General features: G+C 39.5%; 3 protein-coding genes across 8 annotated transcripts; 2 read left to right on the forward strand and 1 right to left on the reverse strand.

Annotated features, from left to right (window-relative positions):
• Positions 1–17,738: 17,738 nt before the first annotated feature.
• RNASET2 (ribonuclease T2) lies at positions 17,739–48,216 on the reverse strand. 4 transcript variants are annotated; one of them, XM_074896656.1, is made up of 10 exons: positions 48,131–48,216; positions 42,839–42,943; positions 39,208–39,294; positions 33,362–33,417; positions 32,369–32,426; positions 31,491–31,561; positions 25,941–26,054; positions 23,688–23,733; positions 23,411–23,485; positions 17,739–20,937 (listed from the first exon to the last, which is right to left on the reverse strand). In XM_074896656.1, exons 2-10 carry the CDS (start codon positions 42,872–42,874, stop codon positions 20,746–20,748), a joined length of 735 nt encoding a protein of 244 aa, XP_074752757.1. In that variant the 5' UTR covers positions 42,875–42,943; positions 48,131–48,216; the 3' UTR covers positions 17,739–20,745. The 4 variants fall into 4 exon arrangements, with proteins under 4 accessions (XP_074752757.1, XP_074752755.1, XP_074752754.1 ...); XM_074896654.1 differs by having other exon boundaries at positions 39,208–39,274; positions 48,131–48,210; XM_074896653.1 differs by lacking the exon at positions 48,131–48,216 and adding an exon at positions 47,958–48,116 and having other exon boundaries at positions 39,208–39,274.
• Positions 48,217–53,029: 4,813 nt separating this feature from the next.
• CEP43 (centrosomal protein 43) lies at positions 53,030–81,362 on the forward strand. Of its 3 annotated transcripts, XM_074896657.1 has the most exons (13): positions 53,030–53,292; positions 61,514–61,567; positions 63,463–63,517; positions 64,158–64,246; positions 66,098–66,232; positions 67,015–67,098; positions 71,946–72,163; positions 74,564–74,644; positions 74,865–74,974; positions 75,355–75,423; positions 76,140–76,179; positions 76,854–76,944; positions 77,387–81,362. In XM_074896657.1, exons 1-13 carry the CDS (start codon positions 53,203–53,205, stop codon positions 77,459–77,461), a joined length of 1,191 nt encoding a protein of 396 aa, XP_074752758.1. In that variant the 5' UTR covers positions 53,030–53,202; the 3' UTR covers positions 77,462–81,362. The 3 variants fall into 3 exon arrangements, with proteins under 3 accessions (XP_074752758.1, XP_074752759.1, XP_074752760.1); XM_074896658.1 differs by lacking the exon at positions 74,564–74,644 and having other exon boundaries at positions 77,387–81,361; XM_074896659.1 differs by lacking the exons at positions 76,140–76,179; positions 76,854–76,944; positions 77,387–81,362 and having other exon boundaries at positions 75,355–76,097.
• Positions 81,363–107,214: 25,852 nt separating this feature from the next.
• Positions 107,215–109,198, forward strand: CCR6 (C-C motif chemokine receptor 6). The gene is made up of 2 exons (XM_074924957.1): positions 107,215–107,223; positions 108,113–109,198. The coding sequence occupies exons 1-2, from the start codon at positions 107,215–107,217 to the stop codon at positions 109,196–109,198; spliced, it is 1,095 nt and encodes a 364-aa protein (XP_074781058.1).
• Positions 109,199–122,841: the final 13,643 nt, after the last annotated feature.

The raw sequence follows: 122,841 nt of genomic DNA on the forward strand, positions 1-122,841 counted from the left end.
CATAATTACATAATGAAGTTATTTCAGAGACAAAACATTTTTCTGGTAACAGAATGCACAGGAACTAAACTTTCCATATAAATTTTGAAAATTAAAAAAAATTGAATTGACAACTAAAAACTTACATTACAGAAAGGAAATTGAGAAAGTAGCCTAGGAAACACTGTGATAACAGAGAAGGCAAGATTGCCTAGAAATATAGAGAGAAATATCAGAAGACTGCCAGCAATACTTCTCAAGAATAAATCAACAAGCGTAATGTTAATGTGACAGAAGATTACATGCTGAGTCATAGGAATCCACACAGTAATTCACCCAATTAACTGTGACACAGACACTTAAGGTGACTGAGAACAAGGGTACCGGTTCACTTTGGGGCACGCTCTCCTTTAGAACCTGCTAAAGATGCACTCTGCTTAACAAACCAAAGAACTGTAGATTACAGTGTTCCTAAAAGATCCATTTTCAACCAAAATTAGGGAAGGTAGCAAAGTGTCAAGAAAAGGACTTTCTAAATTACATTTAAATAGAGCATGTTATATTTGATAACTGCCCACTTTCCTTTTAGTATGTCTGTTCAGGCAGAAGACACTCATCCAACCTTTAAACAGACACATAAGCTTTTCAGCAACTGCAGCAATATTTGCAGGAACAGTGGAGAAACAAAAAACCCACCCAATTCAAAAGATTCACCCAGAGCCCTTCAGGCTTTGGCAGGGTTAAGGAAGCTGCTCCCTTGAGTGGAGGGAAGAACTAGCACATCAGAGGACTTCCTTCTCAATTTACTTTGGAGGCTTATACATGTTCATTGGTTTTCACTCACTAAATCATGATCTCACCTACTCAGAACAGGAACAAATGTAGGACTGACTGAAGTCATACTGACATACTTCAGCTTCACAAATTGCTCTAGGGGATTTAATCTACAGCAAGAACTAATAAAGTCTATTCAAAGTAAACAACACCAATCTTCTATTATTACAGAAGGTTTGCAACATCAAGTGTCAAGAGTTTCAAAGGGAATTATTACCTCTCAAACAGAACACATGACTTTCAAATTAATAAAGGCTGCAGAAATCATACACACAAAATAAATAGGAAATCAAGAATTTCAAGAATTTCTAACACAAAAATGAATAGGCAATATGATTTCTTCCCCTTCAACCAGTCAGCATTCATCTAAAATGACTACATATTGGAGGTGTTATGTATCTGGTTCTAGAAAAAAAAAAAAAACAAAACAAAAAAACAAAAATTGATTTAATTTCTTCAGTGTTTTGAATTTTAAACACACAGTAACAGGGTTTGTACTTTGTTTTGTTTTCAATGCTTCACATGCTGTATTTTGATTATTTTTTCCAAATGAAGACCACAGTAGCTGCTTATTTTTATAGACAAGTATACAAGATGACTGAGGTAGAGCCTCAAATAACCAAGCTCAAGAAATGAAGTATATTATGGGTGATGATTGAAGGCTTTTTAGATTGCAGCCCAACCTGCATTTCTAGACTGTGCAATTCCAGGAAGAATTCACCCTCATCACTGCAGTTGCTATTAGCAAAGGCAAGAGCAGCAGGGAGAGCTAAGGACAGAAAGCCATAGACCAGAGCTACAATCTTAATGCTGTGAGAGAGAACAGAAAGCCAGGCTATGTGGCACAGCTGTATACCACCCCCACATAACTCACATTTCATATTTTGTTTTGAAAAAGAAAAAAGGCAAAAAGAGAAGCTTGATGGGCAAGTCAAAATCACACTGCACAAGAGACTAACCCATTTATCACTTACACTGCCCACTAGCAGAGACATGCCAGCCACAATATAGCAACTCTTTCCAAAATAGACGTTACAGGTCAAGCAAGTACTTCCTATAACAATATCTCTAGGCAAAGTTACATGGCCAAACCAGAATTCTTACCTACTGACAGGACAGGAACACACAAGGCTAAAAGAGGGGTGTCCACAGGTAAGCCAGTCATGCCACACGGCCAGCCTCTCTCCCCACAGCACAGCAGCAGGATGACTCAGACAGAAGCAGCAAGCCTGCTCACACAGGGCATAAATTTTCTACACCATTTACCATGTTTTCAAGATGAATAAGCCAGGCTGGTAGCACATACCTTCCTACCTCTATGCACCTTTCTTCCCCCTACCTGAGAACCAGTAAGGAAATGGGGCTGCTCAAAGCCACTTTCCCACCATCACAGGTCAAGGCACAGCAGTACAGCAGCTCCAGGAGCTCACACCGACAGTGCACTCCAAACCACATCGTTCAGGTGACATTACTGCTCCTATACACAGAGGAGGCCACAGCCAGATAAACCTCCTCCAAACCACATCGTACGGGCAACATTACTGCTCCCATGCACAGAAGAGACCACAGCCAGATAAACCTCCTCCACTCCCTGCCTGCGCTAATTTATAGCTCATTAGTGTAGCAAGGGGCCACCTGGATGAGGGACACCTGGCCAAAAGCCACCTGCCTTTAGGCTCCCGAGGGAAGAGAAAGTACTTGTGTTAGTGCTGGGAGCACTTTCTGAATTGGAGTTTTCCAGGAACAAAGTTTCCCGAGAAAGTTGGAGCAGTTGCTTCCCTGCTGCTTCAGCAGCACTTGACCTCTTGTGGTCCTGTTTACTATGGGACAGACATGCTTCCTCCCTCCAAGCAAGGGCAGAGAGCATTTGTACAGGAAAGAACACCAAGCACAGGCACATAGTCTCAAATGTGGCCCGTGGGGGTGTCAGTTAGATGTGCACTATCTCACTGCTGTTTTGATTCAGATGATGTTAAATTATAGTAATAGTAAGTTATAATGGTGTTTTGTTGCTAACAATAATTACTGAGAGAAACAGGATATAATAGAAAGAATCCCAACTAGTAAAACAAACCAATGCTCTGAGTTACTGATTTTCTGGGTTTTCTTTATCATCTATTTGCTATATATAGAGTTTGAAAAGCTCTGGGACAAGTATAGATTAGTAAATTTGTTCCAATATTCATCTGCTTTTTTGGACTGTAAATAAAATTAAGCCTGCAGTAGAATTTTATATTTGCCTTATGTTTTATGATTTCCACATTCTGCTTCAAGAACCATTATATGTCACTAGCTTGCTTTTGTATTTCTCAAAAAAAAATTCAAAGCACAATTTGTGAAGCAAGGCATGAAAAGCAAAAGTCTGCCAAAGTTGCTGTATGAGTATTGATGAGTAAAAACTTACTTGTATTAGGAACAGTTATTTTGCAAGGATAGCAGAATTTGTTATCATAAGTTACTTTTAAGCCTCCTTCCAAGAAAATTTCAAGGCCTTTCGCACAGATGATTAAATGAGCCTGACCATCAGCTGGCCAAAGGCTTATCAAAAAGACAAAAATTAGACCAGTAGCACTGCCATAGCAGTACTCAACCAGAGAATGCAGGGCGATGGCCACCAGAGGCAAACCAAAGGTCTCAGCTTCGTGTAAATGAAGCATGATTTTCCTTGCAAAGAGCAGAATGCTACAAGAGCAGTCACGCTTCCAGATTTCAAAAGAAAGCTCCCTTGATCTCATTAGAGCCATTCAGACACACAGGGTTGTTGCAGGCTCTGAGCTGCTGTTACCCAATAGACCTGCCATTGGCTTTTCAAGCTTTACTAAGCTTCTATAAAATCAAGGTCATAACAAAAAGAATAAAAACAAAAGGTTCAAGTTTAGCTGGATTGCACAGGCTCTCAGTCAATTCAAATCTGAAACAGTTCAGTGAAAGTCCCTCACAGTGTTTCCATCTAGCCTCAATAAGCAGCAAAACAAAATGCAAGAGGTGATTCCTCCCTTATCCCTCAGCTTCATTTAACGTATCCACACTCACATTCATTCTCTCAAAGGTCTAGTATTTTCCCACTCTAGCTTCACTATGCCTATCTGGGTCTTCAGGGCTTCATTAACTCTATAGAATGACTGTCTTCAGCTAATTTGTTTGAGACTGAAGTAGGGAATTAACCCTAAATGCTCAACCATTCAGCTAATCTAGACCATGCATACAAACATACAAATGCCACTGGTAATTGCAGTCTTGATAATGCTGACAGAAGTCCTGTGCACCTTATCACAGGAACTCCACATTGAATCACCTTTTCTCTGCAGCGAGCATCCGCTTGGCCTTCTCCAGCAGCGGGCTGCACTCAAACATTTTGTATACAGCCTTTGACCAGAGTGAGCTCCTACTTTCCACCTCTACAGGCTATGCACGTTTAACTGGCATCTTAAAGGACACCACATGAACCTACCCTCGCCTTCATGCTTCCCAGGTGGCTGCCAGGCATGGGCTTTCTTATACCTCCTGTAACAAGAGTGCAATTCCAAGGCCACAGAGCCTATCACTGTGAAGTTTTTCAACAAGATGTGCTGAGTTTCTTTCCATCCTTCCACCAACTATAAAGCATTTTTAAGTTTTCTGGAGGCAATTATCAAGTTCAGTGAAGGGGAACTAGATTCTAAATTATTTGCATTGCAGAATGATGTGTCTTATAAGATGTAAAAAAAAAAAAAAAAAGCACAGGAAGACAGAAAAATAATTTTCACCTATAACAAAATAATTACAAAATAGTGAGTCTCCAGATTAGTTGACATATACCTCTTACTGTATCTACAGTGCTCACTTCCAGCACTTTTTTACCCCATTCGTCATTCTTTTATATGAAAATGTCTTCTAGAAAGCAAACAATAAGAAAGAAGTGCATTGCAGGATTTACCTTTCCTTTTCCAGAACTGCAGATCTACTGCCACCTCTTTGCCCTAGAGACATCTTAATCCAGACTTCCTACCCTCCACACCCTGGTGAGTGTCCTTAATTGTTATTATCTGCATGGAGAAACACCTGAGTCTTGATGAAAAAGCTCTCTAACCTTCCATAAAACATCTGAAAATTCATTGAGAAGTAGAGAGGAGGCAATTTGTGACTGTATTTAGTGTCTCAGACATTCAGCAGATGCATAAGGAGTCCTGAGACCCAGTTCTGTCAGCAAATATTGTTGATCTCGTGCAAAAGGAAACAGCAGTACAAATAGTTGCAATCCAAACCAGGCTGCTCTGCCAGGTGGGGGACTCATGAGTGGTGGGAAACGTGGATCCTCTTGGGCAAAAAAGGGAGCTAAAGGAAGTATCCCTACATCCCAACTGTTTAGCCCCTTAACTAAAACAAAGTGTCACCTTGTAGGGGGGCCCCTTCACTAAGTGTCACCTTGTAGGGGGTTTCTTAGTATTTGTGTTGCTTTTTTATATATAATTTCTTTATATCCATCTTTATGTGGGTGCGTATGCTGGGTTGCGAACCGTCTGCGTCACTGACAATGTAAAAGTGTCATCAGCATTCAAACTAGAAGATTAATGATGTCTAAATTAATGACGCATTTGTGTTAGAAGACTAACGGCGTCTAGATTAACGACAGCTAAAAGCGAAAGTATTTTTGCTTGTTAGGGAAGAAAACAGATAAGAAAGGAATCTGTAGAATAACAAAGCAGAAATTTATCTACCAGTTGTGCGCGCTTAGCAGCGCTTGTTGAAAGTGCTGAGAGGAACGAGTTTTTGAAATGAGCATGCGCCAGAGCAACACACGGATTTGCTGTCACAAGAATATATAAGGACTTGTTTTTCTAATAAAGATCGGAGCTTGACTGTTAACCATATTGGTGTGTGTCTTGTCTCACAGCCTCATCCTGCAGTTAAGGGGGTTCCTGCTACATCTTTATAAGGCTATTTTTACTTTTCAGAGTAATTTAGATTTCATGCTTCCACTCAGCATTAATTGAAGTATTTTTCCACTTCTCTTCATCAGAGGTATTGTTCTGTCTTGCACATCCTCAGACTTCCTACAAAAGTTGTCCCAGTTTAAGCCTTTGTTTAACTTTCCTAAGTAGTCTTCAGGCAGCAGTATCACACAACATTACTTTATGGTAAAAGTAGGATTCGATCCTACCTATCTTGGTCTTGAAAATGAGCTTTAAGACCAAGTAAGAGCATATTGCAACAAGGTGGCAAAATGAGGTTAACTGCACAGAAGGCAGAAGCAGCAATTTCTGTCCAGTAGAGAAGGACTCTTAAACCCACTGTTCAATGCCAATCAAGTGAAATGGTTATGTAAGTCGTCTTTGTCCAAGCTGAAATCAGTGTCAATGTTTTTAGGATTTGGGCTGGTTTTACACACATACAACCTTTCCTAGACCTTTTCTAGCAGCATTAAGATACAACAAAGGAAAATGATGCTTAGAGATCCTCAAAAGATTTTAAATTTAATGACTTGTCTGAGGACATGACAAACAGGACTTGACACTGACAGTCAGAAGTTCCTTTATGAGATGATTTAGCATTGTAAACAAGCTTATATCTTGCATAGATTCCATCAAATGCTGCAAGATATTAGTATAATTATTTTGTATCATTACAGAAGAAAATCAGATTTGTTAAAAAGTCTTTCTACAGTCTAGAAGTTTTAAAAATAGGAATAGAGACTCATATATGTGCTGGAGGGACTGTTCTGATGTATGAATCATTATTTCCAGAAATCCATTTAGGTACAGATTCATATTGCCTTAAGGATCTTTTTTTGATAATTAAATTTTGACTTGAAAAAGGAGTGCTACTAACACGATGATAAACTCATGTTCTACTTCCTTCCTGTTGTACCGGACATTGTGTCAACCATTGAAACAGTAGAAAGCCCCGTGTCCTTGCTGAGATGCTTCAAGACTTACACTTTTGCCAAGATAATAATCAGCCCTTCTGAGTAACTTCCTGCATATGATGGCCTCATGGAGAATACAAGTGGCCTCAGGGGTCACCTGTACAGCCTGGACCACGCCTCACATTTAAGAGTGAATAAAGAGAAATCACAGCTCTCTAGTAAACCCATCTTGTGTAGTGAACAAAGAATTGTACTTTGCAGCTGAACAGAATCAGTCAAACAAATAACCTTCAAATGTTTTAGCAGTTCATGCACTTCTGTAAAACTAAATCTGGAACTACACTGACAAATACTTCATGCTAGCTAATATCTGCTACATATATATTTTCTAGCCCATAAATCCATAGGAGAAGACAATGTCAGAGGGACCAGAATTACTCTGCAGATGGCATAAACCCAATTATAAAATTACTGGACACATTTTTTTTCTGCTGTAATTGCATAGGTACAATGGAGAGTGAAATCCGGTCCTTTTTCTTTTCCAAATAAGGGCACAACCAGTTTTTCAGAAGTTGATTTTGCCTCATTTCCCCAGTGCTCCTTAAAAAGTATTCCACTTAACGTTTCTGGTTGGGGGTCGGGGTGTGTTTGCTTGGTTTGGTTTGGGTTTTGGGGTTTTTTGTTTTGTTTTGTTTAGTTTTTTTTTTTAATTTTGTTTGGGAATTTTGTGTGGAATATAGGTGGATGGAATTAGGCAAAGAATGAGAATTAAAAGTTCAGTATTACCCACAGCCACTAGAATTCTTGAACCTACTTTGTGCTGGGTATTCTTATCTTTCTGTCTCTTCTCCTCCGATTTCTTCCTTTATGATTGCTACTCTGACAATTGACATATTCACATATGTGAATGTTATTTTGCAGTGATTTCCACAACAATTCTGCAATGCTTAATATTCATATATGTATTCTTAGGCACCTTGTTCAATAAAGTTGATGCATGTGGTTATTAAGCATCTCTAAATTATCCTCTGATTTTACACCATAATGATGGCTGACCTGTGTATTGTTTGATGTGGAAAAAGTTACATTTGTTGCAGCTACTTTAATAGTGAATTTGCATAATTTCAGCTCTTAAATTGTTTGTAAAAAGTAGTTTTATCTTAGAATTTACTCTTTTCCAAACCCCTAGGTTCCTACCTTGCATTTAAAACATAGCATTTGAAATAATTTCATTTACTACTTCTAATAAAAGTATTCCTAAATATGTTTCCACTGCTTAAATGGCTAAAGTGACTGCTGCCTTAAATGTTCTAGAAATAATTATGCAACTATCATTTCTATAGGTCACCAATAATAAGTCCTGTATGTATCTCTGAATCTTCAGAACTCAGTTAATTGGGGTTTGGAAAATGTTATTTTCTCATGTCAGGATATTCTGATTTGAGTAATCACTGGCACAATTTCCACTCTAATATCAGTAACCTCATTATAAGCAATAATAAAGCCTCACAATAGGCCGTTGGAAAAAAAAAAAAAAAAAAGATATTATCCTTGCTGAGTAGCATATGAGAAGGCGGCACATGAGACATAGTATTATTTTCAAACAGCATCTTAATCACCTGCCTGTTATCACTGGAGAGGCAAAGACTTACCTGAATAATTATGATATCTCAGTATCACTAAAACCAGACAAACATTGCTTATGACATCCTAAATCATTTGCAAAACACTTTTAAAGATTTTGCTGCAATTTGCTTTTGCCTTGAGACATTACGGTGACATGGTTGACTAGAAGTTTCTTACATAAAGCAATTTAAACCATTTCTCTGACTGTGTTATCTTGCATAACATGACCAAGTAGCTAAAAGTCACATAGCAGAAAAGAAAAACCAGGCAAACAGCTGCCCTGACTTAGAAATGCATCTAATTACTAGACCTCTCAGACAGTGCCCTCCAAACAGTTTTAACAGAGACAATTTTCCTGCTCTGTTTGGTTCCAGCCAGAGGAATCTGTTCCTGATCAAACTCCACCATAAATCACCAGTGGAGTCGAGTAACTACTTTAGGTTTGGCCCAGCCTATTCATTGCACTCATGTTTATTTCACAAAATAAGCAAATTTCTATTAAAAAAGTTCTTGTTAGTTTATTTCTTTCTCTCTGGATCTAACTGACTGGATTAATCCCTCTGAATCTGCTGCCTGTTTTTAAACCTCTGACACTCAGACCTAGAATCACAATTAAAATACTCACCAGGAAGACCAGCACTTTCTGACCCATTCCTCCCAGTTACAAAGCACTCTCTTGCCTCACAACAACTCTTAATGTGCAGAATTTATTTCCAAGAAAAACCTTTTGCAAAGCTCTAGGGAAAACGGCCCACATGTGCATCAGGCTTTGCAGTCTCCAGGTAGGTTCTCAGTTCTTGGGAGAGCATGATACAAGAGCTTATTCTGCTTGCTAAGTAGAAAAGATTTTCAATCCTGAATAACCCAAATCAAACAGAACAGAAATTTGCAGCAGTGCCTCCCACAAGGCAGCACCCTTTGTGAAATTCAGGAAAGCTTTCTAAGGGGCCAGTGTTCATAGTTGGCGGGTACTTTGTAGAAACATGCTCTTTGGATGACTGACAGCACAGCTTTCCACCAGCTCCAGTTTACAAGGACAGCAAAAATTCATCTCCACATGGGCAACACACTTTGTCTGAGGGAAATTAAAGTCTTACAAGAAGCGTTTCAAAATGCATGCTGACTTGTCTTAATGTTATAAATTAGTACATTTTGAACTCAGATATGTGGCACTTTATTTTCGAACTCTATTCCTCCTGCAGTCATCTTATTTGTAAACCAGCACCTGTAGGAACAAAACATTATTATTTATAACTCATCTTTCTGTCACATAAACCACCCTTCTGACAAATCCCTTACAATCCCTTACAAACAGAGCAACTAATGCTGCAAATCTAATTTTATCTAACATATGCAGGGCTAAATGTGGTTCTGGTCATGGCTGGTTTTACTTCTCTGCCTAAGCTGCAGCAAGTCACTCGCTCCTTCGGTTTCTTCCCCTCTTCTGTACAAACCAGAATAAGAAGGCTAATGTAAATGAGGCAGAAGTTCAGATTAGAAGTACAAGTAGTTCCAAAATTTTAGAACTGAATTGTCTGAAATGCTGATGCTTTGATCCAGCTAGAGAATACAGCACAGCTCTGCATTGTGATACTTTTGGAACTGCAAATATCTTGGCTACGTTAAGATGCTTTCTGGTGGTTGCTGAAGTCTAGGAAAGGCTGGCTCACTGGGAAATAAAATCCTGACTTGCAGAAAATGGTTGGCTTAGGAAGTTGTTCTTCCAGGACAGAAATGAAAATGTAGCCAATGATCACAGTGTGAACAACTGAGATTCAGAAAAGTTCTGGAACAAATCAGTGGTTTGTCCAACCTGGACATGGTTGGCATGTTAGCTCGTTTGATGGTTTCCCCTTCTGACCAAATCCTACTTTTCACTTGACAAACTGGAAAAGATTCTTCAAAACTGTTTCCCAGAAAATCCCCACTAGCAGGATCTGGAACTGTTTATTGTCTCATACAAATGACACTAACTGTACAATTGTATGAACTACCCTGAAATGCTTCTGTGAGCAGGCCACATGGTAGTTAATTCCAGTAAATATATAAAGTCCAGAATAAAATTTGGTAATACATTTTCTGGTGCAGCCAGGTTGAATCAAGGCATGCTCACTATCTCAGAGTCTTTCTATCTAATTCTCTGCATGGAATAAAGAAAATGAAGACAAAACTGTTCCATTCTTCCTATGGAAATGCAACTGTTTTTCTAAGACAAAGCTACTTAATCAACATGCTTTTCTCTGAAAACCTTTCTGCTTTGTTACTTGAATACAAATTCCAGTTGTCTTGGAATACCAACATCACTTAATAAAACTGAAGTTGACTGTGACATTTCAGGGAATGCTCTTGTAAATTATATCCTCACAAAGAGCGAGTACAAAACACAGCCTCTCAGTCTAAATATGGATAATACCAAACAGCCTAGAAGAGAAACATGCAGTTACTGAAAGCAGGGAGTTAAAACAGGAGCTTTACTGTAAGTCATTCTTGATGCTAAAGTTATTGATTAACAGAGTTTGGCTGTGATTTGTTCAACAAATAAAACTTTATCTTAAAGAAATAGTAGCCCCTAGTGCTATAGCTGGATACAATAGCATTGCGCTCCTGGGCTGTAAAGAATTTCGGGGAAAAAAATGTTAAGCAAGTTTCCAAAACGCAGCATCAGCTTGGTTTTCTTTCTCTAAATCTAGTCATGATGCTACTTAATATTTCACTCTGAAATCCTTGGCTAAATGGAAATAATTTTATTCCAATTCCTTCGCTACAATGTATTACTATTGCCCCAGTATTGGTAATTGGGTTTTGGCAGCCTTATTACAGTTTAGACAATCTCATAAAAAAGATAAATATAGTACAAAACTTATGGAGATGGGTGGAATTGAAAGAATTAAAAATTGCAATTAAAAAATTGAGTCTGTGTGTATTTAGCTAACTGTGCTTTGTATTACTTGTGCCACTGAGCTCTAAATTACTGGAAAACTCCCAATATTTTTCAAGTTAAGCAAACATGACAAACTAAACATATACAATATTACTTTTTGTTGCCCTTTTTTTTTTTTTTTTCGGGCCAGTGTACTGGAAGTCATTGGCTGCAGAATCAGTTCCTATTGTATTATCTAAAGTAAAGCTTTCTCTCATTCTAGTCATCACCAAGGCAAAAACTTAAAATAGATTGCTAAGAAATTGTCAGTACAAGATATATGTCATGCTCACTATCTAATTTCACAATGACCTATGATGACATAGTGCAGTTGGATTACCATAAAACATTAGGATTAGAAAAAGATCTCATTTAAAGTTCTTTGTAAAGAAGGCAGTACTTTTACAGAATAACAAAGCAGCAGCTTTTTCTTTCAAAATAGCTAGTAAAATATTCTTTTGAGGAAGTGTTATAAATACCTGCAATTTAAGTTCATGTAATTCCTCTCTGATTGACTGTAATGAGTCTCCATTTATCTTGTAAACTGAATACTTAATCACTGTGTTCAAAATGACATCGGATTATTACAGTGTTCAGTACATCTAAACCAAAAAGTTATTAACTGGCTAATTTGCAAGCCTGAAGGGACTTCAGACTCTGAATTAAGTAACGCATTATTTATATTTCAGGATTATGGAATTGGCTCCATCTGGATCTCTGTGGTTGATAAAACAAGCTGCAAGTGATTAAAATTTTCACCACTGACCACTGGTGGCTTCCAGCAGAATTCAGCTGGAGAAGGTGAAATGCACAGAAACACAGTGTATCAAATTTTAAGAGATGGATGTGAAAAAGTCCCTGTGCTTCTTGAGAGATTTGGGGGGATTTAGGCATGCAAATCATGAAATCTGATCTTGGGAAACTCTGGTTCATCTGCCACCTAGCCCTGCGAGGTACACACTCTCATCATTTTATTCTGATGTTCCCCAGGCACTTGGAGATGTGCTGCTGAGGATGGCCCATCTGGGTGAGGAGGGGGGAGTTCAGCATGCAATGCACTCCTGCCTGGCCAGGTTACTCCTTCACCTACCAGTCCTCGGGGCGGCTTCCTAAGAGCCCATTTTTACTTACACCGACAGGATGAAGTTACTTGCAAAAGACAACAGCCACTGTGTTTAACACAGAGCTGAAAGTGCCGGTGCCGTTTGTTTGTAGGACCCACCAGCAAGTGAAGCAAGTAGTCCCAGCCACAGGAGAGGAGGTCCCTTGTATGCTCCCTTTGGCAGGGTAAGACAGGGACAAAGACTTCTTTTTACCCACTGAGCACCAGACTGGAAGCTGTTTGGCACAGGGTCTCCTGAAGTCTCGCCTTTGTGAAGCTGTGAAGAAAACTGGCTGCAGTTGCTTAAGGGAGGAAGAAACCCTGGGTTCTCATCTCTACTACAAACTCTGCTTGTCTGTTTTCTCCATAGGCTGTTTGTAGCAGCAGAAATCTCTCCTGGGTAACTGGAAGATTGTGGCTGTGCCATATGACCCAGCAATACATATTTACACTAACCGGTTCTATCAGGGCTCCTGCCAGGAATGCTGTATCTGGCTTATCCCAAAAGGTTTAGGAAGGGCTGCCCCAGAGCACCTGGGCATGCCCCCTTGCCACCCTGGGAAGGAGTTGGATTTAAGACTTCATTGAACTACAACCTTAGTAATCTGTCGTTGTTTAGGCCCAGCTGGCAATTAAACACCATGTGGCTGCTCATTCATTCCTTTTCCCCAATGGGATGGGGAGGAGAAAATACAACAAAAGGCTCATAGGTCGAAATAAGGACAGGGAGAGATCACTCACCAATTACCATCATGGGCAAAACAGACTCGACTTGGGGAAAATTTATTTATTACCAATCAAATCAGAGTAGGATAATAAAAAATCAAATCTTAAAAACACCTTCCCCCCCAACACTCCCATCTTTCCAGGCTTACCTTCACTCCTGATATGCTCTATCCTCCTCCCCTCCAGCAGCTCAGGGGGGCAGGGGATGGCTATTGCAGTCGGTTCATCACACTGCAGCTGTCTCTGCCACTTCTTCCTCCTCAGGAGGAGGACCCCTCACACATGTGCCCTGCTCCAGCGTGGGGTCCCTCCCACAGGAGACAGTCCTCCATGAACTTCTCCAACTCGAGTCCTTCCCACGGGCTGCAGTTCTTCATGAACTGCTCCAGTGTGGGTCCCTCCCATGGGGCTCAGTCCTTCAGGCACAGGCTGCCCCAGTGTGGGTCCCCCGCGGGGTCACAAGTCCTGATGGAAAACCTGCTCCAGCATGGGCTCCTCTCTTCACGGGGCCACAGGTCCTGCCAGGGGCCTGCTCCAGCGTGGGCTTCCCATGGGGCCACAGCCTCCTTCAGGGGCATCCACCTGCTCTGGCGTGGGGTCCTCCCTGGGCTGCAGGTGGATTCTGCTCCACCATGGACCTCCATGGGTGCAGGGGCACAGCCTGCCCCCCCATGGGCTGCACCACGGGCTGCAGGGGAGTCTCTGCTCTGGCACCTGGAGCATCTGCTCCCCCTCCTTCTTCACTGACCTTAGTGCCTGCAGAGTCGTTTCTTTCATATTCTCTCTCCTCTCTCTGCTGCAGGCTACCCAGCAGGTTTTTTTCCCTTCTTAAATATGTTCTCACAGAGGTGCTACCACCATTGCCAATGGGTTCAGCCTTGGCCAGCAGCAGGTCTGTCCAGGCTCTATCAGACACAGGGGAAGCTTTTAGCATCTTTTCACAGGAGCTACCCCTGTAGCCTCCGTGCTACCAAAACCTTGCCCTTGCAAACCCAATACATCATCTTTCTGCAGTGCCACATACTTCCCACCATGTAAGCACAAGGAGCTCAGCTGCTAAAACCAGGGTTTTAATTCTGCTGTAGGAACCAGATGTTCTAATTGCCTCCGAAAGCCATGATATTTTTAAGCATTTAGGCTTTAATTACTTGTCCAGGACTATGGAGGATGAAATGCCCTTCTGTAGACAGCAAGTGCATGTAAGGCCTACTTAATTTGTGTGGGACTTAAAACTGTTACCGGATTTCACGTTGAATTTCACTTGCAGGGGGACAGTGGCAGAGCTAAGTAAAAAATCAGATACTCCAACTTCCCTGTTCTCCCATCTGCCCAGACGAACCGGGCTATCCACACCATATTTGTTTAAGTAATTACAGAGACCCCAGACTGTTAAGTGATTTAATGAATACCCATTTTTGCCATCTTTTTTTAATTAATTTTTTGAGATGTTGTTCTTGATCAGGTGTGAGTGTAACAGCACACCTGTTAATCAGCCAGACATGCCAAAAATCAGGTGTCAAAGGGGTAGCAAATAAAGATAAAAGCTATCCATCAATATGTCTGCCTTCCTCCAGACCTCCAGTCATCCTTACAGTCAGAATCTCTCAAAACAGTAATAGAGGGGAGAAAAGGGAGAAAACAAAAAAATCGGTATTTGAATGTATTTTGTCCATGATATTTAAGAGATTTTTTCTCTGCTACAATATCTGTGTCTTTGTGAATGGTTTGGTTACTCTGCAAGTTCGAAGAGAGTGATCTGTTCATCCCTCAAGTCACTGAGCATAATGAAGAGAATTGAAAACATGAGGCATTGGATATGAGAGAGTAGTTTGTGTCCTTGAACTATTTTGTTACAGTGATCATCCTGCAGCAGCTTTGGAAATGACAAACTGCTCACTGAATCCCACAGAAACCGTGGGACCAAAATCTCTTAAGCTATCCAGGGGCTGGGAGACAAATAAAGCAGGGCCAGCTATTGTGTATAAAGACTACCTCAGTAGAATACCAGCATTGTAAGCCCCAAACATCTGAGAGACCAGGAGTCAAGAGAGTGTTTCCCACTTCATGTATCAGTCAGCCAGCCTCCTGGCTAATAAATCCTTAACAAATGCATGCCCCAGGCATTTAGCAAATCCCTGCAAAACAGGGTTTATGAGAAGGGACAGTCCCTGCACAATATTCTTTTGAACACAACCTGCAACAGCCGGCACTGGGAACTGACAGCGCAAGTCATCTGGACACATGTAGCCTTCAAGAGCATAACCTAATGTATGAAATCTTGATAAGGGAGGTGGATCTGTTGAAGGCTGATGGGCAAAAATAACAGCACTCAGGCAATGTGACAGCTCTTTGAGCCTCTCTTGAAAGTATGCACAGCTTCTCTCAGCTGAGTACTTGGGAAAGAAAGAAGCCTCTCTCCAACGATGACAGTAGCAAGTTTCACTCAACAATACTAAGCTGAAGTGATCCAATGGCAGGTACTTGCTGGGATGCATCACGCTTGTTTATAGAGACTGTAATTATTACAGGGTAACTGCTGTGCTTTTAGTTCTTATTAATTCCGTTTTAGCTCATCTTCTCTGATTTACATGCAGAGCATGGCTCTCTAACCAAACAATTGTGTGAGTTACAGAAAAATCTTAAGAGAACAGCCTGTTTTCTGGTAAGTGAGGCTGTACTCAGGAAGTATTTCTTACAGACAGCCCCATGGTATTCTTCAGCTTCCTTGAGAATTCTTGATCACCTGCTTAAGAATTTTCTCATCAATTATGGTCATCTTAGCTTCTTTTTTTATCAAAGATTACTGAAACATCAGTCCTTCAAACTGAGTGCTGTGTCTGAACATCAGTGCTGTGCTTCTCATGCTGAATATATATGATAGGGCCCATACCACCAAACTAGGGGTACAGTTGGGCTTGGCTGCTCTTGAGGTCTATTTAATCCTTGACTAATCTGTGATGCTCCAGTGTACTTTGGGGTAAGGAATAATGAAGACCACAGCACACAAACATAAAATAAGCTGCCTATCTCCCACATCAGGTCTCACTTAGTCTGTATACTAAAGTTCTTATTCTCCAAAGCACAAGTAATTGAAAACCCTTCTAAAATTAATTATTTATATCAACTCTGGGTGATCAACAACTTTGTAGAGCAGCAAATACTTACACACAGGAAGGGAAGGCATGCAGTGAACCTTGTGAAGGCAGATGCCTGAGCAGCAAGACAGTCTGAATGTAGAATAAATACAACATTCCCCACCATGGATTGCTCCATTCCTGGGAAAGCAACTTGCAAAGTCCTGACATTTTCCCTTTGCATCATCAGTACCATCATCAGGAAGCAATAATACCGTTAGCAGTGCCACATGGCCTTGGCTTAATGGCGCTCAGAGACAGATCCAAACAGAGCACAGCTTGCCCGAGGCGCAACCACACCAGAACTGAGGTGCCCAAATTCAAGAACCATCCCTGTGAAAATCCCCCTTGCCCACTGTAAAAGCCAGCACCTGCTGCTTTGCTGCTGTAGACACCTAGGGCATCCACATTTGTAGGACTTGACTTGCAGTGCACTGATGTCCATCATGGGTGCTGCAGTCCTGCTGCCATTTTTCCTTATGACAGGCAGCAGCTGGGGCCAGCAGCACTGTCCAGTGCTCATTAGCTGCTGAGGGTGCAGAGTGGAGACATGACAGTGGCCTGTGCCACCTGAATTTCAGCCTGCAGAGGTAGCTTTGCCTATCAGCTGGGCAGCAGCAACCAGTTGCTGTCCCTGTTAAAAACAGGAATGATGTGATGGGGAGAAGTCTCCTCTGCTTCTCCCATCTTCTCTGCCTGTTGGCAGTGGCAGGTCAGCTGGCTGCTGGTAGGGAGAGACAGACATGGCCTTAAGCACAATATACATGTGCATGGGTAGCTACCTAAAGAAACTGAGCAGAAGCAGCTTTTTCCAATCTTGTGTTTCCCCCCGCCCCGTAAACAGCTGAAGCTGGGGTCCTGTGCAGCCAAACAAGGCTCAGGGCAAGCCAGGAAGAGAGCGAGGGAACAAGAGGGAGAAAAGAACCTGCCTATGGTCTAACCTACACACCAAGGGATGCTTATGCATTTTGCATGAGAGAGCACATGGACAAAGGGTATAAACAAGCTAGGTCCCCTCGTGGAGCTGACTAGTGTTTTCAAGCACAGAGACTACTCAAACAACTCCCCTGCTGAGATTTAGGTACTTTATTTGATGATGCAGAAATTAACATAGCCGCCATCTTCCCCAGGCTGTGTTGAATCTTCAAGGCTGATAAGCAAAATAGTCTAAGGAAGTGAGTTACACTTCAGAAGTAAAGTGAATTTTAAGGGTCCCAATATACCTTTGTTTACCTCTTATATTTAGTTTGTGTTAATCCAACTCTTGAAATTATACACGTTCTGATGGAAAACAATTGCCAAAGCTGGTAACTGGCTGTGAGCCACTGCTAGAGAGAACATAAAGGGCTGGACACAATCTTTGGTCTGAACAGATGCTACCGTTCATTCATCCTGGTTGCCCACATTCAGACATAGCCCCTTAAAGCATCCCTTGAATGTATCACTTAAAACTTTATGGTGTCTTGGCATCTCTCTGCCTAAAAATCAGTCAATAGCTTCTGAAAGACATCTGTATCTTCCTAGAAGTTAGGCAGGTGGGATTGTCAAAAACAAAGCAACAGTAGTCATATACAGTGTTTTATTCCTACTACTTTAATCATAGCTACTACTTTAATCATATCAAATTAAAATATTTAATGTGTAATAAGTTGGCAATATAAAAAAAATGTGTTTTTGTTACGGCAAATGCAGTACCTCAGGTATGTCCCTTTACACAGGACTTCAGCGTCTGTGAGGTTAATTTTAGTCAACCTTAACATTTATCGGTAATTTTTTACTCAGTAGCAGGCTGTTGTTTAGCATGCTGCTGGCTTTGCTGTCTCTCTCTCCCTTCCTCCCCTTCTCTCATTTCAGATTATGCTAGTTTTTCCTCAAAGTTTTAAAACTTATCAGCTCCCTCACATTTCATGCATTTGAAAATGAGGCTGAAAAATGAGTGGAAGCCATACTATCTGCTGACTTTTGTATGTATCTGCTGACTCTCTATTTGGCAAGAGTCAGCTTTACCTTTGAGACTTACACTGTGAAGGCTATTAGTGTCTGTTTCCCTTCCTTATAAAGAATGTATCTGTAGTTATTTGCTTTGCTTAAATTAATGCATTACATTTGAACTGCAGAGAACCCATACTGTATATTTTGTCTCTCTAAGCATTATTTGGCATTATAAAAGAAAATATAATTTATACTGCAATTTAAAAAAAAAAAAAAAAATCAGGCTCTTCATTTGAGCTTCCATTAAACATAAGTCTGTGCAAGAACCAATGCTACCACTGCTTTCAAGTTTCAGATTTTCTTCTAACTGTGAAGAGGAGCAAGGAATTAAAACTGCAGAAAAACAGGAAAACCTAACAATCATTCATGTGGCAGTACAGCACACTTCTGTGGATTCCATGGTATTTTTTATACTGCACCTGCTCATCCAAGGTGGCAATATTTATAGTGAGATTTTGAGAAGTCTATTGTTAATTAAGGACTGCGTTCATAACCAAACCAGTGACTGAAAAGCACTGAGCAAGATATTGGTGAGATGGTCTGATGGTAGATACCAATCCCTGCTTCCACTTCCCTTACTGTTAATTAGCTTAACAAGCAAGGATGTGGCAATGCACTCTGAGAGCTCTGAGAGGAAAAGGAGAACAAGGGACTTCAAAGTACAAAAAAATCCAAACCTTAAAAAAAAGTTTTGAGAAAAAGGGCAGTCTTGATTATTTAAAAAACCCCACCTTATAATGTGAACTGTAAGTTAATGTTCATTGTAAGTTGTTTGCACTCTGTAGTCCACCTAAAACCTACGCACGATCTAATTAATACTTGAAAGAGTTTTTAAAGAGTTCATCAGCCCTGGGCTGCTCCTTTACCGAGAAATGCATTTTTCCCAACAAGTATTTGTTTTCTTTAGGCTAAGATAATTTCTGTAATTAGAAGGAAAAAAATATTAGTGATCTAAAAAAGATTCCACAAAAAGAAGTATATTCTAGTCTTTTCAAGCGTTTTAGTTTGGTCTCCCTACTCCTGCTTAGATGAAGATGGCAAATTGGGGGAATGAAGAATTGTGATTCTTCTGGTCATGTGCAACATGCCATGGCTACTGTAAAAGTGCTAGATCTGATTACCATTAGTATATATTATTATATTTGCCCTCTCAGGAAGGAAGACAAATTTTGAAAACGAAACTCTCGCCCTACTAAAAGAGTCAGATCATACTAATTTCTTAACTGTTAAATAAATAAATATCTGAGTTTCTAAAGAAAGGACTAAAAAACTGACAGCACTCTGAAATGGCAATGTAACAGAGCCTTAAATGAAAGGTGGTAGAGAAACAGGGACAGTCAAAAAGAGTAAATGTGAGAAGTTTCTAAACCCCAAAAGATATAACAAATTTATTCCCAATATCACATTCCATATTTTCACAGTAATATTACTCTAACAGATGGTTCTTTAAGCTGTAATTGCCTTTCTTTGCAAGACAATTTGAAACACTTACACCAACACAGCACTGTGTAGAGCATATCATCAAAATTTGGTCCCCTTTGAAAACATCCAATTTTGTGGCATGTTATTAATCATTATGGAACAGAGATACACTATTACTAACGTTTGTACTTTTCACTGAAAATCATGTAGTATTTAATGTTTCATCTATAAAAAGCTGTTGCTTGGAAAAAAAGTGATTACATGACAATCTCATTTTTAAATAAAAGTGCAAGCACTCACTTGTGGGGTAATGCTAAATGTTCAAATACAATGAAAGATTAATAACAACATATTTCTAATGTTTTCTTGCACTAGCAAGTAAGTTCTAAGATTGGTTGTTCTTCAAGACTGTATGGAGCTACTGTAGCAAAAATCAATCAAAGAATAGGTAAGGTTACAAATACAGATTTCCTGGGGTCCTTTAGGCAGAAGTGCCAAAGCTTGGCGAACGTTATTTCATTCATTAAGAAGTTATGCAAAAGTTGTCATCTTTGGTCCACTGTGATCTCTAAGTGAGGAAAGGTTTAATGCCTCAGAGGATGTGGCCTCTGTTCAGCACTTCTGGAGAGCAAATTTATGCAAGGCAGGGGGTATTATGTCTGGGAAAGGACCTCCAGACAGTTCTATAAGTTTTTTTTGTCTACAATATTTTCTTCTCAAGAAACTGTCATCACATCTCAGAGAGACAAGCATCTTTTCAGAACAAAGAATGACTTAATGTCCCTTACTCACTGGAAAAAATCAGAAGTAGCTGAAGTGGCAGACTTAGCTGCAAGTGAAACTAAGAAGTCACAGTTCTCTTCCGAACACTGATTCAGACTATAAGCAAGCCAAAAGTCCAGGGAAAGCTCTAAATCAGATTCTGATCTCATCAATATCAGAGCCCCCATTCAATATTTCAGCCTGTGCAACTGAGATTACTATGTGGACCATCCTCCTTTAACGCCAAAAGCAGCATTATTTTCCAGCATGAATCTTCACAGCATGCCTGTGATATGGACAGGGCTTTGTAATACTGCCAAGTCAAGACTGCTTTCCAAGGTATATTGTTCAAGGGTTTGGGTTTTTTTTGCTGATTTAAAAATTTTTTCAAACTCTTATGGCTTCACTTGTGATCTTGGACCTGTGAAGGATAATAGGTTGGGAGAGTATCACTGCAGACAGACAACTCCTCAGTTCCAAGCTTCAAGTCATCTTGCACTGGCTCGTTTTCACCTTTCAGCGCTGTGCAGTTTCTCAGCTGCAGTTCTTTGGTGAAGCAGAATTCAATCTGACCAATTGTTTGTGCTTTTTCACCCTAGAAACGTACAGGATGAGATCAGCTTGATGATGAGAATAAATCAATTTTTCAGATATATTGTCTTACCTTTAGAATACAATAGTGCTTATTTGTACATCTGCTACTTGAAAAATGTGAAGGAGACACCAAAGGCTTACAGTATATATTTGTCTTTAAGGAGCAAGCAGACATGGAAACACATTCCTATCAACATAATTCAGCAACAGTTTTGGGAAACTGCCTAACTAGTAAGTCTCATTATGAAATGCTGTGGCACCGATTATCTTAGCATTTACCAAAACTGCGCAGTACACAGAAGCTGTTCACCTTAATCATGAACTCTGGCTGAACTCTGTTAATATTGAAGGGTGTGTGTGACCTGAAAGCCACCTTTCATCAACTCTTTTGTAGCAGGGTAGGAACTGAGGCAAAGAAAATTCTCCAAAAAGGAGAAAAGAAACTTGGTTTTATAATAGCTTTTACTGTAAAGAATACAGAAGCAAGTTGTCAAAAGTAGCAGAAATGTAATTTTTGGACTACAGGACAGACTAGGAAGAAAAATATTGGCCATTAATGAGGCAGGCAGGCACAGAAGCCTTCCATGTGGGAAAGAAGATTATACAAAAATCCCTCAGAATGCTCAGGTATGACAAAGTGCATTTGGAAAAAAAAATTGGGTTTGAAACCACTAAACAGGACAAATATATATGTACAAGACAAAAGTAACTGTGGTGAGTTTTTGTTGTTGTTTTGGTTTGGGGTTTTTTGGTTGGGATTTTTTTTGGTTTGGTTTTGGGTTTTTTGTTGGTGGTGTTTTTTTGGAGGTGGTTTGTTTTGTTGTTTTTTTTTTTTTAAAAAAAAAGAAACCTAAGAACACAGCAGGTGTGTAATACGTTTTAAGGTCAAAGTAGCCCCATAATGCACTTCAGGCATCGACACTTCTGGAACTCTGAAAAGGGCTATCTTTAAGTAACTGGGGTGTACTTTTTCCTTTCTATTACCCATTAGCTTCAGCTGTTCAGCACAGAAGACTCAAACTGTAAATTACCTTCACATAATTTAAACAGTGTCCCAATTGTACTAAAAGCAATGGCAAAACTACAGTGAACAGAGCTGGAAACTGGGATTTTTGTTAGGTCTGTATTTCTTCAACATCAAGTAGTGGGTGAGTGTGCAACCCACATTCAACTCATTCCTCTGTTGCTTAAAGTAACATAAAAATACATTTTAAAAACAAGTGTAACCTAGAATTCTTTTTCACACGAAGAAACATCTGAGTATAAAAACCTCAGAGCACTACTGAAGCAAATGAGCTGACAACAGAGAAGCTATTAAACTCCAACAGCAACTGTATGCTGGCAAGTTTTCATAGAATTGTCATCTGTATGGGCAATAATTCTGTCAAGTGTTTTGTAGTAAGCCATTTTTATCAAGCTGAGATAATAAAGAACTACTCATAAGAGGGAAAGCTATCTTGTGGGTTTGGTTTTCTGTTTTCTTTTTGAATTAAAAGTGGAGTAACCTAGCTGAAAAGTTAAAAAACAGCTATGCAGCCTAACCATGTAACTGTTAATAATACTATTTTGTTCCTTCAAAGGCATTTTTGGTTCAGATATGGCGACCTGATTTTACGCTCTAACACGCTGTCTCTGCATACCACATTCTTTACGAACTGTGATTCACAGTAAACATGGGCAAGGAAAAGTAGAAAGAAATGGAAATTTTAGCCATCATGGCTCAGAAGGAAAGACTATGGTCATCCTGAACCACAGTGAAGGTCAAAAGGCCTTTTTATACCTTTTTAGGTAGGGGGTTTTGAGAACAACTTCAGAGACAAGCCTCTGAGCTGCTTTATTTCTGAAGGATTCTGTCCACTAACTTCTTCATGCAGGACACATGATCCATGCCCAGTGAAGGGAAGACTGCTGTTAACAGGCAATACCCTTGTCAAGGCGAGCAGTCACTGGTTCCATTCACCTCACTCTTGTTGGTTCTAGTAATTCACCCTATGGCAATTAAGCTTAAGCAGAAGTGGAAAGTACTGAGCTACAGCAATACCAGCAAGGTGGTTACAGCATTCCTGCATAAGATGCAGGTTCAAATCTTTTAAGACAAAGACCTTTAAAACCCAGTGCTCCCACTTTCTGGGTAAGTGTGCTAACAGCAAAGTTCTTAGATAAAAAATGGACATTTCCCCCACTAACAATATTTCTGCATTAAGAAAAGGCTGTGGCAACAGTAACATAAGCTGAACTCAGTAGTGCCAGTAAGCAAGCAATATTTTTATGAACTCAACTCCAAGAATCGAGCAATAGCTAGTCTGCAAAGAGCTGTACAAGCAAGGAACACCCAGATCTAAGTGTTGCCATGCTGAGGATTTTTCACTCTATTTATCAAAAAAGAAAAGCAAAAAAAGTGCTTTTTTTAAAAAAAAAATTGGTTTTTTGTTTGGTTTTGGAGGATTTGGGGAGTGTGTGTTTGGGATTTTTACCTCTTCTGGAGGAAGACATTGGATCTTTGGCATTACACCGTAAAATCTTGTAAGAGCTTCCTTTATGGCAGTCATCTGAAAAATTAAAAAGCTTATATAAATTAATAAGTCACTTCCAACAGCTCCCACACAGTTCACAAAAACTTTTAGATAAAACACAACCTTAAAGAATTACACAATTAAAAAAAGATCACTTATTCTCTAGAAATTACTTGCCTCCTGACAAAAAAAAAAAGTACCCGCACATGATTTTGTTTTATAAAAGATTGCCTCTTACCTGGTAATATGAACTGCTTGGCTTTATCCCAGCTTTCAGAAGACAACTGAAACAAAGATAAAACATTTTTCCATGGTTCCTGTATGCAAACATAACTTCATAATCATTAGGTAAATAGATAATTTTAGTGAGAACTTGACAAGCATTACAGCAATGGGGAGCAAGGGAAACTTGCCTTCCTTCCACCCTCTACCAGGCCTAGGAAAGCTTCTCCTTTTCTGAAAGGTCACTTCCCATCCAACACAGCAGGGTGAGGAAGAACCCTCTCCCCCATTTAAACTGAGAAAGTGGGAGAGTTGAGTCTTCACACACAACAGGGAAAAAGGGCAACATTACTTTGTAATTTGTGGGACCTTCAGAATGCTCCACTGAGAACCAATTAGGACATGCAGTTTAATTGCCACCTTCTCCCTGCCTTGAACCATACCCCTGTGCTCCGGCCACCGGGAGGGGGTAGAGGCAGACTTGTGAAGCTGCTCTAGGCACCCTCATGTTCCAACACAGGGTGGGCTTGCTGGGCTGGGAGGCGCACAGCTCACTGGGAGAGGGACACGGTGCATGGATCTGGATCAACATCAATGTCAGGGCAAGCAACATTTCCTAACAAGTATGTTTTTGAAGAGGAAAGGTCATTATCATAAGAGAAACAAAGTAACTCTCAAGAACCTCTAGCCTATATACCCCTTCCTTTAGATTTGGCCCTGAGGGAAGCCCACACTTCTAAAGCTGACAACAAGATTCAGGACTCAACAGGTGCCAAGTCTCTGAGTTTCAGCTTCTTCTGTAAGGAATGGGAATGTTCAGTATCTTGCAGGATTTAATCCACAAGTGCTGATTATGCTCAACCCTTCCAAGGCTCAGGGGAGATTTAACCCAGCTGACTACAGATCTATCTGTCTGTCAATAGTTATTTGACTCTGGATAAGGAGCCTGCATAATGTTGTCTTATTAATAATTTCCTTTTTGGAAACAATCTTTTAATCACTAACACTACTTTTTCCCATCAAGTATAAATGAAATACAGTGAGAACATTAGCAGTCTTTATTCTTTTCAGTAACGATTAATTTAATTATGTTCATTTTTTACAATTGAGAATATGCTCTGAGCAATTCATTTCAACACGTTTCAGTCTATTCTTTTTCAGTGTTACACATGCTGATACAGAGTCACATAATTGGTCACTGTGCCATCTGTTAAATGTTTTAGTCACACCATCACAGCTACTCAGGCAAATGACTTCTCAGACATTATTAATGTTAACACTACATATGACATGCTCTTAAGCACTGTGTCTAGAAAAATCTCAGTTTTACAAGACACCTACAAAAATAGGAGGGGGGTGGGAGAAAGATGCATTTCCTTTGTGCATATGCAAAGTGAATGAGACTGTTAGGAGCTTGCTTGGGCAAGATACTGACAGAACATTTACAGGATTTTTAAAAAAAATTGTTTTAAAGATACATTCCTAGATAAAGAAGAACTTATTTCCTCTCTCAGATACTGTCATCTTATATAGAGAGACAATTCCCAGTTAACAAATCTGAGTCAAACATTCATCCACCCATACCAATCGCTGATCAGGAAAGGACTCTGGCCTTCTGGCATTCACCTGCAGCCAGAATGTGTACATACAGCACTTGGACAAACCACAACATTCCCATCAAGATTTTGTATTTGGAATGGCCAGTGCTTTGGAACCATGAGGAGGAATCAGCTCCTAGGACAAAGCAAGAGTGTCACATGGGGGCTGTTAGAAATGACAACAGAGGGCTGCCTGCAGTGACTGAACACTGCCCCTTAGGACATGCTCTCTTACTGTTACATCTCAGCTTTAACCCAGGATGTTCTGCACAATTTTGCCTTGCAGCTTGTCCTTTTCTCTGAGCAGAGTACTATCTTTCTGAAAACAAGTGTTTGGATTTCAGTACAACTCAGAAGTTTGGGGTATTTGTCACTTGATTCAGAAGTTTACAGGTACCATAGCCAATACAGCTTCTCAGAATTTACTGTCTCACATTGTCTAAAATGTGACAACACTGCAAAGAACACTGCTGGCTTATCAGACTCTGAAGTGACCAGACACATGCTCTCAGAGTAGACAACCCTTCTGAACTCCAGTACTAAAATTAATTTATGCTAATACTCATTTCCCCTCTGCCATCAGATTTTTAGACTTTTTTTTTTAAGGATAGATTTGAAACTTTTCAAAACTGTTTGAAATAAGAGGCAGACCACTGAGTTCATTTACATACCTGTTAAGATCAACATGCTGGTAGAGTTCTAAGGCCTTTCCAAAGTATTTCTTCTGAGAATTAAGAACCTGAAGCGTGGCTGCACATGTGCCATGTTTCTCCCACTCATGTTTCCTTTAGGAAGAAGGCAAAATTTAAGTTTTAGAAAACACTATCTGCAGATATATGTGTTGCACAATCTAGTCAATATACTTAAATCAAGTATCTGAAAGGCTACATGTGTAGAGTAGGACAAAAAATACTGCACATGCTAAAAGCAAAACGAAGATCAGTTCCACCATTTCAATTATGGCAACATGCCACTACCACAGCATTCTCTAACCTTACGATGCCTTAAGAACCTCATGGAAAAACAAAAGAAGCACAAGAACAACTATTAGTGACTTAAAATCCTGCCTTTGAATTGTCCATTCATATTTAAAAATTCATTTTTTTCTTAAGGAATGAAAATACTTTAAAATAAGTTATGTTTGTATCTAGCAAAATTCGTATACTACTTCTGAACAGAGAATGAATGAAGAAACTGTGGTGTCAAGAAATTTGAGGCAGGGGAGAAGACATGTTACTGGAAGGTTTTCACCATACATTCCCAAATTTAGCCTTGTAGAGAGTTCTCATCTTGGCTGTAACACTCGACTACACTTCAAGTGAATTGCCTGGATGAGTCCTCTTTACTTGGGCCAAAGAGCAGGTCTCCCAACAAGGGATTTGAAATTACTGATGACAAAAGAGACCACAGTTTTAAAGAAAATGGAAGCTCTTTTAGGGTTAAATTTAGCAAGAGATATTGAGCAGCTCACTTGGATCAGAAGCAGACAATAGTAAAATCCAAAGGACTTACACAGCAGTGAACTAGAGGCAAAGCTTTGCATATAGGATGACAATTTTCCTCTAGGGAATATATGCATGCATGTGTGCAAAACCAATGTTAAAGTATTGTGCCTGTTGATACCAGAAAGCCGGTTGAAGAAAAACTCTCCGAGACTCAGAATCAGAGCTTTAGAAAGCATGCATTCTTTATTGCAGCACTGAGTGCACAGGGGATCGCTCCTCCACAAGCGTGCACACCAAGCCCTTTAGATTTACCACTTAAATGCAGGTACCTTATACCTATTCATAGGATTGCACAACACAAACATACATATTTACTATTAAGGTGTGGTTAGTCCAAAAAACTTTATCAGCAGTTTTAAAACAACCATGTCACTCTTCTGCCTGCGCATCGCTTCCAGGTGGTGGTCTTCGGGGGTCTTCAGGAGGAAGGCCAGTAGTCTTCCTCGTCACCTTTTCCCCAATTTCAAAATTGCCAGCCCCTAAAAGCCAGACTCCTCTGACTAAATCCTTCGTTGCCCACCTTATCTCAAGTGTGATGTCTGTTATCTTCTGTTGCCAGGGCCTGGGCCTAATCCTTTGGGTCATACAATGCACATTATCTTCTGTCACCATGGTTCCACATCTTCTGTCCTTGGGGCCTTTATCAATGTTTATGCAAGTTTCTTTCTTCGTTCCTACAGCTCAGAAACTCCTTAGCTTAAACAGGCAACTCTTAGGCCTACTACAACCATCTTACTAATTATGTACCAAATTTCTTAACATTTCATATATCACTGTTTTTTGAAGGTTTTTTGTTGTACTTGCATTAAGTGTCCTGCTGTTTCCAGGAAGAAGGCAGAAATAGAGGGCCAAAGATCTGATGGTGCTCAAGAGCATATTATTGCTAACATGGAATCGCTATTGGAGTGGTTTGGTTCAGTTCACACTGATCACAGGGCCATGGGGATCCCAAAGGAAAATACACAAAGCTGCCCATAGACAGTACCTATGCATCATCAGCTGTGGCAAGCCAAGAATACACCAGGATCAAGTTTTTTTTAATCAGTCCTGTGAGCTTCCAAAATGGAAAGCTACTTTAGAATCACTACAAAACAATTACTGAAACTTTAAAATTACACTCTTGACAGTGTTACTTTATTTTGCAGCACAGCCATGTGGGAAAAAAAAAAAAAAAGATGCAGATACAGCTAATTCTGACCATTCAGCACAGGCCTATGAAAGTTCACCTTCACATTCTCTATTTAAATGCAAACTGAAGCAGTTAGGAAATGTTGAAGATGCAGGTACCGGGGAATAACATAAAATATTTTGTTTAGAAATCAAAAGAATTAATGTCTCAGCATTATTCACCAAGACACATTATCCTTTACCTAGACCATAATAAGACAAGGTAATTCCACTTGAGCCTCAGCTCACAGCTGGGTGGAATGTGGGTACAGAACACAGCTGCCTGTATTCATAAAGGTCACCCATCCTTCTGTACTTCTCATTCCCTTAAGCTAGGCAGTAGCACAGAGCACATATGCTAGCTGTCAAGAACTTGGTTGAACATTTTTTCCTCCTTGTAGGACACAAGCACTTTGGCAGGCACACAGGAGTGGGGCTTGCAGCATCAGATTGGATTCTACTATATAACTTGTCCTTCATTTCCTCTATGGTACTGCTAAGAATAAATGTATACCTCAAAGCTAAATCCTACAAGTCTCAGGGGGCTGCAGAAATGCAAAGGAATGAAATTGGCACAATTCAGCTGTGTGGAAAGGAAGCTGAAACTCAAAGAGATTTTGCTTCCTGTTATGTACAAGGACAGAGTTCCCCCAAGCACAAAGTCATGCACATGTGACAGACAAAATCGAGAATGTATAAGGTAAATCCAAGGATTATAGAAATCACCCAGCTCAAAGACAGGCTCATTATTAGGGTAGGAACAAAGAAAGTCTGTAAAGCACAGCTGCAAGTGCTGCCACAAAATGTAGAAGGGACGCTCAGCTGTCCTATAGGCTAACACTGATGCCTTCTTCTGTACCATATGTATAAACTCATCCTAAAGGGAATTTTCTTGGTCAAGAAATTTTTGTTTGGTCAAAAAAATTATTAATTACTATAAAGGGATGATTTCAGTTAATAAATTTTGAGCTATAAAGCACACAACCCTTCATCCTATATTAAGGCATTCTATCCTGTCCAGTTCAAACTCTTGGATGGCAATTGTCACAGTCTGTAAATTAACAAGGCGAACAGAGATCTGCAGTTGTCTTTACAGAAGTACTCACAGCCATATTAAAATCACCAGGAAGATTTCTTACCTCCTCTTTTAAGCCAGGGCTACAGTTAGAGGTAAAGCCAGGAAGAAACATACTACACAATTATAGCAGTCTTGGAAAAATGGTAATGTCATATGCTAAGATATTCAGTATCCATTTTGCTTGTCACTGCTCATGGTCTTTACCTAATTAAGATGCCTTTAGTCTACAATGAAAATTGCGAACAGTCAGTTATACTTTCAGATTCTTTTTTCTGCTCTATTGGGATTTTTATGCTATAGGTTTTTTTTTTTTAATTTTGAAGTATGCTATTTTAACTGAAGGGAGAGGTACAATGGGATCTTACTGGCTTTCCGTTGGCTTAAAGCTTGCATTTACAAAATCTGCAGTTAGAGCTGCCAATTACAGTGCACTTGTCAACTTACTGAAAGGGAATGAATTACTCTGTCAATCAAAATATTAGTGTTATAACCTCACTTTTGTATTGCTTTTATGATATTTCTATTTCCAGGTATTGAAATGAGTGCTATTTGCCAGCCTTGAAGTGAAAGGGAAAAGGTTTAGATTGTATCAGTTCATACTTGCTACCTACCAAAATATCTCTGTTAGTAAATAAGGACTGGTATGCAGCTGTTTTTATGAGCAGGTAGGTGGTCAGGGCATGGGAGGTGCTAGATTTATGGCACATCTTTGTTATTTTAATTCCAGGAACAGTTTAAGGTGGCAAAAAACTTGTGCTACCACAGAAAGAAGCAGTCATGCTCTCCCTGGCACAGTGCAAGAGGAGTGGAGGGAGGAACAAATGAGACCACCATTTTCGACAGTTACAAGTTTAGGTGGAACCATTCCAAGACTCTGAGGACCATCCTTATCCATCAAGTGGTCCATCTGTCAAATCCATGTCTCTTCAATTCAGAGACAAGAATGTCATGCAGGACAGTGTCAAATGCTTTACACAGTACCAGATAGATAATGTCAATTGCTTTTCCTTTATCCACCAGCACTGTAACCCTGTTGTAGAAGGCAACCAAATTTGTCAGGCATTATTTGCCCTTAGTGAAGTCATTTTTGCTGTCACCAATCATCTCCTTGTTCTTCATGTGCCCTAGCATAGTTTCCAGGAAGTTCAACACCATGATCTTGCTGGGCACAGAGATAAGACTGACTGGCCTGTAGCTTCCCAGGTCTTCCTTTTTTTGCCCTTTTTAAAAATGGGGGTGATGTTTCCCCTTTTCCAGTCAGCAGGAACTTCACCAGACTTCCACAGCTTCTTAATACAACAGATAGTGGCTTAGTCACCTCATCTGCCAGTTCCCTCAGGACCCATGGATGCATCTCATCAGGTCCCATGGACTTCTGGACCTTCAGGTTCCTTAGGTGGTCTCAAACGTGATCTTCTCCTACAGTGGACAGTTCTTCATTCTCCCAGTCCCCACCTTTATCTTCTGTGACTTGAGCAGTGTGGCTGGAGCACTTGCCAGTGAAGGCTGAGGCAAAAAAGTTAAGTACCTCAGCCCTCTCCATATCCTGGGTAATCAGGTCTCCCGTCTCCTTCTGGAGAGGGCCCACATTTTCCCAATCTTCCTTTTATCACCAACATACCTATAGAAGCTTTTCTTGTTGCCCTTGACATCCCTGGCCAGATTTGGCCTTCCTAACCTGATCCCTGCCTGCTCAGATATTTTCTCTTTATTCCTCCCAGGCTACCTGTTCTTGCTTCTACTCTCTGCAGGCTTCCTTTTTGTGTTTGAGCTTGTCCAGGAGCTCCTTGTTCATCCATGCAAGCCTCCTGGTGTTCTTACCCGACTTCCTCTTTGTCAGGATGCATCGCTCCTGAGCTTGGATAAGGTGATACTTAAATATTAATCAGCCTTCTTGGGCCCCTCTTCCCTCCATGGCTTTATCCCGTGCTACTCTGTGAAGCAGATCCCTGAAGAGGTCAGTCTGCTCTCCTGAAGTTCATGGAATACAAGGGGCTACAATGATTCAATGCATCCTATTTTTCCATTTCTTCATCTGTGAGAAAGCACAACATTTCTCAAGGCCAGCAACAGTGTGAAGCTAGCTAGCTAGGAAGAGGAGTGGCCTGGAAGCTGCTCTTGCAGCTAGCTGTGACATCCCAGGAGCACTACTGCTATTCACATTTAATGTATTAGAAGCAGCTGCTTCTCCTCCCTGGGGACAAAGGGAAGAAACACATTCTCTCTCTCTCACTAAGTTTCATTTCTCCAAAACCTCTGCCATAGCCCTCTCTTCAACAGCTGCATTTTGCAGGTGCTTTAACAAGAAAACAGGTTTATTTTGTAAATGGCACTGACAAGACACACTGCTTTCAGTGGCCTCCCAGACACATGAGAACATGTACAACATCTCACCTGAAGAATTACTAACTCGGACAGATATTTTAAATAAAATAATATCCAAAATACTTTTTAGGTTTTATCGTACTCACCAGAACTGGGTGCGATTCAGAGATGAATGAAGCACATCAGGCCAATAGTGTCTCATGTCTGACATAAGATCCTAAAAATGTCACAGTCAGTAAATGCACCTACAGTACTGAAAAGCTGTTTCTTACACAATCTACATATATTGATACGTTTTCTAGAACTGAAGCCTTATCTTTCAACATCCCTAACTGAAATATTTAGTCTCAGAAAAAGGTCTTTCTCCTCAATATTCAGAAAATGCTGTCACTGGAAGAAGCAGGTAGGTAGAACTATCCAAATATCTGGATGTATTAATACTGACACGCTACCTCAAAGTAAGACTTAGCTTCAACTGTCCCTGGAGTAGTTGTTGAATCCTGCAGCTTTTCACTTTTGTCAGCTCAAACTTCCTATCCCTGTTCACAACACATCTGAATGAAATACGGAATTTTTTTGAATCTATATATATTAAAAAAAGAGACTAATAAAAAACCTAATGCCCTGGGAGAAAAAACAGAAAAAAAAATATACTTTGAACTCTTATTTAATGTGTTCTGGCTTTGTAGCAGAAAGTGGAAGAGAGAACATGGACTGACTGTAACCTCTTTTTCACAGGTACTTTTTGCCACTGCAGATCCACCACCTATGTCCTCTAGGGTTTTTTTAAGCAGGATGCAGCTGAACCACACATCTATAAAATCAGGTACGAACAGCTGCTCAAGATCACAAGTACTGCAACTCCAAGTATTACCAGAAGCACCTAATAAATTTGTGAAGTCCTTAAAAGAAGATATTTTCCAGCAAACACTGAGAGTGATACATTATAAGCTACAGATTTTGCATATAGGATGTGCAAAAGTAATTGCACTTAGCCCTGCTTGGTATATTTTGTTTTAAATACCTTAATCTCGGTGACATTGAAATGCCATGTCCTATTACACTCTTCGGTTTTGTCAGGCCTAGGGAAGCAAAATAAAAGTGAAAAAAGAGGTCTCCTAACTCCCTAATGTTAACTAGCATGATTCTATTCTATATCATTAGCTTGAATTTTAAATACGCAAAATTATAGCTAGAGATTTTATTTAAAAATGCAAGTAACCCATCAGCATCTACAGAGTTTTAGAAGTAAAAATTCAAGACATTAATTATGGCCAAAACATTCCCCATGCAGAAGCTCTTCATCAGGTCCTCCAGTCCCTCTCACTCTGTGTAAAAGACATACAGGTGGAATAAATGATATGGAAGGATCTTGCATAAGATGTCACTAATGACACTGACCTCCTTGACCACTGCACCAAGCAATGACTCTGCAAGTATCATCAAGACACCCGCTGCAAATCTAGACATAATGCTGTTCACCGTTCCAACACATATAGCTTAAACTCCTGTACTGAATTTTTCCCTGTATTTCTCAGAAAAACTTTTGAATGGCTGCTATTGGCACCAGTTCCAGTGAGTTGATTCTTCTGAAGCAAATCAGTTTCTCAACTTTTGCAGTATTTGTATTAAGGTACTTAAAGCCACAAGCAGTCATGAGACATTAACAAATTCTGTGTACTCAGGGAAGGAAAAAAAAAAAAAAAAAAAGAGGGGAAACCATACTTCCCTTTCTGTATGAGAACATTACTGATCTTACAAGGAGATATATAAATAAAATGCTCATGTGGCAAGAGGATTTCAGGAGGTCAGTGAGTCATGAGATACAGAAGTGTATCTCAGTTTTATACCAAACCATAGGGTTTTGACTTCCAACAAAATGAAAGCTTTTGTGTCAAGGAATCCTAAAACCAGTTATATTAAACTCTCTCTCTCTCTCAGAAAAAAAGCACTAAACATCCTGGTACAAAACTTGATTTCCTTTTCAGACTAAAATAAAAACATTCTGTGATCATACCACAGTCCATGGATTGTCCAGTACTCTGGAGGGTCTTGACAATCATTAGCACTCATCTGTGGGAAAAAAAAACCACCCAGAATATTTGTTATATGTGTCCAGGGATAATTGCTTAGAAGAAAAAAAAAAAAAAAAAAGCTCATTCACTGGTGGTCCAAGGCTCTAGTGAGACGTGAGAGCTTCTGCTTGCCCAAGTCAGGAACTCGGGAATTCCCATTACTTGAAGCTGTCATGGATTGTGTCACTTCGCAGAGACCAACTGACATTAAAATTATGAAGCAGATCAAGTATCAGAGGGCATCCTGAACAGGCAGTGTAAAAAGAAGACAAAGGACAGGTTCTGACATAATAGAAAGTGTCCTGATCCATGCTAAATGAATGGAGCTAAATCTCTGTTTATCATATGCCAGCTAGCATCTTTCTGTGTTTTTCTCATCATCAAATCTTTTCAAGGAGTGCAGAGTCATTACAATAAAAAACATCAAAATAAATATTAGACAAGCACACAACCATCTTTCAGCATCCAGGAGTAGTTGTGTTGTTGTATTAAAAGAGAAAAAACACCAAGAAGAGATTAAATAGGTTGCTTATTCCAAAATAAATTTTTTTTTTAAGATTTTGATTTGAGGAACAAGGGAATGGAGAGAAGGGGAAAGACTATACATACTCCTACAAAAAAAAGTCTCCAGTAAAAACTTTTGAAAATGCAGGAGAAATAGCCTACACATTAATTATTGATTAGAGCAGAGTACACATTCCTGAACAAAACCAAAAAAATCCATGTGCAGACATCACAGAATACTATTACTGTATTTTCCCTGATTATTCTGCTTAGTAATTACGTCTCTTTTTAGTAAACACTTTTTGCCATTAAATAACAACATCCTCAGACTTTCTTTCTCCATAATAATAGCTTTTCTTTTCAGCTCTGCATCTTGTCTTAATTATGCCACAATGCCTTTTATGTGATGCCAGAGCAAGAGCAGAGAGAGGCCTGTAATCTCACTAATTGCCTTCCACATGCTACAGGCCAGCAGTAGCAAAACTGCAAGCTCTGCAAGACTTTCTTGTTCTGTGCCCATTTCCTTTCTCTCCTCTCTTGTGACCAGTAATAGAAGCAATTAAACCCAGCAACAGCATTTTCCCTGAAAGGATATTTTCAAGAAATACACCTAAACAATATTGTTCTTGTCATGACACAAGCTTTGTGCAGCTGCAAGAGTTGAGCTATCCAGCCCAAAATACACCATATTAATAGCCAGCAGCTAATGCATCATCCCCTGAAAAGCACTCTTGACAGCGAAACAGCTTGCTCAACCAAGGGTGGTAACAAGAACTGTGCAAACCGCACTCCTTATCCAAACTTTAACTGCAGTTCTCAGACATGCTAAAGGAAAGAGTATTTTAAATTTTGAATATGTTCTCTCATATCATGGCACTAACCTTATTAACAGTTTCTTCTACACATTTCATCAGGCTCTTGGTAGTGTGTGCTGGCAGAACTGTGAGGTCAATGCAACCTACAACGCATTAGTTCACACTTTGTGTGCTTTGGCCAGCTTCATTCATCCTCCTTCTTAATTCTAGCCGTAATATCTTCCAATGTTCGTTATAAATCAGTATCATAAAATGAGCAAACGCTAATCTGAGAAACTGAGTACCCATGCTGCTTCTGCAAAAACACTTCTTGACAGCCTTCCTGTTTATCACATATTGATCACTGAAGGACTAATTCAACCTTGGGCAACCATTGACTCGAAACGGTTACAAATGTATATTTTCAAGTACCCTGAAAAGCCTTCTATATCTAGATTAATTTGAAAACGGAACATTGTTTTCCCCTGTTTTAAAGCAATCACATATTCAAACCAATCCAAACTAACCAGACATGGTCTGTAACACTGAGAAAAGTGCCAGTAAGCCTTTACAGCACCCACCATGCTGAGAGGGAATGCTGCAGCAGAGAGATTAGCCTATTTGTAACAGCAAGACATCAAGCAAAGAGTAGCTGCCAGGAACGTGGAAGCTTCTTTCACCTCTGAAATGTCAAAAAGTGAAACACCAAACTGTCATGAAGTGTTACCTGTAGATCTGCCCAAGTTACAAATCCCCTGGTACAGCAGCTTGCACATAGAAGAGGGTAGTGCTACCAGATCACATACAGATACACCAGGTTTGAATATAAAGGTAGTTTCTGCGAAGTGAAATATTTAATTCTGCTCTTCCTTTCAGCCTCTCTAAGTAGGCCATCATCAATTTTAAGTGTTATTTTGTAATGAAACATCATGACTGCTATGAAAAACCCTTGTTTTTGAAACTGTGAAGAGTTCAGCTCTTCAATTTCTCTCCCTCAAATAGTGTGGAATTATTCCCCTTCCTCCTTCGTCCTACCCCCTGGGGTAAAAACCCATCAATGAACAAACCAAACTGATAAGGTTGCTGAAAAAAATTGGAATGAAGGAAATGAAACAAATTTACTTCTTGTTGAACACCTTTCTGGCACAAGCTGATAAGCTAAAACCTTTCATGCATCAATCCTTACAGAAGATAAAGACCCACAAAAACATCTAAAACCAGACTGTATTCAAAGAAATTGGAAGCACAGATTAAGAATTATCTTATGAGTCACATGGGCATTTTAGAAAAAAAAAACAACCCACAACTTTCCTCTTTCTCCAAAATAGCATATGTCAAGAGCTGGAGTCACTTTGACACACCTAGCTTAATAGAAAAACAAGAAATAAAGGTATTCCCTTCATCTAAGGAACTTTCTGATCTAATGCTAGATCACAACTGTGCACTGCCCTCAGCCACTCTAATTCCTTCTATATTATGTGACTACCTCTATTTTTACCAAAAACAAAGAAAAAATAGCATTTCTAGTCTTCAAGACTTTGCTATAAAATTATTGAGAAAGCCTGAAATTAGTAAACCTTTTCTCTCATATAAAAAAAGAAAAAGTTTAATCTGCTGCTGAACACTGCACTCAAACTTGAATTCAGGCTGTTCTGATCATCAACCCTATTCTGTTGTCCTTTTGTTGATTCTTTCATTTGATCAGCACGCATGTGCAGTAAAAGGCAGATGACAGCAGGGTTTAGGACCTATTTCTTTATCATCCTTCCCATTTTAAACAGAGGAGGAACTGAATAGCCTACAAACTTGCACCGGATTTTCCCCATTTCACAAGGAAACACCCACAGAAGATTTCATCTTTTTACATTTTCCAAGCTGCAAAGGCTGCAATAGCTCTCTTTTTAAGTTGTATTAAAGATCTTCACAACTCCATAAAGGGGAGGGGAAAAATTCCCTCTTCTTGCCCTTAAGTTGCTTCTATTTCCACCTAACAGGATTCACCTTAATTTGTGACCAGAAAGTTTAAGTGTGACAAGAATTACCCACACGAAGTTCAACAAATTGAACCACTGGTATAATTTACTATCGAAACATTAAATTCTTAATCACTTGAGGTCTGTGAATTTAGCTTGGATATTTTTTGTAGAAGACATAGGCACTTTAGGTCAATTAATGGTACTGGAATTTCTAATCACATGATGAGGAAGCACATCTTTTCCTCCTTCACTCTATCACTGCAGCAGTCAGTAGTTAAGTCCTGAGGTTATTTATTGCTTTCATGATACTCACTATTTTATTTTAATAGGTTAGTTTAGAAGATATGATTAGAAAACACTTACTTTCCAGTTTAATTATGCCAGTCACACTCAGTATTAAAAAGCACCAGCTGAACACATACAGTTTAAAGCACAGGAAGAGCTGGGAGATGTGTATTCTCAGATTTCTGGCATGCTGAACTATGCCCACTGAATTTTAGAAAAGATCTTTCAGGCCTTCAAAAGCCTGAAAAACTTTTTGAGCACAGGTATGCAAAAGAGGTAGGAATTAAGATGTAGGTCATCCCCACACCTATACAGAAGACTATGCAGTGAAGCAGTCTGTAAACAGGTTCCTTTACACAGGAAGCATAAACTAGTAAGTAGTTGCACAAAGTAGTGTCTCAAAGGTTTTTTTACATAAATGATATAACGAGTTCTGCGGTTTCCTTCACCCAGCTATTTCTCCTTTCAACATCACGTCAACAGTTTTGAACTGAAGAATGACATTAAAAATACTTCCTCCCTGAAATAACACAGTAATCATATATAAATACACTGAACATGCAGAAGAATATGTGCCTTTAAAAAACCTCACAACTGAATTTGGGAACTTCTCTTACATTAATGTTAGCAAAAAGAAAGCAGTTATGGGAATATAGTTGATATTCTGTTTATTTATATCACTTAGTGATGTGAAACTGAGCAAAAAAAAAAAATCACAATATTATTTTAATTTCAGTTTTTCTTTACTCCTTTGGAATGTTTCTGTCCACCTCTGACTACAGAAGATCGTAAGGAATCAAAGTGTAAGAAAGCCTACATTTTCTGATACTTACTGTCTTCAATTATTCTTTACAATTTCTGTGGAAATTAAAAAAGTTATTTGTCAATTTACCAATAGCACTAGCCTGGAATTAAGACTAGTAGCTAGCATGAATAGACAGTGGGAAAGCTGGTTGATAAGAGGTTTTGTTTGGCTGGTTTGTGGGGTTTGCTTGGTTTTTTTAGTTTGTTTACATCTCATTCATACAAGCAAGGGTTTGCACTGCTACTGACCCTGAACGCCCACTTGTGCCAGGCACTGCAGACTCCTGACCACCACCTCTGCTTGAAGTCAGTGATATTTACTCAACAGAAAATCAGACACAAATTGCATCAAATATGCCCCTATTCACCCTCAAAACCAGGCAAACAAACAAAAAACAGAACAGTGGTCATTCCCTGGTCTCAGTTAGTCATCCACATCTTAGTTTTGTTATTGTTACTTCCCCTCCTCATTTAACTAATGTAAAGTACATTTAGGCAGTATGTGACTTTTGCTGCTACTGCTTTTATACATACTTCCAGAAATAGGAATGAGAAATAAAAAAGTATCTAAAGCACAAAAATTAAGACTTTAATATTGTAACAAATAAATTAAGTCTCCCAGAATCAGGACATTTTTGGGTCCAGAGACATTTGCCCCAAACTGAAGCTTCTCCATTATCTACAGGGTTCTTCACTCTTTTGTCAGTAAATCTCAACACATCGTCCATTTTAAAGTATAGCATATTTTTAACTCAGCTGTATGAGAAGAGGCCTTTGAGTATTTCCAGCATAGGAAAAGCGTTCTACTTATCAGATGGTAGAAGGCATGTAATAGAAAAAAGGACATAACTGGTACACCTTTTAGTTGTGGTTTTGACAGACATATGTTGGAAGGTTGGGTTCACTTTTGTTTCCCACCCCTCAAACACAGAAATGCTCAGACACCTGCCTTAACAGCTTTCTAGCTCTCTCTTTCCTGACTGATCCATATTTGATGGATGATTATTAAAATGTTGGACCCAAAATTACAACGCTAAAACTTGTTATGCAGCAGGCAGTTCAAGTACTAATCTGCCGTCTTCAGTTAGATAGGGCAGGTGAATGTCCTTACAGGGTCTGGTGAAAATCTAGGATTAAGTTTACAACTAACAAGAGATCACAAAATATATAACAAGTGATTAAGGCTCAATGTACAGTATGTCCTATATTGACTATTATATCTGTAACACACAACAATCCTGTGTTGTTTACTGCTACTCTGGAGTGCAGGAAAAATAGCAAAAGTTGCATCAAGATCAGTGAAAGCCTTTATAAAGATATAAGAGCATAAGCAAGATTAAATGCTTGATGGGCTTTGTTCATTTTGTTTTCAAACATTTTTTGTCAAAGGATACCTTTGTTAGGATAAAAACACAAAAATCTCACCTTACATACAGTCACTGGCCAATGATGAGCAAGATACAGCTTCTTCCAGGTATGAGGGTGGTTGTCACTGGAGAAAGACAGACAAAACTATTTTTCCTTAGCATTTTAACAAGAGCAACACCTTCAGCCAGCAGCACTACGCTTACTAGTAAAATGCACTGATTTTAGAGCTGGTTGTTGTTTATGGCTTGTATCACAGTATTTGAGAACTCAAAACACAGCAGGACCAAACTAACAAATCACATAGGAACAACTTACTTAGAAACCTGCTAATACCTCTCACACACTGTTAAACAAATTCAGCTCCTGGCATCCTACCTCCATACTCCTTCTATTTCTTAAATACAAAAGAAATATGTTGTTCTGTTTTATATTTAGGAGAGTGCCTACTGACAAGCTTTTACACTAATAATAATAAAGATATCTTTGTTTAGGATGTTAAAAATCTTCTAATTCTTCTTGATGGGTATATTAGCTGAAAAGAAAGGATACAACATTCTTGGAACTGTAACTACTCTTCTACAAAAGAAAGACTACAACCAACCATAAGCAACGTAGTTGACACTGTAGGAGATCCAATCTGATCTTGCAACTATCTCCAACCTTTCAGATAAAAAAAAAAAAAAATCAGAATAAAAAGTAAAAACCATTATAGTGGGTTTGCATGGCAAGGTTTTGGTAGCAGGGGGCTACAGGTGTGGTGGGCAGCTGCTGTGAGAAGCTGATAGAAGCTTCCTCTGTGTCCGATAGAGCCAAAGCCAGCCAGCTCCAAGACAGACCTGCTGCTGGCCAAGGCTGAGCCCATTGGCAATGGTGGTAGCACCTCTGTGAGAACATATTTAAGAAGGGAAAAAAACCTGCTGGGTAGCCTGCAGCAGAGAGAGGAGTGAGAATATGTGAGAGAAACAACTCTGCAGGCACCAAGGTCAGTGAAGAAGTAGGGGGAGCAGATGCAGCCCATGGGGGGGCAGGCTGTGCCCCTGCACCCATGGAGGTCCATGGTGGAGCAGAGATCCACCTGCAGCCCAGGGAGGACCCCACGCCAGAGCAGGTGGATGCCCCTGAAGGAGGCTGTGGCCCCATGGGAAGCCCACGCTGGAGCAGGCCCCTGGCAGGACCTGTGGCCCCGTGAAGAGAGGAGCCCACACTGGAGCAGATTTTCCATCAGGACTTGTGACCCCGTGGGGGACCCACACTGGGGCAGCCTGTGCCTGAAGGACTGAGCCCCATGGGAGGGACTCCATGCTGGAGCAAGGCACGAGTGTGAGGAATCCTCCCCCAGAAGAGGAAGGAGTGGCAGAGACAGCGTGTGATAAACTGAACCACAACCCCCATCCCCTGCCCCCCTGCACTGCTGGAGGGGAGAAGGATAGAGAAAATCAGGAGTGAAGGTAAGCCTGAGAAAAAGGGAAGGGTGAGGGGAAGGTGTTTTCAAGATTTGGTTTTATTTTTTATCATCCTACTCAAATCTGATTGGTAATAAATGAAACTAATTTCCCCAGGTTAAGTCTGTTCTGCCCGTGAGAGTAATTAATGAGTGATCTCTCCCTGTCCTTATTTCGACCCATGAGGCTTTTGTTGTATTTTCTGCCCCCTCTCCAGCTGAGGAGGGGGAGTGACAGAGCAGCTCTGGTGGGCACCTGGTGTCCAGCCAGGGTCAACCAACCACAATCATAAATCTAAGAAATGCTGACTTTATAATTTTACAGACATTTATTTAAAATACTATGTTTTTAAAATGCTTACTATAAATTAAGTAATTTTTAACATTTAATAAATAATCAACTGTAACAGTCTTAAGGTTACCTAAGGAAGAACTAAAGAAGGAATATCCCATACTTTACAAAAGCACTTGTGTTTCAAAGCCTCTGAGAATAAAAAAAAAATCTGTAATTTAACAGAGCCATCAGTACTATCTTATTCCTACGCAGAGGAAAAACAGAACCTTAAAAATTTTGTTCAAAAACTGTTGGAAGCCTGTATCATGTCTTTGGTACTTCTACAGAGGCATTTTCCACCAGTTAGGAGCAGACCTCTTCTGGATAAACTAGAAATAAATAAAAAAACCTGTTGCTTCAGACCCTACAACAGATATATTCAACCACACTAAGTGATTAAGTAGAATATCAAGTGGGAAAACCTAATCAACAAAACCAGAACTGTATTTTGGTCAAACTGACAGCACTAAGTGCAGTACTATCAAAACAAATTATTATTCTCTGGAAGCTAATAGCCACACATCCTTTGTTAGTGCTTGCCATAGGTTATATAAAAAAATACATGAGAAAACTAACTCTTCTCAACCTGGGGAAGCAGAGATGCTCCCATGTTACATCTCTTCTCTTTTTTTTCCTCTAGTTTTGTTAATATGAAATGGCCACATCTTCTCTTAGGCATTCACATATACCTGTGTTTTTTAAATAATTTAGCAGAATAGCTCTGGAACAAATTAAGCATAGGCACTATGAAAACTATTAACACTTCTAACTGGTCTTTATTGCTGCTGTGGAAACCTGAATAGAAGAATTCCCCAATATTGTAGAGCAATTAGTTTCTTTGCTTTAAAAAAACAGCATCCGTCATCTGTATTTGAAATAGCAGCTGAACTTCCGCAATGACAATCATGCCAAAACAAGTTCTCCTAGAACACACTTCTTGGCTAAGGATAGGTCTGAAAACTTTGGTTATTAAACAGAGCAAGTTTTAGAAACTTAAGCTCAGAACTTAAATCCAAGGAAAACCATTTTCAGTATCTATCCAGCTTCAGGGATACCTCCCCTTTTTTTGATCCTAGTTATGCTGCTCTGTGCCATTCAGCACTGTGCCTCTAAAGCTGCCTCTACTGCCAAGATGGCCAAGCCATTGCCCAGGTCCTGGCATTTCACAAAACCTCAGTAGTATCTAAGTGACCAACCAGCTGCAATGTAGCCATTATATGAAATTCAGCACTGAAATGAACATCCTTAACCATTCTTTTGCCAAAACATTGAAAGGAAGGAAAAAAGTTTATTTCCTCATATAATGCAATAGGAATCTGAGCTGCTACCACAGCAGGGTGTGATCCAGGGCATGGTTCCCCCATGGTCCATCAGTATTCAAGCTCAGATTTTGCCAAGTGCAACAGACACCAAAAGGATGGACAGCACTGATACAGACCCAGCTGGGATGCTGTCTGTAAAGGAATTTAAAATCACTAGAACTGAGAAAATAGAAGGGGAAAAAAAAAAAGATATAAGTGTACAGTGTAACAGTTGGTGTAATTAATGCCATAGGGATGATTCTAATTTTTTGTTATAGGTCCCAGATTTATTTCTGATTTTGTCACTACTATATCACAAGTCTAAGTGATTTATTTAAAGCAAGATTGCAAAGTTTTTAAGTGCAATGAATGTAATTTAAGTTTCCCTCTTTTTTCGTGCTGACACATTAATAAACGTAAAGCTTTTCTTAGGCATGACACCCACTCCTCCAGTTAATGGAGATGCCTCATTTTACCAGGCACCTAAGGGAAGAATAAGACATCAAAACCAGTACATAATAAAAAGAAAATTCACACTCATTAGAAGATAAACTATTCTGCTCTGCACTTATGAAAGAACTGTCAGAGATTTCTTTTTAAAGCATAACTTACCTTTGAGTGAACTGATCTGAAGCACAGCAGCAACATAATGCCACAGAAAAACAACCCAGAAACCAATAGTGCAGCTTTGCAGGCTTCATTTTGTTAATCAAATAGCTGTAAAAGCGTTAAAAGAAGAAATCTGTTACTTATCCAATCCACGAAATTGCAAGTCTTAAAATGCAGAAAACCACAACTATCTCAGAAACAGCAAGCGATATCAACTCTGGACTAGATTTACAGCCATTGGTAAATGAGGATCTCTTTCAAGGCTGTGCCTGATTCCCCAGCTTGTATGCTAATTTTCGTAAACTAATGGCATCAAGGATGAGATTACGGTTTCTTGACGTGTTTTTTTAGCTTGCACACAGTACCAACAGAGCCACTTTCCAATACAGATATATAAATCTTCTATGCAACCATACTTTATGTAATTTAAGACTCTACTTGTGGTCAGCTCAAATGCTTAAAGAGATTCATTAAAGAAACTTTGAACTTAACATTAAACATTTGTGTTGGATTGACCAAGGCTAATATTAGAAACTCACTGGAAGTGAAGCATGATGTCCAAGGATGAAATTCTCTCTAAATGCCAGTTGACTACTAAAATGATGTTAAAAAAATTGCTGCTAAAACCAAATTAGTTTCTGTTCTTGTTATAAACCCAAGACAGCCTCTACGAAACCATGCATGATCTGCCCACTACCTCATGAACCCTAGAAATCAGGAGAGAAGAAACAACAAATCAACTTAACTTTCACCAGCAGGAGGACTTTCGCTTGACACAGGTCAAAAACCCCCAGCTGCCTCCTGCATCTGCCAGCCATTTCAAAGCATTTCACATGCTACCTCCTAGATGACAGAAATAGATGTACATGCATGTATTTACATGCGATTATTAACGCCTCACCCAACCTACTTTCCAACTTTCTCATTTTGAGAACCCTAAAAAAAGCAGAAAACACTGCATGTAACCTATGGGCCCCTTCTAAGATTGCTCATATCCTTTTTTTCTATGGTTTAAAATTAATCCTTTCTTATAACAGTCAAATAAAGCCTGTTTTGATACCAGTAAAAGACATTGCCGATTCAGCCATTACATCTAACCTCAGGAAATTTGGTGTAATTCTGATCCATGGCTCATTAGAAACAAGAGTCCATTTTCCCACCATTATGTTGTGGCTCTGGACCCAGCCTGCAGGCACCCTCCAAGCCCTGTACCCCGCAGTTCTGCAAATACTGCAGCAGAGCTGATGTACACATGAGTCAGCTTCACAGCTTGCAAAATGTGTTGAGATTTCAAAACCAGTGAGGGGTTTGGGCAACAACTGTAACAGTTAACCTGCTAGATTCATCACAAGGTTTTGCTAAATTGTGAAGTGACAGCCTTTAAGATATTAATCTATTTCATATGTTAATGTCTCTCTAATTTGTAATGATATATTATCAAGTTAAATGACTTGGCCTAATAGAAGATATTACTAGCTAAATATTAGTTGACAACTGTTAATTTTGTGATCTAGTTTCTTAAAAATGGCCTGAAGGCTCTTCACTCACCAGACAAGATGACCATAAAAAAAATTCAAGTGATTTGGAGCATCCTACCTATATAAAAAAAAAGCAATTTACAATGTAGAACTAATCTTCACCAAAAGCTAGCTAAAGATGTACACCGGGTATTAAAGAAATTGATATATTCACGGTGATACAACCAAAAAAAAAAAAAAAAAATCACAAATAACAAATTAACTGCCAGGTATCTAATTTCCCCAAGGGTGATCTCAAGTCTCATCACTTGAGCAGTAGGCATTAATGATGCAAGATTCAGCCTTATAGACCTGTTTTATGATTTCATCTACTGTTATTTTCAACTGACAACCAATCAAGCAAGACTTAATTTTTGGGCATGATGAACTGTCTACTCAAGATAAAGCATTGAGAGATATAAGAGGTCTTCATGCAAGATTCTGCCCTGCCTATAAAAAGCACATTTCTTCAGAGAGCAGAAAGTATCACTTAAAAGACAATAATGTTACACACCATCACCAGAAAAAGGCTGCACTGTACGAGGGTGTGGAAAAAAACATCTTAAGGAAGTAGATTATGAAATAAAAATAAGCCAGCAAGCATTATGGCATTTCTTTTGCAAACTGCTATGACTTAAGATGGCAGGCACAAAGAAACTTTTTTTCAGTGACTGAGTTACAAAAAAGCATAAAGGCAGTTATCTCCCTTTCTCCTTAAACTCTTAAATTTGATCAAATAATGACCAGAAACAGAGGGGGGTTTCAAAAAATGCTGCTATCAGAGCAATGGAATGTACTGGTTTATTCTGCATATTGCTCTGCACTCTGGAACTAAAGCATAGGGACAAGAGAGACAGCAGATCTGAAAACCCCCAATGTGTAACTTTTATATAACAAATTAATTTTTTTTCACTGATAAAAAATACATAAACTCTAAGGTTTTAGCTTGAAAGCCAATATTGCAACTATCATGACAGACTGTATGATTTACTCAAACTGACCTTTTATTAGTCTGTGACATTGATGGTGGGAGGTGAAAAGTGCATCAATCCCACCTGAAAAGCATCCGAATGATGCACAGCTAAGGAAATACACATCAAAATTAAAACTGTATTAACTACTAAGATGTATAAAGCACATTGAATTCTTACAAAAATTGCTTCTGTTTACTAAAAATTACACTAGATTACTAATTCCACAAATACAAGAAAGGAGATTAACAAACTTTACACCAATTCTACTCTATAAGAAGAAACAGGGACTTCATGTTATGAAAATTAGTTATAAAAAAGCCGTGATATCCCAAAAGACTTCATAATGAAGAAAACTTAAAAATGAAACATACACATACATAAAATAATTATTGAAACTAGAGTATCAACTCATTTGCGCTACAGATAAAATTCCAAAGAGTAAAAATAGCTTTGGGAATGACTCATGGTTCTACACCTAGACAGGAATGCACAACACTTGTGCGTGGGTTAGTAGCTGAGTCAGGACAAGGTCACTTTCAGATGTTTTCACTGTTCAATGCCAGTATCAAAATCACCTGTCCAAGCTTATCAAGGATTAAGGAGAATTTATAATAAATAGTGATTAAATCTTTCTTTAACACATTTACTAGCATTTCAATTCTGATATAACATTTGAGGGGGATGCCAACACAGCATAGCTTCTTTTGGACACTAGCAGTTATTTGTATGCTACTCCCTTATTTTCTTTTTTTGCTTTTAACAAACTAGCTCGACTAATAAACCCCACATTCACATAAAATTTCCTCGTTTACACTTGAGTTTGGGCATATAGACTTATAGAAGAGGATGTAGAAGAGCACTTAAGCACTAGCAAGAGGACTCCCACGGCTAACAGCATAGCACACATGCAGCTAAGTGTCAGCAACCACTGCCAGAGATAAGAATTAGGACAGCTACTCTGGCATCGAAAAACCACAAAAATCAACACCCAAGGTTTTGTTACCATCTCAAACAAGGCAGCACACACTACCTCTGCCATAGCAAGTTAGCACCGAGTTACAAAACTGTACACCAAAAGCATTAGTTTAATTTGTAACAACACTCAGCTCTGGCAACTTTTACCTCCAGAGACTGCTCCCATTTTACCATTCATCCCAAACCCGAGTGCTGGCCTAAGTAATTTGAAAAAGCGCTTTAAAGATTTTTCAGAGGTACTACTCACGTCCACTGACACAGCAAGGTTTTTAGCAGAACTTCCTCACCGCTCCTCTCAAAAAGTACAGTTCAAAGTGATTTGCGGAAACTGACTCTACAACTCGGAGATTTATAAAGCAGGTATGTTTACTCCGGTGCCGGAGTGCAAAGAGGATTTCTCCACAAAGCTTGCACACCCACCACACATTTTACCAGAAACTTATAGAGTGTGCATATACATGCTCATTGGATTACATAATACAAATACACATGTGCAGAAGTAAGGATGGGTTAGTTCAGAAGACTGGTGTCAGCAGTTTGTTATCATTGTGCCTGCACATTGCCTCCTGGTGGTCGTCTTCGCGGTTCTTTTGGAGGAAGGCTCACAGTCCTCCTCACCTTGTACTTTTCCTCGGCACACGTGCAGATTCTCTTAGCCAATTTCTTGAACAAGACGGGTTCCAGCTAGTTTATCACCTCTATCTTATCTAAAAGCACGAGTGTATTAGTTTCTACTGCCCATATATGGCTATCTATCCACTATAAAGACTCAACTGGTTAGAACGCATCTGCTTTCCAAGGACATGTCTCTTATTTTTGCCCAACATAGTAGTTCTAGACAGTCAGGGCAAGCAGGATTATTAAGCAATATTCAGAAATCATAATATAAGTTGCTATAAGTTAATAAATTGCAAAGCAGGTGATCATTTCCTTGTATCAAAAGCAGAACGTGCGCAGCAGTGGATTTAGGGCAAACTGGCAGGAGCTCAGGGCTGTGCTCAGCCCTTCCACTGGCTTCCTGGTAAAGTCTTGGGGAAGACTGCACCTTGCTTTCTCCACACATGAACTAACATGCTGCTTTACTTTCAGCACACTGTTGTAAGGTTTAACCTCCTGACACCATAAAGCGGTTGCTTCAGATAAATAATAATCACATTTTATTACATAGGTGTTTTCATAAATTGTAAAGAATGCAAAACAGGAGAGAACCCAAAGCAGGATGCCTGCAAGACTCAGAAGGATGCCAACGCTGCTGACAAGCGTACAAAGAACTTCAAACAGTTTTCCCAACTCTGAAAACTCTGCAATTTCTTTAGCTGACTTTCCATTTGCTCCACTGGAAATTTAAGGCATAAGAAATCAAACCTGATACGATTTGAGCCCTTACCGTTACCAGTCCTGCAAATCCCACCTAACTTGGTGCAAAGCGGCAATCTCACCGGAGGCACCAGGCCGAGGAACTCGCAGAGAAACCTCGGGCAGGCCGAAGGCTAGCTGTCCCCTGCCGCCACACGCAGGGCAAGAGGTAGGAAGAGGCAGCCGCAGGGACGCCGGAGCCGAGAGCCTTTCAGACCCGACCTCCGCTGCCTCACCCCAGTCCTCCTCTCGCCCCCGCCCGCAGCTTGGCCCGGCCCGGGACCCGCCGGCCCGCGTTACCTTCCGCCCGCTCCCCCGGCCCTGCCGCGCAGGAGCTCCCCGCAGCCCGGCCTGTCCCAGGGACGCGCTCCCAGCAGGGCCGGCCTCGCACAGCGCCGCCTCGGCCGAGGCTGCGGGCGGGAGCAGCGCCGCGACCCCGCCGCCGCCCCGTGTGGCAGGCCCGCCCCGCTTACCCGGGCCCCAACGAGGCCGCACGGGGCCGGCCCCGCCTCCCGCCAGCAGCTGCTGCCCGGTGCTGCCCCGCGGCCCGCCCGCTGCCTCGCCGCCGCCTCGGCACGCCCGCCCCAGGGGCTCGGGACGGGGGTAGCGCTGCTCGGCTTCCCCGCGGCCTGGCGCCGCTGGAGCCGGGCGGCCCGGGGAGCGCGCCCGTGTGTGCGCGGATAAGGCGCGGAGGAGACCGTTTATATGCATGTTTTCGCTTATCCTACTGTTTTGGCTGGTTCTTCTTAACCTACCCTAGGTTTGAATTACTTGGATTTCCTCCTGGAAACGCGTGCAGCACAAAGGTCTTCAGGAGTGCAACAAGAAAGCTCCGTACTTTTAAGTTGCCTGCTCAAATAGCAAATAGGAGGCTACTGACTAAAGCAAGCCCTGCAAGGGGAACAGAAGAACGCTGACACATGCGTCTCTGGTGTGCTTCTCCAAACAATGAGGGAAGTTTGAATTAGTAACGCTCGTGTTTGGAAACAATAAGCAGTTTCTGAGGAAGGAACCCAAAGGATGAGTCACAAGTATCCCAGGTGGGACTTGGGTCACGTTTTCTCAGCGCTACAGTAAATCATGAAACATGATTCCAACCCCTCTTTCTCTGCTGATGTGTGAATCACAAAGTGCGATTATTAATTACTATTATACAGTTTTGAACTAGGGGGGATATGTCACAACCATCCTCCATTAACACACTCGAGAAATATGTGGGCAGATCTACTTCCCCAAGTAAAACATTTGTTTTGAACAGATTAATTACAGTCTGTGTAATAAGGTTTTTGTTCAAAGTCACAGTCTTAGTCAGTGGCAAAATTTTTTTAGTTATGTTTACACATTTACACAGTAAGAAGGAGGATGAGGTGAAACTAATCTCTTTGCCCACTGTTCTATGGAAACATGAAAATGTCATGCTGGATGGAACAAGTGATCCATCTGCTGTTGTCTCTGACAGTGTCTGAGATGTATCAAAAGTTTCAGAAATTTTGTCAAAGATTTAAAAATAGTACTGAAGCTCTCCAGATCCTTGTATTCAGCGCCGGTCCTTCCCTTCCTGCTGCTGAGGGCATCACTGCTCTATCTGGCACCGCAGTCTTTGTCACTGCCCATGACGGGTCAGTAGACACAGACACCAAGTTATTCAGCCTCAGCCTCAGATTTTATCTTTGTCTGCAGACTAGGGATGAAAAGAGTGGGCTGTGTTCCACGTACAATCTAGCTTGCAAGGTCTTGTGCTCCAGTGTCTGTCCTGGTTTGACGCTGAGAAATTAACACTTCGCACTTTGTGAAAACTAAGCCCAAAGACAAGTTTCCCATTAAGGTGGCCTTAAAGAGAGATCCACAGCTACTCTAAAATAATGTAGGCGCTTAAGGTATTAGGACAAGGAAGCCATATTTTTATGTCACAATATCATTACAAAATAATGCATGTTGATGGATGCTATTACTGAAGAGAGTGGAGAGTGTTTTTGAGAAATATAGACAACAGAGAGCTACGTTGGATAACCATCTCCTTAAGACTTTCCATTTTATGTTTGTCTATGTACTGGGGACAAGAAAATTGTTAATAAATCAAACATTGTGTCAGATGCAGATGCTGGCACCTATAATGAGAAAGTTAAGTTCTTGTTTCAGTGTTTTCAACCCTTTTATGTTAAGATTAGAAAATGTTCCACTCTTAACAAGTACATTACTTCAGTAATGTGAACAGCTGTTGTTGCAACCTGTTTGAAGAACAAAACCAATCATGATAAGGCTGCTTTCTCAAATAATCATTTGTAAAACAAAACCACATCCATCTTTCATCAATAGTTGGCAGACAGGCCATCTTAATACAATTCAGAATTATTGGGGATTGTTGACAAACATATGTAAATACCCAGGTTTGTACGATGTAAAGTCGTGCCAAGACTTCATTTAATAATTAATGACTGGAATTTAGTATTTCTTCTATGTTCTGACAGTTGGTTATATTACAAGACTTAGACAGTTCAGTCACTTTGAGCTGTACTTTATGTCACCGGTAGCCTCCACCGACTTCAGTGGAATTATGCACAACATAAGAGACTATTCATTAAGAGTAAGGCAGAAAGAATTTACCACGTAAGTCATAATGAAAGGACAAGAAATTATTATGCATGAATACCTGTACAGAGGCTATGGAAGCTGTTGGGACCTTTGACTTTTCCTGAAGTGCGGCAGCAGCCTCACTCAGATACAAGATCTGCTGTAGCCATTCCCCCAGTGGACAGGTTGGCCATCCAGTCTGAAACTCGGTACCTGACCCATATCCGTGTCCAGCATTATGGAAATGTGGCTCCACAGATTTACACACACTCAAATCCTAGGACATGAGCACATACTAACAAGCTCAGAATACTCTTCTAAACTGGGATATAACTAAAAAGTACAGAAGTGTTTTCCTGAACTAGAGCCTCAATCACCAACTTAAGAGTGAAACTGGATTTTTAATACTCTATGTAATGAATTCTGAGAACAGATTGGTGTCCTAAATCTGAGAAGCATTCTAGTGACAAATAATAGACCTTATTTGGGGAATTTCTCGTTAAAGTTACTGTGATCTTTCATTTCTGTATTTTTTCTCCTGCTCATTCCCTATTAACACTCATGGTGTTATGGCTAGAAATTGCTGGGAAATTGAGGAAATGTCAGAACACTTGAAGTTTCTTTTAGAGTTTTCATGAAAATAAGATTTTCCTCAAAAATTTCTGAACAAATCTAGTTGTATCTTAGATTTTTATATGCTTAGATGCTGAAATGTGTTGCCTGAAAAAAAACGCAACCCAAAATGAGGTTGGCATGATTCATCTTCTTTAAAGATTTTATATGAAACACTTCAGAATAATACATTTTTCCAGCTTCCAGCAGCTTACATTCACATTGGGATTTAAGAATTAAGATAGAGACTTTCCAATTTTGTCTCCCTAACACAATGCTTTGATTATTCCCACTGCACAAATAGAAGCAAATCTAGCTAGACCTTATTCTTAATTGTGTGTTGGTAAGACCCTTACAATACTCTGATCAGATGCACAAATTTTGTAATGTATGTATATTCCTGTTTTAAGTCCTTGGTCCATGCATGATTTTGAAAGCTTGAGTTTGATTTAAATTGTGTTAAGAGTCTGTAGCCATGCCACCACAGCATTTTTGTTGTTGTTTTGAATAATGCAGTGTTAATTTCACAGAATCTTTTTAAAGCTATACTGGGTTTCCCATGAAAACCACTTTTTCTTCTTTCTGTGGTAACATTAGTCACATTTGCATTGCTGTACAAACAGTAAAAATAATTTTCGTTTATCTTTTGTAATGAATTTCTATGAGCTCCATAAAAGTAGACTTGGGAATTACATTCAGAATGGCAACATTTCCTTAAAACATGAGAGAGTTTGACATGGTGCATTTTGCACTGGATAGGAAGTTGGACTATTAGAATGCTTTGCTGCCCTCTAGGTGATGAATAATTAGCAAGGTAATACTCTGGTATTTTGCAGAGCTCAAAAAGCTGAAGACTGGATTCGAGATGTTCTACACGTATTTGAGAGCAGGAGGGCACTGTTACTGAAATGATGAAATTAATTTTACAAATTATAAACTATCTTACAAGTCTACTGATTTTTTTCCTTTGCTTTGCAATCTCAAGTATTTTGTCAAGTAGGTTTTGTCTTTCTATCAAGTTTGGAGATCTAGTGGGCAAATAAAAATGGTAACAGTAATATCAGACATTGCTTCTGCATTTATGATTTGTTTGATAGGTTTTTGAAAAATTAGATGGAAACTATTACTGTCTTGCTTGAGAAGAGCAGTGTTGTGGGTTTACTTTAACACAACGTTGTACTGAAGTGGAACACTGCTAATGTTCCCAAACTTCAGGACTTCCAAATGCAGTGCCATATTCTTGGAGCGGCTCTGGAAGGGGGCTCAGACGTCCCGCAGTACCTCCGGCGGGTTCAGATGATCAGGGCGGTGTCAGTGCCACCTGCCCTCCCGGGCTTAGCCCAGTCCTTAGGGCATCCCTGGAGAATCAGTGCCACCTACTGCGTGGTTTCGAAAATCAGTTTCCAGCGACGTCTTACTCCGCCTGGGAGGTGTCCTCGCTCACTTTGAATACTCGCAGCTTCTGAAATTCTTTATCATATATTTGAGTTCAATAAAAATCATAGAAGGTTCGGCGTGGAAAAAAAAAAAAAAAGAAAAAAAAGAAAAAAAAAAGGCCTGAAAGCAGCACGTAGTGCTTCAAATTAAGCATTACAACTTACAAGGCTTTATGTATTTTTTTTTAAGAGACAAAAATCTTCTATCCTTCCCTGTTAAGGAACATCCTTACAAAATCCTTTCCTTTTAAGGAAAATCCTTACAAAGCAAGGCTTCTAGAAGCCTTTTCAATGCTCTTCGATGGCAGGTGCCTCTGTGCGCGGCGGAGCAGGTGGGCTCAGCAGCGGAAGCCTCTCCCGCCAACACCGTGAGGCAGTTGCTCCCTCAAAGGCCGGGGACAGCGTTTTCCTCGCTGCTGGCGGTTGCTGGCTCCTTAAACCCGTTTCGGTGCCCTCCCCCCCGCCGCTGCAGGGGGAGAGCACGAACCCAGAGCAGCTGCGGCCGCCGGCTGCGAGGGGGCTGGGTTCAGCGTTTGTGGGGCCCGGTGGCGGCGGGGAGCGCCAGGCAAGGCTGAGGGGCGGCTTACGGGGGCCAGCGCGTCGCGGCACCGCCAAAGGCGGGCAGGCGGGCGCGCAGTTCAGCCGTTAACGCCAACCCCCGCTTCAAACTTCCCGCTCGCGGCGCCGGTGGCCGCGCTGCCTATTCGCCGCCGCCGTTTCCAGGCGCGGCGGGGGGCAGAGGCGCTGGGCGGCCCGCGGACTCCCTCCGTCCCCTTTCGGAGCAGCACTGAGGGTGGCCGCCGGCCCGCCGCGCCCCGGTTCCTCGGGTCCGCCGCTGGGCCGGTGCCTCCGCCAGCAGCGGCAGCGAATCTGCCGGGCTCGTCCGCCCGCTAGCGCAGTTTGGGCGGTTGTCAGGGAGAAACAAGATGGCGGCCGCAGCGACGGAGGAGGACACGGAGCTGCGGGACCTGCTGGTGCAGACGCTGGAGAGCAGCGGGGTGCTCAATAAGATTAAGGTGGGGGGAAGGGGAGCCTCTCGCCCGCGCACGCCTCGCCCAGTGGGGAGGGGGAGCGCGGGCCGGCGCCGGTGGCGGTTAACGGCTCCGCGGGGCGGGGGGGTACTGAGGCTTCACGGGCTTCGCCCCCTCTCGCTGCCGCTCCCAGCCCGTGCTCCCGTCCGGGGCCCTCGCTCGGCGTCACGGCCTGGCGGTGGCGCCTGCTCTCCCCGCGGGGCTCCCCGGCCGCTCGGCCCAGGGCTCGGCGGGGAGCCGTGTCCAGCGCCCGCCTTGCGCCGTAGAGATGGTACGTGCTCGCCGCGGAGGCGAGGCCCGAGGCCCGGCCGCTGCCTGGGGTCTGCCGGGCGGCCGCAGGAGCTGCGAGCTTGCCCAGGCGGGGAGAGGGAGGGGAGCTCTCGGCCGCCGCAGGGAGCCCGGCGCCCGGCTGTGCGGCTTCGCCCTCGTAGATACCGTGTGGCCGCAGGAGCTCTCTCGCTGCTGCTAAATCCGCCGGAAAAGTCAGCCGCCGGGTGGTGTGGGACAAGGTGGATAGAATTTCTGTCTCGGTACGAAAAGCCCCTGTTGAAAATTTCAAGCAGGAGTTTTTGAGGGTTGCTGTTTAAACGTTGTTCTTCTTGAGCGCGGGTTGCTTGAAGTGTGGCTTGGAGGCTTGCTAAACCTGGAAGCTCTCTGGGGACGCTGCCTGCCTACAGGGGACAAATAATGCTATGCTAAGGACAATATATTGGAGATAGTGTGGTAGTGGAGTGTACGCTATTTCCAAGCCTGTATTGTAGCTTCAGCTCGTGTCAAAGGATATGAAAATTGGTTCTTTGGGTTCTTGTTCAAGTTAAAATCGATAATTATTGTGCACAGCAAAGAGACATACTGATACAGAAGCATAAGAACTGCTGGAATCCCTTACGAGGTAAAGGAGAAATGAAGTTTGGATTTCAGATAAAGTACAGTGGCGTTTATCCACGCTGTTCTCTTTTAATCCTTCAAGAGGTGAATGATCGCTGCTGATATTTCAGGAACAATTCAGTAGCTTAAGTGATTAATGGAAGTGAGAGCATCTTTGTGCATGTACTTTGAAGTTCACTGGATTTTGAGACAGTTGTCATAATTTTCAACAAAACAATGTTATTAAAAATGCATTGTTCTTGCATTTCAAATGGATAATATAATAATAAGTAAATGAAGGTTCTAGCTGATGTAACTGTGTTTTGAGGAGGGAGACACTTTTCTAGGTAAGTGTCAAATAGGCCTTTTGGGACTCATATAGTGTTAACCACTGAAATGATAACTGAAAAAAGTCACCGACCAATTAGGTCATATGGAGCATGTGAGCTGCAGTTTCCTGCCTTTGTGTAGTCTGCAAGTTTTTGTACTATGGTTGCCAGTTTTTTGAATTTTATGTAAATATCTTCATTGTAGTCCTCACTATTGTGTAATGCTAAAAGTGTGTAGTATTCAATCTGGTGTAAGGTACCCTTGAGGCAAACTAGCAAATGACTTAAAATACGAACTGCATCCTATTTACAAGGTTATGTCTCTTTAATACTAGAAGTTACTTTCAATAATTGGTATGCTTATGGTTAAGGCTGTTCATCTGATGAATTCATGGTGTTTTTTTCTAAGCTGTAAATCTTAATTGGCACACAAGTTTGATGACTGTTAATTGAAAGTATTAATGACTTACAGGATTTATTCTGCTAGTACCTGACAAAAAGCCTAGTGTCTTCTAGAAGAATTAAGGATGAACAAGTCTTCTTAAATCATTAGCTTTTAACTGAGTTTAGATTATACCATGCATTAAAAAAAATTACCATCATCCTTTCATTAATATAAATTAAACATAGCTGTGATCAATAGTGATTATCTATTCCATGGAAGTATTTTTTTATTATGTGGTAGAACTGAATGGACATTTACATGTTATCAAAACAGTTGTTTAAATTTCAGAATGAGTACTGACCTTTTTTTCAAGATGGATGAGGCTAGAAAGCTAACTATAATACTGTATCTGAGATCTATTGAAGTAGATAAGTTAAAGAGAAAAATGTATGATCAATGTATAGCTGAGTTGGTATGAAGCACTGTACAGCTCTGGAAGGATTAGAATTCAAGGGAATTATTTCAGTAGATAGAAGGTATCAGGCTGTCACCTAATACATTTTGTAACATAATGACTGAGTAATTTTTAGGAAGAAACTTATGATGCCTTTGTTCTCTAATAAAACATCATTTTATAATGGGTTGCAGTTTATTAATTCTTATTTTGAGATTAATTTCGTGGGCTCATTGGTGTTGATGTAATTATTTAGCTGAAAAAAGGTGTTACTTGTATGACATTTAAAAAATCTGTTCACGATTTTTCTATTTACTCTAGACTTTGAGCACTGGAGTATTTAATGAAGTCATATTGTGAAGACTGGAAGATGTGTAAATATATTTGCCACTTGCAGTGAGAATTCCCTGGCTTCTCTAAGCAGCAGTGTGTAAACATACAGAGTATAACTGTGGATGTTTGTATTTTAGTGAAAATTATCCCTGATACAGTGTGATGCATGCTGTACAAGTAGAGATGTTCTGTCTTGAAGAGAATGTGATCTTTCTGTCTCTTAGGGAAGCTGACATCATCAGAGCAAGAAGAGCCATTATGCTTCTTACTATGTTCCTTTGATATTTTGTTTTGGTTTGCCGCTTTTAATCTCTTTTCTTTGGGAAAATTAAATTTATGCCACCTGATTTTTGCATCTCTGGAACTTGCTATTGCTACAAATGTGAGGGAGATTAGCATCACTAATATCATATAACTATTAATGCTTTTGGCCAACTGATGCTGCTGTTGCTAATTTCTTGCTAATTGGGTTCAAAACCTAGACAGCTGAGGTACTGGCAAATAATGTGGTGCTAGAATAAAAATACTGTTTTTAAAATGGACTGTTAACTTCATATGCATAGGTCAGTTAAAATTCTTACTTGCTTTTTGCATCTTCATTCTATGTATTATAATGAACATTGCTTTTAAATGTCTCTGAATTATTAATTGTCATGATGAGTATGCCGCACAAATCCAGTGTTATCTCCTGTTTTCTGGATGTTGTGTTTTGGTTGATTTTTTTTTTTTTTTAAAAGCAGTTCATATCAGAAAATCATTGAAAAATTATTCCAAACAATGTAACATCTATTTCTCACCTTTATAAATAAAGTAAAATATAACCATTTATAATGATTTCAAATTAACCATTAAATGTCAGTATGGTGGTATTAACACTGTGGATGTATCCTACTTTTGGGAACAGGAGTATGAGAACTGTTTGTGACATGCAGAGTAAATGCATGAAAAATGTAGCTGCAGGTATTCTGAGTCTGTGGCTTTTAGGTGTTTACTACTTCCTTTGTGGAATGGATTCTTCCTATTTCTTTTTTCCAGCATTCTTCATCTTTTTCAATTACGCTGCCAGCAAGCTTGATTTTCTTAGCCAGTTGAGGCTGCTAAGTTGAAGTTTTTCACTGAAGTGGACAAAAAATGGTCATGCAAACTACTGGTCCTGCTCAAGGATGAGAACCTCACAGACTCTGCAGAGTTACATTGGTAGTGAAGTTGCTGTTTACCTTCTGGCACCAGCTTTGGATCTGTGATGCATATGGACTGGTACAGGCTTTTAGCCTGATGCATACAGGGTTTTAGCCAGGAGTGATCACCAGTGGTTAGACTGCTTAATGCTCTTCCAGTCTTTCTCTGTGTCTACCAAGGTATATGACATTTTGGAGTCAGGAAGTGGAGATGCTGAAAGTTGTGCAGGAAGGTGCCCATGTGCCACTGAATTTTACATATGTCAGAGATTGTTTACGTTCGTGCACACATGGCGTTGTTTCATAGCACTGGAGAAGACAGAGTTATATGTGCCAGTGCTTTACCTGGAAGATCTGTAAACAGTTTATCTCAGCAGCAGTATGTTCTTTTACCCTGCAAAATCTTATGTATTGCTTCAATCATTTCACTGCCCTAAACATACATTTATCCACACCATCTACTGATGTAACGATTAGTGAATGCAAGCTTGCAGGAGAGTTTTGCACCTCCAGCTGGCCTGTGGCAGATCTCTGAAGTGAATGTCTCTGTTATTGACACTTGCTGAACTTGCCTACCTACACCTTGTTTCTTAGGGAATGCACAAAGTTGCTTGTATGTGGCTTCAAAAACTATGTGTTCAGCTACTTAAGTGGGTTGAGAAGGGTGGTAGCATGTGCATTTGGCAAACTGAAATTTGTATTATGCTTTCTACTAGTGGATCTTTGATTAAAAAAAAATAGTCCCAGGACTTCCTCTGCAAAAGCTGCTCTGGGGATTCTAGGACTCTAAGGATTTGTAGAAATGTTGATATGTGCATGAAACAACAAGGCTTTGTCAACTAGCAGACAATGTTCTAATCAACTGTACTACATGTACAAGGCATTTAATGAAATTAATGACCACTTTGATCTAGTATTCCACAGGATATCGAGATGAGTGTTGTGAAACCATTACTTGTTAATTTAAAATATTGCCTCAGGAGTAGAAAGTGTGAATGAAGTTTGGGAGGAAAAAATTTTGCTGATCTCTTTTTGGATGGTGTTTGGATATCAGGATGTTTGCAAGTGCATTATGTAGCTGTGCAAGGAATAAGCCATATCCACAGTTTGTGTTTAGTGCCTGTTACAAGAAGTCAAGATTTTGGTTGCTGATATGCCTGCATGCTTTGAGGCATAGGAGTGAGTTTGAAATCCACAGGTGCTTTCCTACTGGAAAGCATTGTCTCAAGTTTTGTCCTAGGACAAAACCAGGAGTTTAAAGTGCCAGACAAATGCATTCCTGCATGTTAAATGATAAGTGCCACAATAAAACTCCAGGGGCATGCTACATACCTATGTGTGGAGTCTGCATGTGGTTCGAGGTAGCTACAGGTCATCTGTCAGTCCTGGCCAGTCTCTATCTTATCCTTTTACTTTTCATCCAGCATCTGTCTATGTAAACTGCTGTGGATGGCTTTTGCAAGTGTACTAAGTCGCTAATGACCTTGTTAGGACAGGTGTTTGTTATTTTACAGTTAAAAGTGTATTCCCAAATTATATTGGCATTTTTGAGATGCTACCTAAAAAATGTGTTTGGGGAGCTCTTGAGGTAGTAAGAACTGTTTTCCTTCTTCCTGAAGAACTGTAGACTGAGCGAGCTGTTTTCTTCTGCAGCACTTCAAATACATGCAAAAGGCTCTGTATTTGAAATAGGATAAACTTACCTAGGTTCTGAAGAGAGAACTGCGGCCTAGTGCAGAAGAGATGCTTTTGTGGATTATAAGCTTCTGATTTACAGTACAACAGCAATCAGCAAGAGACAGTGCTGTCTGATGAGCTGTAGATGCCTGAGAGGAAAAGGGAAAATTTCATTTCAAAATACTAACCTGTACGTTTTGCTGCTGAGTACAGACAGCAGTTGTCATATACAATGTTAGCCTTACTCATTTCAGCTAAGTGCTATCTCGTTGGTTTTAGCTTTTGCCTGATAAAACTACTTAGAGATAGAAGGGAATGGGCACCTTCCACAGGATGAGAAAGAAGCCTCTGGGTTTGGTAGATGCTAGAGTAGCAGATATACGCTGTCACTTTACTCGTCAACACCTGGCTCTTTTGGCATAACCCTGATCCACTGAAGACTTAGGAAGGGTATGGGTAGGGATGTTGAATATCAAGCTTTGGTCTGCTTTACTGCCAGACTGAATAAAATTCTTCAACATGTAATTGGATTATGTTGAAAACTGCTGGTGGAATGAGGCTGTCTGGAATAGGGGGATGGCAAGAGCAGGTTATAACAACATATGGGACACAGTTTGGGCTGGCGCTAAATGGGACTAGGGCAGAGACACACCAATTGTTCACAGTTACTTTAAAAAAAAGGGACTGGGGGGAGGGGAGAAGAGCACTGTGTAAATGGATTAATCTGTGCAGTTATAGAAGCCTCCATATCTGCTGGTGGGAGCAAATTGCTGTGACCATACCTGATGAAATTTTTTGGTGTTCAAGTTCTTTGTCATGGGTCTTGAAAAGCCTATATCACACTGTCCATCCGACTGTCCAATATGATTCATCTCCTTGTATTGGGGTGATTTTTCCTTTGGCCTTAGCTTTGTTATTGTTGCCTTTTACTTTCTTCCTTGTGAACTTGAATCTGATATTAAAGCAGCAATTCTCAAGTGTATGGTTCCATGTCTAAATTTATTGAGATGATATTTTGAGAATATCTTGCTATGATCTGAGCAGTACCCACATCAAAGGACGAAGGTCAGTGTATTGGAATGGTGAAAACCTTCCTGGTGCAGATAGTACAGGAGTACTTAATTTCAAACAGCATCATGCTCGCTGGATTAAAGGACCAAGTGGAGGGCTGCTTATCTGTGGGAAGTCTGTAGGGTGGTGTTCTAGCCAATGCAAGTGAGCTAAAGGGAGATGTAGTAAATACCAGTGGCATTATCTTGTGATGAGGTCTTGACCCTAAGGATATTAATGGAAATAAAGGTGAACCTGCTATTAATGGGGAATGGCAATATCTGGGAGGAATTGACACTGTGTTGTTAAATAAATGAGAAGAGGAAGAAAAGCACCTGTCTGTATTTAAAAGCCACTGGGATGGACCTGGAGGAGTGGAGCAGTCAAACAATCGCAGTTATGTGAAAGGAATGACAGCTGTGATATTGTTCCAAAATCTCAAACCGGTCAGACTCTGATCAGCTGGTTTCATGGCAACTACTTTGAGACAACTTTGTTCTACAGTCTTGTGATTCAGACCCTTAAGGGGGTCTACCCCTACCCACATGTAATAGCTGGTTTCTTTTATTTTGAACAGTTGTAATAGCCAGTCTGTTTCACAAATGCTTTGTTACTCTTCTTGTCCTCTTCTGTAAGTACACTTGCTTTCTTTAGCATCAGTGGAAAATAAAGTAGTTTGAAGTTTTTCATAGTGACATAAAACTAAATAAACAAGTCACTAGCTGTTGATTAGAAAGTTAAATGTAAACTGATTTTGTAAGAAAAATATTTAAATTAATGAGTTGTAAGAGGATTTACTGATTGAATGCTGTACCCCAGCACCTGAAAAAATGTAACTGCAGTGTCAGTATGACCACTGTGTACAACTGTGGTATTCTTTTGATAGGAAATCTCTTCAACTTTTTACTTTTTGTCCTTTAATCCTCTTTGGACACCTTTTTATGCTTAAAAAATATTTATTTTATTTTTCCCATTAAAGTTTGTGGGGTTTTTCTTATTATTTTGGTGGGAGGGGAATAGTTACAGGGTAATCCATGTTTAGTTACCTTTTGTAATATGCATGAGAAAATCCAGACACTCATCATGTTGTTCTCAGTTATGGAAATCGATCTTTCTTTAAAAGCTTGCTTTCTTATTTGCTCTTGAGAAAACTGGCATACAGAGTAGCACTGTCTTTTATAGTTTATTACTGCAGTGTTATCTGCTGGCTACTTCAAAATGTCAGATTAAAAGTTGAGTGGCAAACTACTTCATCAAATGTAATGTATGTTGTCCATTTGATATGTTCAATGAAAGAAGTAGAGAAAATTTTAAGAAATAGGCAAGGCTTATTCAAAACAGTCCTTAGAAGAATTCTGATCTGTGATATTAAGATACTCAAAATCAGCTAGGTAAAACCTCACTACAGGAGTATTTGAATGACTGGAATAATGCTCTCTTTTCCTTGAGAAATTGTTTCATTAAGTGTGATCTGAGAAGTAATCATAGTAATTTGTGTATCATAATATTAACTTTTTAAAATGTATTATCACAAGCGATTTGTTCATGTTTCCTGAATGAATCGTAAATGAAGGGTAGGTGTTTCAAAGCTGCTTGAATTAGCTGGATTTTTAAGTCTCAGAATAAACTAATAGGGGATAAGTAACCTGGAATCTTTCTGTGTTAGAAGAAATAATTTATGAATTCTTGTATCAACTCCTGCTGCCCCCACTTTTGTTCTCAGACTGAAAACTTTTCTTTCTCAGCTTCAAGTCACATTGCCTGTAATCTTAAGTGTTTTAATTGCTCTGGTGTAGATTACAATCGATGCCAAGTCGCTTGAGGAGAAACAAATAGCTGTTAAGGTCCTTGCAGGCTCTTTGCATTCTATTTGCATAGGGAAAACAGTGCTTGTAGAAATGCTGTTTGGTTTTGTTGTTTTTTTATTTGGCAGGCAGAGTTGCGAGCAGCTGTTTTTTTGGCATTAGAAGAACAAGAGAAAGTAGAGGTAAGAGAATCTTAAAAAAAAATCATCAACATCCTGATAGTTCTTCATGTAGAATTAAATATAATAGCTTTAAATACTTTTAATTTGTGAAATGTAACAAGAGAAAATTATGTATTGCTGCCTAAGAGTATGATGCTTAAAGAACACAAAACAGGACTATCAGGGTGTTTCCTGATGTTTAGATATAGGAATTGTTGCATAGCCTTTTGAAACTGTAGCTTTAATTAACTATCTCTGCTGGTTTTAGATAGTTATTCTGGTCAAAGTAAATATCTCTTCCATCAGATACTTCTTTAAGGAAAAAAAGTATCTAGTTGACCGATCAAGATTTTATCAAATTGGAATAACATTTTTTGAAATATTATAGTGGGTTTTTTTGACAAGTGTATTGTGAAAGCTGTATAATGCAGTTACTTGCACAGTATGCTAATGCTTTTGGTATTTCTCATAAGGATGTTGTAGGCTTACTTCAGGATAATTTGATTATATTTAAGAAATAATGTTGAATTAAGAGATGGACTTATGTACTGATACCTAGACAATATAATAATGTTAAGGATATGTGATACTAGCATGATTAACAATGCTGCTGTGGTATGCAGACACTAGATTTGTGACCCCCTTATGCTGCTGGCATTGCCTTGTTTCCTGTGTCTTTCCTTTTTTCTAGAACTAGAGAGGAGAGGGTGCTCTATGTCTAGGCTCTCTGTTTCAAAAGAGAGGGATGGAAGACTGTCATATTCCTTTACTGCTTAAATAAATGGTTGTGCTCATTCTGGAAAACTGAACTGTGATGACGTTATTGTGACATTAGTAAGAAGGGGAGGTAGTTATTCTATGGTATGAAATTCCATATTCCAGAAATCTAACATAAGATTGCTGAAGAAGACATAATGGAAGAGTGATATAGCAGAACCATTCCATCTGTTATGGGAAGCTTCAGCATATTATAGACTACCCAAAGAACAGCCTCTGGAGGTTGGAGATAAGGACTGGACAGAGATTTGCTACAGTTGATCTTGGCTCACCCTTTTTTTCAAAAGGCTTAAATGTATCGTGATATTTTAATTTTACACTGTAGAGACACTGGAAATATATTAATACTTAGAGCACTATTCTGAATTCCTAAATATTAAGCAAGATATATTTCTTTTTTCACACAGTGCTTTCTTGTGTGTGCTAGCATTTACAACAATAGTGATAAATATCTATAACTAATCCTTTTCTTTGAGTTAGGTTCTTACCCAGGATTTTTTGATATGTTAGGAATGGCATTTAGAACGTGGTTTGAAAAATCCCTGAACAATTTTAACAAACTCAAACGTAGCAGATTGATTTATCACTGTTTAAAAATCAGGGTTGAAGAGGGCAAATCTAACAAGGGAGAAGAAACACTTTCATAATATCTTTGAAGGTCTTTTAATTAATAGAAGATTAGCATTGATGTGTGAAACACTAATTAGCACAGTCTACGCTTTGTCTAGATGATTTGTAAATTCCCATTTTTTAAAAAGTGGGACTGAATTTCCTTAAACAAACTTGGCACTATGTTAGATGAGCAATTTGTGAAGTTAACTGCTTAACTTACCTTTTTAATCATTAAGTAAATAAAAATCAGTATGTCATTAAGAATTCTGGTGAAATTACTCTAGCTTTGTAGCTTTTATAATAGAAACACTGAGACAGTTTTAATTTGCTTGAGTAAATATATGGCTCTGCAGCTTTTACTTGCAGACAGTAGAATTAATACAAAGATAGATTTCTGAAGAAGTGAATTACGTGTGCCAGTTGCATTGTGGAACGGGGTACACCAAAACACCAACTTGCTGTGGCTTTCAATTTCTTGCTAGTATGAGGATGATGTTAATTACTGTTTGTTTTTTGCTTTTTGACAGAACAAAGCACCTCTGGTAAATGAAAGCTTGAAAAATTTTTTAGGTACAAAAGATGGTAAGTTCTTTGTTTAGTATACTTCTCAAAATAGTTCAAATAGGAAACAAAGGATTAAATCTTGAACCTTTTTTTAACAGCACAGCAGTCTTCATGACATAAAGGATGCTTTTGTTCCTGTCAAATGTCATAATTACTAGTCATTGAGGACAAAGTCAATCTGTAATTTTTGAAGTTAATATTGCTTGAGTTGTATTTTTAACTGAGGTGACTAATGCATTTAAATTAATATTTCATCATGATTTACGATTATGCTAACTTGGAGCCATTAAAAACAGTAACCAATGAAAACTGACTGTAGAGGTACAGGAGTGAATGCATACATAGGAGAAATTCCAAAATGGCGTCTTTAAAACAGCTGAATAGTTTAAAAAAGTAATCTTATGCCTAAATTTTGTACGCAATCTGTGTTCCTGCAGTATTGCTGATTTAAATAATTTTGATACGATGGCTGAATTAGAAATTAGGTAATTGGTATACAAATTAGCTCTGTGGTGATAGTTTGCTGAATGTCTAAGTGATGTTTGTAGGAGTGTTGAATCAGTGCAGATGTTCATGCAGAAGCCATGTTAATGTTAAATCTCTGAAGTAAGAATTGTTTCTGTCTGGTGTATTTTCACTTGTCTCACCTCATTTTTAGGTCGCTTGGTAGCAGGTCTTGTTGCAGAATTTCTACGTTTTTTCAATCTTGATTTTACATTGGCTGTTTTTCAGCCCGAATCAAGCACGGTAAGATATACTAGTTTTATTTCTGTGCTCTGCTGATTGTTTGGAGGGCACGGCAATGAATACAGAAGCTATAGTAGATTTAAGTCACTTGCTTGGTTTTGTTCTAAATTATTTTTTTATATTTAATCTGTAAAAGATACTTATGGCTGTAAAGACATATATTCCAGGAAAGTGTGCTAATATGAATGAGTATTCTCTTTATAAAAAAATCAGTGCTTGAGAATATGATAATTTTGAATTAACAAATTAATTTTTTGTGAAATCATATAACAGTATATGCAAGAGTTATATACATATATACAACACTTTTTGCCAACAATTTTATTATGTCATGATATTAAACTAGTATGAAAATTAAAATAATGTCAGTAATCTATACTGAGAGAAGTTTCAGTAAAAGAAAGGACTTTGCAGATGTACATGACAAAAAGTGATTGAATAGAATAGTTCAGTTGGAAGGGACCTACAGTGATCACGTAGGCCAACTTTTTTGCTTTTAGGCTTTTGGTATTGTTAGAGGCTTTTTATCATGTTTGTTCCTTTGTCTCTTTTTATGATATAAAGGTTTTAATAGCAAATTTGCATTTGAAACAGTTCATTTAATTGAATTTATCTTTACATCTCAAATGCTCATTTTTATTCTTAATGTCAGTTTAAATAGTTAAATTATTAAAAATCCACCTTTTGTTAAATCAATTAATTGACTTCTGTATCTCAGGAGTCCATGTTTCTTTTTAGGGGCTTAATCAAAGAAAATCCCATACACCCTTGTCCTTTACTAAATATCCTTAGCTGTGCTTATTGCACTAGGATAAACAAAGGGTACAAAGATTCATGTTCATGTTACCAAATAGAAACAGTCATGCTTTCTGTCATGTTGCCACTCACTGGTGGGAACAGTAATTTATTTGTAATGTAAATGCATCTCGTTGTCATTGAAACACCCCCTTCCTTTTTTCAGTAAAAGCATCTTTTCACCTATTACAGTGCCTATATGAAATCTGGCCAAAGTTAAGCAAGTTGACCAAGACTGATGTGTATAGCGCTGAAAGATTTTATTTGGTGTTCCTCTACTAGCTCCTGCCTCTGAGCTGTCAGTTGTATTGTCTCTCTATCCTCCACATTTCAGTGTGCTTGAGTAGTGGTGGCTTGCTTCAGTGCTTGCTTGATGAGTGTTTTGATAGGAAGTGTCACTAAATAGTTATAAGAGTTCAAGACTAACTGGTGCCCTTTGCAGCATTGCTGTTCTGAGGTTATGCCAACCTGAGTTTGCTGCAGCATTCTGCTTCTGCTGTAATGTGAAGTTCAGTTTTAAAAAGTGTACTTTAATTTTTCTCTTGCCAAGTATTTTTTTTTGGCTGATATTGAATTACTTTCATCCCTGTTTCTCTTCAAACCCATGTTTTTTTAAAGTGAAACAGAGACTGTGTTGACCTGTACCTCTATACACATGGGAATGAGGACTCTCCGTCATCTGTGAATCTGATGGAATCACTGGCTATGTGTCCTAGGATCCACTTTTAAAAGTGATAGGCTAAAGTAACCTGACCACATAGATCCTTAAATCCTGACCGTGCTAATGATGAGTACTTGCATGTACAACAACTTTGGATGGTCTGTGTTAAGTTCAGGTACAGATCAGAAGTAAATGATGCAATTAGACTATCATTACTTTAGTCCACATGCAACGGGAAGTCTTAAATAACCACTGTTTAGTCAAAATATTGCTGAGTTAAATAAGACCAAAAAGCTTTAGGACTTATACTACAAAATATATATTGTGTTTTCTAACAGTTCGTTCTGTGTTTTTTTGTTTTTGTTTTTTTTTTAAATGTGTGTTTTTTCATCCAGCTAAATGGTCTTGATGGTCGAGAAAATTTAGCTCGAGATTTGGGAATTACAGAAGCAGAAGGTACTGTGGGTGGTCCTCTGTTGTTAGAGGTGGTTAGAAAATGTCAGCAGAAAAAGATTTCAGGCAGTGGAGAAGTAAGTAGTATTAACATGTAATTTCTTTCTTCCTTAATAATTCTTTATTAATTTTATTTTCAGTGATTTAAGAACTGAAATTAAGAACACTTGGCTATTGTTGTAGTATTATACTGTTTCAAGACTTTATTTTACTATATTATGCCTTCAACATCAGAAAACAATTCTGAAAAATAAAGATTATGACTATCCTATTACTTTTTAGTGCCACCCTAGTACTCTTTACTAATATTCTGCTTCAACATAGTATCACAGAGTGAACTCAGTTAAATGACACAAAATGATGTGTCACTTACTTTCTAATTTTTAGTGTGGACTGATAGCACTTTTAATATACCTGTTTTCTTTGGCATACTTCTAACTTTAATATGACCTGAAAAGCCTAGAATTGGTTTTGTTAAAAGCTTCAGAGCTGTCCTGGTAACATATGTATTCAAAACTAAATATATGAAAGTATTGAACTACCTGAAGGCAATGATAGTAATATTTTAATGGAATATATAACTAAGTTGTTAACTAAGTGAATGAAATCCAACCAAGAGCATTTGATTAGTCTCTGTTGTAATTGTGGCTTAAAAGAAAATTCTCTACACCCAAGATGCATTCAGTACCTCAACAAAAGATTAAATTCAAAAATGGTTGTCATAGACTTCCTAACATAAGTATCACGGTGTCACAGTTTGCATACTGCGTGAGGAAGGCTGGCAGCCTTGTTTTTTCGTGCATGGTATTATGACAAAATTCAATATATTTTTAATAAGTGTTTATGTGAAACTTTCTAGGTGGCTCCAGTTCTAAGTGACAGCCTGTGCCTCACATCAAAGTCATCTGATGGAAGATCAAGTACGCACCCTATATCAAATAAGGTAAGATTGTTTATATATAATGAAAAAGCTACAGAGATAGGTAAAAGAGAGAACTCCTGTGAAACTGCCGATAGGATGGCATTCACTTAAATGATCTGTAAAGTCCTGTATTGTTCCAACTGGGTTGGTGACAGCACGTGCACAGGGTCTCTGAGAGACACAGACAGGTTGGAATTAACTTGTCTGTTTATGGGACAGCTGGCTGATTGCTACTTGGGATTGGTAAGGTGTTAGGATACAACAGTCTTTGTTTTGGGGCCTGTGGCTTTCTTTCTCTGCTTTCTGTTAGCATAAAAGGTGTATTAAGTAACATCTTCCAGGCCTCTAAAACTTCTTTACATTTAACTGGAACTGATCCACAGCTTAAGAATTAGGAGAAAGTGTAGGACACAGAAGGGAGCATGATCACTTAAGCCTCTTTTCCACAAGGAACCAGCTACCCACTACACCCAGTGAAAAACAAACCAAACAAACCCCAAAGCAAAACAACCCTGATTCAAGTACTAAAGTTTGTTCAAATTATTGATGTAATCTGATCACATAAAAAGTTTTAATAGCTTTTTCAAGATTACTGGAAATAACTTGGAAGCTTTCCGACTCACTAGTGAAAGCTGAGAAATATAACACTGTGTGGATTTTGTTGTTAATTTATTCATTTGGGAGAGGGAGTGATAAGGATAAAAGAAAATAAAATATTAGCTCAGTTTGGGTTTGCTTCATTTTATTCCGGTTCTTCAGTTTTTGCCATGCAAGACCAGAAAACTATACAATTTGAAAAGCAAGCTTCATTTCAAGATTGAGTTACTTTATTAATAGCTGTGGCTTGTTGATAGTACCTTAAAAGCTAATGTTTCTGTAACTGACCTTTGAATGGAAAGTCTAATAATGTCAACCTGCTTTAGGAGAAGTTAATTCTTGCTTGGCACCAGTTTTTAAAACAAAACCTAACCACTAAAAAGATCTGAATGCTGCTTAAATATCACTGTTACTAATACTGTTGTTTCATGCCTGAGCCCCTGCTTGTGTCTTAGGGTGGTTCTAGATTAGCTAAGAGCAACTACTGGAGATGAGTTGTGTCTCAAGTGTTACGTTCACCCTTGCATATACCACCTTTCATCTTCAGATTTAAATTAATTTATTTGAAATAAGTAGGTTAGAGAAGAGCTAAGTGTTTGTAATATGGCTTTTCCTCAGGAAAAGAATATTTGTCTAGGGGAGGAAAAATGTAGTTCCAGTAGCTTGTAAATTGGTTTCATATGGGTGTTTTTTCTGGGTGTGCATGCACATGTCTCAAAGTTGGTCCATCCTCTTAGAATCTTAGACTCTTGGAACCTATGAATCTTAGTCCTTTATATTTGTTCTTGACAGAACTTTTGGCAGTGCAGTTCTGCCAGGCTTCTGTTTGGTTTGGGTTTTGAGGTTTTTTGTTTGGTTTTGTGGGGGTTTTTTTTGTTTGTTTGTGTTTTTTTTAAACTTCTACCCTTTTTTCAGTGATTGAACTTAGCTAGCCAGTCTGAAATACATTAGGGCAAGGCAAACAGGCACAGTCATAGAGGAGTATAGTATCTTAACACTGGTTTCATTAGGAAACTAGACTGACAAGAATGACTTTTAAGTGATGACTGGAAACTGCTTTAGAGGAGGTGTCATCGAGTAGTAACAGTCATTCCTGTTTATAACAGGAATAAATTACAGTCTTAGTTCTTACATCGCTATTGTTTGGGCCTGTACAAAACAGGAACTCCTGTACCCGGCTCAAATAGTGCTGTCCAAACTGGGTAGAAAATAAATATAAACCGTATCTGAATGACTTCCAAAGACTAGTGCTGTTTTCCAGAAGTGATACTGTATTGCAGTGCATCGTATTCTTCTCTGTGTTGAGGTTGTCAGAATTCTTCTTCAGGATGCTATTGACTATTTAGATGCATTTGTCCATAGATGCAAAAACTTCTGTTTACTTCAGCTTAATGATAGTGATTGGGACTGGTCCAGTCAATAGTGGCATTTTATTAATGTATATATACTTAATCCCCATAACTATATGGACCCAGGAAAGTGATTCTAAGATTTATTTTAAGGTGTTAAGTTTCAGAGAATCTACCAGATATTTAATTCAATAACACACAAGTAGTGTGGTAAAAGGTCATTCACTGAACCATGTTTTCTTTTTTTAAGGAGTTTTGTCATTGTCAGAACATCACAGTTGAGTTGAATACTTATGGCATGCAGCAGCAGCCAAGGTGATGATAAAAACACTTTCATTTGCATACTCTTTCTGATGTGGTGAGGTTGCAGGTAGAATATAATTTCCAACAAGTTAACATTTATGATCAGGCTTTTTATATCCTTTATACCCATCTTCTATGGCAAGCAATTCATAATTCCATTGCAGTGGGAGATAAATGAATATGTTCTGGAAATATTTTTAAAAATATACTGCTGAATCCTCTGTGAAAATATATTTATCTCAGAAATGGGAGAAAATTGATTTCTGTGTGGATGTTTCCTCATAGCAACAGCTGTTGGCTGGATTACATACTCCCCTAAGAATAAGTAGTGAATATCTTAATGGAACTACAGTTCTTAGATATATTTTTTTTCCTGGTTCTCTCTTTCCTTGGCAAAGGCAGGATGGGAAATATTCTTTCTGTGCAACACAGTTGGAGTAAAAATAATGTAGAAGGAGGAAACTTTAGCCAGTCCCAGCTGGAGCAGGATGGAACAGTCTAGACCTGAACAGTCTAGACTTCCTGATTGAAACTTGATATTCGCTGGTGGTTTTTCAGCAAACCTGTGAGCTGAACTGGCTCTGACTGTGACTTGGCAACCAATACATGTAATGTAGAAGGGAGCATGTTGAGAGAGACCAAGACCACAGCTCTTGGCAACAGCAGAGAATTGCATTTGTTTAAATTCAAGTGCGAAACCACACTCCGACTTACCTTTTTGATACCATTAGTCTGAAACCCAACGTAGGCATGTTCTTTGAACCCTTAGCTGCATTTAACCTATCACTACAATTTGAAGGTTGTGCAAGTTTAGCTCCTGCCGGAATCGGAAAGCACGTTGCCGTTGCCCCTCCCCCACCCACGGCCGGTCGGGCTGGAAGTTAGGCACAGACCCGGGCTAAAGTAACAAGGAATTTAATACAACAGAGTGATAGAACAATCTGAACAACAACAGTAGCAATGATAATAACAATGAACAGCAATAACAGTGAATAAGATAAAAGATATACAGAGAAATACCGCTAGATGGTCAAGGAGCAAACCCGCTGCGTGTAAGCAATCCCAAAAACCAGAAGCGAAAGTAAAAGGTTCCGCCCCTGGACCTGACGTCAGCATGGTATGAATAACCCGGCTGGAGATCCCTTCCCCCTCTCTCTCTGCTGGAGGAAAAAAAAAACTTGACTCTATCTTGGCTAAACCAAGACAAAGGTATTTCACTTTAGGAAAAGTGAAGTGATGTATGAATTCAAGCAAAGGCCAGCTGTTGTGCTTGTAGTTTCTTAGATGAGATAGCAGCAGCTCACTCCTTCAGGGCCCAGAAGAGAAAAGTAGCTGTAACTTCCCGTTTACTCCAGTCAGGGTATCACTAAGCTCTTAACAACAATTCTGTTCCTCTAGAATAGGATATTGATATTGTTGTTACTACCACTTACTCTTTCTTTCCTTAGAAGACCTGAGCTGCTGCCAGCAATTGAATGTGGTTCTGTGACCTGAGATAAAATGACCTTGGTAGCCTTTTTCAACTTTCATGGCCTACAGTTTGAAAATTTTACTTCAGCCTTCTGAATGAAAGTTAATGACTCATAAAGAATTATTTGGAACAGTGCAGCTTCCATAATGGTTATCTGGATTAATTAATACTGTTGGTTTTGTTTCAAAACTATTGATGTTCTTAGTGTACAGAAAGGAAGTTAATGTAATAAATAGATCTTTTCACTGGCTTAATTTTACTAAGTCTAGGGCAAGATAGAAATTGCAGTACTGCTTACTAAGTAGAAAGATGCTGTTGTTTAAAAATAAAGTTTTTCACAACAGCTTGATTGTCTTTAAGTAAATTTGAATATTGTTTTTTAGGCCAAGACGTTTTGCAAAGACACAACTTGAACTGTATTTCTTGATCTTAAAGTTAGCGTATAGAATAGTCTTTACATGCTTGAGTATCTGTAGGACTGAGCCATAAGCATGATGCAAAGACTGAAAGTTATGTACTTTTATAGAATCTTGTTTGTGTTGGTTTTGGTTTTAGTATTTGGAGGGAGAATGTGTCATTAACTGCAGTTGTCTTATGCTTGCTGCTTTAAAGCCTAATATTATATTGCAGAGATTACCATTTAATATGGAAGTTAGAATAATTTGCATGGGTTTAAATAGATTTGTTTTGAAGACAAAGGCTGTAATTAATAGATGAGTTGCAAAGTAACACTAATAAAGCATTGTAACTTTCAGGCTGTAAAACAAACAAACCCTGCTATGTTCAAAGCTAGGAGGTAAGAATCCGTCTGTAGATTGGTTTATTTCATAAGCAACATCTTTAAAATTGATTGCTTTTATAATAGAGGTCAGCTAGGTAGCAAAGCAATGCAAAGGATGGAACAAAATATTTTAATGGCAGCAACAGTAAAGAACATTTCCTTTCTAAAGTGTTAAAACAACTTTTTTCTCTTATGTGATTCCTGATGACGCTAATAAGTTCCTGAGAAGTAGTAATAAATTCGAGCTAACTTTTATAATGTGATTGTAGGTGTATATTATATGTTGTGTGTTTATATTACCACTTACAGTATTGTAAGACATAAATACTTGTTCCTTTCAGTGAGGCTTTTTTCTTTATCTTTCAAGGCTGCTGAAACGACTCAAAGTGATACAAGTGTCTCGTCAGGGGAAGCAAGCAAAAGAAGCATTCATTTTCTGCCTAATGAAACAAAACTAGATCCTCAACTAGAAAACAAAGACTTAAATACCAAAGAAAAAAGTGATCCAGGTGTGGATGAAGATGATGTAGAGGGAGATTCTTTTTTTGATGATCCTATACCTAAACCAGAAAGAACTTATGGCTGGTAAGTAACATGGATGTTCTACTTAATACAGGTTTATTTTGTCCTCAGTGTGCTTTCAGACTGCTGAGAGCTAGCTGATGTTTGATTATTTGCACTTATAAATGCGAGTGTTTAGCTCTGTTGTGTAACATTTTGTTTCTGAAATCTAGATTTTTATGATTCTATTCTTTGAAATGCACAGTGTCATCTGGGATCTCTTGGATGTACCATGAATGGAAAACCTGTCTCACTTCAAGTTGCATCAGTTGGACTATATAATGTCCCCAGCCTAATTCTTTGGTGGAATGAACGTGTGTGAGGCACAGACATCAGTGTTTCTTCTCGCAGCAGAGCTGCGGTGCTGATCAGTACTAAAGGAAGTGGACAATGCAAGGGATAGTGCTTTAGATATCTCTATGACTTTGTAAGGAGTACAAAAAAATGTGGTGAATATTCAAACTGGCTCCATAAACTGTGAGAGTAAGGAATGTTTTTGCACAGCCAAGGGTTTCCTCTTGACATTGCAGCAGCTTTTGTGTGCAATTCTGTTTTCAGTGAAGTGTTTTTATTTCTGCAATATGCCAATTTTGCAGATGCTTCTGAAGGGCATTTTTTTAATTGTTCATCTATGTCTGATGACTGAAGAATACCATTTGAAGCAAAAACTAGTGACTGAACTATACAACAGCTTTGTTATAAAACTGAAAACCTGACATGATAACACAAAGATAGGTTTATCTTGAAGCTTAGTTTAGGTATCTCTAGTGAGAAATGCTCCAAGATCCTGGTGTTTTTTGCTGTGCTCAAGTAATTGGAGAATTATTCTAGCTTAGTAGAGGTTACCAGAAGAGGTTGCAGAAGCATTTGCAGGTCAGTTTGACAGTAGTTCCCCTTATGTTGTTTTTTTCCCCCAACTACATTGATAGTGGGCAGAACAACATAATCTTTTGTATTATTGCTACAGTAGATGCTTATGCTTGGAACAGAATCATTCTGGCACAGCACAAAACAATCATGCCAGGTAAACTAGGTCTTTTTCTAATAAATTAATGGGCTCTTTGATTATTTATAATACAGCTTTTGTTGGATGTATTTAGTTGGAGTGGAATTTTTTTTCCTCAGAGAAGTGTTTTTTCTCTGGAAAATATTCTGTGTTACAAATAACCCTACTATGGTATTTCTTTTCTCTTATTAGAAATATCAAGATTAAAACCATCTGAGTGCATTTATTCCTCCTTACTCAAGAGCTCATTTAACTAACATTTAACTGAAGTCTAACCATAGAGCAGGTGGTTATTTTGCCATAAAATAGGTTTAAATGATAAGTTGGGAAAACTAGAAAGGCTGGAGAAACTTCTGAATAATAATAATAATAATAATATTTACTAACTGTTCAAGCATTTTCATATGACAAGAAGGGAAAATAACTTTGGATAAACTCGTTTTCTTTAAAAAGGTGACAGAAGAAAAGTTCTTAATTATTCAGTAAAATAAGGATTTTTCCTAGTAGAGAAACTCCCTACAGAAAAAAATATTTCCAAATGATGTGTGTCTGTAGTAGGGTCACAGTCCACCAAGTAGTAACTTGTACCTTACAGTGTTATTGTGATGTAGCTATTATAGTAATGTTTCATAATAAGGGTTGCTGAATATATTAATAATGAGCTAGCAACTAATTGTGACTGAACCGTCTCTTCTGAGTCTTTTGCTTCTACCCTCCTGGTAGCTCCTCTAGAGGATAGAAGAGAACATACTCTTCAGGAGAAATCCCTTTGTGGTATGTTGTGCTGATGTGCCTGAGTCTCAAGGGATGAGTAAGTAGGAGAGGCACCAGCATCGCTTGGTTTGCAAAAGGGTAAATGTCTTATGGGAGCTTTGGCCATTCTGGTAAGAAGGGTGTGTTATTGAGGAAGTGAGCAAGCAGTTACTAAGGACAGAGTAAGAGGTGATCCAGGGCTCTCATTGCCTTTAGTTCTCTGAGCAGTTGTTCAAAATTTTGAAGTGTTTTACTACGTGGTGGTATATGTGGTATTTTGATGATATAGATATAATGAACAATTCGAATGTTGTCTGTTACTAATAGGAATGCAGTCACAGTAACAAACAGTTCTGGTAATACTAAATGTGAAAATCTTGATCTCTTTTTAGTAGTGTTTCTTCATCCTTTACTTGAAAGTAGTATTTGAACTCAACAGTTTTAAGTAGATGAATGGAATAGATACTAGCCTGGTGAACTTTAACACATGTTGATAAGATTGCTCTTGCTATAACCGAGAGGTTTTCGTTCTGTGAAGTAACTACTCTTAGGATTAATAGTTTCGTCAGACATGATGTCTTTTAGTTTTAAAACTAATTTAAATATGGATTTATATCTGAATCTTTCTTTTTTTTGGCTGCGTTTACATGGGGGGATAATGAAAGGCCCCCTGATAAAAATAGCGATGCTGATGAAGGTGCAGGAGCTCTGTCTGTGAAAGAAGGCAGGCAGAAGTCTTTGCATAGGTGAGAAAGTGACTTTCTTACTGAATGTCTTGCTTGACACTTGTGCCTGTAAACTCCTTACTGTTTTTAAGATTACAGAATTAATAGTCCTTTCCCCTCATTCATTTTGCTGTAAATATTGCTGTTCTAGTTTTATGACAATTTAGTAAGTAATAGAAAAGAAAGTCACTATGCACATTTTACAGCTCTGTGGAGTACTTATTTATTTGGTTCGTTTTAGGAAAACTGACGCTAATAAAGCAGGAGGTCTAGTATCCCTTTCTGATGCACCGCCTCTAAAAAGTGGGTTAAGCTCCCTGACTGGTGCTCCTTCGCCAAAGGAGTCTGATAGTAAGTTTCCACATGTTTGTGTGTTTTGATGAATGTAGGAGATACTTCCCATAATGTGCTGAACGATCTACTCATTCAGATGCAAATATGATTAAGTATGTGGCCCCCTTCTGGTTGTAATGTGCTTTGTAGTAATGCTTGTTTCACTGAGTGTTTGCATACTAGTTTTGATATATTATGCTACCATTGGGACATCTTATGTTTTGGAGTGTGAAATGTTTATTTACACTCCTTGTTTTTTATGTATATAGAGCAGTTTTCAGGAGTATAAAATTCTACTGAAGAATACTTGTTATAAATGGTTGATGGGTATGTTTAAGTGGGATCTCATTAGTGTCACAGGTAAAATTTCCGATACAAATGCTTTTGTTCTGTTACAGATTTGAATAGAAACTCTGTTTTGAAAGACCTGAGGTTGGTGAATGCAAAACTGGGATCATTAGAATTAGGCAAGTACTGCTAAACATGAGGAAGCTCTGATATTTTTAACTATAAGTTCTGGCCTGGCTTCTTAGAGGAATCTGAGAAACTGAAATACACACATTGAACTAAAATCTTCGGCTTTTACCTCTGTCACTCTTGTTTAACACCAGTGTGAAACTTACTGAAGTTAAGAGCAAAATCTGGTCTAAAGAAATACAGAAAAGTGAAGACTGGTGTATTGTATGTGGATTAGTATTTTACACATGCAGCAAAAATTTGATTCATTCTGATTATATGTTTGCTGGTATCAAGTGATAAATTTTGTTATCTAGGCTCCTATGAAAAGAGGGGTTTTACGTTTGTGGAAAAAGTTAGTCAGACAAGTCTTATCTTAGTGTTTTTCAGTGGCATGTTTATTTGCTCTTCAGACTTTTGAAAGTTGCTTTGTAAGCTTTAGGAGAATATGAAGATGATGTGATACAAGAACTATCAGGTGTCTCAGGATAGTCCTGCTAAGTATTTAAATGTTATCTTCAGCAATGTAGTCAACATCCTGAAAATGTATGTGTGAGATTAATTATTAACCAACATAAACTCCTTTTCTCTTACTAATCTTCACAAGTAATTCAATCTACTCCCACACTTGCTTGCCATCAATGTATTTCGGTGCAGGAATAGATTTATTTTTTGCATTTTCTGAAGAGAAACCTTGTTTGATTAATACCTTTTAAAAATTATTTAGGAAATGGAGATGAGGATGAGTATGCTGATGACTTCAACAGGTAAGAGAAGGATGATACTGCAGCAACATAGTATTTTGTGAATTGTAAGCATATACACTAGCATATTTGAGTTACTTCATAATATTTCAGCTAGTCATTATTGCTGGAGTTTGTCAGTATCTTTGAACTCCATTAAACTTCAGTTTGCTGGTTTAATACATATAGTTACAAATCTTTAAAAAAAAAAAAAAAAACCCACACAGACCCCTTTTGTGCAGCGGGTAACAAGTTCCTTAAAAACCTGGTGCTAAATTTAAGATAAGTTGTTAGTTATCTGTAGCAGGTGTTTGGTGTCTTTTCCTGAACCATGCACTTAACAATGTTTTAACTATTATTAATGCCATTAGACAACATGGTGTGTGCTGAAATATTCAGCTAAAAAATAAAGCATCATAAGTAGTCAGTAATAAATACTTAACAGCCTTATCCTTGTGATGTGAAGGTATTGGTGTTGTAAAGTGCAGGATTGAGGCCAAAGTATTTATTGGTATTTATCTTGGCTTCGTCTACATAGAAAGCTTTTAGGTGTTATGGGTTTTTAAGTAACTTCATATTTAATTTGCTAGGAATTGAAATCCCAATCATATGTCAGGTATAAAGTGAAAGTGAATGTAATGCCTGGATGTTTGAAAAGTAAGTCTTATTTCTACATTTATTGTTTTCTTTCTTTTTAGTACTAGTCACCGCTCAGAAAAAAGTGATATCAGTATTGGTGAAGAAATAGATGAAATTTCTGTGGAAACAGAGTCAAATGCCAGTGATAAAGTATGATTATTTTAAAATTATTCTTCTTGATTTTCTTCTTGACTTTTTTTTTGTAACCTTCTGTGAAGGAATGTGCCATTGTTGTAGGTTCCTAGGATACACTTTAAGGTTATTTGTTTTAATTCTGTATTTTTACACCAAGTGTTCCTGCCAAGTTAGATACTATACTGATTAAAAGACAAAACAAAAACCCCTTGACAGTTGTTCAGTAGCATAATTCACTGTCTGTTTCTATATGTGTAAAATGCATTTGCATTTTGTATCTAGCATAGGAATGTATTATCCCTGTATCTCAAGAGCTGTCTGAGCACCTCCTAAAGGAGTATGAAATCTCACTGAAAGAGCTTGAGGCCAAAAGGATGAGATGCTATATGAAAGACTACAAGAAATAATGTTTACTGTTTCTATGATTTCTGAGTTTGTAATTTCATTTACTTTTTAGCTTGAAGGCATCACGCAAGACCTTACCATTTCTCAGTTAAGTGATGTTGCAGATTATCTAGAAGACGTGGCATAGAATTGGACAGCAAAAATGTTTGTTGTGCTGGACTAGAAGACTGCTGTGGACTGTTAATTTCAGACAATCACTTCTTGCTGGAATGTCTACTCCACTCCCTATTTGTGCCTTGTGTTTCAGAAAGACTGTAGGTGGAGAAGGCTTTCAAATATTCTTAACAAGAACTAAATGAAATAGTGTGTTCCCATTTGAGTCTGAGATCGGAATTATTTTCTTCATTTGGTTCAGCCAAACCTTTTACAGCAGGAGGTGGATTTTCAAGCAGAATGTCCATTGCTGGCAGTGGGCATAATAAAAACCAATTGATAAGAGAACATCTGCAGAGAGGCATGTGGCTTTATAATGAACTTGCACTGTTATTGTAACAGTCTGAATTTTTTTAAAGATAACCAAAGCAAGAACCGTCAGAGGTAGTGGTTCAACTCACGCTTCTTTTAACACAGTTTTGTCAAGTCAACACGTAGTACATATTTATGGTAACTCTAGCCACAGTACCTAATTGCTCCAGACTTACTTGAAACTGCTGTTTTTCAGACTCTTCTGAAAGTTGGACTTATTTTTTTATAGGCATATCAAATTGGGAGTATCTAAACTCTCAAATCTAAGTTTAGCTAAATTTAGGAGCTAAATTTAGCACTAGTCTTAACTCTGAATATTCTTGTTTAAATATGTTTGTCCAACCATTGATGTTAAGACCTAAACTGGTTTTGTATATGATAATTTCATCGATGTTACCTGTTGTTAAATCATAAAAAGTAGTTTTGTAAGGATCCACAAATCATTAACTATTGGTTTTTGTTAAGTTTTTAACAGTGTGGTAATGGTTTGCGGAGCTTTTATTATCGAGGGCTCTTCATGTGCTGTAAGCTCACTTTCATTCTTGAAAATCCTTGTTACAGAAAAATGAGCGCCAAAAAGTGAAACCACTACCCTTCTGTTTTTCAGATTGACAGCTGTACTGAATTAAATGCAAATATTTAAAAATACCATGCCGAGGACATTACGGACACTAAGTTCTAGCTAAGAGCAAATTCTTGTATTTTCATTATACTCTTGCAAAACAGGGTCAGTAATAGAAACATTGACATTCTTTAATGATACTGTTGTACATGGCGCTGCTATAATTTATAGGTCATGGACATCTGTAATAAACAGGACTTCAAAATGTGCACTTTCTGAACATTGTAAACACATTTGGAAAATATACATGTAAGTGAATATAAATAATTTTTTTTTTTTTTAAGGCTTTGTAATTTTTTTTCAGGAACACTGTTGGCCTCTCATCAGTGGTCACCACAGTGGAAGTAGCATGCTAAACTAAAGCCATTGGTTAAGCATAGAGAGCTTCTACTAGCATTGGATGCTGACAAATCTTTTTTTGCACTGGACCAGCAGGAATGGGGCAGTGCTGGGAAGTTAGGCTTGTACAGTACATAAATGATTTAAGAGGAGAGAGGGAAAGTGTGCCTTTTATTTATGTGCACCCCAAAATAGCCAGCAAAAAAGTATCAGAATATTTAGTCATGCTGTTAACGTCTAACTTTGTGCCATATTGTAGCAGCTGGACACAGAAGAATTTTTTTCACCCCCAAAAAATCAATGTGCCATAGACTTTAAATAGTAACAGCGTTGTAACATACAATACATCCTGTGTAAAAATTCCTTTAAGTACGGGGGAACATGTGCCTCAAGATACTATGTACGGAAAGTTGGGTTTAGGCTTTTCTTTCTTTCTTTCTTTAAGAGCAACAGCATGTCTGAAGGAAATAAAATCCCTGGGAACAATTGATTTCTGACATTCATTTTTAAGGTGTATGGAATAATGTACAGACAGTGGTGTTTGGTGTTTTACATGTTTTGAGAAAACATGATGTTCCTTACCTGTTAGCTGTAGGATATGTGGCAATTTATCATACCAAAAGAAACAAAAACTTTATTAAATGATTTCTAATTGCATTTGAAGATGTGGCCTTTTAAATAACTAATTAAATATTTTGAGTGTTAACATGACTTTTGTTAACAGTTAAGTGTTGTTCTCTTACCTTGGGGGTTAATTGGAGACCTTGCACTTTGGCTCTAATTTAAGGAAATGCCAAAAAAGTAGTAAGTCTCCATGCTGTTCCTCCCGTGGACTTTTACTGAATTGTGTATAATAATTCAAATTGCAAAATAAAGCTGTTGTGCTGGCTAAATTGTATTTTTGAGACTTCTTGAACCAAAAAAATCTTAAAATTTAGGAATTTCAGGAAGCCCTGTGGGTGTTGGGAGGGTTTACTGAAAAATATGTTTTTCATAGTCCAGTCCACAACTGAGGACATGTGCATGCTCAGGCTTCTTCTAAGCTCAAAAGGATCTTGCAGTTCCTGTTGGTGAATCCTAAAGACTGATTAAGACCAGACTGAATAAGGTTACTGTGTATCAGACCAAGTTGTCAGATGGTGTATGATTCAACAGACAAAAGGGGGGGAAAAATACAATCTTGATTGGAAAATTTTGTCTTGTTAACTGTTGGTAGTTTGAGTTACTTAAACATGACTGACAAGCTAAGTTCTCTTGAATGCTTTTTTTGCTGTATGTTTCAGTGTTGTTATTTTACATTAGGTGTCTCCCTAAAGGATCTAATGCAGTTGAATACCCAACCTCATCTGTCTGTTAGAATCAACTGTCAAAAAACATGTGGAATGTTCCTGTCAGTGATGTTCTGTATTGGTTCTACCTTTTCACAGAGATCTCTGAAAACAGAGAAGGAAGCATCTAAGAGGGGCGCTTATGACTGGTCTCTGCAGTTCTGTACCAACTAGGTCTGGTTAGAAATATGCTTTTTTGTTAGATGCTCAAACTCTGTCATTTGTTTAGCAAATCCTGTCATTTCTGGAAGTAAAAAATAAAGAACTGAGGTATGGCTGACATTTCCATGCCATTAGTAGAACTATGGTAATGAGGGGTAACGAGGATGGATTATAAAACCAATAACTATCTCCTTTTTTTTTTTTTTTTTTGTAGTAAAGTTGTTGTATTCCACCCTTTTTTCACTTTTTGTTAAACAAAGTGAAAAACCATGGCACATCTGATAAAATATTTCCTTGTAAGTGACGTTTTTCCCAGACTCTTGACAATATAGCCCTGATTTAGACAATGTATCTAGCTCTTGAGACAATGTAAACACTTCTGTAACTGACAGGGTCACTGGGTGATAGTGATAAAGGAGTTTACTACTTAGCTTTTTAGCGTAATAATTTTCACTGATGAAATCGTTTCTACAAAGCCCAGTCTTCTCTTCAGGAAGGAATGCATTCATGGATATTTCAGTTCAGTTGTAGATAAAAGCTGACAAACTTCTAGTTTTAGTATTGTCTGGGCAGCAGGAATTAGATCTTGGCAAGATCACTACAGTGTTCACTTTGGGAAATGCCAGATGCATCTTTTTTAGGTTTGATGTTTTCCTTGTAGAGCCAAGAGAGAAGTTGACTGAGTTGTAAAAGATGTAATTTTGGTAGATTTGTAAGTAATCTCATTCATCTTGAAAAAAATACCCTACAGACTAGCTATAATGAGTGTAGTATTGCAAAAATGTAACTTGCAACATATGACTACCTTGATTTAAAAAAAAAAAAAAACAAACAAACTAGTCTATTCAAGGTCATTGAGTTACCCAGAGATTGAACCTCTGATGGAACTATAGTGAACATCAAATGTGTCAGTTCCTTTGTTTATATATGATGAACAGTACTAAATTCTAATAAAAATGGGGTGGGGGGAAATAATGCCCAGTGACCTCTAGCATACAATTTCTGGTTTCAGGTTACTGGGGTACTAAAATTTGTTGCTGTTGTGTTTTGTCTGGGGGTTTTTAAATAGAGAATAATAGGCAAAATACATTTAGCTGTCCTTTGATGCACAATGTCACTTCTTTGGAATATGTCCATAATGTCTTATAGTCAATCACAGTTCAAAACTTCTTGTGTAACTTTTTCCAGATCATTTATTCTTTTTAATATTTCACAGGGCAAAATATAAGTATATAACTGGCTCTTCAAAGAACAGGCCTTGAAATGAATCACCTTAGCTATGTCCATTGTAGGTTTGGGGGAGAAATGGCCAGTAAATTAATAGAGAGCCTTTAAGTACAGGAGGAGGATGGACTGTCATTCTTTTTCACTAGGGCAGTCTTCAAGCGATGTCTTGGTACAGTAGTCAAAGGAACAATAGATCACACCAAAGTTGAGCATATAATTAAAAGGTTATTTTGGGGAACGCTTGATTTGTTCAATGAACTGAGTGTTTGCTTCTAGTGTTGAGGTTTTTTGCCTTAGTGTGTCTTTTGACCTAGGGCAACAGAATGCATTGTAAGTTCCTCAAAACAGGTTTTTAAAGCTTTATAAGCACAGTGAAGGAGAAAAAAATGCAGACCTGGTGCTTATGACCTGAATGAACTGCAGCTGGGAACAGAAGGCAGTATGAGGAGCTGCACACTGAGGAGGAGCTCTAATGGGGACATAGGAGGCGTGTGTTGGGCTTCCGTGTCCTGGTCAGCACCTGGTACATGAGGAAGCAGCCTGCCTGCGGGAGCCAGCATGTGTAGGGTGGGGGAAATGCAACTCAGAACTGAGAGATGGAGAAGCTGCTTGCTGAGTACAGGGGAGCAGAGCAGACTTGTGTTCATCTTATTTTTTAACACCTAAGGACCCCTGCGAGCAGCCTGTGTGAACAAGTGGAAGAGGGTGAACAGTAAGGCCAGGGATGGTGCTTGAGACCAGTAGAGGGCACACTGGTGATGGTGACAAGCTGCAGTCCTCAGCACTAGCCACGGCAACTACCGTGGCGCACGGGAGCCCTCAACCCAGACACAACCTTAGGGAGGATGTGGCTGTCCGCATGCAGGCTGCAGGGAGAGCCTGGAGCTTCCCAGGGGTTGGGATGGCAGCAGCCGCACCTGCAGGAGCTGTGCTCTGGTCATGACACTGAGCTGCCTGGTGAAGCAGACTGGATGGCAGCAGGAATGCCAACCCAAGGGCAGAGGTATTCTGTGGCCGTTTTAAAAGCAAGACCCCCAGTCCCCCATTGCAGGGAAGGAGGGGAGGGCCAGAGGCATTGTTTAACTGGGGGGGGGGCTGGGGTTCCCAGGGAGGACTAAATAGGAAGACTTTTTCTCCCATTTCAGATGTTTACTGAGAAAACTGTAGAACCCTGACAACAAGATTGAGTGACTTTTGGGGGGGGATGCATCTAGCTGTGCTGTTGGAGACAGGCTGAAAGTGATGGGGAACAGTAGTCAGGGACTTCCTTCTGCAAAGGGAAAAAGCACCCACCTGCCCATCAGACCTGTTTGTTCTCTGCCCAACCCCACCTCTAGTGTATTGCTGGTGTCATGGGCAAGATGCTGTTTGGGGTTCTTTTTTATGTCTATGGGACTGTCTTTGAGGAATGAAGTGCTAGGAAAAGGCAGGATGCACCTGAATGAAGATGATTATCTTTGTTGGCAGGGTTGCTGACCTTGTGAAGAGTTTAAACTAGGTTTGTTGGGTGTGGAGACCAAAGCCTGCAGGTATCGGGGAGTTGAAGGGAGCACGCACAGGAAAGTGTGAGGGAGGGACATCCCTCGTTGCAAGAAATTGGGGTGACTGGGATCATCCAAGGTTCTTTTCCACAAATGTGCAGCAGAGAATACAAGAGAAAGTCTGTGCAGTCACTAAGCTGTGACATCACTGGGATGACAGGAACACAGTGGAATAGCTTGCATGACTGGAATGCTTCAATGGATGGACACAAGCTTAACAAGCAGGCAGGGAAAAAGAATGGAGAGGGGGAGGTCCCAAAATGAGGAGTCTGAATGTGCAGAACGTAAATGGAATAGAAAAAGCCCTGATGACACCCGCCAGGAGTTTCTTATCATGGCTGAAGGGGAGGCCAACAAAGGGGATATTGTGGTAGGCACCTGCAATAGACCACTCAATCAAGAAAAGGAAGAGAATGAAGCCTTCCTTAAACCATTTGGAAAAGTCTTCTGATTGCGTGCTGTGGTTTTCATGGGTACTTTTAAGCACCTCTGATTTGGCAGAACACAAGCCAGGAGACTTACAGTGTGTGAGGGGCCATCTTTTACTTGAATGCTGGACAGGATGGGGGGGATCTAGATCTGCTACCCAGGAATAAGGAAGAAGGACTCAGATGCAATGGCAACCTTGGCTACAGTGACCACAAGATGATAGTTAGAAATCCTGAGAGCAGAGAGGAAGACAGGTAGCAGAGTGTTGGACTTCAGGGAAGTGAACTCCATCTTGTTCAGGGTTCTGTTTGACAGGAACCTGTGGGAGGCTGCCCTGAGGGGGGAGCGAGGGCCAGAGCTGGCTGCCTTTGAAAGGGATTCCTTTCACTATGCAAAACAATGCAGAGGCATAGAAGAAGGACAGACTGGCTGATTGAGAAACTCCAGGCTGAGCTCAAATGCAAAAATTGTATGGAAAGTGCAAGTGTGAATGGGCTGCAAGGGATGACTATGGAACTGCACAGGCATACGGGAACAGTACAAGGGGACATCAAAGCTTGGCTGGAGCTGAAATTAGCACAGGATGTGAAGGCAGCAAGAAAGGTTTCCACAAGGGTGGTGTAGGGATCCTAAAGGGCTTTCTGTGAGATAATGGACACGTGAGCAAGACTGATAAGAGCCGCAGCCTCGGCAAGGACATGACAAGGACATCACCCTGAAGGGAGGACAAAGATCTCAACAAACAAACAACTCCAGGGAATGTGTTGGGCGGAGAAAGACAAACAAGGCTGGTGTGGTGCTTATTATCCAATCGCAAGAAGGCTTGAAGCGCGTGGACAAAGCTAACTGTCCAATCATAAGGAATTGTGTCACGTACCGTTCTAGTACACAGGATAAAGCTATAAAAGGACTTGTTTACCTTCAATAAATTGGCGTTGCTTGATTATATTGGTTGTATGCGTGTCCATATCTCCCGTGGGGGGACATTAGTGGAGGGAAAATGAAGGAAAATGTGGGCCTGCTGCTGAATGGAGTGGGTGACCTAGTGATGAAGATAAAGTAAAAAAGACTGAGGTACTGTTTCTTCTTTGCTTCTGTCTTTACTGGCAAGGTCTGCTCTTAGACTTCTTTGAAAGGTCATGGTGATCAAGGGACATTTCTGATAACCTGAAAAAGGAAAATGTTACATCTAGCTTTTAAAAAGGTGAGAAGGAGGATCCAGCAAGCTACAGACCAGTTTGCCTCACCTCAGTCGCTGGGAAATTTGAGATAACTCCTTGTGGCATCCATTTCTAAGTACCTGAAAGAAAATAAGGTGACTGAGAACAGCCAGCATGGGTTTATGATGGGCAAATTTTGCCTGACCAATACAATCCCCTTCTATCATGGCTCTGAGGGCAATAGTGGATGTCATGTTCTTTGGCTTTAGACAAATTCTCCCAAAGCATCTATATAGCCAAATTGTGGACAGATGGGCTGGGCTTTGCAGAAAAGGGCCTGGGGGCAGCTGTGAAGAGCGGAGGCCTGGAAAAGTGAGTCAGCCTGCTGGCTACGAAAGCATAGCCACTACGAAGTGGTTATTTCCCTTATATTCCCTTCCTTGTGAGACAATGCCTGGAGTATTGTGTTCAGTTTGGACTCTCCCAGTACAGAATAGAGAGAGGTCAGAGCTTGGTGATGGTGCCGGAGCATGTGACCTACAAAGAACTGGGGCTGTTCTGCCTCTAGTAGGTGGGTGGTTAAGCTGTAGTCTTCCATGTTTACGAAGGGCTGTACAGAAAACAGACTCTTCCTAAAGGTACCCAGTGAAAGGTCAACAGTCAAATTGCATCAAGAGAATTTTATTTCATGTATGCAGCTGGAAAAAAATCTATAAAATTGCCATGAGAATGGTCCAGGACTAGAGCAGGTGCCCAGAGAGGTTGTGAACTCTCAATCACTGGAAATTTTCAAAACTCAAATGGACAGACCTGGAGCAACCTGATCTAGCTTTTAAGTTAGGTCTGCTTTGAGCAGGAGCCTGGACCTCCAGAGAGCCCTTTCAACCTAAATTATTCCATGGTTCTACCAAAACAGACCTTTATATGAAAGATTAGTTATGGGGATAGACAGACTCAATCTGGCTGCCTCTGTGCATGCAAACTACCTTGTTTGCATGTAGAAACAGTTTTGCTACTATTTATCGATGCAGATGTTCATGTACGTGCAAACTGTCTCACACAGAAAGGCCAGCATTTGCAAATACAATAGTTTAATGTCATAATAAAGTTGACATAGGTTTTAAACCTATGTCCTTGAAGGAATCTCTTAGAAAGCGTGAACTTAGAACATAATTGGGTAGTACACTGTGCAAGTAACTGCAGCTGATCCTTACACTTGGATCTATCTATGTTTAAAAACAAGACGTAAGATTTCTAAAAGTTGTTTTTCAGTTTCTTAGAAGCTTCAGATTTTTTGTTTCAATTGCTCTATGCTCTGGGGAAACCACAACAGATATAAGGTAGTAAAATCAGGTCATTCGCACGTTCCCCTGTAGAAGTATCACACGCATCTTCATAGCAAGAAAGGTGCTTCAGCTTTTTTTGCTCCGAAATGGAAAGACTTGCACCTCATGCTCACAAACATGGTCTCTTTTGGCTGACAGATGTCCCTCAGGGCATACTGCAAGGGGCACTGTTGGGAAAGGGGTGGCATGTGGCAAAGGAGTGTTTCCAGTTACATTTTTGGCTTCAATGATCATGACAGAATCGCTTTTTTAAAGCGATGTTCATGTTATATTTTAATTCTGGTGCCTTGTGTTGGGTTGTGGGATTGAAAGCTCATCTCCACAAATGGGAAGGAGGGCAGAGGAACAAGGTAACTACTGCAGGTCCAGCTGCCACTACTGGGGGCTACTCTGATCCTGCAGCTCCTGTCCTGAGGCGTGGGGCTGTGAGGCTCAGCAAGGCTGACAAAGCCTCCTGCTCGGGGAGTACTGACCACCAGGAGGGGAAACGTGGCTGGGAAACACTCTGCGAGGAGAGGGGATGGTGCAGTCCACCTACCTTTACACAGGTGAATGTTGCATTATAGAAGGCTCAAGTCTTAAGAGCACAGAGGAGCAAGGGCGGGGGGAGCTGACAGCAAACTGGAGCCCCCAAAGCCCCTGCCCTGTCTCTTCCCTGGGCTGTCCCAGGAGAGGTGCCAGCCAGCTGTCCCCCAGGCAAGCCCTCAGGTCACCTCACAGGCTCAGGGACCTGCAGAGACATGGGCTCACCCTGCGGTGCCAGGGTGGGCAGCTCGGGGGGGTGTATAAATCCTGTTGGCGGATGTTTAGGATAAGCACCTAAAAGGGGAAAAGGGAAGGATCACAGCGGCTTGCAGGAACAAGTGTGGGCAAACAGAGGGAAAAGAGTACGAAAGGGGGCAGCTATGTGCAAACCGGCTGATGCTCAGCAGCTTGTCCGGCCATGCCTGCCCCTGCCCAACACTGTCTGTCCTGCCGCCTCCCAGATCACTGTTTCCAAATCTTTCTAAACACGAGTAAACATGCTTAAAACAGTCTAAGTAGTTCTGGCTTGTGGGTGAATAAGGGATAAATTTAAGCAAAATCTTGAAGCATACATTTCCTTGAAATCAATGTGATATTTGCCTACTTAAGCAATGTTTTACAGAGACTGGATTTTACAAAATTACTCCGACAGCCTTTGTAAGAAAAGACACCTTTATAGTGTTAAGTTGCTCAAACGAGTGGCTGACATGTTGACTGATGTTTTCTTCATCTCCTTTGAACTGCAGAGTAGAAGGGCTGTGCTCTGTTCACTAAAAGGAAACTGATAAATTTGAAAGATATGCAGTTTGAAAAATTCCAATCAGACCAAGAGGGAATTACAAAATACTAGTTCTGGTTTTCAGACATTAAAGCAATCCTGGAGATTAGAATTTTGTACACTTAAACTTCATAGTTTAGCACACATTAATGGGAGAAATACAAAATTTAAAATAATGTTTTAAGGAATAAATTGTAGATTTTAGTAACAAACTCTGCCATAAAAAAGCAACACACACACACCCCCCAGCTATTGCTAACTGTAGCACTGCAAAACTGTTTCTCAGTTACACTCAAGCACTAGACTAAGTTAATTTTAAGTGAAATTTTAAATTAGGTGAAATTTTAAATTAATGAAATTAAATTAAGTTTAATGAAATTAAATTAATGAAATCAAGTGAAATTTTAAAGTAGGCACCTGAACAGAAATTGTTAAACAAAACTATGAGAAAGTCTGAACTATGAGCAGGCTTTGCACCCTTTAAGGTGTGATTACACATGCAGGGAGGTGCTGACATGAGAATTCTGATTTTCCTGGAAAGAAATAAGACAAATTCACATGGACTTCTTCCATGAAAGAGAGAATAAAATTCATGAATAACTTCTCTTCCACTAGTTTCTGGTTTCAATAAGTGTGTGCTAATTTGATGGTACTTAATTGGAAGGAGTTAAAAGTACCAGTCAAAAAAAAAAAAAAAGAAAGAATGCATTGGGGCCATAGGTCTCATCTAACCTGAGAAGCTAGGGTAGAATAAACTAGTGTGATGTTAATGCACAGTAGCTCTTCTGCACCGATTCCTTTCATGCATGCTCCTTTTGCCTTAAATATCAAAATGAATTAAGCTAAACTGCGTAAAGATGCAAAGGAGGCCAGAGTTACTAAAAATATGGGCAGAAATGAGTGTCAAGTACCACTTTGAAAGAACCCAAGCTAATCCAGTTTATACGTAGAAAAAGAAATCAAGCACATGTATGCCCATGAATTGAGGCTAGCCCACAGAACAATGAAGCTGAGAAGGCAATGGGCGGCAGCAGAGAGCTAGTTATGGTGTAAAAGTGATTGAAACAGGTAAGAGTGCCTGCAGCCAGGACATGAGAGCCACGGCTCGGTGCGGGGAAACTCCCTTTGTGTTGCCGAAGGGCTGAAGGTGTGCTCCCTTCCCTGAGGCAGGTGGCCATATTCTTGACACAGAAGCAGATGCCAACTTGGGCAATTTAGAGCTGGAGACAGCAAATGAGAGGATTAATTTGAGTTTAAAAGGTAAAAAGTCTGAAGAAATAACAGCAGCACATTAGAGATTATTACCTGTGAGGAGCACTCTGATTTTGAAGCAGAAAGTCAGAATCCTGTTTGTGAACAAAAATTTAGAAGGTGGGCTTTGGTTGTGGCCTGGTGTTGTGGGGGATGTGCTAGCAAATACGTTTGTTGGGAAAAGATGAGGATTTGCATGTCTGTAGCAGTTCATATAGACTGTATGATCTCGTAGCTCTGGCCCCCTGTTTTTTTGTGTTACCTTGTAACCCAACAGCTCTAGCAGTGCCCGAAGCATGCACTTGCATGTGCAAACCATGTAAAGAGCATGATTTTGCAGTGCAAACCTGTGAAACACGTGATTTTTAGGGACAGCTCCATAAATGTCACTTACTGCCCTCACCCTTGTTAATGGTGGGAACAGAACCACAGAGTTCCTCGGCGTTTCACTGCCACAGCCAGCAACAGCCAGCCCCACCCCACCTTGGGCTTTGGCTCTACCAAGCAGCTCAGGTTTGGGTGCAGACATGCCTGAGAGAGGAGGCTGTTTGTCTCTTCCCATGTGTCTTCCTTTGTCCCTTTGCTGAAGAGTAGCATTTAAGGTTTTGTTCAGGCTTAGGGCCACATGGAAGTTAGAAAGCATGCAAGTTAGAGTGCCATGTACCTCATGCAAGACTCTGTACCCAGCACTGACCATTCCCACTCCTTCACAGCACAGGCTTTGTAGCAAAGGATCAAATCTCTGCAGTACAGCTACAAACCTAAAAAAACAGGGTCACAAATATAGGCCAATTACCCATGCGTCAGAGAACAGGAAATCTTGCAGAACAGCCTTATTCTTTTTCGTTTGTTCATCTCCCAATGTTGTTTGCTTTTGTGGCCTTTGAATTTTTTTTAAAAAAAGGATGCATCCTGACTCATGCTGTTGTATAACAAGGTTCTTACTGATTACCAAGGATCTGTTGGTCATGGGAATCAAACTGAAGACTATCCTGTTGCATGATCTTTTGCATTAAATAGCATCTATACATTTTCTTGTCACTACTGTGCTTTTTCTCAGGTCAACTGCTTTTTTTTTTTTCTGCACAGTAAAGGCAAATTTTGCTAATGAATCATTTTATTGTTACTTGGTCCTCTCTGTGCTGCCTCGAGGTGTTGAGAAAGTGAATTGAAACAAATATTCCACAGGCAGGAACAAAAAAGAGATCATCCAGAGCAAGCAAACGTAATCAGTTGGAGGTTATTTTCTCCCTCCTTGATTCCAACAGTACAGGAGTCCAGAAGCTGAACTGTGATAAGCTGACCACATAGCTAAAGACAGACTGCTTTCTTAAGTATGACTGCCCCTTCCCTCCTGTAGCTTTTGTTCTTAACCTGAGGTTCTAATCTAAAACTGCAGTAGCCTGTTGTTTGCCACAAGCCTGGGGCACACAGTTATTTGAAATTATTATTAGTGATCTGTAGACATTATTTTAACAAATACAATGTTTCATAGAATTTAATACTCCAGATCAAAGCTGTGGCCGTGCAGAAAAATCTCATATGGTGGAGAATTTCCAGGGCTTTGGGGAAACCAGAAGTTTTGCCATTCAAGGTATTGCCCACCAGTGCAATGTGCCAAGAGGACAGTCCCCACCGTGCATTCTGACTGGGAAGGGGCAGTGCCTGGCACTGTGCACAAGTTTACATCAGGGTAGGGGAATTTAACAGTGTGATGTTAAACCTACCTAAGTGAATAAATGAATGGACACTGATGTCTCTTATGGCCTTGTGTTAGCCTCCACCTGCAGAAAATTGCACATTCAGATAAAATTACACAAACACGAATTTGTGTCTAGTCTCAGTAAGGCACAGGAAGGAGGGATGAAGGACAGTAGAGGATCCTCTGCTCTATATTTAGAGCCTGAATGGTCAATGGTGAGGCAGTGTGGGACCAGTGCCAAACTCCTGGTAGAACACAGTGAGGCGTGCTTGGGCAGTGTGGTGCAGAGCCTTCCTCACTCTCAGATTTGTACAGTGGTATTAGCAAGAGGTTAGGGTATTCTTCCTTCCCATTTGTTGGATGGCTTGTGAAAAAGTAAAAACTGCTGTTCTCAGAAATGCCCTCTGCATTCATTAGTCCTGAGGCCTGTCGGACTGGGAACTCAGCCATGCTAAACACAGCATAGGTAGCCACAAGACAATGGCTTAAAAAGTCCCTTGACTGATTGTTTTAAGCTCCTTCCCTTTGTATATGGTCTGTTTCCTCTTTGGTTTCCTTTCTGAATTTCCTCACCTCCTTTGTTGCCTTTATTCCCTTGTGTCTTTTACTATATCCTTCTCCCTCTGTTGTCCGTGCATTGCCCCTTCTCATCCCATCTCTTCCTCAGCTCCCAGTTGCACTTGGTTTCTGCAGAATGACACCATGAACCTGATGACAGCTGTGCTCCCACCAGCCACCTCTGTTCCCAGCACCAAGAGAAAATACTTTTGTTCAAATATGGTCCAAGGAAAGGCCACCTAGCCCTTATGGCACCAACCTGCATCTCTCAAGGTATGTTCACAGGTCTGCCACAGGCTTCACAGGTGACTCTAGCTAAGCTGCTTAATGTTTCTGTGTGCCAAGTCCTCAACCATAAAATGTGGGTGGATGGACCTGCTGCAAGCTGGCAGTTTGTCAGACCATACAGCTCGTGAAGTTTGTTACATCCCTGAGAACCACTAGTGCTGGTGTGGATTTCCTCTCATGCTGGTCCAGTTGCCTTCTTCCTCTCCAACCCAGGACAATGGCCTGTCATTACAACTCAATGACTCTCTGCTGAAGGTGAGATGGTTTGCAGCTGGCCCGCTGCTTCAGTCTGGGCTAGGTCTGAGGAGACGGCACTGCTGTTGCTCAGAAGGAAATGAAACCCACCCTGGTGATGATCCTAGCCTTTAGAGCAGAAGAAAGAGAGAGACATCAGGCTCTCAATGGGAATAAAGACAGTTCAACATACTGTATGTGGGTGGAAGGCCTGACTAATATATCTACTGGTCTTCTCAGGGTCCTGGAAGGAAACCCTTGAATTGCCTTCAATTCAAGCAGAAGATTTGGTTTCTTCCAAAGAACACTAAATAGTTCCTGAAGAGTTTAACAGCGGAGGCCTGCACTTCTGGTGGTACATTAAAGCTGTTGTGGTGTGGGAGGAGATGCAGGAACCAGGCAGACTGAGAGGTTAAATGTTCAGAAATGGGCACCCCAGAGACATGCTTAGAAGTCCTAGTGCAGGGGCAGTGCTTCAGACTCTAGTCTGAAGTTCAAAGCATTCGAGTAGAATAGGAACAGAAGAGTTCCACCTTGAGAGAGCAGGCTGGCAACTATCCCAGGAAGAAGCTGCTGTCTACAAGAGCTTCAAAGCCTCGGTGTGAGTTGGATGCTAAGGTACTCTAACACAGACTGGAAACCACTCTGGGCCTTGCAGGACAGCAGAAGGAGAGATGAAAGACTTTTAATGTAGGATATTACCATCTCGGATATAGCAAGACAAAGTTGGAGGCAGTGAACAATCTCTGCATTTATGACTACTAAAAGAAACAAGTCTGATTCTAGTCTTTTCCAATTATTAGAGTAATGAGATTTCAACTTCATCAAAAATAATCTGAAGCCCTCTCCAAAACAAAGCACCCTTGGTACATGGATTAGAGCAAATTGAACTCTCTCAAAGCTCCTTTCTTCTTTATTCATATTGCAGCTTTTTATTTAACGTATCATCAGAGGGGAGCTTTTAAGATTAAAACTTTGTGCTGCCCTCAGTGAGGGTATATCTTCCACAGTAAGACCTCAAAATAACTATTAACCACAGATCTCCTGTTGCTTCTAGTCTTTCAGTCTAACATTCTGTCTTGTCTTTTACAGTCTTTCTTGCACTCAGCTGTGACAGAAAAGGAAAATTAGTGTAAACAAAAGTTACTTCAAAGTCATAAGGAAACCTTCAGAGAGAACTGCAAAAACACTGGCTTTTCCCACACACCTTTTGTTGCAGGCTGCAATGGCCTCACACTTACCCTCCATTTTGCTTAATCCGGCAGGACCTAGTTTATGTGCTTGAGGGCTTCTTTTCAGTTGTTAGCATGGTCTTCTTCTTACCCTTTGTGGGCAGGGTGGCACATCTGAGCAGAGGGATAGATTCTGAAGTTCAGCCTTTCCCTTTCCTTCCACCATCTTGCACTGAGAAGTGTCTACCTGAGTACTGAAACTTCACAGCTGGTTCAGATGGTGAGGAACCCGCAAGGAGATAAATTATTATCGCAATACCATACCGTAACAAGAATTTGTTTTTTTGAGTCATTAATCCTGCCATTGGTTCCACTTCTGTAGAGCTTGGGGAACTTCTGATTTCTGTGTAGCTCATGGTTATCAGGCAGTAGCATCTCGGTAACACAGGACATGAATCTAGTAATTACGGTGTAGCTCCTTTCATAGTTACTCTTCAGTAATACCATTAAGTGAGATATCACAGTGCAAGCTCTTTTGTTGTACTTGTTTGGATTAAATTTTTTAAGTGGCCCCACATTATCACTTCAGGACTTCCAGGAACCTTCTGGCTGATCTCAGCTGGTAGGATTCCAGCCGTTTCTCTGTCACAGCCAAGGCATCATTTATCACATGAAATTACTGGCAAAAATGCAGAAAAAATCCTGTATTAGTGGAAGCTGCTTGCCTATTTTAGCACCACTGAAGTATTAAGAGCAAGGATTCTTTGGCAAGGGTACAAGCCAGCCTATGCTAGAGGTAGTGTGGATCAGGCTGGTTAGACACGTCTGGCAACATCTGAAGAGGAACAAACCCCTCTAGTTCTGCTGCCTGCACTTGCTGTGGGGAAGGGCAAGACATCCATCTCTTTTTCAGCCACATAGGCTGAGACCTGGAAGTCCCGTTCCTGCTTGTGCTGAGAGTGGTGGTGACAGGGAAGCAGGTTTTCCTTCCATCCTCCCAAAAGACAGTATGTATAGCCTGTGTCACGTAACACCTGTATATGTCAAAATGGAAAAAGGAAAACAAACCCCTGGACACACCCTAGCTGACAGTAGGTTGCTGTGTGAACTTGGATGTGAAGAACGCACCCTGTTGTGGAGCTGGGTGATGAAGATATACTGAGAGACCTGTCTTGGCAATGAATGCCAGTCCTGATGTCAATGTAATAGAAGCCTCTTTCTGTTGGACAGGCAGAAGGGGGCTCCTGAGGGGTGGCTGCTCTGTGTGCCAGCTGCAGCAGGACAATCCAGGCATGATCGGCACAAACAACACACATCGTGTCCTGCCAGGAAGACATCATTGTTCCTCCAGAACCAGGTCAGGGTGAGGCTTAGAGGATCCTTTCTGGACTTCATGCATCACTGTGGGTTAGTGTGGACAAACCTCACCTGTGTGGGTAAGATTTTCCCTCTTGGTTGTGTGTGGGAATGACAATTCTCACCAAGGAGAACCCTCTTTCCACAAGCAGAGGGAAGGGAGGTAAGCTAGACTCAACTCTATTTAGGATCAAGGTCTGGGCTCTTCTCGCTGGCTTTCACCTGACCCCTGAATGATTCAGTTCTGTTTGCTAAACAAGGGGGAAATTCCTCACTTGAAAAAAAAAAACAAACCAAAACCAAAAAAACAAACCCAAAGCAAACCAAACCAACAAAGAAAGAGAATGAGGAGATTGCCAATGTTTTGGCAAGCTAAGCCAGCCCCTGGAGACAAAGGCAGGTGCCAGGGCCCAGGAGAAGGTAGCGGACCACTGCCTGTGGCAGCTGACACTTTGACTCAACTGTGTCTTGAAACCTGACTGAAAAGCACCTTTGGAACTATTCACACATTTAGAAGTAGGCAGAGGTCCAAACACCTTGCTGGCCTGAGGCCTTCCCTGATTCACAAGGGGCTAAAGAGTCAGTGCTGCAACATTAAATGAAATGTAGTGTTTAGCACCGGGCATGTTGACCCTGTGCCTTCACTTTACACTAATGTTGAGAAGATTACACAAACTTCATGTAACCAACATTGCTTTGAGAAAGCGATTGCAGTTTTGGATTCTGGTTTTGTATATTTGATATTAAAAGGTAATCTGCTAAATGGTTTTTGTGATATGTGCCTTGACAGTTAGGGCACTTAGTGCCCCTGGCTCTCGGGACTGAACAGGGAAAAGATATGCTTAAGACAAATGGACAAAAGGTGCAGAAGAGCAGCATCTCTGCCTTGATGACTGCTATTGGGTAGAAGGAAATGACTGTCTGGCCCAGGTCTCATTTCAGCATTTCAGCTAGCAATGGCATTTGGGAGAAAGTGAGCTGTGAAATAGGAAAAGGAATATTGTGCATGTGATGTAATGAAAGAACAAGACTGCTAGCCCAAATATTCCCAGCTGAGGCGTGATCCTGACTCCAAACACAGACTGGTAAGGTCACTTGAACATGGACAGAAAGAATGCCTTGAAGGTGAGTGAAAGAAACATATCTGTCAGATGGTCCTCTCTGAAGGGAGAAACTATGCTGGGGCATGGTAAGATCAGTTCCTCCCTGTCCCGCTTTGTAGGAGGAAGCAGGCAGAGCCAAGACTGCTTTTTGTGAGGCCACAGAGAGCAGCCACACGGTGTAGGTGCAGATCCTGGTGTGGGCGTCCCTGCTAGCATCTAGGTGGTGATTCCTGGGATAGGCACTAAAGCTTCAGGGTAGTGAGAGCCCACTGCGGGTGAGTGATGGACCAGTGCAAATTTAGATATTTGCCAACCCTGGTCAGCAAAGTGGGAGGAAGCTGCAGAGAAGCAGGAAGTGGTTAATATTGGCACACTTTCCCAAATATCAATGGTGGAGGCAACCAAAACATCCTGGGGAGGAGGGAGTATGGGTAGTTATCAGTTGATGGCTTTCTCAAGTGTGTCCTCACAGACACCCATGCTTTTTCTCTTCAGTAAAGAACATGTCTATGCTGCACAACACAATCATAGAATCATAGAATAGTTCGGGTTGGAAGGAAGGTTTAAAGGTCATCTAGTCCAACCTTCCCCCCAGCCCTGTAATGAGCAGGGACAATACCAGGAGTAATGTGCCTTGGTGGGCGTCAAAAGCAATTTAACTTGGAGCAAGATTAATGGATCCTTTGGGCGCTGTACTGCCTCTGACACCTAAGCTATCTGGCATAGCTTTCCACTGGGTAAGGAAGATATTCTGAGAGACAGACCTGTTAAAAAGTCTCAGGCTTGCTGCAGATGGAGAGATTTCCTTGCCAAAGCTAAGAGCCATAACCAAGTTTCCGGTTTTCCAGCTCTAAGTTCAAATTAGTGCCAGAATGCCTAAATAACTGAATCTGTCCCTCTGTGCTACCGGTGACACCTGGCAGGAGAGTTACACCTGAATATCTGAGCTAACCATCTACTATAGTAGATAGTAGATAGTTCTTCACTATCCAGCCTGTTGCCCAATAGTATCATTGCTGTAGATTTAGTTGTGCTGCATGGTTCTCCAACATACCTGCCCTACAGTGTTATCAGGTGCATGTCTTAACGTGGGCTAGATTATATTTATGGAGACAAACCCATCATCTCTCAGGAATGGAATGTAAGGACATGCTTGCATTCTCTGTGCAGCACAGAATTAAACAACAGCAGTTGCCAACTTGCTGCTCCTGTGAGGAAATGATCAGTAATGTGCCTCCTGTTACTTTGGTTTCTTTTTTTTTTTTTTTTTTTACCACCTCTATAATCAGAGTGGAAAAATCAGTTTTATCAAAGCACTAACCACCAGTCAGTACTGCATGCATGAAGACCTAGAGATCAAATGATAACAGCAGTTGCCCACTCTTAGAAGGGAAGTGAAAGGTGAACTATATCCTGCAATATGAATTCAGAGAGCTGATGTTAGCTGTTCGCAGCAGAACATCCCATGTCACCAACTGCTTTCCTTGTCATCTGCTTGGCACAGCACCCCAATGTGCATTTACTTTTTGTCCTAATCCACATTGGAATTCATGGGTATGCTCAAGTCTCTAAAGGGGCTGAGGTACCTAGCTTCTGTTGACTGCAAGAGTTAAGTGCCCCAAACTTTTAAAGTTTATTAAAAGCAGAATGATTTAAACATGTGCTTGATTATCTCATTGATCCACATCTGATCATAGAGAGGATCTATGATTAGGACACAACCGCCTTTCTACACCAGTCTGTATAAGTGGCGTCTCAGTGATGACTGTTTAAGAATGGTAATTCCCTCTGTGCAGAAGACCTGGAATGAAATTTTCCTCCTTGCAGAGAAATCTCTTGTGGGAGTTTTTATCTGGGTTGCCTCAGGTCATTGGTGTGGTTAGTGGTTACAGCCTGCACTGTGGTGTACAAGTAAAATGAAGGAGTCATTGTCTCACTAAAGTGGCCAGCCAGCCTCTCCAATCTGTCTTTAAAACTGGGAAAATCACAGTCTATGAGCTGAAAAGCACATGCTGCATCTTGGTCCACTCAAGAGGAATGAAATCTTTTTTGAGCTGTAGCCAGTTAATGCAGGGATTGCATATTGTGCAGACACAATTTCAAATTTAATTCTTCCATTTCAGCATTTGTGGTTTTAGGTGGGAGTCAGGATCCCAGCTGCCTTAAAAATTCCATAACTAAACAACCAAATGCATCGTTAGATATATAAGCACCTTTTAAACTCTATCTTTTAGCTCTTACTTAAGCCATGAAGGCCACTGCTGTGGAAAGAGATGTGATTGGGGCATTCCACAGTGTGGGTCTCTTGTAAAAACAGTCATATAAAGAAAGTACAACTCTAAAAAGAAATCAGGTCAATGAATTCAATATACTCAGGTTGAAATGTCAGTGCTTGGGAGTATAGACTGATGACAGGCTGTGAGAAACTACTTTGGTAGTTATTTCAATGAGACATGAAACAGAGAGTAAGAGACTGAGTGAGCAAGAAAAAAACACGTTACCACAATGCTATGGCCTGACTACAGCATCAAAAACATAGAAATTGTGTCAGCAACTGCATATTTAACTCTGCTTGTCTCTTTGTCATGTGTTTGCAGCATTTCTGATATGAAAACTCACTTGTCCTCTGCAGCCTAGTCATACATTGTTATTTAGGCAGGCAATTCAGCAGAACTTTCTTGCAGGGGACTATTTACTTCAGAAGGCTGCAGTTATTTGGAAATATTTTGCAATATTTTGTCTTCTTTGTACTGATATATTTCACTAAAAAAATCAGATCCACTTTAGCAAGAATCTGCTTTTAAGTCTTTCAGTGTAGCTGCTATGTTAAGCTTGGTCTTATAATGTGTCATTGTAATTGTTGCAGAAACATGAGCTTGATTTCATGGATTCATTGTCCCAGATGGGATGAAAGAATGTTGTAATAGGTATTTCTAATATGTAAATCTCCGCTTGGCAGGGGAGACACAGGAATGAAACCACTTTTCCCCTCCATGACCTCAGAAAGGACACTTACAGTGAAAGCATTCTCTTCCCACTGAGGAAAACGTCTGGGTGATGCACAGCTGCATGCAAAGCATTGCACAGGTGGTGGAGAATAAGAGACTGGGACTCGTTATAATTTCTTCCTTGGGATTTCAGGAACAAACATATATTTTCTAGTCTGTATAATAGTTTCTTGTGGGCAGAGAAGGTAGATAAACAAGATTACGAGCTCCTGGCATCTTCATTCGATTGCCCTTTGGCAATACAAAGATTGTATCATTCTGTTCATCACTGTACATGTTCATTACTTCTGGCATAACCTTGGGAAATGCTTTCACCAGAAATGGTTCTTAAACCTCTTTAAGATAAGCAGCTGGAGGGCAATAGTAAGAAAGAGACCAAATACAACATAATTCAGGTAAAAGTTCTTAAATTAAGCTGATAGGAAATTGTCTGCTCAAGTTGTTTCTTAATGGAAAAAAAGCATGATTTCAATAAACAGATACTTCCTTCAGAATTACTTTAGCTATACCAAAACCATTTTGATCAAAAATTGAAATGTGTTAATGCTTCTCTTATGGGAGTTGTTCTTATGAATACCAATCCTTTTCTTGTCTAGGCTTCTGTGAGACCTTGGACCACGGAAAAATATTACTCATTGCCTACTTTATCCAAAGCTAGGAAACATAGTCTGATTGGTAAGCTCAGGCTACAAAAGAGAATAGAAGCATAAACAATTGTATAGTAACTCACCTGTGCATCTTGGTGCTTTTTCTAAATTGACATTTTTGCTATACAAACTTCCATAAAAAATCTGACATTTTTTTTGTTTCATCAATACTGACTCCAAAAAAAATGTGTTTTTTTTAACCAGCTTTTCTGAAGCCAGTGATTATCAATGGGAAGATACACTTACTGCTCTTTATGCTTCTTTCTGGAAGCCAGGCAAGCTAGGAGTTAGTCTGGTTCTAAGAAGTGATGCTGCAGTGAAGCAGAGGAGTGCTCTGAGTATGACTGTGCTCCTCCTTCAGAAATTCCATGTTTAGTCTGAGAAGAAATCACCTCTGAATCGTTACTGTTTTCACATGACCAGCAAACTGTTTCCCATCTTTTTTTTTTTTTAGTCTCCCTCCATTTTTGAATAAAATAGCAAGCACATTAGTGAAATAAAACCGGTGGATTGTGAGTTTTTACAAATGCAGTTATATGTCCTGGGCTAGGGGTGGGAGCTAAACACTGATTATGCAGTCCCTCTCCTTCCCAAGTGCTCTGTTTACAACCCTAACCCATTTAATCTCCTGAGCCCTATTTGATCCTGTGGCAAAAACCCTGTAGAAGGCCTTAAGCGGGTTCTGTCTTCTCTAACTGGTTTGACAGAGGTGGTCAAGTAATTAAAACATTGATGGATCCCAGTCAATGTGGGATGGATGTCAGTGGTGGGATCATGTTATTTCAGTCCCTGACACCTCATAATGAGTGAGGAGGGTTGTGTCTGAACAAGGGGGCAGACAGAATCAGGTGGGAGTGAGGCTGAAAATGTGAACACAAAAGGGGAAGCAAGTCAAAGGTGCTACAAAATGTAATGCTGGAAAGAAATTAAGACGACAACAAGAGATAGAAATAAGAGAATTGTAGAAAAGATGAACAAAGAAAGAGGAAGAAATAGGGAGAACAAAAAGCTAAATACAGAAATACCAAAACCAGAAAAAGCATGTTTGACAGGGAGTGAAAAGCCAGATGCAAACAAAAGAAGGAAAGTTTGAAAGAACTAATAAGAAAATATGTATTACCAATATAGGATGGTAATGTTAAAAACAATTAAATTGGTAATATAAACAGCCTGAATGTAAATATATAGTTTACATTTTGTAGTCTGAAAGAATGATGGAGAGACCAGAACCTCAGCCGATGGCTAGATTTTTGAATCAGATCAGACTGATCTAAATTTATCTGAATGAACATTAAAGCATGATGGAACAGTGTGTGGGGTGAATGCTGTCTTTCTTTTAAAATTAAGAAAACCCAACATTCTGAGTCATTCCAGAAGAAACATGGGGATTCTGGAATAACTCAAACGGTGGTTTTGTTTTCCTTATATTTCAGTATTTTCTTTCCTTAATTAGTGGTGGCAGAAAACTAACATGTGGTGAGATTTGAGAAACCACAATAACCATATTAGCTAAACGAGAGTAGATTTCCTTTCAGAGCTCTAACATACGAACAAAAACTAACTACATGTGGGGGCTTCATTTACATAACGTGAATTTTCAAATAGTTGTGCTAAAAGGAAAAAAACCCTTTCCACTTGGCACAGTGTGAAGGTGAAGCACAAAGTGTCTGCAAGGAAGGCTGTCTGAGCTTCGTAACTGGGTCAAAAGAAAACTTTCTGAGAAGGTAAGTTGGACTATCTACCTTGTATTAGCTTTGGCATTCACCTACATGGTGAGTTCTTCACCTTCTGAAAGATTGTTATTCATGCTGAATATTGAATATATTGCAGACTAAAAGCACAAGATACATTTAAATTAGAAAACAACTGAATACCGAACAAGATGAACAGTAGTTTGTATAATGGATAAGCTAAAATTCTGATTTATCTTTTAATTAACCATTAAAATTCTGATTGATCTTTTAATGCCTCTCATTCCATGAAACAGTGTTGATAATATCCAGCTGCTTCATGGGCTGATCTGTTAGTACCTCAACAGTATGTTGTTGTCTGAGAGAGATGCTGGACGCTGTTACTAGCAGCAGAAGTGCTTGTTTGAATGTGGACTACAATCTTCATGGAATTGGTTGGTGGCTTGAAATCACATCCATTTTTGTAATACAGAGGGAATTTCTACTTCTATTACTCATTATTTGCAGTTAACATGACTGCCATGTGCTAGGTTTGTCTTTATGTAATGCAGCTTGCTTTGCAAGACACAGATCCATCTCTTCAGTCCCAGAGTTATGAGAAAGAAGCACTTAAAAGGCCTGCAGTGAAATATTGGCATTCTTTTATTGACATAAAATGTGCATCTACTCTGAATTTGTTGTTTTTTCAGGTTTTGAGCCCATGTTTCAAAATGTCAGACACTGTGAGCAGGAATCAGTGGCTTACTTCAGACAGCATTTAGACAGAAAGTGAGTTCTCTGTAAACAGGATCTAGGCTACTATATATAGTTATGTTATTACAAAAAATATATGCACCTCAGCTTATCAAGAGCAAATGTACTATTCCTTACAGCACTTGAGGGACAGGAGATTTAAAAATTAAACTTGTATTTTCTTTCCAAGAAATTTCAGAAAATGCCTTATTAGGAGCCTCATCTGAAGCCCAAATCAAGTTAATTAGATGATTTCCGTTACTACATTTTGACATGTAAATTAGCAAAACAATACAAAAATGTAGTTTTAAAAAAGTAAAAGCCCCTCTTAGCAAAGGTCAAAAGGGTGGCCTGAAAACTTGTCAGGTTTTAATGATGGAAATTGTTATGAATTATGAAATAAATAATACAGTGAAAAGTAATTCACTATTGTCATTAAGGATGTCTTGAAAGATTCACAAGATCTGGGCACCTTGCCAATCATCTTAAAGTAGAAAACCAAAACACAGTGCAGTTGTTTAACACCTTCCACCACATCACGGCTCATGCACCCTCCCCTCTGTGCTGTCCTCTCACACTGACCAACAGCTCAGCTCTCCTTGCTCATCTTCATAGGCTAATTAAATCATAGGTGTCCTTCAGCAACTGCTTCAAGTCACTAAATCTGCACTGTTTCAGACAGTTAAAATACACTGCTGAGCATGGTGACTGCTAAGAATGGAAAAGCTCTCCCACAGATCAAAGGTCCATCCAGTGCCATGTCCTACTTCTGAAGATGGCCAGATGCAGACATCTGAGAGGAGAAGATCTGCCTTGTGCCTTGTTTTTTGATATACTTGCAGCTTTCAGGAATCTGTCTTTTGACCATTACTACACCCTGGTGCTGCTAGTTTGTTTTATCAATAGCAATTTAAAATTGAGATAATCGTAGTCATCTGCTACAATTGTTCCTCTTGGTTTTCTATCTTTATCTCTTCTTCTCTGCATTGAAACTCGCACATCATCTTTCCTCCACATAACTGGACTTTAACAAACCATATTTCAAATGCTCAACTACTTTATGGATTTAATCATAACCTTCCCCAGATCCGTGATGATCGGCAACAGTTTAGTTCAAACAGCCATAAGGAGGCCAAATTAATATTATAGCGAGCCCACTGAAGTTATTTGAGTCACAATCCAGATATATTTCACACTTTTTTTGCTTTGTATGCATTAAACAGTGAAGATTGCTTTTCAGCAGTAACAATCAAAACATGCATGCACTATGTCCACATATGCACACACATATAGGAAAAAAAGAGACTCACATTTCAGGGGTTTTAAGTATCTTTCTGTTGTTCTATGCAAATATGTTGGGATTTTGTCATAGCTGAAGTCAAGGTCTCAGATCTTATAAAAATCAGCCGTCAAGAAAATGAAATGTGCCTACTTAAATGATTATGAACCATTACAACATGATGCTTTAAATCTACCAAGCCACATTTTGACACTACACAGCAGTTTTACTTCATTCACTTGGTATGGTTAGTGGAAAGCAGCACCATACTTAAAATGCTAGGGAGCCTTTGCTATTGTGATATGCTCAGTTTTGAAAAAAAAAACCAAGCCTGACATCTGTCATCCTGCCTTTCTTTAGGTCCAGTGCTCTATTAATTTAATCATATCTTACAAGGCTGCCTGCACTAATGCCATCTGGTGTCTCTAATGAGATCATGAGCTGCAACTAAATGCTCACACACACAATTTCTGAAATAAGAAGTTTGAGGGGTGTTTTTACTAGTTTTTGTTTTTCCTGCTAATTCAAACATCTAAGTTGTCATCAGAAACTGAAGTCTGAAAAAGAAATTATTCTAGCTTTTAAAATTCAGGAATAATAAAATAAAATATTTCCATGTCTATCTCCTACTAGCTTTAATGACAGACCTGAACAGCATGCACACAAACAGCAAACGTTTGTGTCAAACAGGCAAATAAAATTGCATTTTCCTTCTTTACCTGGGCAATTACATATTTTGTGTTAGCTGTTCAGGCAAAACATTTGGATACTGTGCACCTTGAGTTATACCATATGATTCAATTTAAATGATTAATAATTAAACTGCTCATCTGCCTGACTTTAAGTTCACCCTTTGCAAAAATAGGCCATCATTCAGGAGGTGTTTTGAGCATTTTTTATTATTATTATTATAATTTTAAAAATAATATCGTTACATAGGTAGCCTAATTAGTAAATGACTTGCTTCCAGTTTGCATATTTCCAACACAAATAAGGTTAAATATCTTTACGTAAAAAAAAAAAAAAAGCAGGTTATTGTTATTGCTTGTCAGGAGGAAGTGGTGATTATTTCAATTTAACTCTGTACCTTTAACTAATGCTGTTATTTCTTGTTGAAAGTGTACTCCTGTTGAGGCTGATGGTAAATGTGCTTGAGGCAGCCACAAAAGAATGTTACAGAATCACACATCCTCTTTCTCCTGATCCTCAGACAATTTTCAGATCTGGTAAGTACTAAAATAAAATAGGAATCTGTAATGTATGTATGTATGGGTGATGAATGTATTAAACCAAACACATAAGTAGGAATGTGATTACAATGGTGGTCAGTGCTTAAAAAATTCTTATTGATTCCCTCCAAGTACTGAGAATTTTTTTCCTCATAGAAATCTCTTTTTCTTGAGGTGTTTCTTTATCCATTGTCTGTTGCTTGTATAATTCACATAATGTATTCATATTTAAGATGGTAGTTCAGCCTTACTTTTAAATACTCACATATTGCTTTCATGGTTAAAAGACATACGGTAATGTGGATAAAGTGGAAAAATAGTAAGTTAAGAAATGCAAAACTTATATATTTAACATTCAGAACATGTTTGTGTGCACATGCATAGACATGTGCCCATATGTAGTATATAAACAATGTCGGAACACACACACACACACTCCCTTGTATATACGGAAATTCATTGTTTATAATTACCCAATACATTAATGCTAAATAAATCCATAAATATGCAGATTATAAATTATAAAGGAGCCTATTGAAAGACTATTAGAAAGATTTAAATTGAAAACAAATTTGTATTTATAGGAGTCCTGATTCAATTTCCTTTGCAGCTAGTGCATCTTCTCAATAACTTCAGTGAATGCTGTTTTAAAATCAGAAAAGGAAATCAGCTCAAGAGATTTAAATCAGGTTCTAAATTTGATCTCTGCAAATCTAGTTTCAGTTTGAGCCCTTCTCTCCTACTCTTGTACCAACCATCCTCAATAAGCTTTTGCTGGACAGTGCAAGTCCTTTTCTGAATAAATGTGTGACTGGTGGTGCCTTTGTGAATTCCTGTAGCATCAGGGAGAACACACAGCTCTCCCACAATGAGTAGCTGTTGTTCCCTACAGACTTTCTGCTAAGCTCTTCTGAGGAATAGAGAGCCCTTCTTCAGTGCCAATCTGAAGAGATCTCCTTTCTTAGCCCTCCTTACAGGCTGTAGGAAACACTCGTGCTCCCTTTCTTCTAAATGCCTTCACCCTCTCTTCTTCCTTCCACGTGTTATACTAATGTTTAGGAATGGCTTTGGCTAAGTGGAATGAAGAGTGACTGGTTTATAGAGAACATATGCTCTCAGGCTCTCTGTGTATTTTAACCATTAAATATGTATCCTAGAAAGATATAAAAATGACAGATACTTAGAAAGATATTTTCCCTGCAACAATAAGAATTTCTAAAACAATAACCTAGACAGGTACCACTTTAGTGATGTCTAATTGAAGAGTTACTGTAGCTGCTGACAAGTGCAAAGTGTAACAGAAACACCAAGGGCATAGGTGTCTGGCTGGCTGGGGTCAAGGGTGGGTAAAGTAGAAATGGAGACTAGAGTCTCTCAAAGATGGGTGAGGGGAACACAGACCCAGGTGAACTCTACAACCTACCTGCCTGCCTTTTACACCTCTGCACATCTGAGAGAAACTATATTGTTTAAAGATTGTTTCAGAAGGTGTTCAAGTACATTTTCAGTCTGCTTGTTCAAGTATTTTCATACTTGTTCAAGTATTTTTAGTCTTCTAAAAATCAGCTTTGAAAAGCCAGCAGAGGAAGCTGAAGAAGTGGTTAAAGATTTATTTAAAGCACAGGAAAGACAGAGAAGCTGCGATGCTTAAGCAGCATCATGTATTATGGGTCTTTACCCATCTTCAGCCCTCTGTCATGAGCCAGCCTCTCCACATGAGTCATAGTCTCATCCTCATTATGCTATTAGAGAGTGTTCAGTCCTTTCCTTCCCCAAACTCCCAGTTATATCTGCACCATATCTGCCCTACTTTTACAGATTATCTGTGTGTCTCTCTCTCGTTCAAAATTCAGGTAATTCCCAAACAGGAAGGATTTGTTTATCTAGACTTAAAGTTGACCCATACACACTTCCTATTTAGCAGCACAACTAACAAAAAGCGGAGAAACTCTAGATGAAAATGCCATTCACAGCATTAGCAAATATGGGATCTCATGTTGTCCAGTCCCTGCAATTACAGAATTGCTGGTATGTGCCATTCTCACAGAGCAGCTAATGGAAAGAAGACGATGACTGAACCCATGCAGAGAAATGCTGAGGAACTGCATCTCCTGCCTGTGGGTTCCTGTGTATGGTTAAACAAGTCATTTAAGCCTAGCTTTGTGCATGTGGCCACGAATGGCATGTTCCCCATTTTCATAGAAACATATAACAGTTTGGGTTGGAAGGGACCTTAAAGATCATCTAGTCCCAACCCCCCTGCCATGGGCAGGGACACCTTCCACTAGACCAGGTTGCTCAAAGCCCCGTCCAGCCTGGCCTGAACACTGCCAGGGAGGGGGCAGCCACAGCTCCTCTGGGCAACCTGTTCCAGTGCCTCAGCACCCTCACAGTAAATAATGTCTTCCTTATATCTAATCTAAATCTGCCTTCTTTCAGTTTAAAACTATTACCCCTTGTCTTATCACTACACTCCCTGATGAAGAGTCCCTCCCCACCTTTCCTGTAGCCCCCTTTAAGTACTGGGAGGCCATTATAAGGTCTCCCAGAGCCTTCTCTTCTCCAGGCTGAACAACCCCACTTTCTCAGCCTGTCCTCACAGGGGAGGTGCTCCAGCCCCCTGATCATCTTCATGGCCTTCTCTGGATCCACTTGAGCAGGTCCATGTACTTCATATATTGGGGGCCTCAGAGCTGAGCTCAGTACTCCAGGTGGGATCTCATGAGAGCAGGGACTTTAGTCTCTGGTCTGATTTGCAGAAGTCTGAGCCTGGCTACAACCAGAGTCAATGGATTTAATCCTTTACATAACTGAAGTCCTTCATAATGCTAAGCACTCTTAAAAGCAATGTTGGGGGAGGGGGGGGAGGTGTCTCAAACTGAACATCTCAAGTGGATACTGGTAATAACACCTCCTTGCCATGGGGTGTTGTGCAAATTAATTAATTGCCATTTGTAAAATGCAGTGATAAAGAAATTATTTTCATAGAGTGCAGTCTATAACTCAAAGATCTGCACACTGAACCAAGATAAAACAACACTAGTGCTCAGTCTGTTCATAGGTAGTGTACTATCCTTTACACTATAAGAAGCAACTATTCTGGCACTCATCTTACCTCACTAGTGCAATAAAAAAGGACAAGTAATGTGATATTAAAAGTGCTGGGACACTCTGATAAAACAGGAAAAAAAAAAAAGTTCAAGTGCTTTATTACTGTTAAGGAGTATACTGAGGTAGTGCTGTTTGTTCCATTATTTCCCTCAAAATTGCCATTGCCCTGCAGTATTTCTGTAAGTAAGACTTAATCTAATCTAATCTAATCTAATCTAATTTCTTGTGGTTCAAAATCAATGTGAATTAAGAGTCACATATTCTCATATAACAAGTATTAGCTCTATGAATAAACATTCCATATGTAAAATTGTGTTCTTAATGATACTGGTACAAACTATCCATTTCTCAGAACTGCACATTGTGCTGCAGAGATGTGTGATTTGTTGAGATGCTCCTGTGTATTGTTGACATAGTTGAAGTGATGAGATTCTTCTTTGAATAAATGTTTTATTTCCAATTGTGCTTTTCTACTTGTTCACATTTCTTGTGCTGGTTTCCCAATCCAATCAACTTTATTTTCTTTTCAGAAATCCTTGGGAAAGTATATTGAAGTTCTTCTCAACATATTTTTTTTCTGAGTAGTGTACTGCCAAAATGAATTTTGTAAGTACTTAATTGATAAACCATATTAGTGTGTCAATAAAGCAATGACTCTGGACATCCCAGCTCTTCAAGGCTGCTAGTCCAAATGCCCTAATCTCAGGAGCATTTAGCTGAAGAGGCTTTTCTGACATCAGAGTTCACTGTCAAAGTACACTGTTTATTGGGTTTGCACTCTTTTAAGTAACTACAGGTTTGGTGTTTGTGGTGCAGGTAACTGTGTCTCAGGCTAGCCATCCTGGGTTGCCTGTCTAGCAGAGTGGAGAGAAGAAATCATTTTTGGACTTGATTTAGTCAAGCTATATTAGTATGAAACGTATAACATGCTAGGAAGGCCTCTTTCCCTCCCTTGATGGTAAAGGAAGTCTAGAACCCTACTTCAAACTCAGACTTTTACACTATAGAGATTTTTATGATGGCAGACTAATCCTTTCTGCAGAGTGTATTTAAAGATGAAAACCTAAGAATGGAAAGGCCATCCAAAACGATTATCTCCATGTTCATATTTTAATTAAGGTTTTATTAAATTTTCTAGTTAGTTCTTAAAAGTTTCCTCTGCAGTGTTAAATGCATTTGTAATTGGTGTGTGTGGTTGGTGGAAACAATGCAAAACATATAATGTTGGAGGAAACAATAGTGATGTGGACTGTCTTGAGATGAGTTTGATATAGTCTGGAAGCTGGGACATGGGAAGGACTGAAGTATTACTGTTGTCATAAGGGAAATGTCACTTTCATTTCAAATCAGCAAGCCATATAATACTTGTATACTAATTTGCACAAGATTTTCAAAGTACCTTGTACTTGTATGACTGTGTTATCTATCATCTTTCTACCATAAAGAAATTAGAGATTAATACCTATGTGTTAACTGATGATCTTCTTTTTTACAGACAGACCCTTGTACCACGGATTATCCATATTATTCTGACTATGCTTCTCTAATAACACAACCTTGTTCTAAGTTGGAAGTCAGAAACTTCACAAAAGCATTTCTGCCAGTTGTGTATTCATTGATTTGTATCATTGGCCTAGTTGGTAACATCTTTGTAGTGATGACCTTTGCTTTATATGAAAGAACCAAGTCCATGACGGATGTGTACCTCTTCAACATGGCCATAGCAGACATACTGTTTGTTCTCACTCTCCCACTGTGGGCAGTGAATTATGCTGCTGATGAATGGATTTTTGGTGATTTCATTTGCAAAATGACCAGAGGTATCTATGCGATCAACTTCAGCTGTGGCATGCTGCTTTTGGCCTTTATCAGCGTGGACCGGTACATTGCTATCGTACAGGCAACAAAGTCGTTTAAACTCAGGGCAAGGACACTTGCATATAGTAAACTAATTTGTTTGGTCGTGTGGGTATCATCAATTTTAATCTCTAGTTCCTCTTTTCTATACAGTGAAAGTTACAGTTTCTCTACCAATGAAACCAAGGAGATTTGTGATCACAGATTTGACAGAATGTCTGAAAGCACAATGCTGAAATCACTGCTGCTATGTCTACAAGTTGGATTTGGATTTTTTATACCTTTTGTATTCATGATTTTTTGCTATACATTCATTGTCAAATCCTTACAACAAGCTCAGAATTCCAAAAGAAACAAAGCAATCCGTGTGATCGTATTAATTGTAGTTGTTTTCCTAGTTTGCCAGGTACCTTATAACATTGTTCTTCTTGTGATAGCTGTAAATATGGGCAAGATAGACAAATCTTGTGACAATGACAAGATAATGGCCTATGCAAAATACACCACTGAAGCCGTAGCGTTTTTACACTGTTGCGTGAACCCTGTGCTCTATGCATTTATTGGAGTGAAGTTCAGAAGTTATTTTGTGAAAATAATGAAGGACCTATGGTGCATGAGATACAAGAAACACAATAAACGTAGTTCAAGGACAAACTCTGATATTTATCATTCAAGACAGACTAGTGAAATTCTGACTGACAATGGATCTTCTTTTACTATATAATACAATTTGAACAACATTATTACTGGGGGACTCTTCTCACCGAGCAACCCGAATCAGTCACTGTGACTGACAGCAAGTCATCTGGACTTCTCCGCACCTCTAAGGGAGCTCCCATGATCTACAACTCCCTTCAGGAAAATAATGAAGATAAAAGAATAACGCTGTCCTGTGGAAAATTGAAATCTTATTCACCTCGCTTAACATTCATGCTATTCTAAAGTGCACTCTCTTAGAATTATCAGGAAAGTGAAGTTTACAGAGGAATCCTCCTCGTTTTCTAAGGAAAACTTGCATCTCATCTGTCGTATATCACTGAAATATCCCAAAAGCACTAAGTAAATGAATCAGGTTATGTCCAGGCTCATTCTACTTACATTTATGCTGTGTCTGTTAATTACTTCTATCTGGAAATCCTATATAAGTGTAGGTCTCCGCTGTTCCTTTGTTGCAGACAGTCAGGCTGTGACAATACTAACCTAAAGAGATGGCATTTTGATCAAAGCAAAGCAAGGAAAGCAAACAGAAATAAAGAAACAGGCTTAAGGCTGCTGACATTGCTGGCCTTAGGTCTTTTAAATCTTTGCCCAGTTCTACACTCCACCTGCTCATCAGGAGTTGCTTACACCAAGGCAGAGGCTGGTCAAAGGCAACAATAAACATGTCTACTAAAGAGAATATTAGAAAAAAATAAAATTATTCATTAAAGAGAACACTGAAATATCCACAGAAAAGTTTTCTGACACCTCCTGAGATTATCTTCTGAACAGAGAATGGAGCTTTGCTTGAGAGATTCTTGTCTTCATTTGACACAGGATTCAGGTGCTGGAATCCATCAAAGCTGATAATCTGGTGAATATCTCTTTGTGAAAAGTTTTTTCTTTCTAGCTAAAAGTCACACTCTACTTTTTAAAAGGTGACAAGCTGTACAGAACTGCAATTTTTTCAACACTTTTTGCTGGAACTTGATCAGTGACAAAACATGATACCACCATTAGCCAAATTTCCTTAGGAATGGATTTAACAGCACAAATATACCTATATAAAATTTACTTTATTAGCTTCAGAAAGTATTAAAGACTAGATCTAAAAATAAGACGAGGATCTGACTTAATTCAGCCAGTATTTTTACTGAGTCAGCAGTTAACTCACTATGAATATAGGAATATTTGTAATAAATGCAATTAGTTTTACCCAGCCACGACTTTTCAGCAGATTCTCAGTGGATCTTCTGCTGTTTGAGTGAGCTTCACCACACGGTAGCAGTCACGGTGGAATGGAGAGTTAGAGAGGAGTCAGAGCTGGAGGGCAGAGGGGCAGGATGGGGCAGAGAAGCACCAGCAGCCTGCTGAAGTACCTAAAAGTCCTCTGCAGCTTCTGTTGCAATGGGAGCATAAGCCATGAGGGTGTCTGGATTTACTGTTGTGTGGGACATTACACTCCTACAGCTGTGTAAATTCATGCTATCTGCAGCTTGCTGTTTACCTTGGTTGTTTTTTTTAAAGTTCACAGTGGAGCTTGGATCACTAACCACATCGTTCAGTGGCCATGCAAAAGGCCAAGAAGGACAGTGCTGGAGCTGAAGATCCCGTGAAGAAGTGCATTGATATGGCATGACACAAAACTACTACTGCCTTGGCTGGTGCAACCCATCCTTGTTTACAGTGCAGCGTGAGGTTTTTAAATATCAGTGCCAGGTGTGATAAAAATTGCATATATTTATCATGACTGAATAGCAACTTAGGCAAGAATATGATACAAAATTATGTAAATGCATATGCATGCATTTGCTGTATATAGCACTGATGATTTTCTGGAAGAGAATTCAACAAATAAAAAATGTAACTGAAAAGTTAAAAAGCTCCTCAGATCTAAGCTTCTTGCTCCACATATTGCCTTGAAATATTCTTATTCAGTGTAAAATCTCAGATCTGAACAGCGTCGTGTCTCTCCCTCAGAGGCCGTGCCCTAGGGCGGGACGTCCACGGCTGAAGCCCACTGAGCACTATGGTGGCTCTTGGTCAGAGCTCCGTGAGGCTTGAAAGCATAGCCCCAACCCTCCTGCTGGCCCTGCCGCCATGCCTGCGCTGGCCTTTAGCCACTGAACAACCCAAACACTGCCTCAATGGCCGCTGGGGTGAGGTCGGGGTGGCAAGATGGAGGCCAAGGGGTAGTCACTGGCCCTGACACCGGAGGGGGCTCGCTCACAGACCCCAGGTGGAGAGGGAGGGTCCTGGGGCAAGGCGAATGCGCCATAGCCATCATGAAGTGGTTTCTGGCTGAAAGGGCATCCTCCCTCTGGGCTGAGGGATGTGAGGGAGGAGGGGGAGCAGACTGAAGCCCGGCACCAGGCTGCCCCTGGTAGCCATGAGGGCCCTGGCGATTAGGAAATGGTGGTGGTGGGACATCTGCCTCACGTGGGAGGCAACACAGCCTCCTGGTTGCTGTGTTGCGTGAGGGAAAAATGCTCACTGGAATTATGTTGAAAAGTAGAAAATGTATCCAGCTGTTCCTCAATTCTCGTGGGTGAGGAGCGTTGCTAAGGGAAGGGGAACGTGGTGCCTGTGTGAGTCTAAAACAGTGTTTGGGGTTATGAATTGTGCTGATGTCAAGGCTATGTTAAAATCCCACTGGAGTTACAGTTGAAATCTTGATTTCCATGAATGATTGCTCTGCCTCTGGGAGAAATGGGGATGAAGGGTAGGATGGGCTTTTGAGGGGCTGCTGAGCAGATAGAACTGCAGCTTCAACCTCTGGGGTTCTGGCTTTCTTACTCAAATTTTGAGGGCAACTACAGAATGGAAGTATGGGTAGTTAAAAAATTAGTTTACATGCAATATCTTCTTACCATGTTTTTTGAAATCTACTGTAAGATAAGAGCAAGACCAGTTCAGAGAAGAAGCAGTGGAGGAAGAGAACCCCACTGCTCAATGTTCAGCAGCAGGCGACCGTAGTGGCAGGTTGGCCAGTGGATGTTGCTGATGGGCCCTCAGATATTCTGTCTTTCTTTCGGTGGCCATGTCAGCAGGACTGACAGGTGAGCTGGGGTTGGTATTGGGAGTTTAGGGCATGAAAAGAGCACGGATTTATAGGAACTTGGGTGTTAGTTTCATTGCTTATGGAGTAACTTTTCAGAGCTTCCTATGGGTGCTGGTTTTTATTATTATTTTCATGTTGTGGTAACTGTGCAGTAGACTGCATAGCAAACACATGGTGAATTTTTCTTTTCTTGTTCCATGTATTCCATCTCTTATTTTGAAGAAAAGAGATTTGTTTTTATACAGATCCTTGTTGCCTACCATATTAAAAAAAAGAGAAGGTTACATACTGTGTTGTGTCATGTCATATACACAGATGTGGCTGATAAGCTTCTAGAAGACAATTCATATCTTCATCTAGCTGGGGGCTGGGGCTGGGTTGTGGTATTGGCTGTACATACATGGTCTCTGCTATGAGCTCCATTCTGCTTTTGGTGGCTCCATGGCGGCCCTGCTTGACACTTCCCGTTCAAGCAGTTCGGAAGGAGGTAGGTCATCAGTGCACAGTTAAATAAAGCATAATATCTCAGTGCAGACAGCATAAAGCTACATCCATTTTCTGACACATATAATCTTGAAAACTGACCTAATTTATTAATCAGCTCCCCATAAAAAGTGGCAACTTTCTTCCCATGGTATTTAAATTTCATGTGCTAACTTTTCTGTTTATGTATTAATTTTCTCTAGAAGAATTGTCACTATAAGCTGGTGAACCTGCAAGAGAGTCACAGTGGACAGAAGAGATCAGTCATTTGGGTCTTGCTACTATCAAGGAAAGGCAGAGGAAATTAAATGTAAATTGTATGCAAAGATAGATAACAGTTGGAAATGATGACTTGAAACTGAAGACAAACAGGAAAAAACAGTCTAGAGAGGAACATTTTGATGGTGGAAGGTTATGATAATGATTAAGTGTGTAGCAGGTATAACAGATTTTATTATTTAGACCAAACTCCACTTTGGATCTTTGTAGAGTAATCTTGTTGACTAGAATTGTGAAAATTTGGGGGCTTTTTTTGCTGCAAAAGTAGCAAGAAGATGGAACTTGAAGCTTTCAGAATTTGAACTGAACTGCAAAAAATAATTTTGGATGACGTGAAAATTATAAAGTTTTCAAAATGTCAGAGTTTATCTCATGAAACATCTGAAATGTTCTGACATTTCTGCTTAGTTTTCAGATACTATAATAAAAGCCAAGGAAATGATTGCACAAAACCACTGAAAGAGGTTTATAACTGTTTATTTATGCAGCTGCTGGGCAATCAGGGTATTCCCTCCTACCTCCTCCTGTGGTAGGAGGTACCACCTCATGCTACCACCTGTGGGTTAGGGGCTCATAGACTCTTTGAAGCAGTCTATGCAAAGTACAGCTCCAAAAACAAACAAACAAAAAAGGAGGATCATGTTTCACCCTTAAATTGTACTATACAATAGCTCTTAATTCTCTTCTAGGTGGTGTAGTTGCAGGTCTTTGAGACTGAAGAGGGAATTAAATGACGTCTTCTCTGCTGTGGGTGAATGACATGAGACCTGGTGGTAATGTTGTGACCACTAAGCAAGGAGTGGTTTTCTGGGCAGCTTTGAGCATAGTTAAGTTCCTTTTATGACAAGTTCCTTATAACAAATTCTCCATTTTTGGTTGAATGAACTCCATTATCTAACCTGAGTTGAAAAGTGTCTGGGTTTTATTTAGTCAAGAAAACAAAACTTATTCATTAAAAAGTTATTTTGATAGTGAAAGTTCTTATCCAAGTCAGGATCCCCTTCCCTACAAACTGAACAACCTGTTGCTTGTACAATATTCTACCTGATAACCATGGTCAGTTTTCTTTGGATTGATGGTATTTTGTAACCGAACTGATGCACCATTCATATTTTTAATGAAACCATCATCTTTCATTTATTTTCACTGACTTTTCATTAGAAATACATACTGACTTACTGCATTATCAATTTGATCTATATACATAAAGCTAAGCTAAAACAGTCAATATTCTTCTATCAAAGCTTTTTAAAGCTCTTATTCAGTTTTAGTATAGCTTTGTCATTCCTAGACATTTATTTTAGGTAATACAAATTAATGTAATAATATATATTTAATCTGTAGTAACTGCAATTTATTTATAAACTGGTGATTCATTGAGGATTAGGGGAAGTAGAGAACACTCAGCTCCTTCCATAAGAAATGATGGCTGAACATTTAAGTAAACTTTTCTTCAAAATAGAAAATATCTGTGATCTTGATTTACGTCAACTGTAGATAGCCCTGATACTTCAGTACAAAGCATGGTAGTTTTATTTGTGAAGAATTTGTGCTTATCAAGTCCAGAAATACTTATCTAATGCTTATCTAATTACCAGAAAATTGGTGATATTTTTTTGTTTCTTAGCCTGGATTGGATCATCCAGCTATAGTTTTGTTTTGATTTCTGGTCTCATTTCTGAAAAACTTTCACAGAGATATGGAGCCATTAAAGTAGTTACAACTAGAACTCTACTTGCTATCTGTAAAAGGAACAAGCTTTAGAAAACACTTTTCTCTTAGGATATTATTAATAGCAGGAATAATTAATAAATAGATATTGGTTTATATGTTCAATTAATAGAGAACAGATGCTCTAGGAACAATAGTGACAGTTTAAGCAACTTAGGCTAGGTAATGAAAAAGCTAGACATAGATTAAGTACATGTTAAATAGAACATTTTGAGTCTTTTCTCAGAAGTCTGAAAGTGAATTATGATGAAGATTATTCAGAAGATAAGTAACCATGATGACTGAAGGCTGCATCAGTGAACAGTGGTGTCTGAAGAGGAATTAGAACAGAATGATAAGAACTAGCTGAAACTGTGGAATACAATGGACTATTGAAATTGATGATGAATGGAGAGCTGAAAGCTCCTGGAAAATCACCAAAGATTCTTTGTATTGTATGTTATATCATATATATAGAGGGTGCCTTTTGTTAGCTGTTGCCACTCACTGAGGTGGTGGCCCAACTCTGAGTTAATAAAGCAAGCCTAGAGGTACCCACACTCTGGTGAAATCCTTTAACACTATCCTTCATTTTCTTTGCTCATCTTTTGCTAGCATTCAGTTTTTAGGCTCTGGATTTCTGGTAGGTATCAGATCAAGTTTTCCTTCTAGTCCATGTAATTTGTTATTATTTTTCCTAGTATCAAGTACGTTTTTATAAAAACAATTTCTAGGTTCTTTATTCCATTACAAAAATATAGAATGGAAGAGAAAAGGAATACTAAGATACAGAAAATATAGTTTAGTTTGTTAGAATGCTCGAATGATGTGTATTTATGGTAGACGGCTTGATTTCTAGGAGAGACCCATTTATAAAAATTAAAATTAAAGTCTTATTAATGTATCCTAGGTGAATGATAATGTAATCATCTGTCTCATTTTAATAGAAAAAAGTAAACATTTTTGTATTAATTTTTTGGATACAGATTCAAAACAAATTCAGATCATAACAGTGGTAAAAATAGTACTGTTTTCAGAGGCTTTTTCCAATTTAAAGTATTTTCAGACCAGTGGATATGTATGTTGGTTTTACACTTCAGAATCAACTTCTAGTAATAAAGGACAGTATCAGCAGGGATGCAAATAGTCAAAACAGATTTAAGAACCTGTTATACCTTTTACATTGTAGTTAATTCGGCACGAACAGTGTTTGTTTATGAAAATATTACGTACTCTGGCACTGTCATAAAAATGAGAATTTTTAACACACTTATCAATGCAAGAAACATTTTCTACCTTATCTTCATTAACCTCTCTTGTTCTTGTCATAGGCTGCATGGAGCTGGATTCATTACAAAATATTTCTAATTGCTGTTGCTCTCAACAGTTTTCTTCCCTCCAAAATTTTCTATAAACACTTGTTTTGTAATTTGACTTTAATATATAGTATTGAAGAAATCCACAGACATGATGGTTTTAAGACATTTTTATTGCTCTTACTAGAGGACTAATTTCATTTTCACTTTTTCTGTTCTTTATTTCTGTAAGGGTACAAATTATTGTTTCTACAATTGTAATGATGCAACACTGCAGAAATATGTTAACTTGCATAAAATTGTTACTTAAGTTACAAAATATTGGACATAAAACCCCAGTTACAGCTAATTCCACTCACTTTATTTTTGTGCGAAATACTATCTAAAATGCTTACTTATTTGAACCTGAACCACATTTAAAATAGTCATGCTCAGATTCTTTCTATCTCTTAAATCTCTATAGATTTAAGGCCCAAAGCCATGCTTTTAATCACTTAGTTTAGCCTTATAATATAATAATATGATTGTATGTTGTAACTATATAATGAATAACGTATGTGCACTGTAAGCTTTACCTTGTGCTTTCCTCAAACCTAAGGTTTGTAGCTAAACTGAAATGGTTATTGTTGCCTATTTTCTCCACCGGTATATATCCCTGCCTAGAGGGTTGTTGCTGCTTCTTGTCAGTGAAAGAGGAAGAAAGCAAGAACCTCATTTTCTCCAAATTTAGAGTAGTTTTCCTGCTTTTAATCTTTAAGTGGTTTTGTCTGATCTTAATAGGTTCAATAATGGTAAGCTTTTGCTGTACCATGAAACATTCACTGGCACCTGGGATTGCCATGTCTGGAGGAGCAACAGCTCCTGTGCAGAATCAGGTGCAGCGATGCCTCACTGAGGTCTCAATAATGATGAAGGCCTAGGATGTGTGCTTATTGTGCAATCCCAACACGTATTTTTGCTGGGTTTTGCTTACAAAACACTCAAAAATATGTTGCTCTTCTGTATTTTTTAAAAAATACGGGGTTTCATTTTATCACTTTTGGTTTTTTTTCCATTACAAAACCATCATGTTATTAAATAATGTTGCTACATTCCCTAAGGGCATTTATGGACAAATATTTCCTGTCAAAACAGGAAATGTTTCTTCCTGTGTAAGAAACTTCTTGCCCTGAACATATTTTTACAAGTGTCACATTCTCAGGTAAGACTCCGTACCTGACTCTGAGTTGTGTTAACAACTTTTAGCCGTGTTTTGTTCACATGTATGAGTTGGCCTTTCAGGTTATCAGCTGATAACTGGGGCTGGTAACAGCTGATATCAACTGATAACAGGAGCACCAGTGACCTCCCAAAGGGAGGTAACTTTTTAAATCCTAGCAAATATCAATCTCTGCCCCCAAATAATCCCAGAAAATGGTGCAAAATGTAGAAAAAGAAGAATGTAAACAACAGGAATAAATCCCATAGTTTCTTCTCAGTTCTGCACCCCATCTTTAAGTTCTGTAGAAAGCTAGTTTAATCAATTTTGTCCAATTTTCAAAACTCAGTGGTAGCAGTGCATTATTGTTCTGCATCAAGAGGTGCTGGTGTGTTACGATTCCAGTAAGAAAGGCACTCGGACTCTGTAAGATGTCATGTAAAATGCTGTTCTTTTAGAGCTAACATCGTTAGGGGGGAAGAACATAGAAATAGAATAAGAAATGCCCAGTTGCACATGCAAACAGATCTTTGAAAAATAGCAGTGTATTATTTATTATAAAAGGTATTTGATACATTTACAGTTGAAAACTGTGTTTGACACATTTCAATAGATGACGCAACACACATCATGGTACACATTTACCCTTTATCGTTATTAAGATAGTGTTTATTTCTAATGACTGGTGGTGTTTTGACATCTGAATATCTGTTGGTTTTACAGTGTGCAACTACACATTCACTCGATTCTTCTCTGCATTATACTAGTTATATGCTGTTGCAATTCTGAAAATCTGTATCAACAGATTTTCACAGGTACTGATTTGCAGTTTGTCTCTATCTCACTTAAAAGATTACTGAAATCAAAGGGGCTTTGTCAGCTGAATTCAGTCCCTGGTCAGACTGTAAAAGTTAATTACTGGTCTATATCTGTATATTTTCAATTCACAAAGTTATATGATTTAATGATACAGTATAGTTCCACGAGGAGGGAAAATAAGCTTGCAACACAAACTGCATTTCTCTTGTCCAAAACATCTCTCTCTGGCTTCCCAGTTGATTGCATTATAGGAGAATATTGAAGGGCAATTTCTTATGCATTTCAGAGTCTGGCTGCCAGAGCAATTTATAATACTCACTAAGAGTGAAAATGCTCAAGAAATTTAAGTGAAGACCAAGTTTTGGTACAGTGCAAGTAAAATGAAGTTATTGGCAGAAAATATAAAAAAGTTCTGTATTTTGCTGCTCTGTTATATAATTTGTGATCTCTAATAAGGTAATGGTTATTTGGTGAGGAATGCAGTGAATTAAGGTGGGTGATTTTTTTAATTGTTTGGCCTCTAAGTAATACATATATTTGTGTAAAAATTACTCTAACTCTAAATACTGCCTCATTGTTGTTGCATGTAAATTTTATGTATTCATAACAAAAGCTAAAGTAACTGATTTTGAGGATAAGGGGAGGAAAAGGTAAAACAAAGGCAAATAAAGGACCCAGTCTGGACTGAAGTACAGAATCCAAGTTACAGACATTCTTAGACCTTTGTAAAGACCCTCACAGCAAACTCGAAACTCAACAGCTCTCTGAAGGATTCTGCCTGGACACTGTGGTTGTAAAGAGTCTGTGACCTTTCTGTCACTGCCCTTGATCATCGGCGAAAAATCAGCATTTATAGTTAGGGCTATAAAACCAGGTTTTTAACCCAAACCATTTTGACTCCAGTTTCTCTGCTGACTTCTACCCCACAAAAGAACTTTTGGGAATGCAGTTATCAGAAATGATTATTTCTCAAGATCTGCTTTCTCCTGCAAAGGCAGCTAACATGCCTAAAACACAGGCAAACTGTTGGGTACTCTAGAGTAAACTCCAAATAAAGCCCCAAGTATCTCCAGCAGATAACTGGAGCATACAGGAATCTTGTTAGACATGGGCTAGTTCATAGCCTCCGTATAGAAGTCAAAGCATCCAGGTGGACTGAAAGGATAAATAAAACCTACCACGTGACAGTGCAGGATATGGGATCTGACAGCTAAAAACATACTGGATGATGTTTTTAACATATATTTGTATATGACTATTCCCACAGACCTTAATATCCCATAGAACCAGGCACCAGAAAAATGGGGAAAATGCTAAAAGGAAACATCAGCTGTTATCGGATCTGACACCCACTGAGACACACTCATATTTACAGGGTTCTGGTTGCATAGATGTTTATGCTCCCAGATGCCCAGATACTGCCACTATCAGATGCATCTTGTTTGGGTGGGGAAGCTTATCCAGAAGAAATGTGCACAGAAGGAACTTACAGTGAGATTAAAAAATATCTTTACTTAATTAAGAGCCAAAGGCCCAGCTGTCAAAATAATACTGCTCATGAAAATCTGTCTTGCAGAGGAAGTAGGGGTTAGTGGTAACTGACAGAAAGTCAGTTTTGTTGGTGTAAGCTGTATCCACATTATTGCTGATATAGTCTGTTATAGCCAGTGTAGCTCCATTGGCAGAGTGCACTTCTTGTCGACTTCGCTCAAGGTGGACTGGTGATTCCAGCTGGAAAAGTGGATGTCACTGTATAAACAGACAGATTCAATTATGTGGTACCACCAAGCTCAGAAATAGAGCAGTGCTCCAATTTTAAAACTGTTCACAAAGCATTGCTACTGTCTTCTTGACACAAGTGTGGAGGCTTGGGTTTATTTGGAAACTGTTCAGGCTTTTCATCAAACTGAGTTTAGTAGTCAGTGGGGTATATAAAAATGTTAATTATGAATCTTCGAAATTACACATTTAATATCATAACATGTTGCGAGACACTGATACTATCCCAAGAATCCCTTAAGATTACTTCAGAGAGCATGCATTTCTTTTAGGCGTAAAATTATTGTCATTGTTACAGTTTTAAAAATCAACTATTTGTTTGCTCACTTAGAATAGTGCAAGATTTCCCTCTAGCGGTTAAAACTCGTACAGATTGTCTGAAAGAGTTATGTAGTATCTGTACTTTTTTTTTTTTTTTTTGGTAATTTTATATCGCAAAGGATGTACAGAAACGTCAGACCTTAAATAGATGTTATTACTTTGTAGATGTAATCAAAGCTCCTCTGCAGCCTGAATGAGCAGAGACATATTACAGAGAACAACGCAGTCACAGTGTTTACTTTTTTCCAAAGCCAGGTCTTTTTTCACTGTTGTGGACTTGAGTTGTCTTTGTGTAATGGGGAATACATACCCGTTTACATCAGAACATATTGTCGATTACTTGAGCTTTCTCCCTTGGGTGTGTGGGAGGTATTCTCCAGTTAAAAGAAATCTTTTTTTGCTTCATAGCAGATACCAGTGTCTGCAGAGAATTAAACTCTGGTCCCCTTTTTTTACTCTACCTGCAAACTTTTGTTCTTCTAAGACACAGCAACAGATAATACAAGAGACAAAGCATCACATGTCCATGTCAGTATTTCAGCTCACTTTCTGGGAACTTTTTAGTGAATTCCTCTTCTGTCTAAGGATTAATTTATAGAAATGAACAACAGGAGAAGAAGTTTGAAATCCATTCTCAAGCTACTTTTAATCACTATTCTATTTGGGGGTTAAATTATAGTGAGTTGTCCATGCATACTTCTTCTGTCTTAGGGAGGCACTGGTTTTGCTGTATTTGCCAATAAGTAAATTGATCCTAGTTCCACCCAGAAAATTCCACATAGCCTTTGTTGCCAGGGATTAAACAGAACAATTGAAAAGGATTGTGCTGACCTTATGGCAGTCCCTTGTAGAGACAGATGTCTTTTTATGTAGAGCTTTCTCTCCAGGTTTAGTTGTATATGGTTTTGAAAACTTCCTCATAAACTCTTGTTCTGTTGCTTAAGGATACCAATTAAACTCAGACACCAGAGTGAAAAGAGCAGGCGTATTTTACTAGTGATAACAGTGTAATACAGAAAACACGCAGTAAGAAAAAGCGGAATAGTGCACTTAAAGCAGCAAACAACAAAAACAGGGTAATGCATTAAATCATTACTACACGAGAGAGAGAATGGAGATTAAGAAAAATACATCACCACTTGCATATATTATCATCACCCAGATCCGCAGTGGCTGGGGAGCCCCAGTCACAGCGAGGATTTGGAGAGCCTGTGCCGGCAAGTGGGAAATCCTACGCGGTGTGTCCACTTGTAGGTGAGGCTTCCAAAGTCGCTGTGAGCGGGCCCAGCCTTATATACCAGAGATGACAGGCCAGAATAGCTGGCACCTTTGTTTTGAGCGGAAAATTTCTGATTTCATTCTCCTGTTGGATTCCACCCAAAGCCTGGCCAGGGATCGGGGGGGAAACCAAGGGAGTTTCTAACAAGGCCAGATACTTGGGTTCTCAGCCTTGAACAAGGCTAAACAAGGGAAGTTGGATACATTCTCTCCTCACTGCTGATTATATTTTGTCTAAGCTGCATCTTGCACTAGTGAGTTTACATACTTTGTTAATGATTACACACTAAACAGCTTTGGCTTGGGGCCTGTTGTTCAGGCTTCAGTATTTCAATGCTTTAGCACTTTTTACATCAGCATAAGTGGGTTGTTATAACTTAGTACAACACCTACTAGCACAATGTCTTTCAGTTATAAAATATACAGGATTCATCTATAGTCAACTCTGGCTTGGGCCAGTTGTCCAAGCCTTAGAACTTCAACTCTATGTAAGCAAGAAGCATATTTATATATAATTAGTATATATGTACTTATATATTATTTATAGATTTTTTAAAATATTATGTATATATTTATATACCTATGTAGTGCTTCCTAGTTTGTGAACTTTCAGGTCTCACTTTCAACCACCTTTTATCTTCCTTAAAATGCTTGTCAGATGTCTTTGTGTCCTAAGCTTTCCTGCTGCTTCATATTTGTCTGCTTCGCAAGTCTTTGGGATCACTTCCTCTGCTAGACAGCCTCTGACTAACCATACAGCTGGGTAGACTTTAGGCAGTTTTGATCTGAGTTTTGCTCCCATCATATTTTCTCCCTTTATCTTTTCTTCTTGAATTTGAATGCTTTTGCATACAAGAGGCCTGCCAGCATCTCACCATGTTAGTCCCATTGATGCTTAGGATGTGGCAACTCAGTCAAAGCTCCAGTGTGGGACAGAGGATTGGTATTGGAGGCTTGGATAAGAAATGGGTGGTGAGAGAAATTTGGCATATGTGTAACATGAGATCATAAGAAAAACAGTAGGATACTTTTGCATTTCCAGACAAATCTGTATTTGGACATGCTGACTGATCTTGTTTAGCTTCATGTAATTTGTGACCTCCTTTCACATTTGCCTTCAATTCCAGCCTAGTCTTTTTTCTGGGGCAGGTAAAAGGTGCCGAACTGCAGCTGGCTTTCACATCATTGGCAGGGAGAAGCTATGTGATAGGCAATGGGATTTCTCTTTGGTTCAGCTTCTGTTGCCGATAGCTGTATTTTTTTTTTTTTTTTTTTTTTCCCCACAGTGTGACAGAACAAATCAACAGGAACGGCAATAAACTCCATAGTGCAATTTATGTGAAGAGGTGAGTACACAGAAAGAAACTTAGAAAAAAAGACTGATGTTGAACTATAAAATTTCCATATTGGAAAGAAGTTCTCTT

Source organism: Athene noctua, chromosome 1, assembly GCF_965140245.1.
Source record: "Athene noctua chromosome 1, bAthNoc1.hap1.1, whole genome shotgun sequence".
NCBI classification, from domain to species: Eukaryota; Metazoa; Chordata; class Aves; order Strigiformes; family Strigidae; genus Athene; species Athene noctua.

Coding starts and splice junctions, on each gene's coding strand:
- CEP43 (XM_074896657.1), top strand. CDS start 53,203: ATGGCGGCCGCAGCGACGGAGGAGGACACGGAGCTGCGGGACCTGCTG. Junction 53,293..61,513: donor GGGTGCTCAATAAGATTAAG/GTGGGGGGAAGG, acceptor TTTATTTGGCAG/GCAGAGTTGCGAGCAGCTGT. Junction 76,945..77,386: donor AGTCAAATGCCAGTGATAAA/GTATGATTATTT, acceptor TTTACTTTTTAG/CTTGAAGGCATCACGCAAGA.
- RNASET2 (XM_074896654.1), bottom strand. CDS start 42,927: ATGAAGCCTGCAAAGCTGCACTATTGGTTTCTGGGTTGTTTTTCTGTG. Junction 39,275..42,838: donor TCAGATCAGTTCACTCAAAG/GTAAGTTATGCT, acceptor GTCTTTCTCCAG/TGACAACCACCCTCATACCT. Junction 23,486..23,687: donor CAAGCAGTTCATATTACCAG/GTAAGAGGCAAT, acceptor TTAATTTTTCAG/ATGACTGCCATAAAGGAAGC.